Raw genomic sequence first — 144,179 nt, forward strand, 5'->3', positions numbered from 1 at the left:
GCCCTGTCCAGCCTACACAGACTGGAGCTTCTCCATCATGGAAACACATAGTGATTTTCCTGGGGAATGAAAGAAATGGAAGAAAGACTCCAGAAGAGAAAGGAATATGCATCACGTGCTTGGAAGTGAGGACAGCAGTGTCTGAAAGTCCTATTGCAGTGTTCCCTTGCATCCTGTAATGTTGTATTAATATTTACATTAGCTGGTCACAGCTGGAAGAATTAATTCTGTGTTACTGATGAGCAAATTAAGCTTGCAAAAAGCCCTGAAAACTAAAATGTTTCTTAAAATCTCTCTGCTGTCTAAATATTCTGTTGAGTAGTTAGCACCAAATTAGCTCTTTCAGTCTTAATCACAGAACCATTCTCTTACCACAGGCCAGTATGGTTGTGAGACAGTTTACATGTACATGGCTAAAGGCAAAACACATCACAAGGACCCTCCTGAGCTGCAGGTGTATTTTCTGAACAGGTTTCCTTCTTAGCACTGAAATGGGAGTGATCCATTTAGTGACCTCAATTACATTCTCAAGCACAAAACACACTTTGACACCTCAATTCATATATCATGAAAACACCACGTATGTCAAGAAGAAAAAAAAAAAAAGGAATGATAATCTTAGTTACAAGGAAATGCCATTAACCAACAGGCTGGGATTTCTGTCAGGCACAGTTCGTCCCATGAAAAATTAAAGGCAACATAGACCTCTAATGCATCATGTATCAGGAGAACCATTAAGTAATCAGTCAGCATCCAGTTTTATAGGGCATTTTGGGCATAATTCAATCTCCATTCATTTTAGATCATTTCCTTAATGAAGTAATGCACTGGACATAAATATTTCAATGCAACTCTCTAATGCCCTTTAAGTAGCAAGCAGCCTTCAGTAACACAGAAGCCAATTAAGCTGTAAAGGATAAATACCGCAAAAAAAGGAAGGACCAGATACAAGCATAGTGATGTGCTTAAGTCCATGGAATTCAGACAAACAGTTACAGCTGTGCTTCTGAAGCCAAAAAAAAAAAAAAAGATACAGGAACAGCAGAAAAAGCTAATATGAGTAAGATGCTATTCCTATAGCTAGACTGACTCTTCCTCACATGTGCATCTCAAGCAATTTGGGGAAATCTAATTCAGGTTTGTCCAGCACCTACATAGTGGGATGTGGGTAACTCCTGCAATGGAAGTTCCCAATATTCTGCACAACAGCAATGTTTTTTCTGCCTTCGTGCATAGCAAAAAGTGAAATGGTTCACCAGGAGGAAGGTTTCCTTAAGTGCTTTTTCTGCTCTTTCACAGCACTAAGTGGTAGTTTTGCTATAGAACATCTCTCTTCCACAGGTTATAGTGGCTCAATATGAGGTTTAAAATAGTTACTGGCAGTTTACAGCAGCTTGCTGCAGGGCACGGGGCAGTGCCCTGTACCAGCCCATACCACAGCCAGACCTTCCAGCACCGCAGAAGCCACTCACACCAGTTCCCTTTGGAGGGGAGGCTGCAAGGCCGAGTTTTCAGACAGGTTGCTTGACACATGTGTATCCAACAGAGCTTCCTAAAAGTGACAGCACTTTTAGGAAACTTTACTGGAAAAAGTCACTGCAAGCTTCTTTGCAAAGCAGCAGCCACAGGTTTCACCGAGATTGTGCTCACACCACGGTAAGAAGAGATTCTCCAAAACACACCAGAGCACTGCAAACCAGTGAAAATCATTTACTCCCTTTGAACCACAGGCTGAAGTACTTCACACCAATAGCTAAAACAAACATGGCGAGGGTAAACTAGGGAATTAATTTTAGCATGTAAGAGTCAACGTTTAATCCTCTAAGAAGAAAAAAGTAAACAAAAATACTTACAACAAAAGCAAAGTTTAAACCCATCTGAAGGATAGGAAAAAGCATCGTTCCAAGTGTGAAAGGACCTGTTCCCAGGAGAGTAAGCTGGGAAAAGCTGGCTTTTAAAAGAAGGACCCACTTGCTTCAGGGCATTAAAAGCTTATAAGTGAAGGTGGTGAAAACTCTGGCTCCTGGCTGGAGCTGTGGGTGGGTGGTTGGTTATGGGTTTTTTTTTCTCAGGAGGTAGAACTCCCTGCTCTTTGGGGAGATTTGACTTTATCTAATGCTTTAAAACTTGTTTTTTTTTTTTTTTTTTTTTTAAAAAACGTCCTCACAGCTGGTGTGTTGTTGTATTGCTAGTGAACAGCATTCCTGTGGCTGCTACCCAAAGTTTGAGGTGATGGCAGTGAGCAGCACTAGTCACAGTTCATCACCCAGTGAGCTTGCCCTGGGGCTGAGGTAAAAGTCCAGGGACAAATATGACCCTGATCTTATCTGGCTTACACTGTGTACTGGCAAAGAAGTTAAATTAATATTATCTCTACTATTTCAATTCTGCTATTTCCTAAATCTTTGAGCATTTGTCTTTGCCACGTAATTGATACTATTTAAATCCATGGTTTTGGCACACAACTTCTATAATGAAATTAATACAAGATGTGCAATACTGTCAATAAGAAAATTGCCCAAATATTACCCTGCAAGCGATCAATAGTTTAGGTGCTAATGGTTATTACCAGCCATGCTGCCAAATGATATTAAAAAAAAAAATAAATAGAGGCCTCCAACTACTGCTGGTCAGCCTAGAGGAGGAATCCTCTCTGCTATCAGTTCACAGCTGCAGTGTGCTGAAAGGAGCAGGGCAAGCTCTTAAACTGAGATCTGTCTGTAACCAGTATGATACAGCTCTATTGTGAGCAACTGAGCCCATCTAGTTGTGTAAAGTGATGGTCGATCCATCAGGTGTTTCGACTTCTGGAGGGCTTCAAATGGCTTCATCTAATACAGTCCACTTGCACTTTTTCACCCTGAGGGTTTTGCAGGACTGAAGCACCATTTGTCTCAGATTTGATTCATCCATTGGCACACCTCACAGGTAGGATTATAGACTGCATTTGCCTGTGGATCCTCCAGCCTGATCAGTCCATGCAGGAGCCACATCTGCGAGAGGGGGGCTACAGCTTCACCGCTGTCTGCTATGGGGTGCCAGCACCCCAAACCTCAGCTCCCTTGGTGCAGATACACATGTCTGTCTTGAGATGCAGCTGTAGCTTTGTCACTGAGCAGCTGTTCAGTCTTTTTCTTTTCTGTGGTCTGGCCACTAGAGAGAGCCATGGTATAAAATGTGCTGCTCTAGAGAGTCCTGGGCCCAGGACACAACACTCAAACTGTCACTGGGGCAAAAAAAAAAAATCACTTAAAAGGAAAACAAAGTATTTTTCCACCTTCATTGCTGTGGGTTTTTTTTTTTTTTTCCAAGATGATTAAAATTTATCTTTATTAATCCAAGTTTATGTTTAAATCTTTGTTTTTAATTTGCTCTTCATGTCTCAAGGGAGAGCTGGGTTGGAAAGAGAATGGGTAAGCAAATTGACAAGTATTTCTCACCAGATGGGACTGAATTGCATACCACGGCTGGCACCAAAACTGAGTTAAGCTCGCTCATGTAAGGAATGTGAAGAAAGTTGATAATATACCCAGTAAGCATCAGGCAAAGGTATCAAAACACTTCTATGGGAGTTGGGGGCCCTTTTTCATAGGGCAGAGGTATCCATGTTAGCTGCGATGAAGTTTTACCGGAATGAAAAAGCAGTTTAGCACAACACAATATTTGAACATATTTGCCTTGCTGACAGGCTGGGTTGCATTGCTCCAGCCCTGAGCTGTGTTCACGCAGCTGAACTGCTTTGAGGACTGGTTCAAAATCTGCACAGAGAAATGCTTTGAGCACATTTGGGTCACAAGATGAGCAGTGCTAACTTCAGTCTTTGTGCTGTGTGGTACCCAGAGAATAAGATTTAAGGAATAAGCCCCCTCTGATGCTCCCCTTCCCACCTGGGTTTGTACTGCTGTTGTGGTTTGAACTTGGCCAAAGCCAGGACAACTGCCTTTATAAATATCCCAGTAACCAACTAAAAAGGTGATTATTTGTATCTAAATTATTTGTTGTTTTATTTCTGCAAGAATTTCAACTCCTCTGATTTTTAGGTTTAGAAGCTCATTTTGAGTGTTTTCTGTTCAAGATTCAGGGAGGTTGAACTGGGTCACAGGGTGCCCAGATAGTGAAATCTTCCCTCATTCCTGGGGATTTTATCTCATTCTCTCCCGGGGAATACATGCTCTATTTGCACACCTGCAATTCAGCAAAGTGGAAGAATATTTAATGCAAACAAAAAGTTTTCAGATGAGCAGAAAGTGACTGGTCCTGGAGTCCTGTCAAGCAGCACATCCTGATTTCAAGCAGACGTCTTCCTAAGACCAGCTATCAGTGTGTCCCACAGAGAAGAAAAGCCATCCCTTCTTGACTTACCTGCTTCTGACGGGAGCCGTTGCTGTCAGCCAGGACCCACAAGGGCACTGGCCTCTTCCCAGCTAAAAGTGCAGGAGACCAAGAACAGCAGGGCTAAGAGGGATCAGCTTTAGTAAGCTGTTTCTGCATCCTTAGAGAGGAGGCAAGCTGGCATTAACTTGCACCTTTGCACAGCTGAATTAACTGCTGGCATCAGGACGCTGGCTTAGGCTTCCAGAGGAGCAAGCACCAGGAGGACCTGGTCTTCTTCTGCTACTGTTGGGACATTACAATTCTCCCTGGCAAACAGAGACCTGCCCATCCCAGTTGCCTGTGCTGTTCTTGATCACTTTTATCCCATGGGGATGTTAACAGGGCACAGCTGCTGTCAGTCTGCAGTCATGGCCATACTTGGAGCAGCTCTGGGTCCTCTTTGCCTCAGGTGCTGCAGCAATGCATCCCCTTCTCCTGTGAGATACTCTGCACCGACTCTCCCAGGGTCCCTGTGGCAAAAGGGGCAGTCCTGTCTGTGCACAGGACTTGTTTCCTACAGTTGAGGACTTTTCCAATAGGACGAGCTGGCTGGGTTTGCTAGCGGACTAGAAAGTTCACTGACAAACCCTTGTTCTTGATGCCTCCCTTTGCTTTTGGAGAGGAGACTGCAAGCAATCTCTTCTTCCAGACCTGCCTGCACACTTTATGGTAGGGATGCATGGACATGCACCCTCAAGCTGGCCTTCAGAGGTCCATCAGTTGTGAGTAATTAACAAGTAAATAAAAATACACAAGTGCTGAGGTGGGGTCTGTGTGTCCCTTGACAGGCTGAGCACAACTTCTCGGGACAGTGTAGTGGTGGGAATAAACCTTGTGTAGCTGGACACCTCATCCTCTCCCCAAACACCATCTTCCCCCGGGTAAACCTCCAACTGTTGCATCAGTAACTGTTAAAACTACAAATCAGCCTTTTTCCAGCCTCGCTGGGACAAAGTTCATGCTCCCCAAGTACCCTCTGCTGTCATGCACATGCATGGCCATGTCATCATCCTCCAGACACTGCCTGTACCTGGGGAGGATGAAGAGGGGAGGAAGGCAGCAGTGTGGAACACACTTTGGGTAAGTGCCTGTCCCAGCTCCATACTCGGCTCAGGGAAGGGGATGCTGGTGTGCTTCTGCACTGCTCACCCGGGCATAAACCCTATTAGTGAGACAAGTGTGCGTTCCTCTGGCTCGTAAATAGACGTTGAATATGTCAACCATGTTAATAAAAATTAGACACCAACCAAATCTAAAATAGCCAGGAAGAAAATTGTCCTGTGATGTGGCATTATGCTGCTTATACATAAATAGAAATCACGTGGTGGTCTGGGAGCCCCAGCACCAGCTAGGGGCTAGTTGTGTCTGTGTTTGAAACCTGGCCTCGAAAGGCCATGACATGAGTCCCCGAGGTGGAGTTAGCATGTCCGTCTGGGGGAAAAGGGCAGGAGAGGGGAGCTATTACTAAGGCAAAAGCAGTGCCAGGGGAAATGAGACTTTGTGAAAACTGAGGTGTCAGTGCTCAGAGCTACTGCTCACCATCAACAACATGAAACAGGAGCAGGTTTTGGCACAGCCACTTGGGTGCTTGTCTCGGGCTCTCTGGGGTCAAAGCAGCACAGACATTCAACAAATACCCAGCTGCCAGACTGATCCTAGGTCTCATTTACTAAATCTCTGTTTTGCCATTAACTGTCTCAGGAATTCTGGCCAGGGTGAAGCAGGATAAAACTGATAGACTCAGGGGGGTGTTCAAGGATCAGTCTCTGAAAGAACAAATCATGGTGATTGACCCATGTACCTCTGACCTGAGATAACTGATTGGTGGCAGGAGCTGTTGCTTGTTTGCTAGCAAGATGGTGTGAAGAACTGAGATGCAGGGCTGATTTTGCTCGGTATTGAGATTGAGGAGTAGTTTCAGGCATAAACCAGGGTTTCACACAGCAGAGGGGATGTTCTCTACCCTTCAGGCATGCTGTAACCCACCAGGTCTCTGGGAAACAAATTGGGAATGGTACGTACCTACCATGTGTACTCCACCGAGACATTTGTATCTCAGATATCCCAGCTTGTTTAGGCTTTGGGTTGCTCTTCAGCCATGGTTTTCCCCGTGAACAAGAGGAGCATCAGTCCCAGATAAGAGAATCATCCACCAGCATCTACTCCCAATGCAAAGTGTGAGCCAGCACACAACAGCTCAGTTTAGGCCTGGCTGTCCACCTGGACATGAAAAGCCATTTACCTGGTGTGTGAGCACCCCCGGCCCTGCAGTTCCTTCCCCAGGCAGCCTGTATGCAGGGCTCACCCCTCCAAAGCCATGAGCAGCCCATGTTGAAGCCTTTGTGGACAAGAGCCCCCAGTTACACAGTATGGGCCTGGGCGGAAGATGAGCATCTGGACATGTGCACAGGTGGGAGATGGCAGCTGCCACCTGCAGCTCCTACCTTGCAGTGCAGGATGGAGCAGCCAAGGGGGCAGTTACGCTGCTGGACACCCAGCGATGGTGACTTTTTGCAGTGTCTGCTGGCTTACCTTCTCTCACAGGTGGAAGATACCTGGGGAACCTCGATCCATCACCGATGGCACAATGGATCACCACCCCCATCCACACAGTTTGAGAGCTGCATGTGACTTGCAAACCCAGAGATCAGCAATTCCTCTGATACAGCAAAAAAAGACAGGAAGAAAAAAGTCCCTAGGGGCTCTTTAGTGTTCCTTTTGTGGTTCCCACATACAGTCCTCTGTGTGTACATCCCTGCAGCAGGTGAAAGATGCTACTCAGGGCTCCAGCTGGCCCCCCTCCCACCACAGCCTTGTGCTTCAACAAGTGCCAAGGCTGGCATGAAAGAAGCCTTTCAACGAAAACAGACCAACCCAGTCACTTCAGACAAGAGACTGCAATAAGTTGTAAGTTGGCACAGCTCTTGGCACTTCCTAGTGCCCTGTTTTTACAACCAGCCTCTCCCATGCTAGCCATGTCCTAGTATTTTTAATTTTTTATCTGTTTTGCTGGTCCCTACCTCCACTCATTGCTAATACCCAAGGGACTCTGAGATGGAGTTGGTAGGAGGTAAAGACAATGTAAAGGCATTTGAAAGCACTGGGGTAGTGCTGTGACCCAGCCCCTAATCAAGCCCAAAAGTGAACTCGGTTGGAGTCAGAGCATTCACTCCTGCACAGACCCAAGCCCCTGGGGAAGGAAAGCCCCTGGCCCGTGTAGGGACAGCCTGGTGCACCCTGCAGAGGGCTGTGACAGGGCTCTCTGCTCCCCTGTGCAATGGTTATATTTGGCAAGCAGAGGGAAATGAGTAAGTAAACATTTAAGAAAGGTTTAGAGTTTGGACTTAAGATCCAGTTTCTATTTAGTAACCTCCCCTTTATTTTAGCATGTTCAGTCACACACTGAATTCGTGACATGGAAAGGGCTTCGTGTCTGCTCGTGTTTGAGCTGCATCCTCAGCTGATGCCTTTGAAGACATCAGTCAGTCACAGGGCATTTGCCACGTTTCCTTCTTGCCTTCTATCCCACCGCTGTAGGTGTGAGTTGCTCTTGGGAAGCTTCAAGCAGGCTTTTTGCAAACTAAAAAGCTACATTAACAAAAAAGAAAAAAGTATTCTACCCTTGCAAACAATTACACTGCTTTATTTTTCAGTATCACAGTCTCAGGAAATGAAACAGTCCAGATCCTTTCCAAGATAGTACACAGCTTTTTTTCCATCTCTCTGGCCACAAAATAATCAAATTAAATATAAATTTGTTGTTTTGCTACATCGATTACATTGGAAGAACATAATTATTGGTAGAAGCAGCTGAGCTCCAGGAGCCAAGGGTGGAACGAAGCGTTGTTTTCTCCTGCTCTTGTGTAACCCACTTCAGTGTTTCCAGAAAAGCACACGGAGGGACAGAAGGATGTGGTGGATAACAAAATACAGCGGTTTATTGAACAAAATGGGGCAAGGCAATGTTCCCTTTACATTCAATGAGAATTCTGGAGTATGAAGCAAAACATGCTATACACACACATGGACATGATACTTTGGTTAAATGTCATTCAGAAGTTCTATGCGAAACCTTGTAAAATTAGAGAGTCAACAGTCAAAAATAAGAAAAAAAATAGGCTTGCATAGACAGATTATCGTCAGTGCGCAATTTATACTTAAGAATTAGCTGTTGCAATGCAGGGTACACATGCAGCTCTGAGGAATTTAAGCCTTCTGACTAGTCCATCTCATCGCATGGCTAATATTTAGATTCAACAGGCTGAAAAAGTTTACCCTGAAGAGCTAAATGAGACAACTGCAGTTATTTCTCCGAGGCAATTAACTATATTGCAGTGCACAGATGCAGCTGGAGACACACTGTGGAGTCTACTTAGAGTGAACACTGATACAGTGGAACTTGTTTATCGTGAAGTAGAAAATACTCATTTGTGTGCGCCACAGTCCTCTGTGGGACTCTCCTGGAAGAGCCCAAACTGCAGAGCTAAGCCTTGCCCTGTGCTACTCAGGGGGAGGAGGTGGCTGATGATATTTCCAGCACAGAAGCTGAGGGCAGTGCAGCTTCTCAACACAAAACCTATGTCCTGCAGCCTGTCCTGAGCGTAGCAGTCCAAGCAGCACTTGTGTGCAGCACAGCCAGAGCCTCCACAGCAGTGCTGCACAGCCAGAAATGTGCTATGGCACATGTTTTGCAGAGTACAGTAAACTGGGATTTCTGTAGGCTTATGCCTGCCTTCTGCAACAACAACAAAAAAAAAGACAAGCTGCCTGTGGTATACTTCATGTGAGGGACACCACTGTGCCTCAGAGCACTATATCCCACACCCACCTCCCAAAGCAACTGCAAAACTAAGCACTGAGCATCTTGAGAGAATGGGGCAAAACCAACTGCCCGTTGGCTGGGGATGGATACAGGGCAGAGTAAACCTCAAAGTCACCCCCAGATGGGAATTCCTGCTCCAGTCCCCACCCTGGCACCAGGGCCAGAAGCAGGACAGCAGAGAGCTCAGCCGCCCATCAGTTCATGCTATGAGTTGTGCTTCATTTCCTATTGCATCTAACATAGCCTTGCAGTGCCAGGGCTGCCGTGAGAAACAGCAAGAGCAATCTGCTCAGGGTGACAGACACCCAGGAGATCATTCTGTGTAAGAAGCCATAAGTTTCATGGACTGGCTGTGCTAGATTACAAGAGTGTAAACTAAGTAGGGGAATCCTCACACTGTCTCCAAGTGCTCCCCTTTATATATAAATTAGCAATCCACAGTTAGTTTGCATACAGGTTAATATGAATTAAAATAAAAACCTTGATAATAAAAATATATATAATATACACATTGATCAATAGCAATAAACTGAATGAACACACTAGAATGTAACAGTGGCTGTAATTTGGCACAAAATAAAAATGTACAAAGGTCTAGCACTGTAAAAATAAAAATCCTTCCCCACCCATCCCCCCCTCCCCCAAGTAAGAGAATGTTATCAATCCTGATTCAAATCCTGACAGGTGGGAATGCAGAGATATAAAAAATACTGTACATACAAGATCCCTTTTACAGAGTGAAGCAGACTGCAGCATTTGTAACTTCTGTGCTTCCTCCCCAAGAGGAGAAATTCAATGACGAGACTTCATCTATCTCCTAACAACTGGTATTTCCCTCCCCACTAATTTCAAAACCATGAAGTTCTCTAAAAAAGATGAGATTAACCTGTTGGATCTATCCATGTGATGACAACTGCTTCTCACTGCAGGAAGCTGTACAGTCCACATTAAGACACTGTTTCATAGCAAGGTGACTCAGATCAGCCTGCTGAAGACATCGAGTATCCCTGCATGTAAGGCACGATCACTCTGGTTCGCCTGACCTCTCTTTTGCAGACCATTGTGCTTCGGACGGAGGCGAGGAGGTGGCGAGAGCTCTTGCTGGTGAGATGTGCCTACTATGAAGATTAGGAAGTGCCAGGATTTTACGGTGAAGAATTGTCCACACAGTGCCTGTTGCCTTTTTAATGCACAGAGTCAGAAAGGGATGCAAGACCTGAATGACCTGGGCAGGGGTCCCAGCAAGGGCTCCAACATGGTATTAAATCCAGAACAAACCCATAGGCAAAGCTACTAAAACTTGGCAAGAGAAGACAAGGAAAAAATAGTTACTTAAATCTTTTTCTGTCACAGAAAGGAAATATTGCTGATTGATCTTTTTGAAAGAAACAATTTCATTGTGTCTCTTTCCAGGGACACACGTGCAATGTGCTGATTTTGCATCTCACCTAACACAAGCTGTGTCTTCTTGACTCTCAGCAGAACTGCAGCCGCTGAGCCCCAAGAGGAGTTGACTCCTTGTTCATCCATGACCTTAACTCATTGACCTCAATGGGACCATGGAATCTCCTTCTGGTGGTTACTAAACATGCAAGCCCTGTTGGAACTTTTGTCTCAGGAAGTCTCTGACCTACATGAGGCCCACAAGGTGTATCAGAAGAACAATTGCTCTGTTTATACCCCATTCAGTACATGCTTTCTTCAGCTACCATTCCTAGCATTTCTCTCTCTCTTGATAGGTGTCAGTCCCTTCTACCAAAACCTTAGGACCCCCTTTTCACAAGGGCTATGGAAAAATAAAACAGGAGAAACACAAGTGACAGCAAATGAACAAAGGTAGGAAGTGAGAATAAAAAGGTAAGGACTAACAGAGGCTATAGAGCAGAGCAGTCCATAAAGCATTCAGCACTCCCTGAAGGCATCCAAGGGAGCAGCAGGTGCTCCTGGGATCCCTCCCTTGGGCTCTCATCTCTTGCCATGGCTGGAGAGCTTGGCTGACCTGAGGAGGCCATTAAGGAGATCCTGCAGCTCCACAGAGCAAGCACTGAGGTGTTCTTCAGACTTTACCCAGCTTCCAAATAAAATCAACGGGAGTTTTCTCTCGTATTACTTCCACGCACTCCCACTGAAGTGAAGAACTTGGATACTCCCAAGCACCCCTCCTAAATTAATAGGTTTTCCAAATGTCACTGGGCTCAGGGCCTTCATGACTTTTCTATTAGGGTAAGAAAGAAGTTACATCAGCCAACTGCACTGCAAGAAAGCCTGTCACAGCCAGCTACAGAGGCCCAGGGAGGGCTGAATTCCTAGTTAGCGATTTCCCCTTGCCCTTTGCAGAGGGTCACTGTTTTCTCCCCACGCACAGCAAGTACAAAGCAAAACCACTTTCTGATTTGGCAGGACTTTTCCCCATCCAGTTTTCACAAGTGCACCAGATGATACAAGCAGCAGGGCCTGAACTGGGGTGTTTCTAGAAAGTATTAGTTCATAAAACCCCTCCAGGCATCCATTTCACAACAATAAATACTCTGATGGCAAGGGAGGGGAAAAACCCACAGAAAAAAAAATGGCATTTTCAGCAGCAGAAATTTTGACTGTTACATGAAATATAAAAATAATTTTTTAAAAAATAAAGTCTTTCCAGATGAGGTTGCCACATTGGCCCAAGTTATCAAATAAAAAATGAAAAAAAATAGGGTCTATGTTGTTCCTTTTCCAGATCCTTTAAAACAACATTAACACTTCTGAATGGTCAGAGGTGGAACGAGAAGAGGGGAAAAAGGCAAGGACAGTAAAATCTAGCTGCTGGCTGGGATATTTCCTGAGAAGAAGCAGCAAGCAAGCAAGACCTTGCAAGTCACTCAAGGGTTCATGCAGGTGAGCAAGCTCACAGTCTGGAAGCAAGGGTACGCAGCTAGCAGGATGCTGCTGATGCACAAAGTCCTATGTTACAAGATTTTTGGCTAGCAGAGGTCTATCACGGGTTATCTGGTTCTTCACAGATAGTGAATTGCTGCCAACAGGCCAGTGGGGGTAGGAGATGGAACTTTCTTGAGTTGTTGGTCAAGGCAAGGCATGGGCTTGTGCTATGGTATTAAACATGCCCTTGCAACTTAATGAAAAAGGAGTTGCCTTATCTTCCTAGTGATTTGCCTCAGCAACTATCCTGACCAAGGACAACAGCAAAGGTTAAAGCCTTACAGCTGCCTTGGCACTTGAACTGTGCATCAGTGAAAGAGCAGAGCGCCATGATCTCTTCCAATTTCTTATCGGTGTTCCACACCAGCACGTGCTCTCCACAAAGCTCTACAGAGCTGTCAAGGCTCCTTTCTGAGGCACACTGGTGGCAAGGGCAAGTACACTCACAGCTCTGCCTCCCCTCTTCAGCAAAACCAGCAGCAGAATTGCAGCTGCCAGCAGGAGACAAGAAGCGTGGTGGGACAGACTCCACTGGGCACAAGGGGCTGCAGTGGCAAGGCAGCCAGGCTTGCTGCCATGAACTGGACTGTAAATGAATAACTAGCTAACTGTACTGGCTGAACAGACTCCAAGCCAGATGCTCAGCTTTGTAGTTTAAAAACACACCTGAAAAAAATAGCAAAAAAAATTATTAAAAAGACAAAAGAATTTAAATGAGAGGAGGCCAAGGGAAAAGGCTACTTGTTTGTGCAAGAGAAGAATGATTTTCAAAGAGCGGAGGGAAAATAAGCCATTGAAAGGAAAAATAAAAAATAAATTAAAAACAACTGCATGGGCAAATCTATACAGACAACTTAAACCTGCAGACCCTGCTATGCCCTGGAGAGGAATAGTTTTATCCTAACTGGAGTCTGCCTGGGCTGCTGGATAAAGCAGTGTAGAGGGGAAGCAGTCTGCACAGACTGTGTGGACTGTTTGGCACTCTGTTTCTAGTTCAAAGTTGCCTGTAACTGTAGATTTTGGATTTGATGCTCAATGTCCATAAGGCCCTCCTTCAGACCCATGTTTCCAAGACATATGCAGGTTCAGACACAAGATACTGTACTCAAGTGCATCAGCAACTGAGCTAGGAGTTACAGTATTTCCTACTTCGCTTCAGTGAAATTCCTTGGCTTCTACCACACTGAAGCTCTAAGCAGGTGACCACAGAGGTCCCTTCAGGCATTTAAATCTGTTTGTATGATTCTTCCCAATCCACAACTCACAGTTTCATCAACTCCCTGGCATGTCTTAAAAGTCATGCACACAAGGTCTAATTTCCGTTGAAATTGTCTTTCCTTTTAACTGTTCTATTCTATACCCTGGAGCTAAATGCCTGGTTACACACTCTATCCAGATTGCTGGAAACCCTAGAAAGAAATACAGCAGTTAAGAAATTCTGTTCTACAGGCAATTTCTTCCTCACCACTCCCAGGTTCTGGCTTTTGCTGGTGTACTTTATGAAGATGCTCTCTCCCTTCCTGCAAGCTAGCACGACTGTCAGGTTGGCTCAGCTGTCTTACCCAGCACAGGAAGAAACATGTTTCCTCTTATAACTCTCTTTGCTAAGTCATCGTAATATGGAAAAGACTTGTATTTTGTCATTGCCTTAACCCAATTCATTTCTTGGATTTTCCTCCTTGTTGTACATGCATCTCTATTTGTCCTACTTGTCACAGCTCCAGCCAAAGCTTAAAAATAAAAATAAAAGGAAAGCCTCAAAAGAATGTAAGAGAGAGCTGTTAAGTCAGCTAGTTGATTCACACAGCTCAGTGGCAGCTAGATTATACTGCACTGCTTAAGTGATCACATATGAGTAAGAAATTAAAACGAACAATGCTCCTTATTAATATGATGACACTTAAAAAGAGGAGATCCTGGGAGTGGAGGGTGGACACCCCATTGGGTAAGGAATTGTGAAAGTTGCCTGGCAATTCCAGTAATGTTTGCTACAGAAGAGTCAGTACCAAAGCAAAGGCTAGCACAGTTTAGTGCTTTCGACGGGAACCTGGAAAGCCAAACAGAAAGAAAAAAAAAATCTGTAAGGATAGATCCTGGTGAATAGAATACTACCTGTAGTAATCTTTTACTTGTCCTGCCCTCTTGGATGTCTGTGTGACTTCCACAGTAGCGGTAAAGTCAAATGCCAAAATGGGAACCATATGTTACATTACTCAAGCAAAAGGAAGGATAGGTCTACTGGATAGGCAGCCATGCACATTTCTTCTAGGCTGTGAACAGCACTGCGTCCACGTTGTACAGTCTCACTAAAGAAAACTGAACTAACACTGGCCTTACAGACTCTGTAGAAGTGCCATCAACTTCCCAGCTTGTTTGATGAAGACAGAATGCAAGTTTCCCAAACTTTTAAGTTTTGGGAAGTAAACTGTCCACATTTAAGTCACAACAATGGAGCTGGAAGAAATCCGAGTGATTGAGTTGAAATCTGGCTTCCCCTTTCCTCCCCCAGAGACTCTACAGATAACTCAGACAATTGGCATCCAGATTTAAAAAATGGCAGGGGGCGCAGGAGCTGGCAGGACATGACCCTAACCACACTGCTCTTATGCCAAGTAATTTCAGGAAACAAGCCAACAAAGCAGTGCTGAGATGCTATAGGAACAAAACAAGCCTGTTCTCAGGACAAACTTCTGTCTGATCATCCCATCCACCCACCTGACAGGTGATACTGTGAGGATTTGTCTTGTATTGGATTGTTTGATACTAGTGAGTCACCTAAAATCCATCATGCCATTGTCTTCATGTTATTTCTCCTTCATTTGCTGCCTTGATTCACAGTCATTCATCATTAAGAGATCACAGAGGACATGGAGAGAACAGTTTGACAAACTCAAGGCAAACCGATTCAGTTTTTTAGTCTCCCAACCTGCAACATGCTCAGCATGTACAACTTGCACACTGACTGGCATCACCTGCCTGCTGGGCAATAATATCCATTCCTCCTCTCTATTAGCCTCTCGTTTGAACATCGTGTCCTGGAGGCTGCTTATTTGAGGAAAACAGCCCATAATAACCCAAGTGCTGGGGCAACCACAGGCTTGATCCTACCTTTAGGAGAGTGCTCATGTTTGGGGATCTGGCGCAAGGGGCTGGGCTGGCTTGTGTAATACCGAGCATCATCGAGGAGAGGCTGTGACCTGCCAAGCACAGTGAAAAAGAAGTGTTGGGGAAAAAAAACCCAAAGGCATAACAAAAAACCCAAGGCACGAAAGCATAGCAAAAGCACCTTCTCAGCTGCCTGGTCTGTCCCTGTCAGTTTGATGCAAACTGTGTCTGGCCCAGACCTTCCACCTGCAGACCAGCTCCTCTAAGCACAGACTGTTACTGTTTCTGCCATGAGAAATGCACAGTATTTACCACTTCTCATGATCCGCTTTCATTTAAATAATGGTTTCAACTTGTCAAAATGGAAATTCTTTGTTTCCTGACATTTGCTGCAAACCTCACTCAAAAGAACAACATTTTCAAGTGTTTAATGCTTGCCCAGTTTTAACCCCCAAGTATTTTAATAAGATCTGCACACCTCATTTGTTGTTTCTTTTGCAAATTCAACAAGAATTTCTAGGCTCATATCTCGACTGGTAACCAAAGCCACCAGGGTCACTTCTAGGGTTCAGTCCCTCATGAGGAGCATAAGGCCAGGATACCAAGTGATTCAGAAGCAGCCCTGGGCTACAGCATGTTCCTGTCAGCTCTGGGATGAGGTACCCCAAAGCACAATGTACTTGCTTGCAGGAGAGTGTCCACAGGCAGCAGCAGGAGCAGTGTACAGGGCTTAACTGGGAACAAGGACCCAATGGAGCAGCTGTGCAAATGCATCGTGATTACTCCTTCCTGCCCAGAGATGACATTTGGTTTCACAGCCCCAGAAGCTCTTTAAACCTCTCAATGTTTCTCTGCCATTTAACAAATGTCACTGCACAAGCTCATCAATCTCCGTCAGCGCCAGGCAGGAAGACAGATATGGACAAATGCCACGAGCACAGCGAGTGACGCATGTCACCGAACACCTCACGAGCTCTGTGCCCTCCATCTCTTTTCAGCGCTAAAACCTCTGCTCTCCACCAAGCCCGTTGTAGGTGGGTCAGGCTGGTTGCCCTACAACTCTTCCCTAGGACTCAGGTTCTGAGCAACTTCCCAACTGCATTTCCCCATTTTTGACCAGCCAGTTCAAGCTCACCTTGAAGACCTGTCACCTTTGTGTCGCTGAGTTTCAGGCCCTTCTTTTGACCTTGAGCGTGTGGACTCGCTTGCATCATGCTGATGGGAAGAAGAAGAGAAAGCAGCTCATCTGTGTGCCTTGAAAGACACCAGCCAGTGCACTGAGGCAGACACAGCTCCATGCAGTCCTTTCGTGCTCAGTTTATACACGCAGCTAACCACAGTCAGATACGTGCAAACAACAGTATCTAGGCTACTTTACAGTAAATAAAACTCAAGCCTTGCTAAGCCAAACTCAATTCTGTTTTAAATATGAGACAATGCTGGAGGGCCCGTCCCAAAGTTGGGGTCGAACACAGTCAGTGTGTAATGACTGTGCACATAGCTGGGCCGAGCACGAGGGACCAGTGGCATGCAGCTGTGCTCCTGCACTCAAACTCAGTAAGGAGGCTGAAAACATCAGAGCTACCTCCAACTGGCCCCAAGATTAACACCACATCCCCTTTAGCACCTTACCAGTGCAGACCATGAAATCTGTTTCCTATCACCTTCTACATTGGCTAGCCAAGCCTCTGTAGTAGTACTCATACAAAAACCTAGGTTTGATACACTCAAAATTGTCTCTATAATGAAAGCATTATTATGAAGCAGAGTGACAACTGGAGCAGCTGCATTGTGCTTATACCTGCAGTGCACAAACAGAACCAACTACTGCTTTTATTGCTACAGTCAGGATTTCAGCAGAGGGAAGGTTCTGGACCAGGAGGACTGACAGTGCTTAAGGGATGCCACAAGATGCTGTGACATCCAGTACCAACCTCTAAGCCCAGCGCCCAAGGCTTACCTTGCTTTGGCTGGAGCCAAAGAGCATCTAACCAAGGAAGTGGCTCCAAAAGGCTTAAGAAGCAGCTGAATAACAGGCAGCAAGACCCTTTGGATGCAAGGGTCTGCATCATTCCCTTTGCTCTCACCACACACCCTCACCTCCCTCTGGAAACGGAAATAACATTTTAGCACTTCATTTGTGGTGCCTCATGAGGCTTGACATACCTTCCAGTCTTGATCATGCCTTCTCTTTTCAAAGGAAGACTTTTCTCTCTCCCTCCCTTTCTTGAAAGCCTTTTTCTCCTCAGCCATCAAGAGTCGGGCAATTTCCTAGAAGGGAAAGTAGAGAAAGTGTGTCAGACGGTTTTACTGCTCCCATAGGTTTGAGTTATTTAAACCCTTTTCTGTGGACAGCCGCTGAACGGGAAGGGTGGAAAGCCAGGATCTCACCCATCTGGGATCAGAAATCAAGTGGCAGAGCAGAATTAAGACTGACTACATGCAGCATGCCCAGTGGATACCTGATTTGCCAGAACTGAGTTTGCAGAGCCTTTCTATCCTTTATCCCTTTTCCTTCAATGGGGGGCGTGTGTGTGTGTGTGTTCATCTCAGCATCTCTGATAGTCTCCCTTGGGGCTCAGTGACAAGAGATGCTCTTACACAACCATGAACTTCCTTCCTCTGCCATGGTTGCAACAGGCAGTGCAACACCCCGCTTGGCCAGCTTGAGCATATATACATGAAAACCAGCTAGGAGCAAACCCCACTGGAGCCCTGAGCTTTCCCTAGAAGGACGGAAACAAACAACTAGAGGGACAGAGGGGACAAGTGGGGTTTAGCAGTTTCCACAAGTCAAGGAATACCACAAACATTTGACTTCTTGCTCACCTCATCTTGGGCTACTTGAGCTGCCTTCTGATCTGCCTCATTAGCCTGAAGGGAAAAAAAAAAAAAAAAAAGGAAAGAAAAAATAAGAGACGAAAAAGTAACATCTCTGAATTACTCATACCCATTAACGTACTGGGTGGGGCAAGTAGGTGCCCATACAAATACATTACCATCCTCTCCAAGTGTACTTAGCTAGCTCAATACTTACCCCACAACTCAACACCAAACTCATTTCAGCTTTTCAGCTGAGCTTTGCCCTCGTCTATCTGCCAGGCCACACCACAATGCACTGCCCACCCCACTGACCTCTCTCAAAGATGGGCACTGGCCTGCCTCATTTCTGGGCTGACCACACTGACTACAGGCCATCTTTACTTGCCTGGAAATGTTCAGTTAATACCACTCTGCTTCCATCATTTTATTTTGGGGTGTTTATTTCAGAAAATAGGGCTCTACTGGCTGGATGCCAGCTGTCACTCCATATGTGTGTGTATGGGAGACAAAGGTAATTACCAGAATGCAGTAGCAAGACCTTAGGTCTTAAAAGTCACTATTGTATATAAAAAGTTTACAAATTAAAGTTGTCATCACTGGCTACCTTAATTCCTTGCAGTTGACTAATGCATCTTCTCCACTTACCAGGAGCTCTTCCTCCTGCAGCTTCCGAGCAATCTCTGCATCAGACAACTCCTGTTCCCTTCGGGGTGCTTCATACATGGCTTGCTTTGACCCCCTCAACTTAGTGCCTACAGAATCATGAGAGAAAGCAATCAACTCAACCATTTTCCAAATGCTTTGGTAAGCAAATCCCCACCATCTCCTCAGCTGTTTTCAAAAGCCCCACTCAGGGAACCAGAGACCACGACAGCATACCTGCCCGACAGCTGGTTTAAGAGTACCTCTAGCTGAGGTGCAGCACACACCTTAGGGAGGTTTCTCTATGCATACAGAAATATCTGATATGCCATGTCTTATATGAGAAATACAACTATATGGCAGAAGAGGCTATGTCCCTTGAAGCAGTCTTTGCTGACACAGAGATGCTACCAAAAGAATCGTAATATTTCACAGTCTGCATTGATACAGATACACTGGCAAAACTGTGCAGCAGAGAGCAGCCCAACCTCTGCCATGAGCACAGCAGAGTCTGAACACACCGCTGGAGCAGCAGAGGCTGCAAGAGTTGCCTGGAACAGGCTCACATGAGGTTTCAGACAATTTCTTCCTTGGGCTGACCCATGAGTTTTACAATTCACAGTGAGAAAACAACCAAGTAAACATATTTGAAGTTCATACAAGGTTCAGTTCTTGCTTTGAGTACAAAGTTTTATTTGTTTATTTTAAAGTTAAACCATCTCCAAGTGATTTAAAATGTTGCATTAAAAGTCTCTCTCTCTCCACAGTCTATTTGCACCAGGCCATCAAAGGAGTCTCACTGTATCCCTGTTATAAAATGCATGACTGCACTCACATACAATGAATGCCTTCTCCTCCATCTGCAGTCTGAACTGTATTGTTCAGACATCTCAGACATCTAAATGAGCTTTCTGCTTTATGTCTGAAGTATACTCCAGATGTCTGTCCCTCTTCCACCTCAAACCCAGACAGTTTCTCTCAAACTTCCATTACTCCAGCTACACCATTTACACAGTTATTATAAATACCTGTTACATCTTACTACGCCACCTATCAGTTTCCTTCCCATATCGTAAGACCAAGGGAAAAACATGAAGTAACCAACTGACCTCAAAAACCTTTCTGTGCATCTACCAATAAACTGCCCAAGTATCCCAAAGACTTCCAACTGCAGAGGGCCAGAGACCTCATGCATCAACCTGGAATAAAATCATGGAATAGGAAACCACCTCTTCTACAGGTATTAAAGGAGGCGTGTGGGGTTTTCTGGTTTTTGTTTTGTTTGAATCAACTGATCAATCTTAAGCAATTAACACCGCTCTTACAAACCATCTTATCATAAGAAGAAAACTTCAGCTCTGGCATGTTATGGTTAAGCTTATGACCTGGCCTTTCCCAGCACACTTTGATCAATCCAAGCTGTGAAGAGCAGGAGTCTCTGGCCAGCACAGAAACTGGCAAAAAGCACCAGCTTGGTCAGAGTTAAATTATTCAGAGTGCTTCCAAGGTCAAAGTAAACACAGTTTTACCATCTTGGAATGAACAACAGCATGGCTGACAGGCTCCTGTATAGCATTACCTCTATGAAGAATAGAAGTAAATTTCCAGGAATTGTTTGCTGGCCAGCTCGAGGCTGAGCTTTCCTCACACGCTGATCGGTGCCAGGCTTCATTTGCTCAGAAGACAACAATGAACATTACTTCCACATCACTTCTGCCCACACTCAGGGGAGCACGAAGCCCACCATGATCACAGCCCACAGGAAGAGGATGTGAGTGTCTGGCTATTTTGACTCAATGTGATGGGATACTGAGTCACTCAGACCCACATTGTATTGGGGCAAATCATGACTTACTGATTATAAAGACCTGATTAACACCTTCCACTTCCCCAAAGAAAACTTTTGCATGATAAAGACTAAGAATAATTCTCCCAGCATCTCCAGAGACAGACACGCATTATGATCCCCACCTTATCCATGGAAGACCAGTTAGATGGCTTAAAGCACAAGTTTCCCCACAGTGTGACAGACAGATCCAAGTCTCTAAACTCCTACTAAGAGACAGGTCACACCCACCCCCAGTGTGGTTTTTAAAAGCGGAAAGATGGATCTGGATCTTTCAGACCCACCAATCTCCAAGTATTACTGAACAACAACTATACAGGTACACATTTCCCAGAAAAATCCACTTGTACAAATTTGACAAGAACCCCGTCTTACAAACAGAGCCCAGCTGGACACCCAGTGCCACTACTGAACTTTCCTGAAGTGAACTGATCACACTGACGGCAGGGTTTTCAATAAGTGGATGGAAATCGCTGGCTTGTTAGTGCTTAAGCAAACTGTCCTCACTTACAGCCCTGCATCCCAAATCAACAAAATACAAGTGTAATCATAATATTTGGGGTTTTGTTAGGCTTTTTTTTCCTCCTATGTAAGGAGACCACAGCACAAAATATATCATGAAAGCAAAAGCTGGTTGTTGGTTGGTTTTTAGTGGTTTTTTTCCTTAAATGCAGGATAACAAGGGCACTATTTCCAACAATATCTTCTTACTCACCCTCTCTGATGTCATGGAACAGGTCAGTAAATAAACAGAGCAAGAACATTAATGGATAAGAAAAATCTCACCAAATAAGGGTGAAACCTGGCCAGGTTTCACCATGTACACATTGCACGTGGATATTGAGATAAGCATCTTCAAAGGAAACAGTACAGATTTCAGACACCAGGATAGGGCGTGCAAGGGTCCATCCCCACACGTACATAAACCTTCCCCATCACTTGGTTACCTGAGTCTCGCTGGCAGTCTCCAACCTTCCCCCGGGTCACAGCTTGTGGGGAGGGGGAACGTCTCCTGTGTCCTGCCCTTTTGCAGTCTCTCTCCTCACCCCTCCTATGAACATCTCTAGATTCAGCATCATGGAGCTTCTCATCATGCCCCACCCTCTGTGACGAGTGGCCCTGATGACGAGACTTGTGCTTTTCAGGGTGCGCCAGCTGGCTGCTGCCCCGATGCCAGGTCTCCTGCTCAGCCTCCAGTTCCATCTCAAGAAGACGAAGGTGCTTTTCTTTGTCTTGCCTTGTTGGCTTCCTGTTGTGCCGCGCCTGGTCTGCAAGTCTCTGCTCTGACTCCAGGTCAAGACTGAGAGGTCTCCAAGCCTTCTCCCTGCCAGCTGCTCTCCTCTCCCGCAGCTCCCAGCTATTGCTGTGGTCACAGGCGCCATGCTCAACCTCTCTTTCCAGGTCAAGGCTGGGATGTCTCCTGGACCTTCCCTGGCTGGCTGATTTCCACTCCTGCCAATGGCCACTGCTGGCCTCACTCATTTGAGGAGACCTTTGATGATCCCTTGAGGCAGAACGTCTGTGTTCGGAGGCACCGTCGGACAAAGGCGAGGGCGCTTCTCGGTGCTCTCTCTGCCGGTGTGTGTGCCTGTCACCACTGCGTGCCCTGCGAGACTCAGAAACCTGCTCTCTGGGGTCACCCCAGGGGTGCTCTGAGCAATGGGGGGACAAACAATGAGTGGGTTAGTGGTGCAGGGGTTAATGGTGGTTCAGTGAGGCCTGACTCACAGCACACAGATAAGGGAGCTTGACGCAAGGAGAAGCTGGAAATGCAGGCAAAGCATGATGGGATCAGAAAGAATAATAATGGGGATACAACGCTTGCAGGATATAACAGGGGACAGTGTGAAATGGCAGCCTGGCTAGCAGCAGGGCAGCACAGGAGGCAATGGAGTTAGAGCAGAAAGCACAGCTCCAGCCTGAAAGTGTGTCCAAGCACCTAAGAGAAGGACAAGCCAATATAAAGATGAAGGACTTTTAATGATGCCATCAGGGCTGAAAAAACGCCAGCAGAGCAGCTCATCTCCTGGTGACGCATCACTGCTGAAGGATACTGAAACCACCAGAGAAAGGCTTGCAAAAGAAGGCACAAGATGAAGGTAAGGCTGGGGGACAACAGGGAGGGGGTATAAGGCCAGGAGGGCCCAAGCAGAGGGTCAGACTAGATCCTGGTTTATGATCACTGGTGCCTCTGTCCTGGCTTCAGACACAAGGCTTTTCATCAGAAAAAACAGCCTCACCTAACAGGGGGAAGACTCACATAAAGCAGAAGAGAGAGACAAGTGTGATGGGATTTATTTTTTTTTTTTAAAAAAAAGCAAGAACAAGATGATGGATAGCTGCAGCATCCAAATATCTTCCACTGCAGACTGTTACATATCTCTTGCAGACCCAGGAGTTTCAGAGCCCACACTTAGTCACTGCCTAAATAAAAGTTTAGGCTCTAACTGCAGGGAGGGCTATGGAAATTTAAGGGCAGGATAAGACTTCACAAAACTCAGGCTCCTAACCTCAGCAATGTAGCTGGAAAAGCCACATATTCGGCAGTGTGGTGGGGTTCTTTCCTCCGTGCTTTCCAGAAATTCTTTGCTTTTAGTTTCAGTACGGGTATTTTCTTTGCTTTTAGTTTCAGTAATAAACCTGACACAGCTATGAGGATGCAGCCTGCCTGTATACAATCTGCTGATTGATTTATTTTCCAATGAATCTATTTGCTAAGAAAATTGCACTGAGCAAACTATTATCTCTCTATAGCAGCTTTTCAGAATAGAGGCATATTTCTGAAGAAAAAATTGCCTTGAAGCAGAGGCTGATTCGAAACAGAACTACAGAAAAAAAACAAAACCAAAAACCAGCAGCATAAGACTTTCCTTCCCCGCTGCTGAGAGGTTTTTAATAGTATCTAAAAATATTTAAAATAGATTTCACTGCACATGAACTGCATTCTGTTCTAATAAATAGCTCTGCCTTCCTTACAATTATCTAGATTTCAGGGGGCAAAAAAGAAAAAACTAAAAAACAAAACCACACACCAACACTGAAGGTTCCCTTCAAGTCATTCAAATCAGAAAAAGCTTTCTCAGGGCCAGTAATAATACAGCCTACACAAAATTCACCTTGAAAACAAATCTGTGTTACTTTTATCCAGAACAGGTATATTTTTTAAAATCCAAGAATTGTAACGGGAACTGCTGTGGTTACTCTTAACTGGTTGGTTTTTCTGTTCAGTTTTAGATCATTCACATGATTTACAGAAAACAAGTATCCAATAAAACAATTTAACTGACTTACTGAAGAACGGACACCAGAGCCTGAAAGCAAGAGTCATTTTTTGAACAACACTAACAAGAGTCTAAGAATTAATTCAATTTTGTCATTAACAAAAGCTCAATAAATACAGCAGCAGAGAGCAGGAGATCATGAGAGAGCAAAGCGTGGCTGCGCTGTGAAAGAACTGCTGCAGGTAACACAACCATGCCGGTCAGCCCGAATAGAAGATTTGCTTTTGGGGTATCTCAGGGTGATTAACTCCTCAGCATCAGTTCCTGTGGCACCTTCTGCAGGGGCCATGTAAACACTCTTTAGGTCCTGGCGTTACTCTCTCAAGCAGCAAGTGACTGAGCAAATACAGAAATGTTTTTCATGGCACAGACACTTCTAGGAGGAATGCTGCCTTTTTTCATGTTTATTTTTCCACTTTTTAAGAGCTCACATTGCTTTGGAGCAATAGCCCTAATCCACATTCCTCCTGGATGTGGATACACTTTTTTTTTTCAGTCTCAAGACCGACTAAAACCCAAACAAAGCAAAAGCTTTTTTTTTGTTTAAGTTCACAAGTAATGAGCATGACACAAACCAGGGATGCTAAAGACTAATCAAACAGTGCCCAAGTATTTAAGAGGTTCCAGATCAATGGACTTGAATCAGAGGATCCAGACAATGGTTCCAGATGCAGGCTCAGTCCTTTCTAGTTTTTAAGAAGTGTGGATCAAGAGCAGCACTACTACAAATGGTCAGGCAAAACACGTTCTACCTCACCTCCAAGAAGGCAGATTATTGCAGGAAGAAAAATCAGACCCACAAGATATCCTACTCTCCAAATCCACGCTAGTCTCAGTTCAGAGTGACAGGCTTTTGTCAGCTGATTTCTCTTATAAAAATCCATCCTGTCCTACCATCTCTGCACAGCAACTCTATATTACCTATGTTGTATTTTTTCCGGAATTTTTTTAATTTTTAATTCTGAAAAACTGGAAGTGTGGGTTGGCCACAAGACTCCAAGATCAAAGTCCCAGCTCTGTACATGTAGCAGGACTTGTGGTCATGAAGTTTTTACTTGGTTGCTGTTTTGCACTTTGTGCTTTATGTTTTCTTGGCCACCCTTGAACTTCTTTCCCAATTGAAAATAAATACTTTGTATAAGTTCAAATAAAAGGCATTTAAAATTGCCAATGGCATTGATGTTAAAATGAGAAATAAAAGGTTTGATCTTCATCTTCACAAACTGTTATATAAAAGCAGCCTGTCTCTTCCCCACCACACTTTTTTTGGAAAAAAGAACACAAGAACCACCACCAGTGCACAGCAAAGCCATCCCCAGATTGCTCCATAATTAAACACACACTGATTCTCTCCTCCCAATTTAAAGAAGGTCTGTATTCAATCATAAAAGCCGACCAAGACAAAGCAATACAGCGCTGTGGGTCATATCTTTTCCACAACGTACGATCCCAGATGATAATCACAGCAGAGACATTCTGTGGAAATGACCTTGTTATTCAGTAAGTCATTCAAAGCAGCTGTGCTAATTTTAATGCTTGGATACATACCTGCAAGGAGTTATTTTTGAAAGACTGTTCCATGAACCAGCATTTATTCCATTATGCATGTAGCCATGCCAGAATTGCAGATGAACACACGGAACTGTTTCTTGTTGAACACAAGCATGGAATTTCATCTGCATTTCTCCCCCGCACACTTGCGGTGTTACACAGAAGTAACTGTGGCTTATCAGTACCATTAGCTACTGTCTTTTTCCACAAGCCCTTTTAAAACATGCATGCATGGGTGTGCTTGCACATACACACACCACACACACTGTCCCTGTCCTCTGGGCCATCTTCTTTCAAAAATTATAAAATTGTCTTCTCCACTTTGTCTTTTTTTTAAAATACTTCCTGATTCTAGAATAAAGTCTGAGCCTGATCCCGGAAACTGATGCAGTGCTACAGTGTTGAATGCAGAGCTGTAGGATAAGGGAAATTGCCTAAACAGAGTTGCCAGATCACCAGGTTCACCTATACTGCTATGATCTTGATTCTTTACCTAGCAGAAACATACCTCCATTTTCTGCATAATAGCTATCTTCATAGACTGTGTGTCCCTGGGATTCTGGGTAGTGCTTCTTGCGTTTTTTTTCTTCCTGCAGTTCTTTCTGTTGTAGGAGACGGGCAATGTCCTGAAGAAATGGAAAAAAACAGACATTACCTTTCCCCTCTAAAAATTATCTCCAGATTCATTTATTCAAATTTTTTATTCAAGCATAAAAATCCTCATATTTTAATTTTTTAGACACAGCAATGACAGGCTTACTCTCAAATTCAACTCCTGGGCTGGACAGGGCTTCCAACCTTGTGGCTGACACAGGGGACCACCTCAGCAATCAGTACCCAACCTCACCCAGGCCCACCACTGAGCTTCCAACCCTGTAGCAGACTCACAGGTTCCTGTTCCACCTGTGCACAAGCCTGCAAAGGTCTAATGGCCAAAGCATGGCAGAAGGGACTGTGTGTGCAACCTCTGGCTTCCAGCAAGGATGTGAAAGTCACGCAAGTGCACATCTGCTCACACGAGTGGGCTGGACCCCTCCCCTGGACTCCACCAGGGAAAGAAACACAGAGGCAAAGACTGTCTCCAGTTGAAGGCACTTCTGACTGGAAGGAGTTCCCAGAGAAAGTGACGAACTCGCTTCAAACTAGCTGTAATTTACAGGGACTGCAGGATACCAGGCAGGGAAATGCATCAATGTGACAGACAGAGGCTCAAAGAAAAGAAAATCGAAAGGGACATTAGGAAGACAGGACTCAGCACAAGGCAGGAGCGCTGTGGAGACTGCAGCTGTTAATCTTCTGTCACCATTTTGGTAGATATGCCAGAGAGAACAGCACTCCATTTTCCTAATTGGTTTTCCTTCGAGATGACTAATGGACCAACAAGGCCTAGCAACAGCCAACAGCTCCCTGGGTCTCGCTCATTTGGGGTCCAGAAGCTTGCAAGTCAGTGGAGCTAGTCTGAAACTAGGAAGAGAAGCTGCAAGATACAAGCAGGACATACTAGCCCTTTGAAAGCTATTCATTTAAGCCTTCCTAATCCTCAGGACCTTTATAGAGCCACGCTGTAAAGTGTCACTGTAAAATGAAAGGCATCGCTGAAATGCAAGCTAAGAGCCAACACCCTCCAGACCAAAGCCAGCACTGGAGGACATTGGATGGGTGCTCAAGCACAAATTATTATTTCAGGATTCAGATCAAATCTGCTCAGCAACCAGCTTTGCGGAGGACCTTGGGATGCCATGGGCTCTTAACCAAAAAAAGAAAAAAACAACAAACCAAACAAAAAAACCAAACCACAAAACAAAACCATTCCTTTCCCTGACGAGGTTAACCTCTTCCAGCAAGTACAGTAAGTCTATAAATATATGGGCTTAAGCACATTATTTCCAGGACTGAGACAGCTCAGGACTTGCAAATCCACACGAACAGTTTCTTAGAAACTGGACTTGTAAGCAGGTAGGCTTAGCACTTCACTTGAAATCCCTGCACACTGGACTGGATCTGCCTCAAGCAGAGCACTGGCATAACACTGCTCAGCCTCTACTGACACCGGACAGCCATCACATATGCTGGGCAGCTACTACACCTTCAGGTGTGACAAATCCAAGACTAGCCCAGCATGTGGCCAGTACTGGTGTACTACAGAATGTCCTGCAGGGTACACGTATAGATGCTGTGCCGAGGGCTACGGAAGGGGCTCTGATGTTTGTTTGTCAGCTGTCAGAGTAACCTCTGGGGCACTGCAGAGCTTCACTCACATTGCTCAGGCTCTGCATCAGCACAGGAGCCCACCCAAAAGAAATAATACTGGGGGGGGGATGGGGGACCCTTGAATGAAAGCAGGATCAATTCAAGCTCTCCAGAAGTCCTGTTGCAAAGATAGGTGGTAGTGCCACACCCTGGTACCCAGCTGCAGCCTAACTCAGCCCACATTTACATTCTGGACAACTTGGGAACTTCCCATGTACCACCAGGAAAAGCAAGAATATTTATGACTTCCCCTCACTGCTTTGAGACACATTCATTTGAAGCTACTCCAGCACAAGATGGTCAGCATGCTGGTTTGACAGGTTGCAGGGACCTGTTGTCAGACTGCTGACAATCCAGCAGCTCTCTACAGAAAGCAGGAAGGAAAGGTGCAATTCCCACAGCCAACATGAGTAGTATTGCATCCCTTCACCTTCCCGATAAAAATGAGACAGACGGTCACATTTATAGCACAAATCCTTTAGCCAGAGTGTTCTTCCCACCCCTGCTGCCACAAGCTCCTCTTGGAAGCCCTTCCATGTCTGCCTGGGCAGCCCTTTCAGTACTTGCTTGGACTTAATGGTATAAGAAGAAAATGAGGTCTTTCAAAAGCAAACTGATGCATCTGTCAGGTAAGGACAGATTCTTATTTCAGGCTCTTCCAGGAACACAGCCTTGTGTTCAAGTTGTTCTACAGAAAAAATGCCACCAGGTACCTCTTGAGCATCTTAAGACTACTCCAACTTCTCAGGAAACTGTAGTTAGAAATGGGGCCACACTCCAGGGTCTCACACAGGTTCCTCCACTCTTGTGGCCTTCCTGAATAACCAATCTGACAGGCTGACACAATAAAGTGATCAACAAGTCAAATCCTTTTAATACCATAAACAAACTACACTGCCCACTCTCAAGCAACAGCAGCAGAGAAATATTCTGAAATCACAAAAGGAATCCACTAGCAAGAAACTGCAACAGTGTTCAGGCTGTGAAAGACTAAACTGAAGATAAGGAAGTAATGGAGAAGCCAGAGATGGGTGTGTGGGCTGAGGGTCCTGTTGAAGTCTTTGCACCATAGACCAAGAAATCATGACCCAGGATTCTCCCAAAAGTAGTACCTGTCTTCTTGCATTTGAGAAAGAAAGCAGATCTCAAACTGCATAAGCAATTACACCAGGGCAATGAACACCTCAACAAGACCCACTTGCCCTCTTCATTAGCAAGGCCGCTGGCATCAACAACCCTTGTGACCTTGAGCATGAGGACTATGACTGTATCTTATTCCTGTAACAGGACTCCCCAAAATCTCTGTGCATGCCGAGATCTGTGAGGACCAGGACTGACACCATGCAAGCCAACTCCTGTGGCTGATGACTGAGAAATGCCTGCACTGAAAGGGCTGCTACAAATAGCCCTGCCATCCCTGCAGCTTAAAAGGTTACCTCGTCTTTTTCCTCTTGCCTGCGGCGCTGCTCTGCTTCAAATACCAGCTTCACTTGGATTTCCTGAGCGATCTCGCAGTCCTGTCGTTCTCTAGAAGGCAAGGAGACAAGGATTATAGGTAGCTAAAGTCACAGGCATCAGTCAGCCTAGAGAAAGGGATAAAAGAGCTAAAGAACCCATCTGATTTACAGAGAAGTATTATTACTCAGTATTAGTGCAGAGCCCATGAATTCTCACCAGGGACCAGGACACCCTGTACTTACTGCTGGCCAAATTTAGACAACAGGTCCCAAAACACTCACAATCAGAGTATAAAGCAAGAGAAAACAGATTCATAGGTAGTTTGCTAAGAAAGGAGGTATGTATAGGATAGGGCAGGCCAAGGTAGGACATAGGATTCTCTGCAAACAGTCCAATTCTGCTGAGGAGCTCTTGTACAGGTGGTGCCAAAGGAGTGGTTTAGGGGTACAGATAATGTAGGCATTTCTGGGAAGTGGTTTTCACATGAAAGCCAAGAAGGAGAAAACACAGAAATGCTGATAGCAAAATGCGGTACGTAGGCCAAGGGGAGGCTGGAGGTGGCAGTTCTGTAATGAATGAGAAACGTCACTGAGGTGGGATGAGACACAAAAGTAGAACCAGTGCCAAGAGGCAAGAGAGTGATGTGTGTCTAAACAAGGGGTGAGGGAGCAATCATCCATTGTGGATGCAGGAGCAACACAACATTGCATTAACGGGGGACAGAAAAGGAGATACTGAAGTAACTGAGACATGAAATGAGAGTTTCGTCTGTGCGGATAGACTGAGCAGGCCATGTTTCAGGGATGTCATACAGAAAGCATGTGCAAGAATTGTGCCACACTCAGCCATGGGCTCTGATGCCCGGCAAGCAGGCTGGAATGATGGACAGAGCTTCCTTAAGGCAACCCAGAAAAGGGCTGGGGGATTTGAGAAGATAGATGAAGAGCTCCTTCTTTCAGTACTGTTGAAATTGAGCCAAAGACTAGCTCTAAACCGCTCAGAAAAATCAATCTAAGCTATCTCTGCAATTGAGGCTACTGAAAGGCAAGGCATAGAAGGTGATAAGACTGGGAACAGCAACAGGCACAGCTTGCTTTATTAGAATACAATCTTCTGAAGAATATGCTGGCAATGATCAGATAGGTGATGGGAGGACTACCAAGAGCGTATTATGGAAGTTGAGCAAATATTTCAAGAGAAGCAGGTTCAGCTATGTCAGAGTTGGGCTGTGTGGGCTGGATCAACTAGTTCTAGGCTTGAGCAAGGATCAGTGCATAAGTGACCTACCAAACTTGGGAGCCAAAGGACAGGAAGGGAGTCTAGGATGCGAGCAGAGGAAATTAAAATAAATAGTAAGTGTAGACAATCACTATTGGTAGCAAAACAGAGAGAAGTGGCTTGGCTGGTGCAGTCGGTGGCATCACAGAGTCTGCTTTTATAGAAAGTGAATAAGAATGAAAAAAGCAGAAAGAGTAGATATGTGGCTTAGGGTGAGGATGAAGGACACTGCAACAAGAGACTTTTAGAGGACAAATGCCACCAAGAAAAAACTAATCTGTCACAGGGAAGGAAAAGGAACATGCAGCAGGAGGGAAAAGAAGCTTCTTTATTTCTGGCAACTGCTCCTTGGAAGCAGACCGGCAATTGGGTACTGCATGTTATTTATATTCCCTTCCCCAAATACATATGAACCCCAAGTCAGTGTCACAACATGACATTTCCTTTCCTCTCCCAGGCCACCAGACTCACAAACACTTGTGCATATACATAACCTGACCCACATCTTGGAACACTCTTGAAGGCACTCTTGAATTTCAGCGTTTGTAGGGCTGGAGTTATCAACAGGTCAAACATCTTCAGACATCAGTTTCTTTTATGCAGGTAATAAAACCTGGCATTTTGTGTATGTGCCTGCATGTGTTTCACTTGACTCCAGGGAGAGACCTGTTCAAAAGCACATGAGCTCACAATGCAGCAAATCTAGTTCTTAAACCTGCCATGTAAAAAGAGACCTTGGCAAACCTGGCACCATCAGGAAACCACAGTCTCCAGCAAAACAATAGCTGAATATGCAAATCCTGGGGAGCAGGCCATCAGCGGGCCTAAGTTAGTGGGTCCCTTATGACCCCAAGTCTCAGAAGACATGAATCCAGGTAGAAAAAAGTTAGAAAGGTCAGACATATCAAGGCGCTGCATGTCTCCAGTTCCCCTGGCACCTGTGAATAGAGCTAAGGTGCCAAGTTCAGCACCAACTGACTTGTATTTCAAGCATTTAGCATCTTATTGCAGACAAACAGGAGACAGAAACAGCTAATCGTCTTTCAGAACCAAGGCAACAAGGTCATTGCCTCTCCATTCACAGCAAAGAACACTAAAAGTAATGCAGAAGGATTTTCTTGTTCCTGATGACACACATCTTGGAATACACCACATCAATTTCTAAGAATCACTAACAGCAAAAGAGGATTAGGTTTTGGGTTTTATTGCTGAGTTGTAATTAAATACTGAGACTTGATTAGTTAATCAACAAACTACTGTTTCAACTTGACTGAGCATAAGAAAATAGGTTAAAAAACTTTGACAGCTCTTCTTGTCCTTCAGTTTCTTTAACATGAATTCAAGTGACCATCAGTCCCCAGAAATCAGCCAGAGCAACATAAACGTCACCATCCCTGAACATCACACCTACATGTCCTTCATTTCTGGGCAGCCGGGAGTGTTAAGAGTGTCAAGGAAACTCTATATCAGTTTAGGAAAAAGAGAGAGGAAAAAGTCAGTGTGATTGGAAAGCTCCTATTCACATTGGCTGTAGCAACTAATTGTTGCCAGATGAGGAGAAAAAAAAAAATAAAAGGGTTTAAGGGAACTGTTCAAAGAAACTGTTCACATTAGTGTAACAGAACCATCACAGCACTGGGAGTAAAACGAGGAAAGAGCATATTTTCACGGTATTTCCAACAGTTATTTTAGCAACCTTGCTACTATGCTTGGCAGTGTGCAGGCTGCTCAGCGAGATGTGAGAGATGCTTTTAAAGAAGCATGAAAATAAGGTTTGATGCTTCCCTGAATTCTTAAAGAGAAGAAAAGTTATTTCTATTCTCTCATTTATCTTCACAGTCTTTCCAAGAGAATCGACAATTTGAAAGACAGAAGAAAGTCCATATATTTGAAGAGCTTTTCTAGGTTCCCTGTTTCTAAAGACCACGGAGTTCTGCCCCTTTACTCCTCCCATCACCTTGCAGTGTCGAACTGTCCTAGACTATAGAGAAAGCAACAACAGCAAGGATCATTCTGTTGCCAGAACATGCTGATCTTGCACAAGTAGACAGTGGGAACGTACAAAGAATTAAGAAAAAGATCCAATTACAAAAGGATGCTTCCAACTTTTTTTTTTTTTTTTTTTTTACTATTCTTGCAGAACAGCTCATTCTTTCAGGAGCAGGAACTGCTGCTGACACAACATTTTGCATCAGCAGTTCTGCCTGTAACTTGGCTCACAAAGTTCATAAATCCCATTTTACAGGGTGCTACAACAAGAAAATTGTTTGCAGTTCCCAGCAAGTAACAAAAAGGAATCATCTCTGCCATACAAAATTAATTTTTATGTTGTCATTTACATGCTCACATCTCTAATTGGTAATGAAGACAGAACTATTGAAAGAAAGCACAGATGTGAGATACACACATCTACCCAGTGCTGCATGAGTATGCTGAGAACATTGAAAACAGTGGCTGATTTGTCATGCCCCAGTTTCAAATCTTTTATGAGCAGCTCCTTTGAAGTCAGTCCTATATCTCACACATCTGCAATACAGAGCTCTTCTACTCCATTGCTGTCTCCTGCCAGATGAGCCACCCAGGGACTGTGATCCACCAACTGTACCTGGTGGGTGGCATCACAGAGCACTACACAAGCCGGAGGCAGCACAGCTGCTGGGAGATGCATTCTGCCTTGCAGACCTTGCATTTGCAGGGAGCCCCATCTTGCTGTCTCTCATCATAGCAATCTGACTGAGCCCTGTCACATAACCCATTTGTTACATCTCACACATTGCAAGACACTAAGTGGGGGGAAAACAGAAAAAAAAAAACACCACAAAACCAAAACCCCAAAAAAACCCACCACCAACCAAAAAAAAAAAACCCCAAAAAACCTCAACCAAAAAAGAAAAGCACCAATGTCAACTCTGGATTAGAAATTACAGTTTGTTTTTTCCTGCACTTTCATGTTTCATTTCTACACCAGTTCCACAGCCTAAAAGCCAAGGCAGACAGAAAGCCACATCACAGGCCAGAGGGTTAGATCTGCTGCATGGGGCCTGAGCAAACCTGCAGGGCAAACTTGATCACTCATTAAACACCCTCCCACAGGCGCTGCAGAAGTCAGTGACTGCAAGAGAAGGCCTGTCCCTCAACACCATCTCCACCCATTGACCCTGGGGCAGCAGCTCCTCTTCCCAGGTCACTTCACACTGCAGTATCTGCAAGAGCAAGCAGGGGCTTTCAGCTGTTCAGTGCAGCAGGACACCAAAAAGCATTGCGTCCAGCTCCTCAAAAGCACTCGGGCACAATGCAAACACTCCAGTACCTGCAATTTCCACAAGAGAGAATTCTCTTTAACACTGTATTTCTGTGGTGCAGTTTCTTCTTTCTCAAACTTTAGCCAGGGACGAGGCCAAGTTACCCCACTTTGCCAACAGGCAGCAGAACAGGAAGGCTCCTTCCCATGGTCAGGTGGCAGAATCTAAGCCAGGATGGGCCCCAGGACCACCTGCCCCAACCCTGTTCGCATCACTCTGCGCCAGAGCCTAGTATCAATACTTTTACAGCAACAGACAGCCGAAGGAAAAAAGGAAGCAAAAGCAAAAGGCTGATCAACCTGAACCCCACATACTATCAACTCAAACCAAAGCAGCTGATTTCAGTGCTCTGACCAAATGGGACCTGCATTTCAACAACTCCATCCCAAACTCACAAGTCTTTTCGGTGTTTTTGGATTTGAGCACGTGCTTTCAGATCCTCCTCTTCTTGCAGTTGCTTGGCCACCTGCAAGTCATGTTGCACCAGACGATTACGCTGAACGTTTGTTGCCAAGTGATGCTCAACTGGAAATAAACACAGACAAGAACCCCCAAATCAGCCTTCAAAACTTCACAGTATGAACAAGACAAAGCAAGTGGGAGGGAGATTCCAGGCCAGAAAGGAAGACAGTTCTTGGCAGGGAAACATCATGTAATATCTCCAAAGGTGGGGAAGTCCTGAACTGAAATTACGCTAGCAGATTGAGATTGCCTCACTTCAGCACCGAGGGGGCTGTATATCTGTGTCTGTTACCAAAACAAGATCTGCATATCTTAATTGCATCCAGGTTTATAGGGAATGCTTTTTAGGCTTTGAATTTCATTTTCTAGCCATGGAAAATTATCCTAGAGTAATAAAGTGGGTCTGGAAGGGACCACCAGAGGCTAGTGAGGATGAGCTGAACCTAAACCACTTCTGATGGATGCTTCCCTGATTTGTTCTCAAGAACCTCTAGAGGAGGAAACTCCTCTCTCTCCCAACATAATCGGTTCCAGAATCTCACTACCTTTATATTTAGCAACAGAGCAAGTGAGAAACTACAGCAAGTCCTTTACCATACATGGATACTGCCTGCAAGAAAGATGGTTATGTGAGCTGCAGCTGAGAGCCATCTTTAATTCAGTAGTCTCACATTCCAGCAGCAAGGGCACAACTTCAGCACAAGCTGCACACTTGGCAGAGTAGCTGGAATTGAATGGTATTAGCACTTAGTACTGGGAGATACCAATAGTCTTGGCACCCAGAAAAGCAGATTAGAGAGGCCACCACACCTGAAACTGCAATGCAAACATACCCAAAGTAACAGATAAGCATGTAAAAGAAAAGAAAAAGAAAAAAAAAAAATCACGAGTCACTTTGAAGTTCCTGGCTGTACATTTTTTCTCATTTTTAAACCCATGTAGTGTACAGCTGCCCTACCTCAAAATGTCTTAAAAGGAAGTCTCCTTTCAGAAGGCAGGCACTAGAGATTCTGAAATAAGTAAATAAACAGACCTCTTCTGGTTGCATCTCAGGTCAGCCTATAAAACTTGAAGCTTCCAAAATTGCTAGTCATTTCTAAAAACCTTGCACAGCAACAAAACCTCAAGTGCACTCCTACATGCAATTTTATCATAAACGGCATAAATAAACTCAGCTCTAAAGGAAAGCACAAAATTGAAACATGAAATGCAACTATCTCTAGGGTACAATGTGAGCTGGGGCAGAACGCAGAGTAGTGTTACAGGACAGTGAAGACCATAAAAATAATCTGTATTCCATTAAAAAGAATAAAAATTAAATAAATGTAGGGACGATTTTTCTTAGCAAAACCAAACAAAGACAGATATCTGTTGGGACAAATTTGCTTTAGTTTGTTCCAAAAATCATTGCTACTTACTCTCTTGCTCCTGTAAGTTATGGGCCAAGGTATGATCTTCCAGAACAGCGAAGTCTCGACACACTGAACAGGGAAACAATGCCAAGAGAATTAGCATCAGGAGGAAAAAAAAAAAAAAAAAAGCATCAAAAAGAGCTACAGGGGTCAGGGAAGCACACATACAGAGAGACTTCTGACATACTTTCTACCAGCCAAGGTCTGGACTTGTGCATCTTTCCCCCTCTTGCACTTGTGGCTATTTTTGCACACACTTACATCTTTGTCCCTGCTTGCATAAAAAGCCCTCTTCACTCTCCCCTCCACCTTCTTTAGTTTAAGACAAGAATTGCTCACACCACCCCTGGATCAGACCTTGCGTACAAAACCGTGTATTCCACCCAGATTTACACCAATGCCCACACTGACTCTGTTCAGCTAAAACCAAGCGCAAGCATTTGTGCTTACTACGACTTTCTTTGCCAGGTTAAAGAGTCTGAAAACAGTATTTTCTCTGCACAAAGGCACATGCACACTGACACCTCTCCAAAGCTGAGCAGACTGAGCTCCATGACTCTCGCTGCAACGCATTTCTACCAGCTCAGGCATCATTTTACAGTTGTCTCTTGTAAGCTTCCCTGACTTTTTCAAGTACAGATGCTAGATTTGTGCCTAGAACCCAGATATGGGATCAACCACAGTGTTAACGGCAGGGATAAGCACAGCTTCTTAAAAAGATGCTGAAAACGACCTGGAGACAAACTAAATGGGTAGGGGGCGAGCTCCCTTTGGCACCAGTCTGAAAGCAGCAGATTTTTGCCAATGCCTATCACTTTCGCACTTGAACTTTCAAAGGAACGCTCTGCCCACACTGTAGAAAAACACCAAGGTTTATTTTTAACTTGTTATGATAGGCAGCGGGGCAAAAAAACCACAAGTCGCATACATATTGGGACAGAGACACACACACAGCATCTGGTTCAGCCTTTTGGTGGTAGGTACACATCAGTTTCTTGATGAACTAAGGACAAACTGTGACCTGTGCCCCCAAACTGCAGGATGGAGCCCCACTCTGCACATCTGCCATACACTGGGTTCCCATCTGCTTCAAGGGGTGTTTAAGGCAGGGGTATTGAAAAATTTACACCGGAGAGGTCCATCACTTGTTTTTCCCTCAACATGACAAGCTAGGCAGCTTAACAGGACCCAAGAGGGGAGTATCTCCCATTTGAAATGTACAGCACAAAGCAGAGAACTACAAGTTGTTTCCGAAGCTGCAGAGGGAGGTACGAACCACTGCCACTACTCTCCACAAGCAAAACCTCTGGGGAAGACCAAGGTTTCTCTTTAGCAGAGCACAGCAACAGCCTAGACGTTAAAATAACCCCAAAACCCCCAGAACATACCAAAACTACAGGGGGAATTTATGAGGAACACATTTATGAAAGGGCTCAGAGAAGATAAAACATTTCCATCACTGCAGAGGGTGGAAAATACAAGGAAATGAGAAGGTAGCCGCATCTTCAGGCACCACAGTCCCACAAACCTTCCCTCTTCTCGAATTGATGCATGTGTTCCGCTAAAGAAGCATCAAGATGTTCCTCTGCGCCCAGGTATCTTCACTAAATATCTAGAAGAGTTTCTAGTTGTGTGTACTAAGAGGTCAGATAAACGTTTTCTCCTTTATCGTATTCAGCAGAATTGTTGCTTGAGTCTTTCTAGATTGGAGGGTGTTTTACAGATGACAAAAGCTCCTAAGCTAGAGCAGTGTTTCAGGGAAGGAGAGTGACAATCAGCAGGGTGGAGATGAGGACAAAGATTACGGTTATATGATCCCATAGTGACTCACTTTAAGCATGTACAATTCTGGATGGTGCAATTAAGGTTTTGTTGTTGCTTTTTTTAATAGCAGCTTCTTTTTTAAAAGGAAAGAGGATACAAAACACTAAATAGAACTGAAACACTTCCAGTGGGCATTTGCGTATATAAAGAAAGAACACTGCCTTCAGGCACAGACCTGGAAAAGCCACAGCTGAGTTGCAGGCAGTGGTGCTATTCACAGGTGACATACCCAGGGAGCTTGGTGGTCATGAACCCGTTTTTATGGGTTAGAGCAAAGGAATCTTACCCACTGAGACTTTATTTCTGTGGTCCCTAATACTACTTCAGCTTCATAGCACAATTGTGGAACAACCACCTTCTGCTTACAACGAGCATCATCTGGCCTGCTGGAAGGGCACATCCAACTCAGAGGTTGGAGTCCTACTATCAGTTCAGAGCTAAGACATCTCAATACAGAGCCACAAACAGTCTGCCCAAATCTAGGGTTGTGCTTTTACCATCACATATTCAAAGAAGCAGCACTTGCTCCTGACAGTTAGAAGAAAAAAAAAATAGGGGGGAAGGAAGTGTTATTTTTAACTGCAATAGGTCTCTGAGCAAGTCCACTGCACAGCTGCCTGAACAGCTGTACTAGCAAGACAAGGCGGGCAGCACAGGAGCAAGGATGAACATTTCAGAGCTGCATATTTTTTGCATAAAGATTGCTGCTGTAAGAAATGCTCATGAAACTGCATCCCAGTCTTCCCAAATCCTTTCTGCACAGGCTCACACACTGCTCTGATCCCCACAGTATTTGAGCTCTGCCTCGTCGGTCATGGTGCTGCTGGTCCCAGCAGACCTTTGCTCCATCCTCCCCAGAGAGGACACGTGCATAGGAGGACTTTAGGTTTTTTTACTCCATTCTACCCACACCCAGACACACTTCTCTATTTGTTTGGGAAGAAACGTGTTGACAGAAATATGCTTGCCGTACAGGCGAGAAAGTGGGAGGGCCGTGGTAGAACGCTGCTGCTCTTCTCTTGACAGTCTTGCACCAGACCCAAAAGAGCCTCATCTCCTTGAGTGAGCTTCATTCCTACAGTGTAGCAATGATTGTTTAACCCTTTTTGATTGATGGGCCACCAAAAACTTCCTAAAGCAAGTACATACTCCTTAAATAAAAAGGCCAAGTGCATATACTGTTGTGTTGTATAGGTGTGCCTGCTTCTTCCAGCTGCTCCTGCAAAGACCTACTGGAAGTAGCTTGTGGGTCTCTGAAGTTAAACAAACAGGGACAAAGCAAGTGGGGACAATGCCCTGGGATAAGCCACCAAGTTGCAGGGCCTAGATGTGAATACAAGGGCTGTGTCTTAAAACTGTGTTGATTACCCCATCAAGATCCAGTATAGAGAGAGGGAAACTGGATGGCTATTCATGATGTACACACTGAAAGCTCCCAAATGTCTGGGCTCCACGGTGCCCCCATCTCACAGAGGAGGCTGGCAGGGCAGCAGCAAGCCTTGGGTTTTCACAGTGTTTGGATTCATTCATGCACTGCTGAAGCCACCACTTGGCTGCGTATACACTCTTAAGCCACTCTTACAAACCCACGAACGGACAGCTCGAGCACACAGCCCTCGCTTTGTGCTGCTGAAGTTGCTGGCAGGGAAGACAGCACAAGACAACCTTTCGTCACTGTCAGAAACTTGGCTTCACTGGTTGGCTCTAACTCATCTGAGCACATTATTCCCAAGTCCCATCAGCCCAAGAACAATGTGCAAAGGAAGATGAGAACATCCCATTACAAACACAACAAAGTGCTGTCAGCCAGCCAGGTGGCAAGAGATAGGGACACCTGCAACTCCCTAGCAAGCCTGGGGTTGATGGCAAGTGCAGAGCATTCCCTCAAGACAAGACCCAGCACCCATGGCACTGAGTCAAGCATGACCACAGCTGCAAGTGAGGTCAAGGCAACCAACCCTCCATCCCTGAAGACATGCATCCAACAATGAGGCAAGTACAAAATAACTGTAGATGTGGACCAGCCAGGCATAGTTGCCTGAAATGAAGCTTCACTGGTGCTAGTCCTCATCCCCTGCACAGTCTCAGTGTGGCCCCAGCACGTTCATTACGAGGTATTATGCTCACTGGGTTTGTGCTGTGAAATAGGATGGCCCCAATTACAATGGAGAGACTCACAATTTCTCCTCTCCAAGAGGCCTCATATTTAAGGGGAAAGAAATCTATTTCCTTATTCCCTAACTGTATGCCTAAAAAAATGAAAGGTAAGATTAATGTTACATTCACTGCTGCGAATTAACTTGACTTCCCATCTCCAGGCCCTGGACGTGAGCCATCAGACAGTCAAACAAGCAGCAGGGGTGCAATCACAGCAGCTACAGTTGGCAAGTCCAGTGAAGCGTGAAACATTAACAACAGGTTTACCATAGCCTGATTAAGCCAATCTGCCTTGGCACAGCAGGGAGCAGGCCTGGGATATGTGCTTCTGGCACAGCTGTCAATAAAAGAAATGCCAGCCCAGGAATCCCAGGCACTGCCATAGCCAGGGAGGTGCCAGCAGGGGAGGACAAGGGCAGAAGCATGGTTGGAAGCATCATCCTCTGCAGCAGTGGTGGGTTGCAAAATCCATGCAGCAGCATGAAAGAAGGAGCTCACTTGCTTGAGGGATCCTGAAGAGCCTCTCTGCAAACTCCAAGCACAGGTCTTCTCTGCTAGTAGGAGTTCACCCCGAAAATAGGCCTTTCTAAGCATTGCTGAAGCAGTGCATCTGAGGCTTCTGCAGCACGGTTGCAAGCCTTGCCTTTATGGCAGAGATAAGAATGTCTCTAGGTATGACAACTTCGCAGAATTTCATGAAATAACCTTCTCCTTTTTATATTCTGCCACTTGCCTCAGTAGCTCTCTCCAACATTACCTCAGGTCCATAGTTCAGCACTTCTAACACCAAACTGCTTCAAAGAAAGTGGGGTAACCACAACAGAGGAGCAAAGGCAGCCTCAGACGTTGCTAGTGATACTTAGGTGTGTCACAAAGAGGTAGGTAACATCCAGGAATAGGCGGCGTGAACATGCACTGTCTCTACGAGAGGTCAAACCCCACTGGCTTCTCAAGCAAGGTTTAGAGCAAAACACCCCCCCGCACTTCTGCCAGAAGTCTTAGACTATGTTTTGATATCCGCTGAACGGCCCAAGGGCCCCCGTGGTTCACGTGGCCCATATGCTGTGCTCTGGGACATCGGCCAGTTCAATGACCCTGGGACCACACATGCATGCTCCAAGCATTTCCTTTTGGGTCTTAAAAACCAACTCTTGTTCCCCACCCCCTCCACTCCCAACATTTTCCTGTCAGCATCATGTGCTGGATAATTCACAAAATAAACTAGAAGGTGTGAGTCATGCTTAGTTTGGAGCATCTGCAGTTTTTGAATCCTGAACTAAAGGACAGGAGGGAGAGGAAAGACAAAAGTGACACAGGGAAAAACAGTTTCATCAGCTAAAAATCACTTTTTAGGGCCTAAAGAGCTGACAAGTTAAGTGGCAAGCAGCAAGTGCTGCCTGTTACAAGCCAGCAGTCTCAGGAAGATGCTGAGTTATGAAGATCCCCGCAGGTTAGAAAGCAAGCTGGGACCTCACAGAGGCTCTTACCAATAGGGACTGGCCAGGCCAGTCCAAACCAGGTAAGCCCTTCACAATCTGCTGATCGTTTCCTTGAAACAAAACCAGCATGACCAATCAGCCACCCAACTGGAGGTGAGAGGCCACCCAGAGGGCCGTTTCCAGGGGAAACATGCAACTGTGACATTTCCTTCTCGCCCCCAGCAAAGCTGCTCTGTGAGATACATGGCCTGACCTCAGCGTTTCTCATTTCCATCCTGCCTCTCCCATCGCACCTGGAGATTCCTGAGTTCCTGCTACCACATGCGGGTGCAGACAGAGGCTGGCCAGGACACGTCTCTGCTGCTGTAGCTGCAGTTACACAGACAGCATTCCTAGGACCTTGTTCACCAGGCACCGTCAGTGCCAAGGACATCAGAAAACTGGCGCAGGAAGAAGGTATCTGCCAGGCGGAGAGCAGTGCTAGGCAGCCTGGGCAAGGGAACGATTTCTGCTTGTCAGCCACAGTACCAGACCATCTCACATAGCCAGGAGCTACAACACAGCACAAGGAGACTGGGCAGCCCAGTGGGGAACCAAACTGAGGGGTCTCAGCCTAATTCTCAAAGGTGTAAATGTGCAAAGTAAAAAAATATTGCCACAGAACCATGGTTTTTTTATTGGCAGACTTGACTTGGAAGCTAAGAACAGCTTGGGATTTGGGAAGGAGGTTATCATCTCTGCTCTAAGCTCATGCCTTGAGGTCAAGGCCACGAGAGGTTTGTGCACTGTCTGCACCATTCTCCAACAATAAGCTCTCACCTGCCCAACAATACTTTTGAAAAGGAAGACTATATATATTTTGGAGCCAAAGCCTCAGAACATGAGTCTATTTTTTTAACCTGCCTTGAAACAGTAACCAGTAGCATTCACGAAATGCCTTCTCTGAAGCTACTAATTTGGCATTCTCACTTCTGTAGACCTGCCTGCAAACTGCATGGTAGAGCAGTCCTCAAGCTGAGAGAGCATCTGCTGAACACCCCAAAGCAGAAGGCGATGTGCTTGCACAGCATAAACAGGAAGATGGAGATACCCAAGATGGCAAAAAAATAGCGCCACAAGGGAGCTCAGAAGGTCATCCTAGAGCATGTCCCAGACACAAAATTTGATAAATTGTATCATTCTGCCTTTATTACAGAAGGCTGCTATCTTTTTCATCATTGGATAACTGCATTCTACATCGTTTCATCTGCAGTCTTTCCAAATAAGTGCTACTTTTCTTATCCCACAAGATTAAAACACAGCCCATAGGTCAAGAATGCTAAAGACCACGTCTTTGACTTCCAGAAGAACATGTCGAGCTGAAGCACTTCAAGCTTGGACATACAGATGTACTTAAAAATGGCGTTGAATCTTAAAGAATACTAGCAGCAGTGCTTTGAAAATGCAGCCTTTTCAGCCAGGTCTAGCTGGGTCCCCACATACGAAGTACTCCAAGTCACAAGAACCTTCCAAAAATCCCTCAGTCCTATAGCCAATATTGCTGCTACAGCTGCTGCCTCCTATTCCAGAAATGTCTGCACACTGAGGGGCTGAATACATACAGTATTTTGACACTTCAAAGCAGATAGCAGATATATAGGCCACACTATGTTAATGTCTGTGAGCTATTACCTGCCAGGCTATTATCTCTGTAGCTCTTTCCTGAGTGCCCCAGTGTCCATCAGCCTTTACAGGCCTGCCTAGATCCAAAAGGTCACCAGTGAGCTCGGCCATCGCACTGTGGACTCATCAGTAACATCCAGGTGGATGGGTGTAAAAGCCCCAAGATAGATATATTGGTCAGGGATGGCTTGGCTAGTCTGACACCACAGTCAAGTAGTAGAACCCAGGCAGCCAAACACACACTTCACTGACAGTATCTGAGGCATAACTGGGTCTGTGTGTGGAGGAAGTTAATCTTAATCATCAATGAGAATGAAAGTTGCTTCTGTAGTCATTCTCTCCAGCATTTGACACAGCTTCAGTTGACTCAGCTAACCACATGTGCAACATAAAGAATCAACAGTAAACACGGGGAGAAGTTTTCCTAGCAGTCAACTTTAACCACTGTCGCCCAACCATGGATCACAGCAGAACAAACAACACTGCCTCCAGCAGCTGTGTTTTACCCTCACTTTGGCCAAGGACAGACCACCACACAAGTCAGTGGAGAGCAGGGCAGGAGTTACCTTCGCCGGGAGAGGTCAAAAGCCCTGGCTCACATCGATGCCTCCATAAGCATTATTGTAGCTGTAAAACATGCCTTCAGCAATGTCCCACTGATCATACAACACTGTCCATTTCTGAAGGCTTTTTTGTATCTTGTGCAGGCAGGATGTCATGGCAGTTTTAGTTTTAAGCCCAACACCACTCATTTAAACTAGTGTTAAGGAGGGGGAAAAGAAAAACAGTCTCCTTTCATGCATAACTCAAAACAGCCACCCACTCAGAAAACTGCTCAGGCATGGAGCTTGCATCTCAAGAAATTTGTGCTATATATGCTCCCTTCCCCCAGACCCATCTCAATGGTGATCACCGTATTTTGATTTGATCTGTTTATTTTGGCTTTTATTTCAGCATCTTAGGCAATTTTGTACTACACAAAATTATTGGAAGGACATGCTGAATTTCCCAGATAGGCAAATATTCTGTTCTCTGCTAAATGCAAGCCTAAATGCCTTGCTCAGTTCAGTAGTTTCTCTGCAGAGAGCTGGCAGCTCCACTTTGTGGTTCAGGGTACCTTTCAGGAACCATAGCACCCCGGATCTGGAATGCTTCACTAGCATTTCTAAGCCCTCAGTTTCAGGCTGTGGTCAATAAGCTCACACAGCAGCTCCAGAGACGCAGGCAGGCAGCTTGGAGCAGAGATTATTCAAAGTGTCAGCTCTTCCAGGCTTCTCCTCCAGTTTAATCCTAAAAGATAACGTAGCAAAATACAAGGGACACAGGATTCAGAAAGGGAGTTCTCGGTGCCCCTCTGGTCCAAGTTCATGCACTGACTCAGTTTGGTGATTGTTTACACCAGGCTGACTTCTGAAAGCCTGACACCCACGCAGAAGGTGTCAAGTGCCAAAAAAAAAGGTCCTAGTTCCTCTCAAAACGCCAAAGTGTGGTTTTACCAACACAGGGACCAGCAGTTGTTTGGAAGAACAAGCATCTCTAGAGACACAAGCAGAAGAAAGGCTCCCTCAGAGATGCCACTTTCTTTCCAGACTTTGGGTGACTAGAGCCAAGCCTGAGACTGCTCCAAGGCTTGAAGCTAAAGCAGAGCTGCAGCTGGAAGGATGGACAGCAGCATCAGTGCACATGCGAACAAGCCAGGTTTTATTCAGCCAGATCAGATACCAAGAAGCAAAGGTGCACCAGGATGGGCCTCAGGGCAGGCTCCCAGGCTTGCTGGAAACCTGGCCAGTGCTGCATTTGAAGCTGGAGGTGTCTGAACTGATCCTGTGCAAGAATCAGAGCCGACTGTAGATTCCTATCAGCTTCCTTTTTCCTAGAAAGGCAGCTGCTAGGCTGCGAGGACTCCTGTCTGCCACCCGTTCAGCTGCTGCCAGCACTGCTAATCTGCTCCATGAGAACAACCTTCTTCTACCTAACCAACCGAGGATGCTCTGCTTCATTTCAGAACCCCTTTTCTTTGCTCTGCCAGCTCCTCACAGGTACTCTCTCCTCTTCCCCCTCACTTCCTGCGGTTAAGTTCTCCAGGTTTTAGTCAGCTCTGGAGAACACCAAGTACCAAAACTGGCCCCAGATCAGTCAAACCTTCACATCCATCTACAAAAGAGTCACAAATCAGTAAAGTTGCAGCACTAACAATACATGTCTCCTTTCCTGTCACAGCTTTGTGTTGGCACACTGCCCTTAGCAACTACAGATTTAAGACAGCGGCATAAGAGGGTAAGAATAAGTCTCTGGCCTCTGGGGCCAGATGGGCAGGGAGGCAGAGCTCCCAGCATCAACCTAGAGCAAACCACTTTGTGGCATCTGTGCCCACAGCTCACGTGCATTGCCCAGCACAAGGAAGAAAGAAGCAGGCTGGCAGCCTTTTAAATGCCTCTTCTCTGAGGACACAAAATGAGCTCCAAGTCAGTCAGAAGTAAAATTTTTGCTTTGGAAGCTATATCACCTTTAGGTGGTATACTCACAGCTTCTTAAAAAAAAGAAAAGACAATGAAAATCAGGACCTAACAAGTTCACCTGTTACGTGGCCAGAGCTGATGCTCTGCACAATGCCAACCACCTTGAAGTGCCAGGTAACTGAGCACTGTAATCAGAGCTGGAGGCAAACCTGCCTTTTCCGCCTTTTATCAGGGATATGAGGCATGCAGGCAGGGCTGTGCAGCCCGAGCCAAGCATCCAGTCCCTCCAGCGCTGCAAATAAGGTCAGGAGAGCCCAGCCACTTCCCAACACCAACTTCCTTCGGAAACCTGGCGCCGACCGAATCGCCTGCAGGAGAGCGCAGCCCTGTGAACAGCAGTGCTCTCTGCGTGCCACAAAAACAGCCAACACCCTGGCAGCTTGGAAAATTCCCAGGTCTTTCCCTGCTGTCCTCCACCGCTTCACCCCGGCCCCCAGCAGCACTCCTAAAGGCTCCAAGAGGCGTCGGTCAATTTAGGACATAAATCCTCCCCATCCCACCAGCCAGCATCCTAATAATAAAGCTACCTTCGAACAGAGGGAGAAAAAAATTCTTCCCACCAAGATCCCACAAGTAACATTTGCCATATCCGTAACAGACATACATGATAAAATCAGGTGCTTTTGCAGCGCAAAGCCATTCCGCCGTGCAGAGGAGGGGAGAAGATTTACATCCACACTCGGGAAGGCTGCCCTGAGCCAGGCCAGTGCTTCTCCAGCCCACGTGTCAGGTCAGTGGTGACAGTTCCTCTGCGAGGAACACTCCCTGCTGGGGCATGCTCCAGCCTCTTGTCCTATCTGGCTGTAAATGACCAAAACGGTCAGTGTTAGGTTAATGGTTGGATTAGATGATCTTCAAGGTCTTTTCCAACCTAGATGATTCTGTGATTGCTATATGCACCATGTGTTTTGGAGAGGTTTCTGCAGAAAGGAAAAAAAACACCTCTCACTGCCAGGAAATATTCCTGTTTGCATAAACTTCCTTCCCATTACTGCTCAGGTCAGCCCTGTCAGTGTCCTTATGGTATGCATGTCTCTCAGTGCCTTCGAATATTTGCTCATTTATGTCTTCTTCCCCTTTGTCATCACTTACTGAACACCACATACTAAGCCCACATAACATTTCCCCTTAAGCTGATTCCTCCAGCCACCGAGTCCTGGTTCAGCAGAAGGGCTGGGAAAAGAACGAACCATACCCATATGCACAGAGGCACTCAAAGTTTTACTGCACGCAGCTTTTTACACCTCTCTTGAAAAATAGAAATGAAGAAGAGTGACTCACTTGCAAACCCACTTCAACTTTCTGTCCTGAACAGCACTCACCACAGTCAGGGCTGTCAAGAGTGCACAGACCAAACCTCTACCAACCCAGGCCTGTGTCAAAAAGAGCTCACTATTTTTATTTGGCTGACAGAGCATCATGGCAGTGGCCATGGGTTGGCATGCAATTAAAATAATCATCAGTTGAGCTTCCGGAGCCTGACACAATATCCTTGGGCAGGGGCAGAATGGTTGTGCCAGGCTTCTGAGCAGACTTTCATCCACACCCTTCTCCCCAAGGAAAGTAACACTCATGGCAAGCTTAATTCACAAAGTGCCCAGGGTTACAGAGTAGATATTATGAGCACTCAGGCCTAACTGGTCTCTTTTGCTCAAGCAAGGTTCATGACAGTCCTGACTTGCATCTCTCTATACATATTGTGTGATGCTGCATTCTCCTGCTCTCCTCCCTGCCCTGCTAAAAGTTTCTCCCAGCTGCCATACAATGCCAAGGCCATACAGCACTCACTCAACAAGCTGTGTGGTATCTTTTCATGTACTGAGAAAGAAAACAGTGGGAAGGCTCCAATTTCTATTTTTAAAAAGGAAGCATAAACAAAGTTTCAAGGGACTTCCACAAGGTCCCATCACGTGTTCCGCGTGTCACTGTAAGGTGGACATGGAGCATCCCTGACACACAGCAGCCTCCAGGGAGATGGCAGCCCTGCTCAACCAGTAGAAATGCCCAACAAATGCCCTTAGCTCCCTGCAACACAAGTCACCAGCAGCAGAACAGTAAATATCTTTATCACCTTTTGGAGAAAGACAAAAGGACAAGCCAGAATAGAGTGCCACACCAGAAACTGGACCTAAACTTCTCGAATTTTAAGGCAGTTTTACCAACAGACCAGCCTCCTTCCTCAGTCCTTCAGCCTTCAAACCTACACTACACAGAGGAGAGGCAGCGAGCTAGTGGGAAGCCAGCCAGCTGGGGACACTCTGGGAAGGGGACGAGGAAGCAGGGAGGGAACATATCGCTTTGTCCTACAAGTCACCACATTCATATGAACTGGATGTCTCTGAGCAAGAAAAAGAAAGCTTATTCCAGCAAAACAGAGAAGTTCCACACAGCCCCAAGGCACATCCCATTGCTTCTCCAAGTGGGGTTGCCCAGAGAGAGCACAAGCGGCCTCTCCTGCTCCTTGCTTGCAGCAGCCATCTCCAACTCCCGCCTGGCATGCGTGCACCCTCTGACGTTGCTCATGGCCACAGGAAATTAAAGATTAAACAGAGGCCCGTGGTCACAGCAAACACAATGCCGTCTGCAACACACTGCTCAGCTGAGATCATTACTCAGAGAGCAGCAATGAGTGATGGCCAACGTTCTAGTATCACAAATGGGGGAAAGCCCCCTCCCCATCCCCAGGAATCAGGGCAAAAGAGACTGTGTCCCCTCTTATACCAGTCCAAAAACTTGTCAGTAACTAAGGAAACATCTCTGCAGAAGGCATCAACGTGAGTCTGGAAGCTCCTCTCTGCCAAAGACTGCTTCTGAGAGATCTTTTTGCCTCAGTACAACCTCCATGGCAGCTCGCAGAGGACAAGTGCTAAGGATTTAAGGGATGGAAGGAGGCAGACCTGCTTGCTCAGTTGCATTTTAGAGCCAAGAGCATGAAATATGCTAATCCTGCCCATCTCCTCTGCCAAGCTCTGCAGACCCAGAACAACTGAATGCATAATAAAACTTTCACCCAGCTTTAACTAGAAGTGAAATGAGTACCACAGCCTCAGCTACTGAATTCATGCATGCTGGAAAAACAGACCTCCCATTACTCAGAAGAGCTGGACATGAACCAGTGACCTAGAAAGAAAAGCCTGCATCTATGTCCCATCACCCTCCATCTCCTCGTTGCCCTCAAGCCATCCAGCTTGCCAGAATTTTTCAGAGCCCTTCTCCAAGGAAGTCACTAAGCAGAAAACCATGACACTGCACATCATGCTGCAAGGACAAATCTCAGCGGGAGCCAAAGGGCACGGGGCAGGTGGCTTCACCGTGACCTGGCTGACCCTCTGCTGCTCTCAAAATTATTGCCCTGATTATATTAATCCAGTTAAAGGCCAGCCCCTCCTTCACATGAGCACAGCTGACATCTCATCCCTCAACACCAGCCCCCTGAAAAATCCCACAGCAGAATCCCTCCTCACCAGACACCGTGCCAGCCATCAACACTTTCTGAACGCGTTTCCACCTTTGACAGACATCAAGTTTCTCTTGCGCACTATCGTGTTGCTGAGCACACAGTCACCAAAAGCCCCAGCACAAGCCAATAACATCAGTCTGTTCCACGGGAACCTGAGACACTGCACCTCAGGGCTGACCCCTTCCCCGTTCACTTGGAAAGTCAGCAGTCAGAAGGTTTTTATTGCAGGAGTCTCAGCAAAGGTCACATTAAGCTGCAGAGGTCAGAGGGAAGGTGCTATGGTTCGGAAGAAGAGGAAGACTGATGCTTACAGCAAACTTTTATTCAATTTACGTTAAGGCAAGAGAGCGCCAGCCAGGCTGCCTGCCCCAGAGAACGCTTTGCCAAGACGGAACATAAAGATTCAAGCCCTTCCTGTTTCCCAGAGGCCACAGTCAGAGGTGTATCCTTTACTACTATGTCCGGGCAACGGGCCTCTCTGGCAGCAGTCTACAATGAGCTGCATTTTAATGTACAGCTCAGGGGCTTCAGAAAGCCAAATCAGATGCTTAGTGAAGAGTAGAAACCATAGTGTGAGCATTATTGCCGTGTCTCTCCCAGCACAGGTGGCACAATCAGCCTTTCTCAAGGCTGGAGCTCAAGAGACAGCAGAGCGGCAGGGTTGGTTCTAATGACTGGCACAGATGTACAGCCCTTATACTTCTTTATAGTACTACTAAAAATAAAATTAAATAAAAACACTTAAGCCACTGCAATTTTCCACAATTCCAAAGAGCTGTACACTGCTGGTGCAGAGTTCAGGGTCCTTCTCTTCCCCCTCCCACCTCCTTTTTCTCTCCTCACAGAGGATTCAAACTGGCAGGAAGATCAGAACCCCCTGGCAAGGAAGTTTGTACCTGGGTTTTACCTGCTGCCACTAACAACTGATGGCTCTCTGAGACTGCACTGGACAAGGGGCTGAGCCTCAGCTTAGCAAACAGTCATCCCCTCTGCAACGCCGTTGACACAGAGCTCAGTCCTTCAGCAAAGGCAGCAACAGCAGACGGGACCACAGGTACACCCTCCAGAGAGGGGCAAGGTCTGCACAGCTCCAAAATACCTCCCCAGGAACATGTCCTAGGCAGCTCTGCCTGCCTGCATGCAGGCAGGGATGCCTCCCGGGTCCAAGAGGCAATCCACAGCGCTTTGAGATGGCATAAGGAGCTGCACCGAAGAGCTCATTTAAAACAGGCAGCCAAAGACAGGATGTAGCTCTTCCTAATTTTAGCTGCTAGTAATGCATCAGATTACAAGAGATGAGAAACAATTAGAGATCAAGCAGAGCCCAAGCCAGTTTCTGTTATTTGCTTTATTAGTAACTAATTAAAATAATATTTCCAGATGCTCTTCTCCCCAAGAGGCTCACAAATGAGACCCCTAGTAAAAAAGATCTATACACATAGAGCTGAGCAATCCCCTGGGGTGGGTCAAAAGAGCACACAGCAAAAGCTGCTTTGTGAAAAGAGAGAATGTCACAGACACTTGAGAAGCAAATAGAAATACAGGCAGAGAAACTCAGCCCACAGATTGCAACTAACACCAAAACCTTCAGCAAATAACTTACAAGAGCTTTACTGACCACAGTGGTCAGAACATCCACTTTACTGCCCATGGAAAAATGGCTCTGTAACACCAGACTGCAGCACTGAGGTCTAGTTTATACTAGCAAGAGAGCGTTTTGAGGGTGTATTTTACACCAGTAAACCCCTGCCCACAAACCAAACTGGACCGGCTGAAGTAGTTTTCACCAGTAAAATGCCACCTATATCAGGCCTTCAGCTAATATAAATGCTTTTAAAGATAAAAAAGAAAGTAAACACAAGAAGCAATGCTTCCTGCAGCACCTAGCTACAGTTATCAGATTTTCACTGCCATTGCACAGAAATGACCTCACTTGTAGAAGAGTTTGAGACCACACTGGGAGAGGAGGGTGATGCTGTGTCGCAGCAGTCCCAGCTACCTGCAGCCAGGGAGAACCTGGACGCCCCACCTCCCCTTCCGAAGGAGAGCTGGTGAAGAACAAAGTACTCAAACCAAAACAATGTTCTTCACTGTTAATGAACGACTAAGCTGACCTTTACCCGAAATGAAGAAAGGGAATGTTTTTCCAGAAGGACCAACAGTGATTTCTGTATCAGGAACAATAAATATTTCCCTAGGTATGGAAGGTGATGCATTTCTCTCCTTGGTTGGCACTAACACCAAGCACGAAAAGATCTAATCCAAAGCATAGCTTGGTTTCAACACTTTCTACAATAAAAACAAATTACGCCACTAAAGTAAAAGCGTGCAACATGCCTGAGGCTTTGCAGAACATGGCTGAGGCCTCGTCTGCTTTGCATGCTGGAGCTGCTCTGGGACGCTACTTTGCTATCAGGTAACAGCAGACTGTCATACCAGGACACTCTGGAAACTTAATCCATGCTAACCGTAAGTGCAAACTTACCAAGGACTGGTTGAGCTACAATGCAACCCCATAAACATACTTTCATTCAGCATGTAAGCAACTTTAACTCAATCCAGTTAGTCCACTCCAAAAATGAATCAAGCTAAATCAAATCCAAGGCTACTTAGGTTAATTGGATTAATTTTCTTGAGTAACCATGTGTGGACAGCCTCTAAGGATGAGATCTTGGCCACACTAAAATGACCAATAACAATTTCGCTAATGACTTAACAGGACCAACACTAACCCCTAAAACTTCAGCACATGGATATTACTTTTCTTCCAGGAGCAATAAATGAAGCATTAAAGGATGACAAGAGGTCAAAAGGAACCTCCAGCTCCCAGCACAGACATATGCCTTCTACTCCTGACTAGCTGAATCATCAAATTCACACTTGTTATTTTATAAGAATTGAAATTTAAAAAAAGAAAAAGAAACGGCCAGTGGCAAGGAAAACGAGTTTAAGGAATTTTGGTTGTATTTAGACAGGCACTCCATTACTATTGCGTAAATGTAAAATAACTTGACTTGACAGAGCTTCTATGGATTTATATTACTGTCAGGAAGAACAGACTCTACCTCGTACAGAGCTTTTTAAAGCCAAAGCAGCTCCAGGGCACCTTTAATGAACCTTAAAGGCACAGGCTAACAGGGAAGCTGGGGCCGATCTGGCCCCGCGGGAGGTGACTGCACCGAGCACAGGCCCGACACGCTGCAGCTGGACACCCGGGAAGCCAGCGGGGCCCTTCCAGCCCACCCGTCCCTCCACTCGTGGGGCACGCAAGGATTTTGCAGGGTGGAGGAGGCTGCTGCTTGGTCCTCCAAAGCTCAACGCAGGGCAAAGTCTTCACAAAACCCCCGCAGGCTCAAGTATTTTTTACCGGGACCTCAACATCCCCCGTCCCCCGCCAATCAGCAAATCTGTGGCTATTCCCAGTTCGGCTCCCATTTTTCAGTGCCCCCAGCTGAGCCTCCAAACCCAGCCGAGCCGTAACTGCGAGGAACGTATTTGCACGCCGCCACCCCGAAGGGTGTCCCGGCTATTCCACAGCAAACCTCCCCTCCCGTGGGAGCGCACCCCGCCGCGCCCGCAGCCCTGCCCCAGCCCCCGCCCCGCCGGCCGCCCGCGGCGGGGGGAGCCGAGCAGAAGCGCCGGCGGCGGCTCGGCCCCGGCGCAGACAAAGGGCTGCCCCCTCCCCCAGCGCCGCTCCTCGCCTTCTCCCGGGGAGCGGCGGCACTTCCCCGCCCGGCCCCCGCCGCACGCCCGGGGAAGGGCAGCCGTGAGCCGGGCGAGGACGGCGGCCGCGGCTGTCCGTCACGGTAACGCTGCTGCTTCTTCTGGCCCCGCCGGCCCTCCGCCGCCTCCCCTCCCCTCCCTCCCTCCCTCCCAACCGCACAACCGCCGAACACCACGCACGGGGAAGCGGGACGGTTCCCGCGAACCCCGAAGGGCCCCACGCAGCCCGCGCGGCCGGAGCACGGAGCCCCCGCCGCCCCCGCCCACCGCGCTGACCCGGCTCCACCGGGAGCGCCACGACCCGCCCCCCGCGGCCGGAAAATTTAAAATAACAATAATAATAATTTTTTAAAAATATTAGATAGTTTGTCCCCTTCCTTCTCCCAATTTCCCCCAAACCGCCCCGTCCCGTCCAGCCCCCCCCCGGGTGACCCCTACCTTCTTTGACTCCGGGCAGCTTGGAGTGGTCAATGCCGATCCCGGCCATGGCGGGGTGGGCTGACCGGCCGGCCCGGGGCCGGTGGGGTGGGGTGAGCCCTCGCCCCCCGGGTGAGGGCAGAGCCGCGGCGGCGCTGCCCGCGCCCCGCGCCCCAAAGTTGCCAGCGGATGGAGCCGGTGCGCCCGGCCGTACGGCGCGGGAGAGGGGACAGAAAGCGCCGGGGCGGGGCGGGGCCGCCGCTCACCGCCCCTCTGCCCCCCCGGGAGGTGGGCGGGGGGGGGCCCGGGGATTTTTGCCCCCTCCCCTTCTCCGGCGGGGCTGAAGCAGCAGCTCGGCAGGACGGGCGGCCTCCGAGCGCGTTTATTTATAGTTCATTTTACTTTTTTCTTTTTGGAGGCGGGGGGGCGGAGATCCCCTACTACTGCCGGAGCGGCTTTTCAAACCGCTCGGACGCCGGGGGGCCGCCGGCGCTTTCCCGTGCCGGATCCGGGTGCCTCTGCCCCTGCTCCACCCCCTACCCCCCCTTCCCGAGCCGGCCGACCCCAGTGCCTCCATGGGAAGCGAAAACGTGCCCAGGTCGAGCCTCAAACGAGTCAACTGCTCAGCGGCTGCCACCGCCGCGGCACAGTGCACCTTGTCCGTCAGGGAGGGGACGTAAGGGGGATGTGATGAGTTTGTCTGTTGGGACGGGCACTCTCCAGGAGGGCAGTGCAGATGAGAGATTTCTGGCCAAGGAGCACCTTGAGAGGCTTTTGAACCCCAGTAGCACTCCGCCACGTACGGGTTAGAGCCAGCCTTCAGCAGAGAGGGGGCTGCTGCCCACCTTTCTTTTCCAGCAGTAAAGAAACAGCATGAGATGATGTCCTCTGGGCAAAGTGGAGGAGATAAGAGGAAGAGGATTCAGGGTTTAGGGATGTCTGAGCTGTGCTCAGCACCACCAATCACTCATGTCAACTGTTTAGTGTCTTGGTCATAAATAAGAGTGTATCTCAGGAGTATGCAAGCAGCAGATGAAGTCAATAGTACCACATTTGAAATGGGTGGCCTCCAGCTTCTATTCTAATGTCCCATGGCCCCCACACCATTGGTGAGGGCAAGGATGCAGGGGTGAGAGGGGGCTGAGCCCATCTCCTGCTCCCCCTCTCCAGCAGGCTCCAGGGAGCTCTGTGCCCTGGGCAACTGGGACGGGAGCTGAGAGGGAAACATAGTGGGATGTCAGATCTCAGAAAAAAAGGCAAAGGGAATAATATCTCAATTTTATTAAAAAGTAAAAACATTAAAGAAACTGAATGCAACAAAAAGAATTGATTTCCAGAGGGTTAGCCTTGTGCTACTCCAGAATTTTCCAGTCCTGTTTTCTGAAACTCTGTCCTTAATTCTGTCCTTTTCAAATGATGCTTCATGATCCCCAAAGCAGGTGTGCATAGACTTTGTGTTTAATCTGACTGCCTTTACCTTTCCTTCAACCACTCAGCCTTCTCCACAGAAAAAGGTCACTGAATTGTCTATATTTATGCTCCCTTCTCACTTACACATACCTAGCACACCCCTCCTGTGTGCTGACAGATGCTGAGAGCTGATGAGCCTTCTGCCTAGAAGGCCATTGTACCCATTTACTGAGAGATGAGTGGTACACAGGATGACCCCTGCTACACAGGTACTCCATATGATCATACAGATGGGGATTAGTCACAGGGTCTTGTCTCTCCAAGGGGCAGTTCACACAGATTATCTCCTGTCACAGTCCCAGCTCCTCCCTCTAATCCCCCTGCCATTCACACAAGGGGTGAAGGATCTAAAAATCCGTTTCTAGTTTCTCTTAAATTTGAGTTTTTCTGAACTCAGTATGTTCCTCTGGACATCCTTCACCTTTTACTAATCAAGCTTTATGATCACTGAATAAGCATTTATTATTGGACAAAAGTGAGGACAAAAGAAGAGGCCAAGCGACCAGGAATATACAGGAGAAGTGGCACAAAACGTACTGATCTGACACAGGTCACAACCTTCCAAAACTGGCATATGGCTTTCTCCTGCCCTTCTCTCAGTATAAGGTATTCGATACAAACCAGCAGAAGCTGAAAGCCTGAAGCATTGACATTTACACAGCAGCTTTAATGCAACAGAGCCACCTTTATGACCCTACTTCTATGAACACAACTTTTAAGCTGTCCATCCCAGTGATCATGCATTTTATTCCAAGCACACAGCTCTTTGCTTTAGTCTTCAGTAATGAATTTGTATCATAGTGTCTGGCTAGAGCCAAAACCAGCAACATAAATTAGTCATAATCTGCATTGCACTCAAGAGATACCATGTTCGACTGATGTGACTTTGGCTACTGTTAAGAGAGAGCCGTGCTCCTGGCTATGTGTAGCTTCACTAAAGCAAGAGCTGGTATCTGATGCTCAGGGTCATGGCAGAATAGTTCCCAAGGTTCCTGAGTTCAGGTTTCTACTAGACAAATTATGTGGCTCCTCATGCCTTCCTGTGGCTCGCTTAATCATGCAAATATATTTGTTCTTGCAAGATCTGCTGAAGCTCAGTGATAGCAGTTGGATGGTGAGCTCAGCTAGGACCCAAAGAAACTACAGGGCGACAACATAAGTGATATTATTTTCTTGGTGCTGGAAATGAGGGGAACACCTCTGTCTGTCAGAGCACAGAAAGGCTGAACAGGCCTCTGGAAGGGGTAACACAAGCAAAACCAGTGAACAGCATTTGTCAACACTGTTCCCTAAGGCAGGCTCCTACACACCAAAGTATTTTCTTTGCGTTCTTGACATTGGACTTCGCTCTCATCGTAGCTTGATTTTTGAGAGATGTATTCAGATGAAATCTCTGAGATTGAAAGATGGCATGTATCACTTAAAGATTATAGAAGGTTTCAAAGACAGCTACAAAACCCAAAAATGACCACAGGGGAGCTGAGGATGAGCAGGAATTCAACAGGATCCAGGGAACAAGTTACTGATATAATGCTAGCACTGCAGCAGCATCACATCTTATGGTCCCAAAGGATTCCTCATTGTGGTGGATCTTGAATCACCTTCCCAAGTCTCACCTGTGTCTAAAAGCTGCTGCTTCTAGACAAAAATCATGGAAGGTGTTTGTTCTGCTAGACTGACATCAGCTTTTCCTGTGCAAATTGTACAGCATCTAGATTGACAAATGGTATATGTTGTGGTGAGCAGATGAATCCCAATAAAGCTGGGAAGACTAACCACTTTCTTTTATTTAAAATATTAAGACAATGACACTTCAATCTTTATAAGAGCAGGTACTTAATCTTCCTAGCTTCTGTTGGAAGACAAGCCCATCTCATTTCCCAGGACAAAAGCAACTGGGAAGCTGATGCAGAATTTGAGCTGAAGTGCATGGCACACATCTTTAACTCTTCTCTCACGGAGTAACTATACTCAGGAGGGAATTTCAGGGCTCTAGTCCAATCCCCTGCTCAAAGTAGGACTGGCTTCAAAATCTGATGAGATTGCTCAGTGCCTTGCCCAGGTAAGTTTGGAAAATCTCCAAGGTTAGAGATCACACCACCTCTCTGAGCTCCTGTTCCATTCTTTGCTCATTGTGATTTTTCTCCTTATATCCAGGTGGACTTCTTGCTGCAACCTGCAACTCTGGACCCTTGTCCTTGCACTGTGCACCTTCTCTGGCTCTGTGCTTTCCAGCAGCTACTCTCCATGGCAGACCCCATGTACCAGGCACACCATGATCAGTGAAGAGTTGTGCTTCAGCAGACAGCTGCGGGCAGGGGCTTAGAGATAACACTGCAGCTGAGACTGTGCCACCACACGGGTCTTAAATTCCAAGGAGACCCAGGACTGGGCCCTTTCCCTACCTGAACCCAGGCATCTGATCCTGCCCCCAAACATATCATTGCTAGAGTGTACCCAGATTGTCATGCTGGTGCTGATGCCTGCTTGTTGATGCCTGCAAGCAGGTGCTAATTGCTGTAAGGGGCCTCAGAAAAGAATGCACCTAAGGACATCATTTTTGCAACTGTGATGGGTACATCCCAGACAAGGCAGATAAACCATCAGACAACTGTGGAAGCCCCTCAGAGGCCCTTCCCCAAATTTTAGTACGCCTGCGCAATTTATTAACGTATGGATTAGATTCTCTGGAAATAGGTGTGTACTTCTCAGAAATTACATGAATATTCATTTATTTTATTGTATGTAGTAAGTATGCCCTTGTCTTTCAGGATGCGTCTTAGGTGGAATGATCCCCCGTGCATCCAATGCTGCAATAAAGAATGCCTGCCTTCTAAAACTTCAAACTAAGTCTTAGAGTGTTCTTTTGAGACCAAATTTACAGTAACAGTGCAGCACACAACACCTTCCCATTTCTCACAGCACTGAAAACACTCCAGAGGGGATGTGCAAAGCAGAGGTTGGAACTGTTAAAAACAGGTAAAAGCAACACTATCTGGACTGGCCCTCGGAAAAGCCACAGTGAGGTTTTAGGGGCAGGAGCTGCCAGGCAGAGCATTGGGACCAGGAGCTAGGAGTGCCTTATGCTGCTAAGCTCTTTCTGCAGACAGGGAGAGACTATTCTGTGCTTGCTTCTTAAATAAACTGGGCACCTCTCCAAGTGTCCTGCTGTCATTTTAGGTCAACAGAATAACAACTGTGAAATAAATTAGGCCTCGTCAAGATGTTCACTTTCAACAGAACAGTCTTTGTTAAAGTTTCCTTAATGATGGCAAGGCTAACTTCCAACTGATGTGGGGATAGACACAGAGGATAATGAGCCTACAGGCAGGAATGTGTGCCTCAGTTAATGGTCAATGCAAAGGGATGGAAAAAAATAGTTCTAGGTGTCTCATGATATATCAGGTGCTGCACAAACCCATGTCCAAAACCTGTGGGTCAATGGTGACTGATCTTCCTTCTCACCTGAGCTGGAGACACCCGCTTTTGTTTTTCTCCTCTTTGACCCAGTTCAGACATTAACCTCCTTGCATTTCTAAGCTAAGACACTTCAAGAGAGGTTTGAAGTCTTGTGCCAGAAGGGGCCAATGAGAGGAAGCAACCATTATAGCATTGGCAATGAGCACCAAGAAGCAAGTGTGCAATTTCCATAGGTAGCTGAACGGTGCCTGTGGGAATTCAGGCTCTCTGAAGAACAAGGATAGCAGGAGCCTGCAAGGATTAAGGTATTATAAAGCACACCAGGGGTAATGAATGGGGTGACTGCAAAGAATGAACAAAGAGGAAACTAAACTTGTGCTTACATGTAACATAATGAGGGGCACTAGGAAAATCATGAGCCAGGCATTTACAGAACAAGGGCTTTTGTTGACTTCTAAGTTGGAGAGAGAACCCCTGCAATCTGAAGACAGGTATGATGCTGCTCACAGCTTGGTTACATGCATCGATCAGATGTTTGTATAGGCTACCCTGAAAACTGCAAGGTGCAAATTAGCTCTGCATCTCTGCCCACAATTTTACATACATATTTGCAAGGCTTGTAATTTTGGTGATTTTTTTTCCCCAAGTGAAACAATATTAAGTTTCACATCAGCAAAAAAGACCAAATGCCTGAAGTGAGGTACCTTGACAAAATGGATGCAGGACAACTAAGAGGGATGCTGGACAGGCAGGATGATACAATAAAAGGATGAGTTACAGCAGGGTGGGCTCTTGAGATAAGGAAGGAGCTGCAACTACTGAATCCCAAGATAAAGAATGGGGACTCAACGAATGCGGAGTTGTCATGACTATGCAAATGCTGAAAAAGACCTAATTGGGTGAAAAGTCACGAGAGGAAGAGGAGGCATCTTCAATCTTCATCCTGAAGACCCCCGCCCAAGACCACCAGGAGCCACTGCGCAGGCGCAACGAGAGGGACTTGGGGTGGGATTTATGTTAATGATTTCTCAAAACTAATTGTAATATCTCTCCCTATTCTTGGAATTATAATGAATATGTAAACGCTTTACACTATAGAAAGGAGCTGCCTTTCGCTCCAAGGGGCACACGTTTGTGGTGGAGCGATCCCCCGTGCGCCTCAGTGCTGAATAAACATACCTACTTTACAACCTTATAGGTTGTGGAATCGTGTTTCCGCAAGTCATGCCTTCCAAAAAAATCTCCTTTACCAATGAAAGTGAGAGGTGATACTACAAGTGGTATATTTGCTACTTTCTTCTTCCCTCATCAGCTGTGAATCTTTCTTTAGTCTTGTAAGTCAGAAGACCAGAACCCACCAGAACAGTATGTTACTCACTTAGTGGTCTACAGGGATCTGCCTGAAAGCCCACAAAATGGAGGCAGAAGACGACTAAGAAATGTGGCAGGTAGTGGTGAAACACCTTGGATGGTTCTCAGCTATTCACAGTCACTACAGTGTGTTGAAGTTTCATCCAGGCAGATGTTGTTAGAGGGAGTTTGGTGGGGGCTGAAGTCAGAGCAGTTCTTACCTAAAAACAGGTTTACTATATTCCACTCTGAAAAATTTCTAGATCTACCTAAAAATCACCTCTTTTGTTTTCTACCTGCCCATCTTTTTCTGGGTAAAAAAATAATCCTGCGTTATCACTTCTGACAGTCTTGTTTCCCAATCTGCAGGGTGGCAAGCAGGCCAAAAGGTGAGGGATGGATGTGTGTTACAGTCTCAGTTGGATCCCTCATTTCAAGCTATGATTTTGTATATGCAAGTTTACATCCACAAAGCATTGGTGCTCACTCAGCAAAACACTATTTTGCATGTGCAGAAGCTACCACAGAGTCTCAGCAGCCCTGGGTGCAAAGTAAAAGCTAGGTTAAGAAGACAGGCTCTCCAAAATGCAAGGATTATGGTTGCCTGTGCAAGTTTTCTCAAAATAAACCAGATCTGTGTACCTTCTAAGCCTTCCCTTGGGTGACCTGTAGTTACCCAATTTTTTGAAAACTCTCACACCTCTCAATAAACCAAAAGGCCAGATGATAAGAACCGAGAGGAGGAAGAGTGAAAAAGGGGAACGACAGTGTGAAAGTTGGCACTGTTAGCAGACAGAGTTGACCTCCACAACCTTAAAAGTGCCCCAACCAGCATTTTTAGCAGGAAATCACTCAGCCTTGTCTATATGGGCATGTTACCCAAAGTAGTACATGTACAAGCTACATTCAATTTAGACTTACTGAGGGTGGCTGGCTGAAGTAGAAGGAAGTGTTCAAAATTCAGGGAAAACATTCAGAGATAGATGGATGCACACACTCATTCCCATACAATGGTTGCTTACCACACCAAAGGATCCTTGCAGAGGTCCTTGATGCAGGTAGCATTGAGCACCTTCAGTCCAACATCTGCAACAAGAAAAATCAAGAGGCAGCTCATTCCTGTGTGGTCACACTGGGAGCTGCCAAGTCCATGTCAGCCTGCACAGCAGCCAGTGAATTTTACCAGCTGGTGGATGCAGCGTGGTCTGGAGGACACAGAGCCTCACCGCCTTGAGCCTTGGAGCTGCTGAGGGACTAGGGCTTTCTGAATATATAACACCAGGCAGTCAGGCAGTGCCACGTGTGCTAGCCCTGCAGTTGCTATCCCAGAAAAAGCCTGGCTACCCTGGCAATTTCACCCAGAAGCCAGGCTAATTAGCCCATCCCAAGTGCTGTACTAATATGCACATATGGCTTTTTGGTGGCCAGGCTAGGGTCTCTACCTCACTGGGGAGATTCATCAACTCCCTGAGAACAAGCTCAGGCAGCCTAGCACAGCCTGCTGCTCCTCAGTAGAGACAACACATCTCATGCTTAGTTCCCCTTACTTTCCCCCTCCATCTAGATAGTGGCAAGCTCCATCAGAGGACACCATGCCAGACCACCACTCTGGGTCCTCCTGGTTTTGCATGCTCACAGGATAAATGATAATGACCACTGTTACCCATCTTCTAGAAAGAATAAATGAGCTGGTGTCTGCCACTATTGGCAGGGTGATGAGCTTGTAACTGCATTTGTGGAGGGCAAGTCCCAGCTTTAGAAATTACCTCTTGTTGGCCCTGTACTGCTCTGTTACCTCAATTGCCATTTCCACAAGTGGCTGTTCTCTTATGTCCTACAAATGATGGAGAGGGAAGAGGTTCTCCAGAAAACCAGGCAGGCTCCTGCTCCAAATCACTCTCAGCCTTCCTACTTCCACTGCCTTTACTGGGGGACTAGCTTCTGTAGGTGACACTACTCTTGCAAAGACACCTCACAGCATCACTTACTCACACTTGGTGTCCCCGCCAAGTTCAGGCACACTCATCATCCAGGATGGACTCAGGGCTTGCAGAAGGTGAGTCAGAACAGAGCGGGATCAAGTTCAGGATAAATCTGATGGTATAACCAGGTCATTCCAGATCACACCTCTTCAGGACACTGTCCTGGCACAGGGGTCAGATCAGTCCCTACACAGCCACACCAATATTTACCATTCAGGAGCATCAATGGAAATTACTTTGAGACCAGCAGGTCACAGCACATTTCAAAGCAGGAAAGGTTTCTATATTGCCTTCAAGTAACCCCAGTCAAAAGGGATGGAGACTGAGTCTGGAGGAGGTGCTCCAACTCAGGATTAAGAGGCAGAGGTGAGAATGGTACCACAACTGCCTCTGCTCCCTGCTTTCTCTCCATGGGCTGCCTCCTCCCACATCTAATGCTTTCACATTCCTGCATTACTCTTTCAGCCCCTCACTCCAGGAATCCTCCTTGGAGCTGACTTGTTCTCTGAGAAGTTGAATGGCTTCCTGACAGCCCCCAGAGTGGATGTGAAAGCCAGGCAGGCAGCCCAGATGCACTTCTTACCCTCTGCTGCCTTAACCACGAGGAACTGCTTCTCTCTAGTATGATGCCCATCTGGTGATGCTTCCCTCTGTGTGCTCCCTTCATTGCTTGCAGTGAGGTGGCAACTTGAGGTGCTTTACAGTCTGCCTTGGACCTTTCACTTTTCTTTCTCTAAGCAAGGATACAGTTAAACCATAGCATCTAATTTTATGGCAGTAACAGGCCAAGCAACAGCTGAGTCCCAAAGACAAGCACGTAGAAGGGGGAACAAATTGCATGAGTCAGACTAAAAGCTTCATAAATATTGACTGGTTTTAACAGTCCTCTAAGGAACAGAGAATCTCATTTTATAACTACATCTCCCTCCCCATTATACACTCCCTCCTCTCAGGAGCCGCAAGGGGGGTTGCTCTCCTGGCTTATGTGCACAATATTTTAATTCCTTTCTGCAGTCAAGCTGCTCTGTTGGGGACTTTGCACCACACATCAGCAGAGTATCTGAGCGCCTTCCAGTGGTGCTTTAAATAACATGACTGGAGTGGGTTTTGTTTTCTCAAGTTCGCCTCAGGGTAGAAATGATACAGACAGGAGAAATCAGATATTAAATGTGTGAGGTATGAAGGCTGAAGAGGACAGGGTGGTTTTCAGTACCTTCTACTCTGATTCCTACCAGGTGAAGCACAGTTGGAGACACAGAGGAACAGATAGATGCAATAGGAACACAGACAGAAGAGACAAATGGTGTCAGGTCTACAGTGGTGATATAGGCAAGAAATGCAGACAGTATGGAAGAGAGAAAAGTCTTGGCTACAGAAGATGGAAACAGTTTATTGGTCATGTGAATAGACAGAGGTGATAGAGGCACATGGTGGGGCAGGGGGTACACTGTAAGTCACTGCCCAGGATGGAGAGCAAGATGACTCCTGCCTTTCTGACATTGTATGAAGCTCACTTGAGGGCAGTTCCCCTTTCTTGCTTGCTAAAAGCTCACCAACTTCTCCCTGCTTTGTGGGGCTATCAAGCCCCAACCCCGACTTTCCTTCTACAAGGTGTGTCCCCTCTGCATTTCCAAATTTGTTTGTCATTCCCCACCCTCACCTTATTCTTAGAAACACTCTAGGCAAGAAAACAGTGATACATGAGTCTCCCCATATGTACCACATAGTATAAATCCTGTATCTATCAGCTGAGACTACCTGGTTGCAGTCAAGACCCATCCTTGATGCAGAGGTTGGGGGACAGTTCATATGCCCTTTCTCCCAACCTTAAGTAAAGGCTCTTCCCTGACAGGTCTTCTCACAGCAGATTGTTTACTTTGGGACCAAGCAAATTATGGTTAAGTGGAGACCATAAGACCACAGGAAAGCCTGTGGATGCTGTTGAGGTTCACCTGAAATACTTGATGTATGCAATGTTTTCATGTGTTCTCAGGAACCTCTGGAAACAAAAAGAATATCCTCTCTCTCCAAACCCCAAATGTATAGCATACAAAGTGGTCTGGAAACCTGCCACTCCAAGCTGGCTCTGGAAAGTAGTCCTTTCATGTTCTGCTTTCAGCACCTCAATACTGCCTCCTGCATCTTACAAGTCACTCAAACCCCACACTGGATTCCTCTTGTCTGAGGCTTACTCTGAAATAGGAAGGCTTACTGCTTTGGAATTAAACTCAGGTTAGGTTATTTGGGGACTGCATCTCTTCTAGAGGCAGTCCTAGCTTCATTAGAGCTAACAGCAAAGCCCAAAGTGACTTCAGAGAAACTGGAATTTTATATAACATACCTGAAAGCCTTCACTGCTTCACAATCTGCTAGTCTACCTAGCAGAGGAGTCTATGCACAGAAAGGCTGAACATTTCAAGGAAGGCAATGTCAAAGAGCAGCAAGGGCCAGCTGCTTCCTAGGGAAGAGGAAGCCAAGTACAGTGATGCTGCCAGCAGGACAGGGACCCATTCCAAGAGGTGTCAGAAGGGCAGGCCCAGAGACAGCAGCCAGATTCAGTCAAGACCCCCAAAGGTCAAGGAAGTCCATGATGATGAGGTAGATCCAGGCTCAAGCTAGAAGTCAATCCACTAGTCAGAATCAGGCCTGATGATAGCAACCAGAGTCAAACACAGCCCAGTGAACAGCAGACAGGTCCACACTGATGGAACATGTCTGAGGTCAAACAGGTAAGTCAACCTACAGGTCTGGGTCCAGCTCTTTAAGGGCCTTGGTGAAGCAAAGACATAGCTAAGCTGCAGACCAGCATCCCTCCACCATAACTCAGGCAAAAGGAGCTCAGGGCGGAGCTTAAATGGGGCTCCTCAGCCTATGGGTAGAGGGTAGTGGAGACCCCAGCTGAGGCTACTCAGGACTGTTAACACCCGCAGGGCCCTGACACACGTACTCATCTCTCTCACACTCGGAGCTGGTGCAGCTGAGTGTAGTGGCATCTTCTTGGTCAAGTCTTCTACATTCCTGCCCTCTGGACCGGTTGGCTTTGTCCATCCTTGTCAATTTTCCAGTTTGATTGTGTTTGATTACCTGAAGTCTGCATAGCTTTATGAAAATAGAAACTTCTACATGAAGGGGCTTAGGCAGACTAGGACCATGGGAGGTAGAGATGGAGCTCATATCTTCATGTTCTCACTATGTTTGAGCTCCAGACAGAAGTGCTCAGTGGATGATGTAGAAGACATTATCACTGAGTGAAGTAAAAGGGAGAATAAGCAGACTATGTCATTTTCCTATTGAGAATAAAATACATGAGAACACTAAAATGTAATAGTATTTCCAGCACCTGGACAAATGGGCTAAAAGCAAAGGAGTTTTCCAGGTGAGAGTCTTACTGAAGTCCAACACTGCAAATCAACCATCTCATAACTGCGACGAATGCAAAAAGTCCACTAGCATCTGGCAGCGGCTGTCAGGCATCTATCCACCCATCCACCCATGCACTCACCACCCACCTGCTGAGACCATCCACCACTCACAGCATCCAGTAATCTCCCCTAAATGTAGAATGGTAGTCCCTCACCTTCACCAGGGCTCTCACTTGAAAGGACTGTCACACTCTACACATGAATAGCTTTGGGAGCTCAACAGTTGCGTTGGCCCAGAACTGAAGATTCTCCACAGTGAAAGAGGAAATCCCAGGGAATAGCTCATCTTCCTGAAAGAGTCTGCCAATAGCCCATGATGCCTTATATATAGCCAAGGGTACGAGAACACTGTCAGAGATCTGTGGATTCTATATAGACTTAGATGAGATGGTGAAACCCATCTTCTATATGAAGGCAAATTGAATATCACAGCAGATCTCAAGACAGGTAGGGACCTGGAAAGCCATTTAATACCAAGTAAAAACAGACCTGACCTTCTCTTAAGAGTATAGTTTTGAGTCAAATCTACTATTGTCCACCCTGGACTCCTGTGCAAGGTGGTACCCATCAAGTTATAGTCTCTGATTCATGGGGGCTGCTCACCTCTGACCAGTTTGAAACAGGCAGCTTAGGGAGACAGAGGCAGCTGGAAAACTATTCCCAGTAGACCATAGGTGTCCTTCAGTCCAAACAGAACCTTGTGAAGAAGGGGAGTACTTCAGCTGGTTGATCACCGATTCACAAGACTGAGGGAAAAGACAAGTTTGATTTACTTGTACATATTATATCTGCAGGGAAAATTTTGGAATATTTCCTCAGTAGAGAAGTGTTCCCTAATGGAAGCATCACATTCATTTTCATAGGCACTTCTTGCAAAAAATCTGAGCCTCTCCCCCTCTATTTTTTAGTAAAAAATAAATATTAAAAGGGATATTAAAACGCTAGACAGTGTATAGCTATCCAAGGTCCACAGCAAGTTGTAGGGAGAGCTGGGGACCAGAAGACAAAAGCCCAAACATGGAAATGATGCTGTCTTTTAGTTAAGATGAAGTGCAGGTACCATCAGATGAAGCTATGCTGGGTAGTCTGGCATGATGTGGTGTCAAAAAAGCACATGAAGTGAGTCATTAGGAGTATACGTACATGTCAGAGCTTGGACAAAGTGTAGTACAGATGATTCAGTTCTGCACAAGAAGCAAAAGTGAAGAACAAAATTTAACCCTGTTACTATTACAACATTTTTCTTGGTAAGGTTGTAATAAAAAATTAGTAGCAGGTCCCTGATCAGTAGTGATGGACAGGCAACAAATAGAATCCAAACCAAGATGTAGTAATGACCTGAGAAGACATGGAATATGTACAATGTGCCTCAATACTTTTCTCTAAGCTAATAAAATACGTCTGTGCAGCCAGAACCAGCATCTGACCTTCCACTTCTTTTTTCCCCCAAGAAAAAACGGAAGACAGTTGCCCATCCTTGATGTATTCCATATCTGCTGCCAAATCTGCACTCCCCCACTCAGACATAATCCCAAAATAGGGTGTGATGCCTTTCCCGTTGACAAAGCCGTAAGTCACGGTGAGCCAGACACACTCAACATCCTCCAATCAGTTAAATGAAAAGAGCTCTCCCCCTCTGTTTCCCACCACTTCAGCACTCATTATATCTCACATTAATTAATATAGGCACTAGGAAGTAAGATGATAAATTACAAAAATCCATTAACCTGATTCTGTCCAAACTGGTGACGTACAGCAACTTGTACGTTAGACAAATCTTCTTTGCTAATGTGGGAGTCCTCATGTCTGAACTCCATTAAAGCAGCAGCCCCAAAAAAATATTTTTAATGTATGTACGTATGGAATGTATATCAAAGTGCGTAGACAGTGCATGCCTGTGGGAACATCAGAATTCATTAGATCAGTCTGATATGAGATATATTGAACAGGTTCCATCTGACATCTGTTACTGGGTTGTTCTGTCCACTCCCAAAGGAGTGAATCATATTGACAGGTTGAATTATATCTCAAGAGATATTTTTCTCCCCTCCTCCAAAGGCCATTTGCAATCACGGCACATCCACTGCCTCTTAAAAGTGAGCTCATCTGGCACTGGGTTGCATTGAAGTCCTCCACCGTGCCTGAAGGGAGAATGCTTTTGGGTGGTGGGAACGTGGAGAAGATGTGGTCTGTCCAGCTGTCCCTTGGAGTGCTAACCATCTTGACCATGACTCTGTACGTCCCATCTACACATGGAGAGCCTTTTTTACTACAAGGTAAGCTGGAATCCAGGCTAGATGACACAGGTAGGTGGTTATCTTTTTGCTTTGCTTTGCTGCTTGTCATGACCAATGCAACACTCGCTTATCTGTGAAAGAAAATAAAATGAACCTTGAGCTATACTAAACAATCAATTAACATGGGTGCTACCCAGTTCATATGAGCATGAGCTAAAGCTATCCTTCTGGTCTGCAGCTGGTCGCATGAGACATTCTACTAATCAGTAAAAATATCAGAACTGGTGAAATCTGGTAAGGGTATCTCTTTCTCTCCCAGAAGAAAATTTCCAAAGAAAAACATTAAAATATCAGAGAGTAGCAATTCCAGTATGTACCATATGAGATTTGACAGCTCATAAATGTCAGTAGTAGGGTGCTGCTGAACTTTTTTATTCACAAAACTTCTTTTTATATGTTCTTCTCCCATAATTTAAATTAATCTTAGCTTGAACTTACTCTGCAGGGAAATGTCAATCATTAATCTTCTTTCTCAAAGAGACTTGGCAGTGGAAAAAAAAAAAAGAGCAGCTAAATATAGGCTTGAAAATAACATTGCTTTTCGAATGATTTTTCCTCTTATATCACGTATTTATTTTTGTAATGATAACCAAAACATTCCTGAGGCCACTCTATCTAAATACTGCTTCTGTTTAGTTACTAGAGTGTTTATAGGTTTTTTTCCTGTAGCAAATCCCCAAAATTACTAAAAGTAGCTATTTTAAAATCATAACTGTCTTTCAGACTTAGGAACGAGGTTTATAGCATGCCACGCTAACTGCAAGTTTTACACAGCGTGTAGCTCTGCCTCCCTCAGGTTTATTTCTAGAGACCACAATCAGGACCAGCGGCTTCAGCCGCAGCGTGAGGCAAGGTTGAGTCTGGCCAAATACTTGGAGCATCACTTTGGCTAGGGCTTCTCTGCTTCTGCAGATTTATGTGACTTTAGCTAATGGAGCTGATTTCCACATACTCTTGAGCATCCTTAAGGCTCATCTGGTACAATGTTTTGTCTCATGTGTATCAAAAATAATTGCATTCATCCCATCACTGATATGTAGTGCTGACGGCTATACAAGACCATTTTCTCCTTTCTCACCTACTTGAAGGGAGTGAGCAGAAGTCCTAAAGATCCTGGAAGAAGAGAAAATAAGCCTTTCTGTATAATTTCTTAGTTTTTTCCATGGATTCTGTAGGTATCTTCTAGGGCTTTTTAGGTTGTGGGTGTGGGGCAGGGGTGTTCAGATCACAGATTTTGGGGAATGGCCATTCTCCCTGTAAAGTCTGGCTCCCATTCTGCCATTCTGAAAAATGAATGCAACATTCAAGTTCCAGATGATTCTGGAAATCTGTTCAGCAGAGCTGGGAGGGTCTCAGAGCCATCAGGATGCTGATTAGGCCCATTCCCTGTGTCCATTGGTTTCTGTTGAACCCTTGACCTTCACAACCATTCATTTGAGGGCATAGCCACAACCACGAAAGCAAAACCACTGAGAAAGCTCCCTAAAGGGGCTGCATAGAGAGGTCCAAATTGCTTTAGGACAGCAGCTGGGAGAGGTTTTTCTTGGAAAACAGAAAAATTCTGCATGGCCTATGGCTACTGTATGAGGCTTCCTTGGGGATAAAGACGCTCACTTTGAACTCCTTCACACTTTGGCTCTGTTCAGGAAGAATCCTTTAATACCACTGGCAACCAGATAGAGTAGCTTCAAGGTTGAGTGGGCACAAGAATAGACTATGGGGCTGCAAGGCTTTTCAGATGTGGTACCCACACTGTCAGCCCTCATGAGGAGCAAGTTCCCACCTCTATCAGCCCTGGGAAGGTGGATGGTGTGAGTGGGGGCAACACCTGCAGTTTTGAGAAGAGAGGACCTCATGGGTTGCTGTCTGCCTTTGCAGAGGCAACCGCTACATCTGCCTTGCAGAATAGGTTGGGACTGTCTGAATCAAGGTGATGTCTCCAGCTCTCTGCAGCCAGCCATGCTGATGAGGCTGCAGTGAGACTGGACAGCAGCCCCAAGCTGGCAGGCAGGGCTCCCGCATCCTGCACCATTTCACTGCACAGCCCTCACCACCTGGACATTTTATTCTGTGCTCACACATCTTCTTCTTCCCCTGAGCTCCTTCCACCCCAACAGAGTGCTGACAGGAGATGTTTTCCTTCCACTTCTTAGCCCTCTTAATTTTTGTTTTAATGTTGGGGGCTGGAGGGTCCATCCTTTTTGTCATTAGAAATTGAGAAATGTATGGTTTATGTGCTGCAGAGAACCGAGTGCTTCCAGAGAGAGAAGACACAAATCACGAGGACACACTGCTGACTCTGCTTCTTAACAAGAAACTTGCATGGCGGAGACCGGAAAATATTGGTAAGCGAAGGGGATGGGAAATCTCAGCTTCTTGAATCTGTGTTTGCATGAATACAAGGAACCTGCTCCTCAGGTTCCTCAAAGATACCAACTGCTCAGAAAGTGGAAGTACCCGGTATGGTGCCTACATGTGATTAATGTCAGATGTTCTCCATCATGGGGATCCTGGACCTGCTTTTGCAATGTGATGTAAAGCTGCCCAAAAACACACACCCTAGATCCTCGGACACTCAACACTGAGCTGGCAAGGGAGCATGTGTGTGTGTACATAAGAAACAGCAAGAAGAGATGCTGCTGAGTCCCTGTGCCCCTGCTATCTCTGAGAGGTTGTGTACTATGCCTGGGGCATGTGCCAGCCTTGGGAGTCACCTCTCCACCCACAGCCCATACAGCCCCGTGCGCTTTTGAAAGACAGCTCAGTGTCTTGCTGGCATGCTAAAACCAGCAGCATATTGTGAGTACATGGGGCAGTGGGACAGCATCAAGATTTTGCAGAGAGCATATGGCTGAGATCCCTTGGGGTCAGGTGAGGGCTGGGACAAAGGTAGTGGGAGCTCCTGTCTGAGCCTAAGCCCCCGCTACTGCTGAAAGAGGTTTAGACAATGGGCTTTTCCCACATAGCGAAGAGGCCAAAGACAGGCCACATGGAAGCTTTTCTTGTCTGTGCTCTGTGAACAGACACAGATTTAAAGCCACCCGCACGTGGCTAAACTCAGACCTGCTGAAGAGAAACTTGCGCTTTCCCTGACACTATGCACAGTGATCACAAGTGCCACATGGATTACAGGGGTCAGTTATTCCCATGGCCACCACGGCCAGGGGAGGGTTTGGGCTGTATGTGATGGTCTCAGAGCAGGAAGCTGCCCTTCCCTGTGAAAACAGCCAAGAATGGGGCCCAGCAAAAATTTTGTTATGAAAATCCATTTGTCAAAATCACTCAGTGTCCTTCCCCAGACCCGTGTTAATGCAGTGAGGCAATGGTTAAACAATCCTGGGACAAATAAATAAACACAAATAAATCAAGTCCTTATACTAACAAAGGCATTCTTCTTGCAAAGGGGATGCATTCAAGAAATAACATTTTTATGATTGGTTTATGGATTATTGCACTTATTACTCCTAGAGGAAAGGCTGCATTTTATGCCAGACAATTGAATATAATGAATCTCTGAGCAGAGCACAGACAGAGGATTTACAGCAGGCAGTTTCTCAAGGCTTCATCCATAAATTAACTTCCTTCCCCCTGCCTGAGATAATCTGTTCCAAATTTCAACCGCTGTTCATTTTCTATTCATAGCAGTCATTGGCCAAGCTTATGGTTTGTGGAAAGTTGAGCCAAAATAGGCACTTGAAACTCTGAAAGAAGTAAAAATGTGTATAATAATAATAATATCAATAATCATCATCATCATCAACATCATCGTCTCTTAAGTGGCACTTTTGACTTGTAGATACGCAGACCTGGCTGTCTCTACCTTATGGATATATAAAGACTTCTTAAGAGGAATCTGCCTAAGGTCACTGCTGGCAGTGCCAGGAACAGAGCCCTCACCTCCTGACTCCCAGCCCATCCCCAGCCCATCTCTCAAACATCTCTCTCCCTGATGTAATGGATTTGCTTAGGAACTGCTGCTTTTCCAGTTGGATGAATATCTGTCAGAAAATATTTAGGATTTTTCAGCTGAATTGTTTCCTTCTCAAAGCAGAAACCGAGAAGCCAGTCAGCTCGCTCTTGGAATTCTCCTGCTCAGTTTCGAACATTTAAAAAAAAAAGCCCAAGTCTGGTGATGTGTCTGTGTCTTATCTGAAATCAGGGGGAATTATGTCCTAAATCCCCCTGGAGATACAGACCAGTGCCTGCTGCCACATTAGGAGCAGACAAAGGAGGCAGCTCCAGGGCTGGTTGGAAACATTCTTTAGCTCGTTCTTGGGTTTTCTGCTTATTTTAGTGCATTTTTTCCCAAACTGGCATTTAAAACCAGCTGATCCCCTCCCAGGAGAACTGCTGTAGTCCAGCCACTCAGCTTTGACTGAGCTCATTTTGCCGTGGTTCTTTCCATTGTTTTGTCTATCATATTAAAAAAATTAACTGTTTTTGACATCAGTTTGAGTCTGGAATAAGGTACTCAGTCCTCAAGAACAGTGAAATTGAAATCCCCCATCACTTCCTGCAGATTTCCCTATTGCTAGTCCAGGCCCTTCCCACCTCAACTGGAGAATCTAGATCCTGTTCATAGGCACCTAACTCTCCCTTTGTCCTGGATGGGATATCTCAGGGCAGTTATTTCATCCATCTGCATATTTTTTTGACAGTCTAGTACAGTACTGCTCAGTCTTGAGATCTCTAAGTCTGATCTATGAAGGTCCCCAGATCCCTGTGTCCCCATAACATTTAGAAGTGTGGAATCTGTGCACTCTCTGCTATGTTACTTTTCCTGTTGCTCTACTCTGTCATCCATGATGTTTGCTGATTTATAAAGCAGTAAGTTATGCTAGACTAAATCTATGTCTCCTGACTTCTGCCTGCATGCGTGATGTGAGGATAAACAAGTCTTAAAGGAAGCAATGGGAGTTCATATGAAAGGCCAGTGACAGAAAAGCCAGCATTAGAGATTTGCTGTTATCAGGGTAAAAAAATAAAAAACAGCAAAGAGGTTCACCTGAGTTGGTATCACACAGCATGTGACCTTGTTGGGCCAATTCCCCTAGAGCCTGGTGAATGATAAAGAAGCCTCCCTCACAATGGAGAATTAGGGTAAAGTACCATAGAATTCTGCAGAGAAAGCCTGCTTTTCTGTCACTGTTTCTGTTACCATAGATTTGGATATCACTAACAGGAATTAAATGACAACCAGGCCTTTTCTTGTCAACCCTTGAAGAGGTTAAATGAAGAAACTGTTTTTGATTTGAGCTTTGAGAAGCAATGAAGATGATGCTGATGTTACTCTCTCACTTCTTGCAGACTGGGAGCTGGCAAAGAAATTTGAAGAGCTTGAACAGGTGAGAGGAGCAAATGCACAGACACATATATGCATACTGTTGCATGAATAGCTAAACAATTGTGCATACTGTCTTTGTGCCCTGTTCTTCTATCTTTGCATCCTGCTACTCTTCATTCTGCTGCTATAATGTAAGCATATATCACAGAAAGAGAAGAGCAGAACCTGGGCTAAATAGCTGCACAAACTGCAAAAGATAAAAAGAGAACAAGGCTATACTGGTGCAATAAAAGCTGAGGCAGCTCTTGCCTCTGCCACCAGTGAAAGGCCAGCGAAGGCCAAGCCAGGAAAAAAACAAACGTCAAAGGAAATCTCCGTGGAAGAAAAGGGAGGGAGAAGAGGAGGTCATGCTGCCTTCCTAGGCACCGTATCAGCCAGCTGCATTAGATAACGAGCTGAAGTTAGAGGGATAGCCACTGCACACCTAGTACAGAAAGATTTTTGTCTGAGCCCTTTACTAGTAAGGGAGGTACTACGCAGGGCCAGAGCCCTGCTGTGCTGAGCAGAGTGCACGCACACACACACACCACACACAGAGCAAGGGGAAGCCCCATCCTACACCCAGCACCCAGGAACAGGGAAAGGTATGCAGCAACCTTGACATGGCTCCCACTGTGCCCCAAACCCTGCAAGCAGTGGAAACCCTTTTTCCTCTTTCTCAAGCCAGGTCCAGCTGTGGATCCTGGAGGTCCTGCTGGATTCCATTTGGCACTTTTCACATCAGCCTGAAAAATCACAGTGCAGCATGCCAGAAGGGAGGCTGCCAGCTCCTACCCTAGCCCCTCGCTCCAGTGCTGAGGGACATTAAGCTCTGGCTTCCTGGGAGCAACACTGCCAGAGCAGAAGTCTAGATGATGGCCATAGATCTTCCCAGTCTACTAGAAAAGGGTAGCTACAGATGGAGAAGAAATACCGTGGACTTTCCACATCACAAACAAGGAAATTTAGCAAGGAGCAAGGTGAAAGGAGAGGAGGGACAACCCAGAGTAATGGAGAAGTGATGCTCTCTGCTGCAGTGGGTGGATGTCTGGAGACATCCTGCCCCAGCACTGACTTGACTCAGTGGTGCAATATCCTTCTACACAGCCTGGGGTAGGGAGGAACCACAGAGTGCCTACACTGCTGCCATCAAACAAGCAGCTTAATGAAGGGCGACGTGAGGAAGTGTGAGTGCTCTAAAGGCAGATCCTCCTGGAACAGTCCTGCTCCAGGGAAGACCCTGTCCTCCCCAGTCATGCTGTCAGCCAGGCTGCCTGTACCTCCTGCCTCTGAGCTGCCCTGCGCTTGCCAGCATGCTGTAGAACTCCTCATGATGGGGCATTTGTTTACTGCTGTGTTTGTTTTTAAACAGCTGGAGAAGTTGAAGGATCAGCTCTCAGCTGAGGAAGGGTCAGAGGTGGCCTATGCCTTGGAAAGTCTCTCAGCATCCCAGCCCAAAAAACGCGGTAAGTTTTGGGTTAGAGCCCTGCAGCCATTCTGTCCAGCTTTCATCTTCAGGGCTTCCTTTCTGCAACAAAGACAGTGACAGTAAACATGCCCCAGATATGCTGCAAAACAGGTTGGCAGCTCTTCTAGCAGTCCTGGCCCTCTCTTGTTAATGGATGGCTGGTTCAGCAGCTGGTGAGGACATTGTACCCAACCCTGTCTGCTGTTGTGGCAGGTACATGGGTCTGCACACCCAGGACCTCACTGGAGGCAGTGAATGTTGCATCCCTCTTTTCACAGAGGAACATGGGGTTATATGAGCAATGAGTGCCTGTCCTGGAGGGGGTGTATTCTGTATGAACATGTCCCCACAGTGCACCCGTCGCTTTGCTCTGGGCACAAAGCTAGTGCTGAAGGCATAATGAGGCATGTGGACTGCATGCATTCCCCTCTGCCAAGGTCACTGCCTCCCTACAGAGGAAAAAGGAGCACTTGTTTGTGCTGCTGAAAAGCAGCTAAATAGGATGTGGAAATCAACCAAGAATGCAGGGAACTAAGATCCAGTAGGTCCCCCAACTCATCTCCAAGCTTTGTCCAGTCTGTATCCAGTGACTCAGGAGCATATAGCAGCAGTGCTCCTGCAAGGCTGCCCCTGACAAGCACATGGACAATGCTGTTCACATTGGCTTTCAGTGGATTCCTCCACAAAGCAGTGGCAGCTGTAAAACAGAAGTCACTGATGACAGATCTGGCCTGAAAACAAAAAGAGCTAGTTCTGCCTTTATCCCACATGCTCTGTGCATGTGCAAGGTGACAACCTGCCAGACAGCCAAGAGAAAATCCCTTTGTGCAAGGCTTGCTTAGGTGATCCTTAGACAATCTGCAATTTATCAGCAATCCTGGAGGCTGTCATTAATTTGGCTAATCTAATTCATGCCCCCATCAGTCTGCAATGTTCAAATGTAGATAAAACTACTTCCCCCTGCCAGGTTTAAATCAGATTCTGCCAGAAATTAAAGCAGAGAATCTTTGCCTTCATCTAAAGTCCTTCCAGTCTGGGAGGAGCTCGTGTCTCAGCATGAGCATTGCTGATTCAGTAGAAGCTTTCTCCCAAGATCCTGCTTCCAAAAACCAGGTAGAAATCTCTTTTCATACTTGACAGTTGGAGACCCACACAGGATTCAAACAGGGCATGCTGGTGATACAGCTATTTTTTCTAACACCAAAATGTGCATCCTTCCCTAATCTAGTCTGCTTAGAAGACCCCACAGAGATCACCGTTGTTTGGAGGACAGTTAGCAGCAGAGTCACTAGGTTTTAAAAAAAAATTGTAAGGGCCAGATCTAGTCTCTCCAAGTCAGTATCCTGCTCTTTCACTCAGCCACAGGTGAAAAACCCTGCACACACCTCTCAGGCAGCAAAACTGTTAGCCAGCAGACAGGAAAGAATAATCTGATTCCTGATATTGCTGAAGTAGAGCAAATGGAAAAGCAAGCCCTTATAAATCAAGCAACAAGGAAACAACTTTTAGACCCCTTATTTACATTATAAGCAGCTAAAAGAAACACCTTCTAAAAGTGTTGTATGAAGTCAAAGCTGGTTATTGAGATGTCCCCAGAAACCACAACACTGGCTTCGCACGCCAACTCTCTCAAGACATGGGCTTTTGAAACATACTCCAGGGCTAGAGTAGGAAGCTGGAAAAAGTCCCTTGGATGCTAACATCCTTCTCTTGTATCCCTTCCTAGCCTGCTTTTGGAAATACTGCATCTGAAGGCTTGCCAATACTGGAGGATGAAGATGAGACCTTCCCCAAACTGCCTTGCTGGGTATTAATGTGTTAAGAGTTTGTTCTGTTCTCTCATCGTGCTGCTAACTTGGATGCCATCCTCATGACTGCATCACAGCCAAGTCTAACAGGGACTGTGACAGGAGTTGGTAGCCCACTACCACTCTCACTGTTCCTTCCTTCCAGGTTTAACCTACCATAATCTTCTACTTGGAAGCTGCTTCCCAACTTTCCTTGCTGTCCTGTGTGTGCCATTCAGTTTGCTGCCACTGTACACTCTTACCCTTCTCACCAGTTCCCCTGAGCTTGGGCCGTTGGTCACATCTGCAGATGTTGCTCACAGTGGTGTTTGGGTTTCCCATCACCTCCTACGAGAAGGTCTGTGATCACCTCACACCCTCTGTTGGGACAGGAAGGTGGACTGGGTGTAACGTGGAGGGCTCAGGGCTGCCTGCCTCGGCTTGCTGAGCCAGAGGTGTTCCTCGTCGTGTCCCGTCAGCGTACACAGTAAGTTTGGGGGAGGACAGGCACAGAAGTCTGGATCCTTTGGATATCATTCCAATAAAGATTCTCTGTTGCACAGAAGTACAGTGTTGTTTTCTTTCTTCCCCCTTGCAGAGGCCCAAGGGGCAGCACATTTCCCTTGATGTAGGCTCTTGTTACCTTAATGGTTCATGTGAAGTTTACAATGGAAAAAAGGCTTCCATTAAACACCTAGGTTTAGCAGCGCTAGCCTGTTTTAATGTGCCTGAGGAAAAGGCCCTTCCTTTTGACCCGCATTGGAAATGAGAGTTGAGTCTTCCTCATGGATATGTGTGGGCTGCTGTTCTCATGGGACTGGACCAGACCCATTGATTTCTACCTAGTCACCCCAAAGAGATGTTTTGAGCAGAGATATTTGGCTCATCTTGCTGGTCAGTGCAGATGCTACGTGGCTTTTTCTACTGCAGAATTATGTCTGCCCCTGTCTAAATGGAAGAGATCACAATCCATCAGTCATCCCTACATATATTCATCTTAAGGCACGTTATCCACGTTTATTTGCAAAAACAAAGGACCACACTCCCAAAAGTGTAAATTCAGAATAAATCCTGATGTTAACTTTGAGGTTTCAAACAGTGTAAACGAGAGCAGAATCTGGTAGCTACTGTGAATGTGTGGACTGATTTTGACTAGAATTGGACTGTCTCTCAGCCCTGACGAGCCATGTTATTTAACTATAGCTTGTATACTACATATTCTTCAAAACTTTACTCTCCCAAAGCTGTAATTACCATGTTACATTCATAGCCCTGGGCTCTGGCAGTACTACTTACCACAGCAGTACCTTGTATGTACTTCTTTAAGAGGAGATCTATTCATCGTATTACAGGCCAAAGCTGGCATCTATGGAATAAAGCCATCTTAATTATATCAGTGAGGTCTAATGACATGCAAAATACAGTTTGCTGTTAACATTAATTCTTTGTTATCTCCTTGGTAGCGATTCAGAACACATTTCCCATTTTCTGTTGCTTTTGTGCAAGTGAAAAGGTATGTGGGAGCATACTTTCACGTACCCTCACAACAGCACCAAATCCAGGAAAAAATTATAGCCTATTGTCAAGAGAAGAGTCTCTCTTTCTTTAAATAGTTTGGTGCTCCACCTGAAAGGGAGGTGTATTACAAGAGCTGCACTGAGTGCCCCAAGCTGTGTTCAGCTAAGATGCTTTCAGTTTGCAGGAAATCCCAGTGCAATGAAAGGCTGGAGCAGCAGGCTCCATCTGTTACCTGATAGCTGTAGCCATGCCTTCCCAACACAGTGTGACAACTCATCAGCAGGTTAGGAAAGGGAATACAGCGTCTGTGGCTATTTAACAGCTTGCTCTGATTCTAGACATAGGAATTCCCTGGAGTGCAATGCACCGTGCTGCTTAGCAGTGATTTTTAGCCCACATAGTGTGCTACATCCTATTGGCCCAGTTATTTAGGTGCTCATGGTACCCAGACTACCCCACTATTTCTTCACAAGCAGTATATGCTGCTGTGTTAGCTGCTTCTGCTGGAGTGATGAATAAGTGTTGAATGCAATTCATTTAGTAATTCAAAGCAAAGGCGGTGATGCTCTCCCTAGGCTCACCCTCAACATGTCACTGTGGGGGTCCTCTCCTTTCTCCTAAACATGCAGAACAGAAACTCAACTCTTCCTCAGGTGCCACATCCACATCGTGGTTGCTCACACCTTACCCGTGCTTGGGCAGCCACTCTTGTTAAAGTTAGTGACCCACAGGCAATAATTAAAGGGATTTCCCTTAGACATTCTAGTAGACCATGTTGATTTATTAGCAGAAAATCCTCACAGGCATCTGAATGGATTTGCAAACAGGCAGCACAGGGCAAATCTGGCGTGCAACGGATGCTGGAGTATATCCTTATTTCACATTTGTTGACCTCCATGCTATGCACAATGACTGAACGCTGTCCAATATTGTCTAGGAAAACAAATTGTGGTGTTCAGCCTTTCAGACATCATCATATTTTAAACAGCACCTGCCAATTTATGGATTTTAAAGAGTGCTTTTTGAGCCAGAGGAAGTCTCAGTGTGTTCTGTGGTGGATGAGGCAGAGGAACAGAAAGGCTGTTGCTTTCTCCCAAGTAATCCATACGTTGAGGTGGGAGCCAAGAGCAGGACTGAAGCTTCCAGCTCCCAGTTCCAAGCAACACCACCACAGACACCTCTGTCCTGCTTTGCTTTCCCATCACCCTTCAGATGGAGGGCATTTCTGCACACAACTGGCAGGCTTTAAAAACCCTTTTTATTTAGAAACCTCGGGCTAATACCTGACAACTGTTAAATACTTTTACAATCCAGCAGTCTCTTCGCAAAGCTGCTGTGTTAGCACTGGATTGCTCTGATCTGAGTCTCCCAAAACATGTCATACAATGACTCTGTCCAGGCTGCTTTTGACAGACAGCTGGATGAGTGGCCAGGTCATTACTTCCATAATCTGCCCATGCCCCATACATATGGCTACCTTGCAAGCAGATTATCTGCAGACTGTCTGGATGAGCTACGTGCAAGAAGATAACTGTTTACTAAACTGCAGAGTGGGCTCAACATAGGTGGTGGCAGTGCACTGCAGAGGATGGGGTCTGGGCTTGTCTGGGACTGCATTTGCAGTCTTGCTTCTAGCATGGACAGAAAATCTTTTCTCGAGTCAGCCAGTCTATATGCATCCACTCAATCCAGCTCCCGGAGCCTTCGCCTGCAAGCTCAAAGGCCATGGGACTAGGGGAAAAGCAGGGAGCAAAACCCTAAGATGACCACATATGGATTTAAAGCCCTTCTTTCTTTCCATGACTTTCAAGAGCTTGGTCTGGAAAGCATCTTCAGTGCTTCACAGGTACCGACAACTCACCCACCGAAGGAGGAATGATCACCTAACTCAGCTAGAGAGCGCTCTGCTTGATGGGAAAGATGGGGGCACCTCTTGATGTGATTCAATGGTTTATGCAGCTGCTATCAGCAGCATTAGCTTATACTGAAGATGTCAAGAAAAGCAAAGTTTCTTCCAAACATTCTGTGTCTGGGCCAATCCTGGTTTCAGGGCAGGACTGTAAGCAAGACGCTATGGCTGAGCACTGTCCCCTCTCAGACATGAATTGGATGCTACCTGCCCTTCTGAATGGGAGCCTCATCTCCCACAATTGCCCTGAAGTCCAAATCCTCACAACAGATATAATTTCAGAGACTCATTGTCTTCCGAACTCCTTTCCTGTAGCTGACTGAGAAGCTGACTGTATTTTTCCCCATTTTGCTAGCTGATGGTCAGGTGCTTTGTGCCTCATATAACATTAGGAAATTAACACTTAATTCCTATCTCCAGCCTTACTCCCTGCCTAACACAGAGTGTTTGGCAAGAATTACTTCTTTTCTTAGTCCTAGACTAGGACTTAGTCCACAGTCATAATCCCTTTCTCAATGGATCTTCTTTTGCAATGCTAAGGATGATTTACACCCAAGAATAAAATGCAAGGAATTTAGCTGACATGGACCAAAGCCCAAGAAGGAGCCCGTGAGGTTTAGAAAACATCAGCTAGGAATCTGAGCATTGGGATGTCAGCAAACAGCTCTTTTTAGCTAAATTTTATAATTTGGAAAGAAGTGAAAATCATGAAACAGGATTTAAGATAGCCTGTTTTACTTTGAAATGAAGTGGAGAGGACATGTTTACATTTTACCAGAGTGAGAAATACTTGAACTTTTAGAGCTGGATGTCTGGTCATGCCCCATGCACACATCAAGAGGCTAAAATAAGGCATATGATGCAGATAGCCTTGGAAGTAGATGACTTCATATTTGGATGCTATCCTATGTTACGCATAGGGAGGAGTGAAACGCATTCATCAGCTTAGAGGAGGAAACTAGAAGTCTCGCCACATTTCAGAATCTGCCATATGATGAAAACATGTCTAAATATGGTATAGAGATAAGAGAAAGACTATTAAAAACATCAGGATGAATACTAAGGTATTGTCACTGTTCTTATTCAGACTAACTCCTAGTGAAGTCAGTAGACATCTTCTCCTGAACAACAGTTCAAATAAATTCTAGGTTTGTCCCCTAACTGTTAAATCCTCCCTTCATCTACCAAACAAACACCCTCTTGAAAGAAACGTGCAAAGCAAACTGTCTGCTTTTCATGAACTGCTGTTGCCATCTCTGGAAGTTTTATTTTCAATCCAAAAAATCTAACAGTCCTTGCTAGGATAATGCAAGTTTAAGAAATAAATGCCATGCAATTAAACTATATACATATTTTCTGTTCCCTCCTATCAGTAACACCGTGCACAACTGTGAGAGCATTCTGACCTGATGAATTGAATTTGTTATTATTTGTAAATGCAACATTAGTAAAATGCAACGTGAAACAGATTTTGCAGGAGATCAATTCCTTGAGTGTTGTATCATTAGTCAATGACAAGACATGCTGTGATGCATCTTCTGTATTTCTGCAATGTTTCCAATACAGCATCAATCATTCAGAACAGAAGCACCTGTAGGCAGAGAAGCAGTAAACATTACATTTTCCCATGTCAGAAATGCAAGGCTTGGACAAACACACTGTAAGGTGGTCTGCAGGAGATGAAAATATTAGGAAAACTTGTTCTCTTGTAGGGGGGAACTAAGTTGTAATTTAGGGCATTCAAGCTAACTTGGCAGTCACAGTCCATGTTATAAGACATCATTCCCGAAGCCACTCTTTCCAAGTCTACTGGCATGACTTGAGTACCTCCATGTAACTGAGAACAGGTGGGGTTCTCCGAGCCACCCACACCCGGAGTACTTTGGCTTACTTGCAGGAACTGCTAACCCTTGGTGTTGCCAAGACGGCTCACTCCAATCCGGTCAAGAGGAACTCCAAATCGTCTCTTAGGCAGCTCAACCACTTTCCTGCATGGGGGAAAAAAAAAAATCAAAGAAGGAGGGAAAGAACTCAGGAAATACATCATAGGAATAATCAAAATGTTACTACATCTTTGATCCCTCCATTCATCCCACTAACAACTTATTGTTCAGACAGAACGGCTGTGCATGAGCAGCCAAAGATGTGTTTAAAAACAAGATGCTTCACTTGTCTTACCAAAGAATGGGCAGGAGTTGCACCTGTTTTACAGATTGGCTGATGCTGACCCACTATCTCTGTTCTTACTTGGCAGCAAACAAATGACTTCACAGGTTAACTGCTATTCATGACAGAAAAGAGATACACTGCGTGTATAAAGGGGAATTGTTCCACGCATAGTATCGTATCCTTCAGGTGACCCATTAGCCTGGATCTTTGAAATCTCCAGGGCCAACCGGGGCTAAGATAAGCAAGGAGGTAGAAAGTATTGCACAGTAACAGAGGGGACAAGTCAGAGGAGCCCTAGCAGGATTTTCCTACCTGCAATGCACTGTTCTCAAAATTGTATAGTAGCAACCCTTTGATGAGATTGAAAATGGGAGGGTTTGGGGTTTATTTTTTGCCTCCATATGGTATATTGCCTGGTGATTTCATGAATGAGGGCATGAGGAAAGTGTGAAAGAAGTTCCATGCAGAAATATTTTAATTTTTTTAATATAAAAATTAAGTTTTCCCATCTCAATTCAGCATTTTTTAGCATTTTTTCCACCAGCAGAAGTTTTATTTTTTTATTTTAATTGTGGAAATGGTGAGATTTTCTGCAGCTGAGAATAACCTCAACTTTTGCCCTTGGAAATACTTGCCAATGAAATGCAGGTCCAAAAGAAGGCCTGGAAGATGAACTCTTTTCTCTCTCTGCCCTTGTCAAGGAACATAAATAAAAATAAATTTTGTTCTTTAAGTCGGTAAATGCAAAGTAACTGGCAGAAGAGCATGCTATGGTGCACTCGAGTCTAACTCTATGGGGTAGCACTGCAATGCTCACTCAACCTATGGCTCTGGGGGCTCTGTACACCCTGTCCAGGACTATTTGTCTAGTCCATGGTCTCATCTGAGCAGTCTCCTTTCCTCACACCTCTTGAGTGTGGGCTGAAGCCCAGAGGCATCATTCCAGCATCAGCAGCCTATTTCACACTGCCTCTTTACTAGCTACTTTTCAGATGAGGTCAAGAAATGGGAATTGACAGCGTACCATGTACGTAGGGGGAGCATCACATGAGTCACACTGGAGAGGCTACAGAACATCACAAATAAAGGGGAGCCGTTTGTATAGCTCTCACTGTCCCTCCCTCAAACACCTACGTATCCGGTGTTGTTGCACTAAGCCATAGAGAAAGCAAAGGGAAAGCAAGCCAAGGGCTGATCCTCAGTCTGTTGTCTCGAGGGCAGCACTCTTCCCCCTTAGGCGTAGGCACAAGCTGGTGGGGGTCAGGTGGGAGACTTGGGCTGCTGCAGTCATACCCAGCCTGACTTGATAAAAAGGGGAATTAATTTCTCAGATTAGACTGGAGGGAGGGCAGTGGTGTTTCTCATCATCAGTTGTAACACGGTCATGCACTGTAGTTAAACAGAGAAGGAAATTGTAAGGTCATGCCCACGGGAAAGGCTGGGCAGGCAGGCAGACAGTGCAGGCAGCGCAGGCAGTGCAGGCAGTGCAGGCAGGCAGGCAGTGCAGGCAGTGCAGGCAGGCAGTGCAGAGAGGCAGGCTGTGCAGGCAGTGCAGGCAGACAGGCAGTGCAGGCAGTGCAGGCAGGCAGTGCAGAGAGGCAGGCTGTGCAGGCAGGCCGTGCAGGCAGGCAGGCAGGGCAGCTTCCCCTCTTGTGGCCATCCCGAGCCACAGCAGGACAGGCACCGCTCCCTCCCCAGCCTCCGTGCCGTTTCCATCTTCCAAACCAGACTGTGCCTATTTCAGCACTTACAGAGACAAAGTGATGTTTTCTATTTAAATCAGCCTTTTCTAAGATTCCCGGAGTCTCTTTCTCTCCGTCTGTCTATGGATCTTTCTCTTCTCTGAAGACTCGCGTTTTCTTTCTTGCTTTTCCCATGCTTTCAAAGCTTTATAAATTGATGTTGATGAGCAAGTTTAGGATCTGGGCTCTCCTGTAGCTAGTGGGTGCCACAACAACCTGTTAAGTGGACTTACATTTGATCTGCTCTTTTCCAAAAGTTTCTGTTGTGTTGCCAGACACCACACACACTGTATTAGTTCAGGGGGCTGAATCTATTTAACAGCTTTCACACTTCAAAAGTCATTATCTGGTCTCTAAAGGTAACTACTTCAGCTGGTACAGAAATGAGCTGTTATCTACTGTGTGCACGACAGTGAGGGGGTGGTCAGTCCTCTTACTCCTCCAAGTGCAGCAGCCTCTGCCTGTTTCCACCTAGAAGTACAGCCTTACTACTGGTTCATAGCACTCATCTGAGCTGTGGTCTGTGCTGATGGTAGTATCTGACTACCAATGCTCAAGGCAGATGGTTCTAATAAATGAGTCAATCCCAAATTTAAAAGCTAATCAGCTCCCCCAAAGTGATAATCTCAATGCAAAACTGCAAACTGTGCTGATAATGCTGGGAAAGGAGAAATTTTGTGCAGTTTGTCACTCATTTGCATGAGCTCATTATTCAAAGACAAGCTGTTAGAAAACTTGGACAATTTTCACCACAATTTCCCTTTTTTGTGTGTTTTTTTTTTTTTTTTCCTTGTACTGCGCATAGAATGAAACAAGATTTCTACCAAAAAGTGTAAGACAGATTGGAAATACCATGTACTTTTGCAAAAAAGGCACTGCATCTTCAAAATGACCTTGAATTTCTTCCCCTGGAAAGGGGAAACATGCTAAAAAGCAAACAAAGAATGAGCTGATTTTGATCTCTTGAAGAGATACACAGAACAGAATAGTTCTACTCAAGGTTTTAAGAATTATGTATTTTATCACTTTTGGCTGCAGTCAAAAAGTCCTACTAGCAGACTGGGTGGATAAATGGAAAAACAACAAGAAAATATTGCAAAACTCTGTTTGAAAAAAATACTTGTAATGTTGACTGGCTCTTGTGAATATTTTCCACTTCCAGATTAAGCTTTAAGCATGTTACTAAATACTTTGTGGCACTGGGAATTCCATCCAAAAGAAGACAGTTACCAGAAGAAGAGAGCAGGACTGTTAATCTCTTTCAGATATAGCCAACAGCCCCTTGAGTTTTGCCCCAAACTCACTGGTTCTCCTCAGCCATATCAAGCATCATTGCATAGCCCTGCTATAAACATGCTGATCTCCAAAGTGTACTGTGAAGGTATTGCTTTACTGCTGTACTGATTAAACCCTGGGTTATCATAAATTGATAGAGGTCTTCAAGTTCGTTCTACTGTCTGTCCATTTTCATGAGATGTGTTCCTCATCATTCAAGACATGCATACCACCATACCTTCTTTTCACCCCAGTCTCAGGAACACCTAGCCTGCCCCTCTGCTTTTGAACCTCCGGCATATTTTTGCTTTAAATAATCTCATGATGAAAAAGGCAGTTTTAAACTGAATGTTAGTTCACATCAGTGGAAAGAAGTGCACTGAAAAAATGAATGTGTTTGGATGTTCTTTGTTAGCTGTATGGCATTATAGGGATAAATGAACTAGTGCATGTATTATTCATCACAGCTGAAGGATGACACACCATGCAACCATGATGGTTTCTGAAGGGATTCTGGTACCCTGATCAGAGGCACCTCACAACTGACTGGTAAACCTGATGTTGACTAAAGCTAGCCCATCTGTATCCAGAACACCTACCAACAGCCTTCTTTCAACTTTATCACCGGTAGGAGCATCTAAGAATTTACCTCTGCTTGCCTCTACCATCCACAGAAGTTGAAGAAATTCTGTCGATCGGGGAACCAAATCCTGGGAAACTTCTTTTCTTCTTGGTCTCGGTCACCTCATTCTCCAGAGACACCAGCTCATCAAGAAGGAACAGTTTGGCTGCCAGGTTGGTGGCTGACTTCTCTTCACTGGCAATGGGATGTGCTCCCATGTCCAGAGCAGCGGAAGGCTCCAAAGGCTGTAAAAGAAAGCACGGATGTTTGCTTGCTGCTCAAGTTCCAGAAAAACTATTTCAACCAGTGTCACAGCGGCAGTCCTATAAATATATAATCACTAGGATACTGAACATGGGACAATGTTTTAAAACAAAGTTCCTTCTGTGAATTATGGCCATTTTCCACCCACAGGAGTTTGCCATAAAAGGTTTGGCTTTTTTTTTTTTTTTTTGATAAAATTGAACTCGCCTTCATTATTATTGCAAGAATTGTCAAAATTTATTACTTCACAAAGCTTGTTTTTGTAGGCCAGCCCACTATCCCTATCTCAGCAGTGTAATTAGTATCACTTATAGCATGAGGTGAGTAATTTAATACTTTTCAAAAATGCAGTCACCATTATGAGACTCCAATATCCATCCTGATATTTTTCAGGAAACTGATTTTCATTTTTTAAATGAATGCTAATAAACAGTAATGAAAACTTATATAGCATTTTCCATGCGAAGCTGAGAAATTAATGAATTGTTATGCAAAAAATATACCAAGATAAACTTGCTCAGTACTGACATTCAAAGAATTCATGCAGTAACACCATGTGGGGAGGAGGAAAGGAAAGAACCGTATGTCGACTTGACACAGCATTTTGAACCTTAGTTATGACATTAGGCTTAACACCTTTTCAAAACCAAACTCTACTTTGCTACCCAGAATAGCTGAGAATATTGGGGTCTATCAAAAGAGAAGTGAAATAAATCAAAGTGAAATAGTTTCTTTGCAAATAACAGAAAAATATAGGGCAGCAGCTAGTCTACGAAAGCAGGTGTTAAGCTCAAATCATTCTCTCTTCAGATGAAATGTTTGCCTTCTTGTTCCACTCAATCTTCACAGATTTAGACAAAAATTTTTAACCAAAACTTGTATTATATGCCTTGAAGCAGGTTTTCCTCTATCTTTAAATGCACACCACTATCTTTCTCATACATACACAGCAGGTTTAGTAAAAATGTAAAGGAAGCCATCACATAGATGATGTAGTATGCTTGTCCCTACACACCATATTTGTGGTGGTGACATTTCCCACTACTGATGGGTGGCATAACCAGTGTTAGTGTGTATAAAACTGTGATCTTTATAAGGAGGAACACACAACCACAATGATCACACAAATGATGTAGCACTGTTAATACTTTTGTAAAGCATCTCATACTGTCCTCTGACTACTTTTTATGAGCCTCAAGTTCACTGAGCAATCCCTTCTGTTCCCTTTCAGGGTTATAAAACTTTCATAGAAGTTTGCAACAAAATTATGTCTTTAAAAAAGACTGAACTCTTCCCTTTAGTTAGTGGGGATAAATATCTACAATAACACTTGAAACTAGAAGGTCAAAAATGGCCTCTGCTCTTGAGTAATTTGTGTAGTCCCACTTACTTTGTCTTAAAAAAGGATATAATAGAATTGTAAGAAGAGACAGCTAAAATGATCATCAGAAGTAGACAACAGTTTTCCTATGGTGAACCACTGAACGAAGTACAACTTCACAGATAAGCAGAGATAAGTGTGGGGTATAGTGGAAGGTTTATAAACTTGTGAACAGCAAAGAGCAGAATAAAGGCTCGTAATTTTTTCCTCAAGAAAAAGAGCTCCTCATTCCACCCAGTGAAATCACCAGATGGTGGATTTAAAATAAATATAAGGAGCTATGTTTTAAACACAGCACACAGATGAAGTAGAATGCATTGCCAAAGGACATCACAGATACCAAGATTTTGAACTGTTTCAAAGACAAATTCAGGCCCATCAGCAGCTAAAACATGCCCTGGTCCAGTGCAAGTCTCTGGATCAGAAAGTCTCTGAAGATGTTCTGTTTATAAGATTTTTTCACAAAAATCTATCATTGGTAGAGACACGATATCAGGTCTCTGTGGCATCAGAACAACAGCTGCTGCAGCGCTGATGTGAGGAGTTGTTCTCCCAAGCCCTATTTTCTATAATAAGTATCATTTGGTATAATCAGGGCATGCTCATTTAAAGACAGAGAGAACGGTAGAAGGCTCCATCAGTACTCTTTAGTATGCATCTAACTTCTAAGGTGATCTTAAAATCTATGTAGAGACCCTACAGCCAAACAGTGCTACTTTGATTAAACTTTTAGATCCTTGGGGTTTTTATGGCATGAAACCGTTACATAAATACCTTTCCTGCCAAACCTGTTTTATGTCAAGATGACATAGAAAAAAGAGAATGCAGTAGAAGTATATTCAGGTGCAACCCCTGCATACTGTCCTGGATGAAACATGAGACAATTCTCCCACTTCATCCACTGCTTTCCTATGGAAGCTTAGGCAAGTTACTTTGCTCCTTCTCTGTCCTGGTCTATTCTGTCTCCTTTAATCTGTAACTTTTGTGCAAGTGGTCTTCTCTCAGTGATCTCCTTATGGCTTCTGAAAGCTTCAGACTTCTCATATTATTTGTCTTTAAAAAGAAGAATGAAACCTTCCCTTCAGTGTTAGAGGAGTTTGCTTTCCCCCGCGTCACCACCTCCTTCCCCTCTGCAGGCAGTTCTCTATCCAGAGTCATAGCCCAATGTTTTGACACACAGAAAATCCCATGGTGTTTCAGGAGAGGCTGCATGAATCTGGGTGAGACTTCATTCTGTCTGTCGTCCCAGAGCCATGCAATTTGCATCACTTTTCACTAGGCTCCTCCTTTGCCCTTGCAGAGTCAGTACTGATCGTTCACCTTCCAACACTATTTGGATACTATGGTGTCTTCCACACTCTGTGGCCAAGAACAACCTGAGGAAGAGCAAAGTTATGTGACAACCACCAGAAACATTCACCTACCTTCAGAGCTGCCTCCACAAGGAGCACTGAGCTAGAGTGCCACTGCAGCAGGGTAATCACAAGGGCCAAGTGCACCACAACAAGCTGGAACTGCAGCATCTGCAAGGGAGAACAATCTGTTAATAACTTCACAGCTACTTTCCCAGGGGAACTTTTCTCCAAAGGTCTAAAAGTGAAAACAAAGGGAGATTCTGTTCCCGTGGCTGTTAATATATTTTATCTTACAGAGTCACTGCATAAAACCTAGCAACCAAGTAGTGCCAGCTGAATGCTCATCACCTTTGGGTGCAGAATCAACTCCTTCCTCTTTCCTCCTTTACAGCCCTGCAAATCTTTTAATTCCTTACTACACAATGGCCCAGCCCTTGAAGTCGCAGCAGTAATGAATGCAAACTTGTGTTAAAAACAGATGAACTAGACAGTCACTTGTAAGCAGGGAGACTTTGGCTCATAGCCACCCAGGCTGACCCTGACCTCCTCACATGCTAGGTAGATGCTTAAAGCTGTTATGGAAATCACATAACTCTCCAGCAACATTTTGAAAGCAAAGCTGCATTTCACCAGTCCTCAACATGAGTTAATGGTAGCCACAACTTCCAGGATCTTCTTGGGATCCTGGAATAAAGTTATCCAGCTCCCACACCTGGGAAAAGTTTACATGGGAATACATTGCTCAGACTAGTGGTGTTCTGACCACGTGCCATGAAACCGCAGATGCCTACAGAGCCTTTAAATAATGCAGGGAGACTCAACTTTTGGGAGGCTCAGGATCAAGAAGCTGCTTGCTGCAGGGGTTATCTTTGGCCATGGGTTTAGGCTACATTGTTTAAACCCTTGTTTGAATCTAGATCTTAAAACCTGATGTACCTCCAACTCACCCAGGTGGGAATATTTCATCTGACTTTAATAAGAACAAGGCTGGGGCCTGTAATGCCAAAGGTATCTGCTAATTTGCTAATTACTCTGTCTCCAGGTCCTGCCCTGGAGTATAATTCAAATCTGATTCTGCCAAAAGACCTTGGACTGGATGATCTTCAAGGTCTTTTCCAACCTAGACAATTCTGTGATTCTTTGCTGACTCTCTGCTTAGCAAAAGCAGAAATAGAAAGGATGTACAAATATATTTCTATGATACACAATAGTTATTTCATCCTCTGCGTAGAAAATCTCCCATTAGATCAGGCAGAAAACACATGGTAAAAAACATTTGGCTTTCTACTTTTTCCCCATGCCACAAAGGAGAAAAGCCACAAGTGCTTGGAGTCCAATATTAAAAAGTAAAGATATAACATTTGTAGTGTTGTTTCTTGAAACTGTTTCTTGAAACTGTTTCTTGCTTGGCTTTTTCCATACATGTTACATGTAATTTTATTATTTGGTTACCCCATTTTATTTTATTGGTTTTTATATTGCCCATGAGGGATCAGGCATGAGGAAGGAAGCTGCTCATTATTCTGTAGGGGTGCAGCAGACTTAGTTCACTGGAATCAAAGGACAAAGTCAAAGCAGTAAGCCAGGTGGTACCACTATCTCTCAATCTGATGGCAACAGCCATTAAAGTCAGACAAGGGGCTGTCTGGGTGTTTTTAAAGCTGTAACTCTCTACAATGTATATTTTTGTGTGTGGGTGTGCATTGAAATTTGAAGTAGTAGTCTACTACCTTCACAGGTAACCACATCCTGATTATTTGGATACAGAGACATAAAAATAAATGGCAAGGTTAAAAACACATGTTTATTATGGTTTAAGGTCTGTGCTGGTATTCATTCAACCCAAAGACCAAAGAGCTAAAAATAGCAACTGGTACACTACTCAAAATAAACATTAAGGCACCTGCAACACAAAAGACATTTGATTAACTGGTCAGAACTTGACGCCAGTGAAATTTGAAGCGAAGGAAATTGCAAGGACTTAAAGCTTGGCTCTAGTTCCCATGGAAATGAGTAGCTAAGAAGCAATGTCACTGGTTCAAAAGGGAGCAAAACTTAAGTCCAGGAAGGTCCTGTTGTGCTGATTTTCATGCGGTGATGGGACCAAGGTGGGAGAAAGAAGCAGGGTTGTTCTAGTGGAGCAGTTTAGCTCTAGAAAAGCATTTGCAAAACTAAGGGTGCAGTGAGGAGTATGTAAACATAATTAAAATCACACTGTCTTCTGCCAGTCTGGGATTTAGCTTTCCACCTTCAGCCATGTCATAGGATCTTAGTTGTTAAAAACTGTTGTTGCTTTTTCTTCTTGAGCTCATCTGTTGCAACTGGATAAGCAGAGCCCTCCTGCCAAAAGGGGCATTTCCCAGCCATGCACTGGTTATTGCTTCACCCCATCCACATTTTACCTTGACCCACTCCAAAAGAGACCCTAAAGTGAGGCTTGACAGTATTTGTTACTGAAGACAATAAGCAAAGCTCTGACAACCACATGGGCCTTTGCAAGACACACCCTTACCACTTGTATTGAATTTCCATCCTTCTTCTGGAAAACTCTTCACCACCAATTTCACAGAGATAGGTCAAGGGATAGGGGTATAATTCCATGCCTTTAGTATCTCAGGGTCTGGTCTGGTGCTAGCTGACATAAAATATGCTTTACCCTTCACTAAATGTAATTGCAAGTCTGAAATTCAGACATATTTATGTGTTTTAGTGATATCTTAGCTTGAAATGCGTCAAAACTAAAATTCCTCATATAATCAGGTATCTTTGTTGCAGGTCCAATTAAAATAAAATTAAAGATAAAAGGAGGAACATTATTCTACCTTATCAAAGCAGGATAAACATTCAAAACTTTTTCTTAGGAATCTGCGCAGAGCCATTTTCCAAGAAAAAATCACAAGAAAGCAAAACTCTTTACCAAACAGAAACTGTTAAGTCTCCAACATCAAACCAAAGGACTTAAAAGATGTTTTTCTTTTAAAGAAAAAAACAAAAAACAAAATGACATCCTGAAGATAAGTGGGCTGAAGAAACCCCAGACAGCATGCAATTCATCACTAAGCTCCAAACCCATTCCTTGTCAAAAATGGTAACAGCTGTCATTGTTCTTACCCATTTGAACTATCATATTTCACATTACTGTGGAGATTACTCCACAAGTATAAATCACAAGAGCTTTATTTTTCTTTCTGGCCTGTTAGCAAGAGAACCGAGGCAAGACATCATGCCTTGCACTGTAATCTTTCACTGTGGCTGCCACTATATATTGATGACTATGCTCTGCTTGTTGCAACACCAACAAGGGACATGCCCAAGCTCACCTGCAAATGAGAACCTTGCTCTTGCAATGAGCACGTTGTGCCTCAGCCCAGAAGTCCTTGAGGTTTTGTGCTGTATGCTTCCAAGCTGACCTGATGTAGAGCCAAGACATGACTGTCCCATAGGCACTAGAAAGCTTCTGGGAGTGCCCTTTAGGACTCCAGTCCTTCTGCTATATGAGCACTGGGATGGTACTGGTGAGCCTCTCCATCACCTGTTAGCCATGAGGCTCTCTCATAGCATGCAGATTCTACCCAGCTCAGGGAAATCACAAATGTGCCTGCAATCCAGTTACTGAGGTATTTTGTCGCTGCTCCAGTGTCACAAAATAGAATATTAAGTGCTGCCACCTATCTTAATCAAATGTACTATTGAGTCCTAACATTGGCCTCACTAGCCTTGGATTGTACACCTGATGGGAATCTATCTTGGCCAAAAAAAATGATGATGGATGAGTATCTTACCAAAAGAACAACTTATAAATGGTTTGAGTGAATCTCTGAGAATAAGTCTGCTCCTGCTGAAACAAATTTGCCTTAAAAGCTGTAGGATGGATCCTCTGAGCATATTCATTACCACAAAGCCAAAAATATGCCCATAGCAGCAGTCCCAGTGATTTCAGAAACTCCTAAGAGACCATGTATATCTCAAGTGTAATTTTCTAGTCATGTAAATATCAAAGAAAAGAGAGAAAAATAAAATTAAATCCTACCCTCAGAAAAAAAAAAAAAAAAAAGCAGAGTCCAAAACCAGGTTAGAGTAGTTCTTTTGTTCTCATCCCACAGATGAGATATAGAGCACTTCTTACATACTGCTTTCTAAAAAGATGAAAGCAAGACATTGAAGCATGGGACTTTGTGGCAAAATGAAATGGAAGCAGTCAGTGTTGGGCATTTTATGTTACTAGAAATGTGTTTCCTGGAGTAAGTGGAGATTTTTAAACAATACCATGTATTTTATCAGATACATGGTACAGACACTGTCAACTTCTACAATGTAAATTTCCCTCTATTTTCAGTTTCCCAACTATGTAGATAAACAGATGCAGGTAGGTTTCATCTGATGTAATCAGAGAGAACTTAAAATTCATGAACTTATGCAAGAGGTGTATGACTAGTGATTTTGAGATAATGACTAGGTATTTCTGCATCCCAAATGAAACATTTTGTCAGAGAGTATTTCAAGGCCAAGGATGTTCCACTTTCTGCAAATGAAGTTCCTTAAAGGTTTCTCAAGAAGACGTTTCAAATAGTCATTGCTGTCCTGGTTTCAGCTAGGATAGTGCTAAATATTTCTTCTTAGTAGCTAGAATAGTGTTGTGTTTTGGATTCAGAATGGGATTTGGTCTGAGAAGAATGTTGATAATATACTGATGTTTTTAGCTGTTGCTAAGAAATCAAGGACTTTTCAACTTCTCATGTCCTGCCCATCCACAAGAAGCTGAAAGGGAGCACAGCCAGAGAAATAGACCCAAACTGGCCAATGGAATATTCCATATCATATAATGTCATGCTCAGTATATGGATGAGGGTTGGTGGGGAAGCTAGATCCCCTGGGCTTGTGGTTTTGGGATTCTCTCTCCTCCAGGATCACTAGCCAGGAATGGCCTGGGTGTTGGTTAGCAGGTGGTGCAATTACATTGTATATCACTCATTTGTATAGTCTATTATTATCATCATCATTATAATAATTATTTTAATTTTACTTTATTTCAGCTATTAAATTGGTTTTATCTTAAACTATGAGTCTCCTTACCTTTACACCTCCAATTCTCCCCCTGGGGCAGGGGGAGGGTGAGTTAGTGGCTGTGTGGTGTTTGGTTGCTGGCCAGGTTTAAACCTGGCTTTTCAACATCTTCATTTCAATAATTGCATTCACTGTAACAATATGATTTCCAGTGTTTGGTCTTGATGTGTTTGCATGTCACCATGAAAGTCATTTTTGCCTGTATTTTACTAAAGTACCTATTGTAAAAGCTGAATCAACTATTGATAGCTGTGCTTTTAGTAGACACAGATGTGGTTAGAGGAAGCTCAAGTATACAACTGTTCCTACCACCTGTACTCAGATAAAACAGATTCAGCGATGGCTTAGTCCCTGCAGGGCTTGACTAGACTCTGCATGGACCCTGCCCACGGAAGACACAACGTTTGTGGGAGCAGCATGTGAATTGCATGGCTTGTATGGCAAAAGGCTGAAAACATGGCCCTCTAGTTCCCATGTGGAATTTGGAAAGCGTACAAATGAGCACAGCCTTGCTGGGGTACATTTGCTTAACAGACACGAGCAGGATTCAGGAAACAAATAATTGTGGAAGACCAGTCAGCCATGGTCCTCATCTCTTCATTTGAATAAAGAGCATGAAACCAAATGGCCATGCAGAAGAAATAAGGACACTTTTCCTTAGAATGGGCAGGAAGGAGACAAGGTGTACATTTTGCAAAACTGACTACACTGTGTAATCAATTTTTAGCAACAGATTTTAGAAATTAAAACCCCCAAATTCACATCAATACCATAAAAGTAGGAGACTATGAAGCAGGAGATGCAAACAGAAGTGATAAAACCCATCTAGAAGCCTAGGGACTATTAAGTAAGAGGGTGCTATGAAGTATAAGAAAATACCTCTTAATGGGAAGAACCTATTTCCACCTTTCCTAAGTAAGATAACTGAGCAAGCAGCAGTATTCCTGGTATGCACAATGGAAAAAAACCCACCATTATTAGTCTTCATTGCCGACAAACTCTTAACTCTACACTGTTTATGTATGTATTGACTGACCATGTCAACTTTTCTTAATGTTTCTAACAACTTTACATTTAGCTTTCTTCCTTCATCTTTACCATAACTAAAAACTATTCATTGTTAGAGTGCCATCTTCAGCATTTGAAATAAAAATAAGAAATCCTTCTATCAATAAAATCAAGAAATATATTGTGGTTTGCTGTATTAGAAAAATCATGTCCTTTCCTAAACAGCACTGGAATGATAAGTGGAAGATCTTCATACCTGGTATGAAGAATGTATTAGCAGAATATGATATCAATATGAAAATATAGACCATTTAAAGTCTAGTAAAAATATCCTTCAAGATAAGCTCTTAAGAGATAAGAATGGCATTGGAATTTCTTAGCAGGACTCAAACACTGATGCTGATTTACCACACAAACACTTAAATGCCCTGATCAAGGATATTACTTGAAGAATAAAAGTCTCGGTGAAGATGGATTGCAAATGGAAATTAGAGAGTAATCTGTTTCTCTGGGTTGACTGAGAAGAAAAGGAAAGCTGCAGTCACTTGCAATCTTTGTCAGGGTCAATCAAGAGAGCTCTTACAACTGTTGTATGGTCCAAATTTTTTGATTTGCTGTTTAAGAAGCCCAGAGAGGTACACTTGTCTTTCATTCAGAGAGTGAAAACAAAAGCCTGATCTGCTGAAATCAGTGTAGCAGGTATTTATAAATACTGAAGAACACCTGGTCCAGCCAGATACAATTTTCAGTTTTCCCATCATTTACGCCATGGATTTGCTTGGTTTGGTTTTGTTGGGGTTTTTTTGCCTGTTATTCCTCATGATATTCTAAGTATTTTACAAGAAAAGTAGGCTGAGCTGCATTTTGAATACAGGTAAGCAGAGACAGATAAATGTAATAATTTGCCCCAGGCTTCCTGAGTGAATCAGTGGGCAGGGGCACAAAACGTCCAGGCAGCTCCTCAGCTTTCAGCTCTGCACTCCCCATGAGAGGACAGGGTGAAAAGCCAAGTACGGAAAGCTAAAGGCACCGTGTGCTTGCACTTTCAAAATTAGTAGATTCTGAACTTTACTGTAGCCTCTGGACATCTAAACTGAAGGTTATTCACATGTATTTACTTGTACAACTCCAGTCTGGGAGGCAAAAAGAAACAGTGAAATAGTTTTGAACTCAGAATGGAGAAATTACAGTGACTATCACTGAATCAGTCTGGCTTTGTTTACAGTGGTACAAAGCTGAAGTATTCAGATCACTGGATAATGATAATTACTCTGTTAATATAGGAATGTTTTTGCAGGGTTATCCTGTTATTGCAGGAATGTGGCAGAATCTAGACCAACATTTATCTTATATGGGATATAATAAAACCCCTTTGCAGATCCATAAATTAAAGATTTTCCCTAACTCATTTATCTTATATGCAGCAAACTTGTCTACCACATATGGTATTTAGTAATGCAAAGAAACAATTCTGTCATAGCTCTTCAGCTTATTTTAAAAAGTAATAAGCATTTCACAATAACATATACAGAGGAAAATCCATAACAATATAAACAGGACAGCAGTTTACTGCAAAGCACTGCAAAAGCATGAAAGCAACTAGTCACTGTTGTAGAATGCACTGACACATCTTGTTTGAATATTGGCTGATTAACTGAAGGAAATAAGTTTCCACTGATTATTATTAGTTCAGTTTTAGTACCAAAAATACTAAGTGATAGGCATTTTATTATCTTAATCCCAAACTGGAAAAAGAAGCTGTGCTTTTCCCATCAGACATGGGCATGTGTATACCTTGTGCATGCCTGTTAATACAAAAAACTTGAAAAAATTAAAAGGAAGAAAGCACAGAAAGGAAGAAAGCTTTTGTAAACAGAGCAGAAAACATAAAACATCCCCAACCCATCTGTGTCCTCACTCCTCTTACCTTGCATTGGATACAAGCAATTCCAACCTTAATGGTCCTGCTATGATCTTCCCCCTAACTTATCCCTAATGTTCAGCTTTCTTTCAGAGTTTTTATAGTCTCTGCTGTAGGCTACAAACTCCAATCCCTGCCTTTGCTTTCTCTTACATCATTTCTAAAGATTTTCCACTGATCCTTGCCCTAAACCTTTCTCTGTCCTGCACTCTCACACACATTCTTGCCTCATATTTGTTATATTTATTGCTCTGATCAAGATGATTAGGTTATAATTAAAGGTCTAGGGTTTTGTTGGGTTTTTGTTCTTTTTTTCTTTCAAGATTCAGACAGCCATGGGAGTGGAAAGATTTTCAGCAGCATCACCATTCCTCTAACCTCTCACTTTTGCAAACTACAGTACAGAAATCTGATGTCCTGAATTATTTTTTTTTAAACTTTATTTCTCAGGGACAACAGGAATAACTTTAGGACTGCATTAACTTCAGGAATAAATTAATTATTGCATTTTTAGTAGACCAACACTATTGTAAGATAAGTATCAGAAAGGAGTGTGTTTTGTAAAGCAAGTCACAAGAACTTAAGTCTTTCAGACACTTCATTTCAGTTATTGAAATGATTGTAAAGTGTGAGCTATGAAGTTGCCTATCTTCCCCAGGCAGTACCAGAGGACCTATTTTTTTCCCTGTTTGTCTCACTAGAATAAGTATATTTTCTCTTTTGCCCTTTTTTTTTTTTTTAAAAAAAATTCAGTTTTTAATTGATTCACATAGCAGTTGTACACCCAGTTTTGGGTCTAAAATTCTAACCTGTGCAGACTGCTTAACAGTTCATAGTGACTTTATTCTCTAAATGGGTAGGCACAGTATTTCAAAATAGTTTTTACTCTGACTTGCCAAAAGCTCTTCCTACAAGCAATGGACAGTAAAAGGAAATTTCAAATGCAGCTTTGTAATAGGTGGGAAAAATTTGCCAGCCAGGGAGCAAAATATTTGATTTTATCATTTGTCTTGATCAGAGTGATTAGAAAAAGACAAGAGTTTAATTGTATTGTAATACAGCTCAGTTCCCAGATGAAGATGGCTGCAGAATTTTGCAGAGCTGACATAAAGTGCTAAATCAGGACAGTTCACTATAAAACATGTTTTTGCCACACTCTGTGACTGAGGTATCAGGGGGAAAAAAAGGTCAGCGGAGAACGAGAGGCTGGTTTTGATGATGAACAAGGAGAGACGAAACACATATTTCTGTTGCATCTCTCAGTACAGGCAGATATGGAATCATGGCCTAGTGTAGTGCTGCAGAAATACACATTAGCCACAAAGAGCACCCACACTGATGTCAGGCCAGAGCAGGCAGGTTGGGACTGTTTTCCACTGCAGGGCATAACAGAGCAGTGATGGCAGCTGCAGAGGTTCAAATGGGATCCATGGATACTAGAGCTGCAGCAGAATCAAGCCAGCAGAGCCAAACAATGCCAGACTGCTGAAACACAGCTAAAAACACTGCCACTGGAAGAGAACTGGACTATGCTCTGTTTTACAGTGCTACCTGCATTTAGATGGTGGCTTGTTGCTGGAAGTCCAAGGACACAGTGGTACTTGACTGATGTGTATAAAACGTGAGCAGGATGTCGGGAAAAAAGATAACCATGATCTAACTACAAGATATTATTGGTTTTATGGGGTACCTTTACTGCATATGACCATGAGGTGTTGCTGACCAGCTACTGTAGTTCTAAACACTCAGTTTCTTTCTCTTTTTTCTGTTGGAAAGACGCAAGGTGGCACTTACAGGCATTTACTCCTCTCAGTTTTTACAGGTCTTATCTCAAGCTCTTTAAGCAGGATCTCTGTAGGGCTCCATTCTGTCAGAGATTGGTGTTGATGAGGCTGGTAAGAGTCAGCGGCTGTGTTGCTGCAAGTAAGCTGACAGCAGACAACTGAATGTTGGTAACATAGGCATTTCAGTATTTCACAACACAGGGTGAAGCCCGGAGGATGGCTGAGACTCAGCTGGCTGAAGCTTAGCACTTCACAAGAGTGAGTGGGACAGTGGGCAGCAGAAAAAGCAGGAGGAGAAATGCAGCCATATTGTCATCTCCTTTGACTCCAAGAAGATGTCTAAGACCTGGTATTAAGATTTGCTTTTAGGCTCTCCACTGATTGGTGATCCTATAACAAAGCTCCAGACACTTTGGTACCATTTGAAGCTACTGTAAGGTTGTGGCTCTTCTTTTTAGATAATACATACTTTTTCTATTTCAAAATAAATTTATCGCTGTGCTCTTCCTACAAAAGCATATAATCTAAAAGATTTCAGAAATGGATGCTGATACACACAACTATCATCATCTCTGACTGGGAGGTGTGAAAGACGCAGATCTGAGTAATTAGCCATCTTCATGGGCTGCTACTGACCTTAGAATGGGACATATGTTACCAGCACACTGCTTTTTTTTTTTTTGAGGAAAAAAACCAAAACAAACAAACAAAACAACAAAAGAAGAAAAAAAGAATAGCGTTAGAATGTTAACATTTAATTTCCTGCTCTAAATTGACTTAGATTTAGCAACAACTTACAGATACCTTTTTGACACCTTCTGGAGAAAGCTGATAAGGAAGCTTCCCAGATAATGAAAAAGGCATATGGTGGTTACTTAGCTGGCAGAGTGCCCAAGGAACAGACATCCTCAACACTACTGTAGTTTAATTATACTTACAGTATAATTAAGTTAGGGCAACCAAGAGTTTTATTGTCTTAACCATATATGAATAAACAAACATAACGTGATTTTTCTCAACTATGAAGAAAAAAAAAAAAAAGAAATTGGAGGAGATAAAGACACAAGACATGAAGCTCTTTTTGGTATCATCCAAGAGAAAGACAAACTTGCCTCCCTGCTGCCCTCGTGCTCTTGCAAGCAATTTCTGTAATTCTTTCAACACTAGTTTGCAAATCAATTGAGCTGGCTCAATGTTTTCCTTAATTCCTTTAGTAGACAAGTTCTTATTCAGAGAGCAGGAGTTAGCAAGGGTTCACTTGTCTAAGTGTTGAGCAATCTCATTCTTCATGAGTCTTCCCTGTGGAAACTATATTGGGTTTCTCAGACCTTGTCTTTAAAATCTCAGGAATGACACGTCAGTACACATGCTTGCTAGTTTTGCTTTATCGTACTTCTACTCCTTCTCTTCTTCCACTAAAACATGTAGCAGTACTGTTACATCACTCTGGTCTGAGTCACAGAAATCTCCCGCTTCTGTCATTAAGCTGTCCCGCAGGAACTTGACCTACCAGGCTCTTCAAATTATGTCACCCTTTCCATTGACCCCTGATTCCTCACACAAGGTCACACATTTGTCACTTACAAACCAACATGAATAGTGCGGGGTCCAGAAGGTGTTACGGCCAAAGCAGTAGACCTATCCTCAGGAATTTTTGATTGAGCTGGCACGGAGTAAAGGCATGTTATTTGATACATTCTGATTGCTAGGATTAGTCACAGTTTCACTAAACAGTGAGTGTGTCATTAGAAATAGTCTAGTTCTGGGTTTAGTATGGGAAATAAAGACAATATTGAAGTTCAAAAAAGAGGAAATTTTTTTCCAGTTTTGAAGGGTTTGCCCCAAAATTCTAAGAAATAATCCAATAACTTTTTTCTTTTCAAATTAAAACTATATTTTTTTTTATAAAAAGCTGATCTCCACAAGTAAGGTGCTCAGCTGATACTGATTCATATGGCTGTGAGATAAACAGCTGAGATATTCCAACTGATGGTGCCTTCAATCTATTTTTATTTCTTGAGACAATAAACTCTTCTGATAAAATTGGCACAATTCTGACACCAGTCTGAAAGTGGATTTAACATTCCACCAGATCAAGCAACGCCCAGCATTTTATAGCTACATGACTGGTTCAGGGAGAACATCCAACACTACTTTTGTTGCACTTATGTTCATATCTTGTCTAGGGAAGTGAAACATTTTAAAATAACCACCACAGATTTTCAGTCAATATATGAGGGAATTTCAGAAACGAAGCTGATTCCCACCTATTTTCATGTAGATATAGACAGCAGATGACTCACTGTTAAGGCAGCACTATGGAAAAGAGACCCTGCATTAACAATATGCATGCATGTTTTCCAATTAAAGGTACATTCTACCTTGGAAGGAAGAACTATGTTAAGACAGCAATTTTTAAATCTGCAAGCTATCAAAGTAGCTTTTACTGTGTCACTTCCATTTAAGATGACTCCTTGCAGCTAGATAGATTTTGAGAAGCAAAACCCACAAAGTGAAGGTAGCATATAAAACTGAAGACAGTAACATTCTTCAGGAATGTTAGGCTTTCTACTAGCAGTTTCTATATATGTACTTTTTACAAGTCTTTTGGGCTAGAATTAAGTGCTTGTGATAGGTGCTGGGTCATGACATTTAAGAATCCATAAAAAGGACTTGCGAAACAAAGCGAAAATCCCAAACAAGGACAGTTTATTGAAATGCAAGCTTTTTCTGTTAACAGTCATGCTATGATGCAGAAGGATGTGTTTGGAAATAAAAAAGACAGTTTATCTTTTGTGTCTATGCCATTGGCTCCCAGCCCAAGATGGCCGTGAGAAGCGAAGATGGCCAAGAAGAGTGACAGGGCCTTTTGTGCTATGGATACAGTGGTCCACAAGCTAATGGATGAGAGGCAACAAAACCATACAAAGATGTCTCAAAGTACTAAGCAAATAGTAATAATTCTGGGCCAGTATCAGCCTGGTCCTGATTCAATCTGGCAACACAGAAATGAAAATGAGTAGATTGTGTTTCCATCCTCTCTAGCTATGCTACTTGGAGTCAATGCTAAATATAAAGATAACAAACTGAGCACTAGCCCCATTTTTCTGTGCTAAGAGGGAAGAGAGGGAGCGGTGCTGATGTTTTCACACTGCCTCCCTTGTCAAAGACGTGTGTTGATGTCACCTGTCACTGAAATAAACTTTTTGACCCATGAACCTTGTGGCATGTCAAAGCACAGATCAGCAAAATGTGCATCTTGGCTGCACAGCGCATATTTCAGCTCCAGAGCTAATCACAAATGTGGCAACGTAGCACGGCACTGAATGCATAGCAGCAGCTTAAATTCAAAGACGTGCTCACAAGAAGAAAAGATGTGTCTGTCCTGAAACTCTGTCTTGACCTCACACTTTTTTTTTTTACACAACTAATCACCATTTTCTGTGCAGAGTTGAGAAGTAAAGTGGAGTTTGGTTCATTGGCAGCAGGAGAAAGGATACAGAAGAATTAAAGACAGCAGCTAAGCAGCAAAATGATGACAGCCTGGAAGAAAAGGGAAAGGTGAGTAATATTCGTCAGACAGAAGCCAGGGATATGGGAGCTGAGCAGGGCTACACGTGGTCCACTCACAACATCATAGGATGCTGCAGGACACATCGCCACTAGTTTCTTACCTGACATGCAGGTAGAGGAAGATGAAGTCATGTGAAATGTGGGGCTGGGCAGCTGTTTCTCCCTAGAAGCAATTCCTGCACCAAATGATGCTAATAAGGAAGGTATTCTCACCCTGTTCCTGATAAGTCCATCTCTGAGATGGTGGCTTTCACAGTGGGACCATTCCATGCTGTAAACCAATCAGAGCAAGATGTTATTGTAAACCTGGGAGTTTAGAGCAATTGGTACTGACTGTTTTGATTTGCCTTCCCTGTTTTGCTCTGGTTTAAATGTACTATGGATTGGTTCCTGAAAGGGATGGCACAAACAAATGCTGTTCTAGAAATGAAGGTCTCTGGTATTTCTAAGAATTAAAGATCTCAAGACAGTTTGTAAATTCATCCTAATGCTTGGGCCAAATTCTGCTACATTACTTGGCCACGTTTCCTCTATCACTTCAACTGGACAGAGCGCATTCCTTGTCAGACTGCACCCTTCTGCAATGAAGCTGTAATTTGCTAAACAGCTGCAGCATCGCAACTGGATTAATCCAGGATAATCCAGTAATCATCTTCAATTACAGCACAAACATTAATCAGTCAATCACCGCCCTCTAGAGGTGACCACACTGCGGGTAGAGCCGTTTTGGTTTGCTGCAAATGATTATCTGACAGACCGAGCACTTCTGTATGCAGCAGGAGGACCGTATTTGCTGAGTAGAGTAGATCCATGCACCCTTACAGGAACAAATTACTGAGTACTGATTGTCATCTCCTTGATTATTCCTTCTCTCTCTTGCCTGGGAGGTCAACCAACTTACAGCATTTTGCATTCATGCATTTCGCAGTCACAGTACTGCAGAGGAGTGAAACACTTAGATAAGGAGATATCAATATGACACAGTTATAATAAAAAGAGCAAAAATAACCCCCAGACTAAACTCTCTTTTGTTACAGCTTATTTTTCTCAACCAATGTGCGTAAACTAAACCAGTGGCACAACTGCACGAATTGATTTTGTGCCCAACCTGGATGTATTGGTGTGACAAAAGCAGCAAGCCTTTATATATAAACACAACCACGCACTCTCATTTCTTTTCCTTGACTGGAATAGCCAAGAAGTTTTAAAGGGAAGAATATGAAGAGTGATGAATAGCAAGTAACCCACCATAAAATCAAGTGATGAATATACTGTTTCTGGTGTGCAAATACCTTGTTTGAATAGGTGAGTATTTATTTAAGGAGAAACTGTTCTGTGCAGAGACTTAACACAAGATCGTAGAGGCAGGAATAGCTCATGGCCAGGTTTCCCCAGACACATCCTCTTTTTTCCAGCTGGAAATTCTGTCTAGGTGGAATTCAGCAATTTTTCACATTTTCTTCTGGCAGGCTGGCCGGATGTGCTGGCTTGCCTGCATGTGGAGGGATTCTCCAGGTATCCACACATATGCACAGACCATCTGCGCATCTGCAGCCCCATACCTGAACATAGATATCTGTTGGCAACATTTAATCAAAAAAGAGCAGATGTCCAGGATCCCAGTAACATTTAATTACAAACATTACCCTGGGATTCAGGAGAGCTGTGTTCTGTTACAGAATCATAGCATTGTGGAGGTTGGAAGGGACCTCTACAGATTGCCTAGTTCAACACCCATGCTCAAAGCAGGGTCAACTAAAGCAACTTGGTCAGCACTGTGTACAGCTGAGTTTTGAATACCTCCAAGGATGGAGGCTCCACAACCTCTGGGCAACCTGATCATTTTTCAGCCATTGCCACAGTAAAAAAGAGAAATTTCTAATGTTTCCTATATTTCCTATATTTCCTATATTCAGTTTGTGTCTACTGCCTCTTGTACTTTTACCGGGCACCACTGAAAAGAGTCTGGCTATGTCTTCTTTACTCCCCCATCAGGTATTTATATGCATTGATAAGATGACCCCTGCTATATAATGCAAGCTCTCTCACTCTCTGCTCATATATGTCAGATGCTCCAAGATATGGATGTTCCGGTATGTCCACACCTCTCTCGTACTGGGAGGCCCCCACTCCAGGTGTGTGCGCACACTAACACAGTGTGGGGTGCCATTGGCCTTCTTTGCTGCAAGGGCACTACTGGCTCATGGTCAACTCATCCACCAGGACCCTCAGGTCTTTACTAAAAGATGCTTTCCAGATGTTCAGCCCTCAGCCTGTGTAGGCACGTGGGGTTAGTCTCAGCTTCCCTTCTGCCTTGACGAGATGACCTTGGATGTAGTTCTCTGGGTCTTACTGTCCACAGTGTTGATGCTACTGGCCTCCTTTGTAAAGACTTTTCAAACTTTTTGTCTGAGGTAGGTGTCATTTTCATTTGTCCTTCATAGGTAACTATCTTATTATCCTCTGCCAATGTGTGGCTGCTCATATCAACGACAATATTCACTTCCATGTGGGATTTTATAGCAGTGACTTGTCTAGTCACTGCTGCCCAGGTGCTTCAGACTTTATTTAATTCACCTTCTCCACTGCAGTGTCATTTCTCTAGGAGCTTACACACACATATGCACACATTATTCTACTATACTACAGGTCTAGAAACTGAGACAGAATACTGAGCACTGTATAGTATCCTATGATCAGGGGCTATAAAGTTCCGTTCAGAAAATTATGACATGGAAAATGCCCTTTCATCTTTGAAAAGATGATTTGAAAAATCATCTTTTTTACCTCTGTGGCTGCTGTATCCTATCTTAGCCAAGAAGCCAGGGAGAACCCCTAATTTTGTTCCCATAGGGAGTGCAGGGCAGTGAACATTATCCAGTCCTTTCTACATGGAACTGAACAATTTGTTCTTGATTAAAGCTGAGAGACTGCCAACGTCTGAAAATTCAAGGTCCCAACATTGCCTGCTTATTCTTACTGTGTGTTTCCTTGTCCTTCTCTGCATCACGCCAGCCACATGGCCAGATCCTTCTCCTCTGCAAGCCAAGATTTGTCTTTCACAAGGATCTCTGCTCTGAAGCAAACTGGATTATTTCGTGGGTTTTTGTATCCCATTTGAAGTTATAGTGTCCAAGCACTTTGGAAATAAACAATGATTCATATATTTTCACAACACCTTTAGGGGCAAAGAAGTATAATTATCCCCTGCCAAATTTCAAAGCCTAGCTCTAAAAGTGCAGGTTTGTCACAGCTTTGCAACATAACTCTTTCCCTAGTCGTATGCAGCAGAAAGCAGGCTTGAACCATGTGCAGCATTAAGTCACTATAACTATAGGCATTGCTGCTGGCATACTAATGAATCTGTATAAATCATTATTGATTCATGTGAGCAATGTAATCCTCTGGGCTTCAGTTACTCACACCAAGCTGGGCTATGTCCAAAATCCACACACTGCCCTCCCTGAGCCATGGCTGCTCTACGGAGCCTATTCAGTGTCTCTCCCTACCTGTCCCCTTCTCCTCACCTCTGAAGAGGGCCTCTACATCTACAGAAGGACCTTAGAAGAAAGGGCAAAACCACCTTCCTTCCTCTTGGCTGGCCCATTTATCCCAGGTGCAAATCAACTGGATCACATGTGGGAGGAGGTTGGCCCTTTACCTCCGTAAGGGCAGACATACTGGATTTATGCTTACTTTACAATTAGACTTGGAACCCAGGAGCAAGAACATAATATAGTTTCTTATGTAACCATATATTTATTTTGGTTACGTGCGGCTTCAAGACAAATCTAAAATGGTGCTGGACCGTGCTGCTGCCCTCAAAAGAAGTTTGTCAGCAGAGTAACAATAATGTTCTGCTTCTGAAAATGATGTGCTGGGCTTTATGGTCAGCTTTTAGGTTTGAATGCTTTTTTTCCACTTTGATATTTGAGCCCTCCCCTCAAAGCAAATCCTTCGAGTGTGTACATGGCTCTCCAAGCAATGGTCACGGGAGGACATAGACAAGCGCAAAAAAAAAGATGCTGACGGCATCTGAAAATGATTTGCAATCTCTTAGCCGCATGAGCTCAGTCGCATTAACATAGTGATTTAAATACCGTGGATGGCTTTTCTGATGTTCTTTTAGAAATTTCTTATTGGAATTATTAGGCATCCAAAATATATTTAAAACCAACCAACCAGTGGAATGAAACAGAGCAGATAATACTGACTAAGCAGTCCAAGCCCTATCTTGCAGTCCCAAATCAAGCACATTGCCACCAAGAACACAACTCTAGTGATCAGAAGGGAGAGGATCTGGAATTGGGCTACTGAAATGTATCGTGTCAAAGTTGGCACATCACATCACAAGAGGATCCTTCATGGGTCTGAAGCATCTACACTCCCCACAGCCCAGCCTTGCCATAGCAAAGCCTTGTTGTCGTTTGGGAAAAAATGTCACTGTGAGGTTTTCGGTGCCTTGCAGATCAGATGTGCTTAAGCTAAACATGGCAGGAGTGACTTTTTTTTTTGTAAATACAGTAATAAAATTACAAATAATAATAGTACGTGACAAATAAGGAGCACTTTGAACACAAAAAAAAAGAGGTGGACTACTAAGGCTGCTACTAGAAAAGGAACAGACCCTGCACACTTCCATGGATACTTTGTCTGTGCTGACCCAGTGGGGCAGAAACCCTGCCCTCAGTGGTGCCATGCCATGGCTCCGTAGGGCTGGGGGATGCCAGGCTGCTGAGAAGAACGGGACTGGTTGCACACAGACATTACTGGGCACATAGTGATGCCACTGGTGTAAGTCCTGCTCCTACAAAATGCTCAGAGACCTCCAATGCTGTCAGGAGAAGGGAGTGCACATTGGGAGATTAATTTGGTTCGCACTAGACCAAATAGAGACACAACAACTGGAAAACACAGATGCCTTCCCATCCCGGACACAGGATTGGCTTCTATTCAGCCAGGTGGAATAACTGCTCTCAATTCAATAGCCCTGATAGCAGAGAGTGCTGTCGTTGTACTGAAGTCAGTGGAGCTATCTGTGATTTACACCAGTCCAAACAAAACCAAAGCCTGGCTGCATAGACTGAATGGAGAGAAAAATCAGACTCTTCTTCAAGACATTTATTACACACTACCACTGCCTGAAGCACCTCAATCCTGACCTTCTTCCATCCCTTTTTTCCACCTGGTCCTGTAAGTTCCTCAGTCCAAAGGCTGTCTATTATTCAGTGATTATTTTCTCCCCTCCTCTCCATCTGAAGCAGGCCCCTTGCTCTGCTGCCACACAAATAACTCAATGTGCACAGCATAGCCCTCAGGGAGCAGCATCTGACACTGAATTGAAAACCTCTCCCTTTGCCTGTTATCTGCACAGGCTCTTGAGGTTTCAGGCAGCTGGGCACACCAATCAGAGACTCTCCAGGTTGTTTTCTGGGGGCTATGGGAAATACTCAGTGTCAGAAAAAGGAGTTTAAACTAAGCGTACAGCCACATGGTTAGAAAGCAGAGACCTCAGCCCGGAGCTGACAGTGACTGATGACTGTAGGTGCTGCGAGTACTCACTGCTCCTCCTCATGTTACCCAAATGTCAGGGTTTTAAAGTGATGTTATTAAAGCACCACAGGAGTGCAAAGATCTGTGTAAACTGAGAGGATAATCACCATGCAAGTGGAGCACAAGCTGTTTGACTGTGTTGAAATTATGTTATTTGGTATCCCTCTAATTTGTCACATGACTTGATACACTAAAAAACCCCCATATCATGTTTTTATGCTCTGGGTCCATGACAATTGTTTTTCCTGCAGCAGACAATGATTTGTAAAGTGACTTTTCTTATTCCCAAACCACCCAAAACTTAGCAAATTGGTTTCCAAGAATTAGAGGTGGTTTAGAAATAACCTTGGCTCGGGGACTGGCTCTGTTATGGGGCTTTTGCTGCCATGACAGCTAGCTAGGGAAGCTAGTTATTTCTAAATTACTCTATTTTTACATTAATATTTCTTTTAGAGCAAAACAGCAGTAGAAGCAGTATTATTTCTGTTGCTTGCCCTGAAACAGGAATGGTGCCTAGGAACCACAACTTTATATCATCCAATCGTAGGCATCCCTAGTCATTTGTTGTGGTTTAAACCAGGACACCAAGTGATATCCAAAACCAGGACATCATTTCATATGGAAGTATATCCACTGCTTCCCCAATTCCAAGCCCTGGTCTCACTGTGGGGGTGCAAACAGCAACCCCTTTTCTCCTCTGTGCTAGGAACTGACAGCAGAAATATATCACACTTTACAACAGACAGCCTTGCATGGCCAACACCCTACAGTTCAATATCATAGAATCGTAGGATGGTTTGGGTTGGAAGGGACCTTAAAGATCATCTAGTTCCAACCCCTCTGCCATGGGCAGAGGAAAGGGGAGAACCTGTCTCTGGGTGGGCTCAAACCACCAACCTTTACAGTTAAGAGCCAAAGGTGATAACAGATTGTGTCACAGAGATACCCTAGTTATAAATATCTTAGTAATAAAAATAATTTTTCTTCCTAAAATAAAATTACTTTCCTAAAAGGATTGTTTCCAAGTAGCAGAGATATCACATCGTCCAAGGTGGCCTTTTTCACATTAACAATGGTTCAAAAAGATAGGGCTAGGAGTTCTCATTTCCCAGGAACCCATCATCTGGCTATGAAATGGTGATCCCTGCTGCTCACCATAGCTTGGAGCTAGATTTGTATCCACGATGCAGAATTTCAAATTGCAGTACTTGACTCACATATCTAAACTGGGAGCACTGATACTCAAAACCACAGGTGTTCAAGCTCAGAGGGGTTGAAGAGCATCTTTGTGTGAAGCTCTACAATACACATCGATCCAGACCTGTCCTGTCCCTGTCCAGTTCTGTTTTGAAGGGTACAGAAACCCTGACCAAAACCAACTGAAGTAAGGTCCTCTCAGCCACTATCATGGTCCCTTTGCTCCTCTTTTTACCTTTTGGCTGCTCATTGCCTCCTACAATCAGGGCTTGATTTTGAAGCACACTAGAGATGGCAGCAACTGAGAAAGCAGGGAGATGCTACCTGTCCTATACTAATACAGGGCGTGACATTGCACTACACATTAAACACTTCCTCGTCTGCAAACAGACCAGTTTAGACTGACAGCTGTGACACCTCTGGATTAAGGATTAGACCCGACATTATCAAAGCTCTTGTTCCAGTAGCAAGGATGCAAATTTGGTGTCTTCTGAGTGCTGAAGACCCAAGCACTAATGTGTCTTGGCCCTTTCACTGGGCTCTTCACAATGTGCAATGGTAAGGTTTTCAGAGAAATTGCATGGCTTACTTAAAAATTTTAAAATATTTATCATAAAAAGAGGAATCCAACAGTTTACTGGGGGGGAGCAGGAAGAGGGGAAGGGAAAAAGGTAAACAAGTCAGGAGAGGCACAAGACCAAACTGTATTCCAAGCACACACAGTGGAAAAAGAAAGCCAGTGCCAGCAGCCTGATAATGCAAATTCTCTTCCTATGCACCGACCTCTTCTGAGAAAAGGAAAGAATTTAAAGGAGCATAAATGATAACTGTACACATGCTGGAAGGAAACCTAAAAGTGCTGCCAGGAAAAATCACCCTTCTCGTCACAGAGCCATTAACACATTCCCTTCCCCTTTGCCTGGGCAGCAGAGCTCACACCTACAGAGGGAGGGGGAGAGAGGGAACGCTTCTTGCCTGCAATGCACAGTCAGTCCTCAGCACAGCAGAAAGATGGATGTTAAATCTGAGCGGCAAACATGGATTACAGGACTGGCAGGATGGATGCACATACTGGAAAAAGCCACTGTAACACACTGAACATTGGCACCCAGGCAGGCACAGTGGCTTTCTGGAGAGTGTGTGAACAGAGCATTGCATCTGCAGGAGTTCCCAGCATACAAGGTGCAGGCCACTTGCTCCTTCCACTCCCACAATGAACAACAAGCACTGCTTTAGGTACTGCCCTCCTAAAGGCTGGGAACTAAGGAAATTGTCCTAAATGCTTTCTCAAAAATCACAAACTTCACCCCTTTTGCATGCTCCAGATGGCTGTAGTAGCAACAACAAATTCACCAAAATACTGGCAGCTAGATCCATAGATAACGTAAAACCCTGCACAGATTATTTTCCCTTGTTCTTCATACAGCTATGTCTCCACACACATACTCTGCATTATACTTCTTTCATGCTGTTCAATATCTGCCCTTAGCCCCCATGAAATGGAAGTCATGTTCATTTTGCAAACCCACTTTATACCAGTTTTGTTTAGACACTTTTTCTGGTCAGTTTACACACTGATTAGGTCTGATTTGCACAGATAAACAAGATTGCAAAATCCGTCCCCAAAATTTCCAGTGGAGGATATTCTTGCCTACCCCAACTTTGTATTTGGCCCATTTGCCATAGTCGTTGTAGGGTTGAGTTAGTGTCAGTATTATGAGCAATGAACTAAACGTTCTTTAGTGCTGATGAAAATCCCAAGAAATTCACTAAAATCAATGGAGATATTCCAGATGAGGGAGGTGTATGGCTCAACAAAAATAATGGAACAAAAAACACCTACAGATGCAGGAGATGTTGTCCAGATGGTTGAGCTAGCCTGGTGTCTGTCATGAACACATCCCGTAACACCCATGCAAAAACCTTTTGCACAGCGGCTTTACCCCATGACACTTATCTCCCTGTCACTGGCCCAAAACTGCTGACTTTGTTGGCTCATGTTGACTTTCACTGGATGAAAGCTTAACCACTGATATTACCTAGAAAACCTCTCTGGGGGGATGTTGAGCAGGGGTACCCTGAGTACCATGGCTAGTGACCTCTGGAGCAAACCCCACCAGCAGGGTCAGAGGGCCGACTGCAGAGGGGAGGCTCTGGGCAGGAAAACTGGGGCTGATCCCGCTGCACTGGGACAGGGTGAATGACACACAAGCACACATAAGTACAGGGTGAAGGATGAACTAGCAAAATAAGTAAAAGGTTTCTTTTATCTCACAGTATTCTTTTGGTGTTACAGCTTCTCTGTCCTCAGTAGTGTTTACTTTGGCGTAACTGAAATGAAGATGTGGTCCAGGAGAATTAGAGGATTCTGAGACCAGCTGAAATCAGAGGAAACACCGCTTTGCTCCACCAGCTTAAGCAAGTTTCCAGTGGGGCAAGTAAGCACAAATACCCTGAAAGCAGAAAAAAAATCACTGTACAGAGCTGCATAGATTTTTCACAATGACTTTAAATCAACTAAACTTTCCAGCAGCTGAGAATTTGGCCAATAACCTTGGCTGGAGCTGAGTTGCTCTATGTCAGGCTGGGATCCTGCCTTACAAATCCTCCACAAGTCCTGAACAGAGTGCTGGGCCTACCTGCGCTGAGTGTGACAGGTAAGCTGCTGATGGGATGGAGTCTGAAGTCAAGCCAATAGCTCCAAACAGAAAACTGGCTGCAGCTGCAGAAGAAAGTTTACACAGAACTGAGCATTTAACCACCAGCCCTCCTTGGACAAGTGCACCTGGACTAGAGAGGTTAGCTGGTGGGCTCTCACATTTCCTCAGGGAACAAACATCCACATTTAATGTGCACACTTTGCTCAGATTTGTCTATCAGAACATTAATCCAACACAACAGAAAAATGAAAAGCCCAAGTCACCAGCCGTGGGGCTGCTGAAACCAGGCCCTTTAGCTACTTCAGGGAGTTTACTAGGTGTGTATAAATAAACATAGAAGACTCCAATACTGCAGCACTTTAACAAAGTGCTAGAATCCCTTATGAAATGTTTATGAGGTGAAAATAAGTAAGCAACCTCTGCAAAACCAACTGACATTTTTCAATTTATGAGGCTTCCCATCTCGCAACGTCTATTATTTTACATGAAGATTTTAATTTAAAAACTGCCTTTCTGAGCTGTGCTGAGATGGGAAGACTGCTGGGATTCTGGGCTGACATCCCAGGAACCGCAGTAGATTGCCTGGTATTCACAGTCGAGTTTTCTAATAAGGCGGTGCACATTTCCAAAATGTCACTGCACAAGTGGCCATTGGTGAAGTTATTTTAAGGCAGTGGTTCAGGAAGGCACTTAGACTTGTTGTGCCTGTTTCTGAATTGACAGACATGCATTCCTTGAACTTTCTTAAGACCCTGCTGTGAAGAGAGACTTTAATAGCAAAGACAGCTCCAGGATCGCTTACTGGAAGAGATTTTTATCACTTGATTTTCTCCTCTTTGTACTGGTGTCAATTAAAAAAAAAAAAAAATTATTGAAATTCAAGGAGTTAGTCCTGGATAAGAGCAAACTGAAGCCTGAATTAAGTCATATAAAGCAGGATCTGCCTTACAGCAGTGGTATTTTCCACTGATAATCTGCACTAGTATAAAAGGGAAACTAGAGGGCAACAACCAGGTGTACCACGCCTATCTGTGAAAGCTCCTTCATCTCCCTTTCAAACATCACATACTCAGGGACAGCTTTGAGGTAGATTATTACAAGTGCAGCCAGCCAGGCTGGTAGGTGTCATGTTTATACTGTTAGGCAGTGATCTGAAAGGCATTTCTGAATAATCTCTTCTGATCCTTCCTCTTCCTCTTACTTCCAGGCTCTGAAAGGCATATACTTTCATTCCACCATCCCTCAGCTTCTCTCTCTGGGAATCTGACTCATTTCCTTGGTTTTTGTATTCATTTCTCTTCCCTGAGCACTTTTAAAGTCAGAATTAATGCTCCTGGAAGCTGCTACTGTGGAGGATTGCTTTCTTTTTCCCTACAAGAGCTGTGCAAGATCCTTCACACACTGCTGCTAAATCTTTGACAAAAACGCTCATGAAGGTTAAAATGTTTCTGTTCCTCATGCGTGAGGTAGAAAATCTGAAGAAACTCCTTTTATCCCCACATCTCTGGCTAAATAGTCAGTCACACTGCTGCTGTCTGCACTTCTTTATGCCCAAATGGATAGCAATGCTGAGCAACCCAGAGCAGAAATGAGAATGATATGTTCTTGGTCACACATAGCTTTGTGATTCTGGAGGGCAGCTAAAGCCCCAGGTGTAAGGAAAGCATCACCCAGGTCCTGAAGTTTGCAGGCAGAAGTCACAAGCATTGGGGCATGGAAGAAAGCAAAATATCCTAATAGTCATAACCAAGGGATGTTCAGAGTGTATTGCAGTGCAAAGACAAAAAACAACCAACAAAAAATGTTTCTCAAGGGAACACGTCCACAGCCTTCCCTGGCAGAAGGTTAATTCACTTTGGACAGTTATGTAAGCATGCTCTGAACCTGGGCTGGTGGTGTTTCAAATGAGACTGCTGCCTCTCCTGAACCTCCACCTGAGTGTCAGCAGTGACACCCCACCTCCTACACACGGGTGGTTGTGCAAGGAACATGCATGGTGCCAGGGTGGACCTGGCTGTCAGCAACATTATAGTCCCTGCAAAAAAGTTTTCTTGGGCTTCAGAGGGCTCTACAAAGAAAGACTAATCTGAGACTCATATTACTAAGCAACTTAAGAGAACAGAGCTTAGAACATTGCCCAGCAAAGATCCTGTGCGTGTTGGTATGTCACGAGTAACTACCGAGACAAGGCTGAGGAATTTCTTTCTCACAACTAAATCTTCTCCAGTTATTTCTACTGGCTATTTTGTGCATTACTACAGTATTTCAGAACCTTGTCATTGAATTGATACCCCACTAAGTTGGACCCCTCGGAAATTAGTCACAGTTTTCCCCATCCTGAATGAGATACAGTTAAATCTGCAAAACTCCGCAAGTCTCCTATTTGTCCAACCTTCCTATAACTTAATATGTTAAATTTTAATACTGAACCTTGAGTTATCTGCTGTTGTCCCTTAAGATATATTGAAAATATTTTTTTTGTCCATTACTCAGTATTTTATCATTCCTTCCTAACTACTCAACTTCTGTAAGAACATTTTGTGACTGACTTTGTCATAGGACTAAGGGTGCTGTAAACAAATCAGATCAGCTAAGCCTCCCTTAATTATTGTTTTCTGGCAATTCCCTGTAATTTATGGAAGAAAGTTCTATAAAATTTGCTCTGGTGCCTTTCTCATCTGTGTAAGTGTAAACCTCGACTGTCCTCTGCTATGGAAAACAAAAAGTCAGAAACAGTGAAATTGTAGCTTGTTACATGTTCTTCATTCTTGTGGAAATGAGTACAGGACACATGTACTTTGGAGAATGAAGACCTATGTCCCACCTACACTCAAATACTACGTGTGCACAGTTGCAATTGGTATTGAAAGGACGCAGCAGCAGCAGAGGAGCAGAATTCCTTCAGGATGTCCCTCACACCCCCTGCTGTGCCTTGCCACCATACACATTTATTCTTGGGTAATTTATACTCTACTTTTTTTATCCCATGTAAAATGAGCTTCCTGTCCTCCCTTATCCCCATTTCTACTGCATGTTAGTGAAATTTGCTTTTTTTCTAGTCTCCCAAGAAATTTAACAGAAAGAGACCAGAAAATGGACAGCAAAATTAACACACTGAAAGGCAAAACAATAGCTGCAGGAACTGTGTAAAGGGAGATATTAGTAGAAAAAGAACAAAAATAGTCCTAACTGAAATCTCCTACTTCTGTTATTATTCTTTTTCTTTTATGTTGGAGAAAAATTATCATCTGAAGGAACAATGCCTCCTGGCACACTTCAAAATTCCCTCTTACTGGCAGGCTAGGATTGAAATGTCCCAGTGAAAGCTGTTAAGAGGTGACAGCTGCCTCTTAGGAACTTCTGAGAATCACATCTCTAACAAAGATATCCACTACCTTTACAGATGGAAAGGTTACACTGACTCAGCAAAGGAGCTATTATCCTGGAACAGATTTAACAAAGGATTGGAGAAAAGGTGGCTCGGGAGCCCCCAGTTCCCATTGCTGGGGCAGAAGGTGCTTTACCTCGTGGCAAGATGGTGGATGTGCTGTCATACAGTCCCTTCTCCTCCATCCAGGTGTTGCTACATCTGCCTGACAATCCTACACAGGCAAGCCAAGTGCCACAGAAGCCACTGGGACCCTTTCATGAAGAACTATCTTGAAAAAGGAATTTCTGATCTGTGAGAAATTCCAACATTTTGAAAGTTGTTTTTCTTTCAAATATAAATGAGAAGCCAAAATTCCACGGGCTGTGTGGAACAGATCTCCTGGAGAGGAACAGGGGAAAGGAATGGAGAAGATTAAGAAACTTTATTTTGAAATAAAAAAATAAAAAAGATCCTACTAATACTTTTTTGATTAACTTTGCCACTTATTAACTTTAGTGGGGACCAAATCAGACCCCAGAGAAGACCTACAAAGTTGGCAGCTCACTGGGAATCTGGAAGGGATATATGAAAAAGAAGGAAAAAATTAATGATCAGTCAAGCTTGATAGTCAGAAGCACACTGATAAACAGGTTATTTTCAAACTGGTCATACACTTCAAACAATTAATGCATATTCAATATTTACAGACAGCTATACAACTCCTCAAGAGGTCCAGTGAAGCATTTAAGTATGGTTTTCAATTTCAGAACATGTATCCCCACTGAAAATATTTACTCAAGCATGTACAGTTAGACATTCATTTAATTTCTTTCCTGGACTAGTTCTGATTCATTCTTAACCCAGGAACATTATTTTTACATCTGATACAACACCCTACTGATTTCTAAAAAAGTCTCACTTTCAATTCAGTCAGCATTAGGTCTGCTATTTAATTCTTTAGCCAAAATCTGTTGATCCTTGGTATCTGAAGTCAGCCCTTTAAAGTTACATAAGTGAAAGGTACTTATCTCTCAGTGAAACAGAACATCTCCAGTTTCCTTAATCATTGCTGTTGAGCATCTGCTGCATTTCCTTTTACATGACCCATGAAATTTTGGAATGCTCATGGGCATAGCAATATACATGTTCCTGACAATACTGACTCCCACTTCCTCTTTTCTATCATATGAAGTGGCTAGAGCTGCTCAAAGAAAACTGTTAACATTTTTAACTTGAGAAAAATAAGCTTTATGCAATGATCTAGAAAAGACAGTCAATAGTTAGAAGACAGTTTGCTACCAATAATCAGGTATTCAAGGTATTAAGGAATGATTATGGAAAATTTCGGATGATGGTGACAAGGTGGAGTGTCTGGCCAGAAAAAGGGCAGATAACATTGAGTGTCAATAAGTTTGAAGTGATACACACAGGAGGAAACAATCTTAAATACTTCTAACTTTACCTACATAGCAAAGGGCTCTGAGCTGACTCTTTCTATTCCAAAATGAGAACCAAGACAGGGTTTGGCAGAGGCTGACCTTCAGAATGATTGCTTCCAATATAATAGCTTGGGATCTTCAATTGAAAATGACAGGAAATAGGCTCAAAAACCAGAAAGGACCTCTTTTCAACCAGTATGTATTTAAACAGTGGAACTCCTCACCAAATTATATTCTAGATGTCAAAAGCTTACACAGATTCAAAGACAAAGTCACCAAAGGAAAATCCCTCAAGGACTATTAAGTACAAAATATTGTGTCTGGTTCTAAAATCCCTCAGCCACAAATTGTTGGAGGCTGGGAGAATATTTGAAAGAAGTGTCAAATATGTTTTGAGTACTGGCCACTGTCAGAGTGAGTATCCTGAGCTAGACAGACGGCTGGTCTGACCTGGTATGACTGTTCTTGCACTTTTATATCACATTTTCCTGTTTCCTTGTTCTCAGAAAAGCCTAAAAAAATTCACATAAATGATCATAACATTTACATACAGATACCATATTGTGTCCGACAGACAGAGTTGGCATAGCAAATTTCAACCCGAAGACTTTAAGCTTAGTAAATTTATAAGCAACCAAAGATAGGTAAATGCTAAATGTTTACAACTTTAATAAAAGACAGAGCTATCACCCCTACCTTTAATTCAAATATATAGCACATATCAGCAATTTAGGGTAATATACAATAAAGTGATTATATAACTATCCCTGAAGTGAGCTTTGTATGCTCAAGAAGTTCAGAGCTGATCTTAAAGTTCAAAGAAACCCAAATATGCTGAGATACTAAAACACATACATATTATGCATCCAGACATAGTGTGGTAACATTTGCAATGTTTCCCACAGTCTAAAAGACTCTAGTGGTTTTAGAGATATTCTTTACAGTTAAAATACAGAATCCTAGTAAACCTGATAATATTCATCAGTTTGGTTAGAATTTCTCGTGTACACACATACATATCTTTGAGAGGTCGGTACTGATTAAATTTAACTTCTTCCCCTATGGACTTAAATCAATGCTGGATACTAAACTAATATATTACTATATATAGTCTGTTTATAAGTCATTCTTGTTTAACAGTTGCACCTTTTCCATGTAGTTTAGAATAGAAGCTGCCCTTGTTCTCTAGCACAAGCTCTACCATGAAAGCATCAGAAGAAAGTAATTACATTTAACAGGCGCCACCCTTCTTTAATGGTGTATAAATATCCTGGTGCCAGTCCTATGCTTGGCATACAAGGAAAGGTTAAATAGATTAAACATCCGCACCTCAATTAAACACTGGTGAAATGCTAGAGGGGATATAACCATACACAAGTACAGAAGAAATAGAAACACTAATGATGGAAAAGCATTGTTTAGGATAATATCTAGTCATAGAACGATGCTTTAAAAGTAAGCACAGGGAAAATTATGTTGGAAACATTTCCTAACGGGGAGACCTAATAGGCTGTGGAATAATCACCCAAGGGAGATGAAGGAAGTCCTTTTCACTGAGTCATTTCTTTCTGGACAGGGCAAAGTGTTAAGCACACTACAGGGAAAAAATGTACTGGCAGATGGAAAGACTACCAGGTCTACTGCTCAGAAGCCCAAGATTTCTCAACAGTAGCAGTTTTGTTCGAAACAAAACCAAATTCATCAAAAACCTTTTTAATTGTGTGTGAAGAGATGAGTGACTTCCGTAGTGTCTCCCATCTCTTTCTTAAATTTAATATATTTACATGAATTTATGACTCCTCCTTAAACTGCATTTCCAGAACAGTTTTCCCCTTGCGTGTTCCCAGATCTGCAGTCACGTATTGCCTTTGTCCATCTGATGCTGTGTGGCATGAACAGATGCAGCTTTATCAGAAACTTGTCCTGATCAGGCTCTTGCCAAGCGTGACTAGTTTAACGTGACAGATTATAAAATGAAAGGAGAGTGAAAAGGGAAGAATAACAAGTGCCAAGGAAAGATTAGATTCTCCACACATTGCTGCATTTATTGACCTTTTCTTCTTCGATATACCATTAGTTACTCAGATTTACAGCTTGAGATGGCAGGCAAGCTGTCAGGTGCACTGTTTAGGTCATTGATGATGTTATGAACTCTACTGGAAACTGATTTCATTAAATGAAGTTATGTGACAACATTTGATATAGCAAATATCTAACTGACATTTTAATTGCTCCTTGTACAATTCCTTTGTAATTATTGAGATCTTTTTAATAACTTCTTAGGGACTTAAAAATTAAAACACTTCTGAGAAAATTGCATATGTGGTACCCACAGTCAGTATATAGCATCCATGCTGAAAAGTCATTATATGAGAGTGCAGTTTGGCATCAGTGTACATAAATCTATAGATCAATCTGCAGAGAAGCAATGTTTTATCCTGAAGTTTCTTGAAGGCTCACTTAGATGGTTTTCTTTCACCAACATCTACATGAAGCTTTCAGTCATAAATTGGACTTAAGTTGCAATTTATTCATGAATAAAATACCACCTCTTGGACTTGGTCCAGAGAGAAAGTAAAGAACCTAACTGCTGCTGACCAGCAAAAACAGTTCAACATGCAGGACACTACTCTGAGCAAGGCTCTGCTTTGGGTTCTGATCAGTTCATAAACAGTATGAACTGATGCAATTGTCTACAATAGTGCAAGCAAGATTTGATAACCTTCAGACCTATGTTTCTGAAGGCAAGAGCCATACTATACGTAAAATAATGGAGCAATGGAGGTCTGTATCTTTACTCTAAGGTCCAAACTCAGGCTCTCACTGTGCATTCACTTCACTCATGACACTAGTTGAAGCAATGTAATTCCAATGATAGACAACATCCCCACCATTGGAACTATGGTAGGAGTTTGATCATAGTCCAGCTGTAGCATGTAGGAGCCATCAAAACATTTATCTTGTTAAAACACTTTCAGGCTACAGCAGCAGTCTCCTAAGAAACTCCTCTTGCCACCTGGTAATGCTTTACAAACACAAGCACTTGGAGAAAAATAATTATCATGCCCATTCATGACATAAATCCAGCATGCAGTGTCCTGACCTCAGTGCAAACAGGGAATAACATCATGAGAATCAATACAGCAAGTTTGACTGAGACAAAGCCTGATCTGAATGAGATCAGCCTGGCCTGGTTTATCTCCCTTCTGTCAGCTAGACACAAAGATTTTGGTCGGCATAAAATCCAGCCTGGTCCCTGATTCCACAGGAACAGGAACTCATCCCGAGAGAAAGTGGCTTATGGAAGGCTGCCCCTCTTTGCACTGAGTTAGCAGCCCAGTGCAGCTACAGCTGTAGAAGAATATCATCAGTCAGGGCTGCAGAAGGGATCCTCTGCACCAGCCACACCTGCCCCTGGAAGGCATGCCTTGTTGGTGCCTTCTAGACTCTAGCAAGAAGGCTGCGAGAGTCATTTATGATCTTCAAAGAGTTAAATGCAACTACCAGCCACTAGCTCTGCACTCAAGTCTGTTGAACTTTAATCTCTGCGGCTCTGTAATGTGGCCTGTCATCTGTTTTAGTGCAGCAAGAAGAGCTGAATCTAAACTCTAGGACTCTTGTTGCTGATGACAGTTCCATGCAGCTCTTGTTTTCCTCACACTGCAAGACCTGGCTGGCTTTGGCACATCCTGCCTAAATGCTGCTGAGTGATGAGGAAATATTTGCCTTGAGCCGGAGCACTAAACACCTCCTCTGTGGTTAGGAGAGATGTAGCTTTCTCCACGGTGGGGTGGTGATTAGATTGAACCGTTACCTTCATTTTCCACCTTTGCTGCAGTAATTGCTTTCCCTTGTGCCCCTCACTGGACAAACGAGCTAAGGAAATATTTTGGGAACAGCGAGGACTTTTGAACACCGCGTAACGTGAGCACGCTGGCTTTTGGAAAACCGGTTGGCTCTGCATATGTATGAGTGCAGGAAGTCTGCTATTCCACCCTGAGGCAAGAAATTAATTGCTATGACTATGCCCCCTCTTTGCCATGTATTCAGCTGGCAAGCCCTAGCCCATTGCCACCATGTGAGGTCAGCATCTGATTCTGGGCCTGTTTATGCCCTTTAATTCACACTAATGCTCCTGTATTTCATAGGAATATTACTTGGAGGGCAGAATAAGTCCCTCTGCATCCACTAAAGGACAAGGGCTTTAATGGGCAGCATAGATTTTACTTCTCTGTGCAGAAAGCTGAAGGTGACAAGCCAATCTTGCTTGCATGACAGATGCAGAAGAGCAAGGTGCTTCATTAGAAGCTAAGCTCTGTGCCACCCCCATGGCAGGGCAATGATGGTTTGTTGCACCTGTTTGTTGGTCTCTATCCATGGCCGTGTGCACCTTGAGAAAACCTTAATATCTGAAGTGATGTACCAGCAAGGTAGGAAGCCCTGTGTAATCAGACTTGCAGGCACTCATGAAATCCAAGAAAGCTGGACCATGAGATATTTTATTATCTCTAGATTTTGAACCTCAGAGAACTACTGCACCTGAGCTGAGACAGGCTGCAGTTTTAAGCAAAGCACAGGATTAGATTATCATTTACTGGGGTCCCAAACAGAGGTCACAGCCCAGCCGTGACAGAAGCTGTATAAACACAACAGAAAGACACTCTTCTGTCCCACACAATTTGGGCATAGTCAAGTTAACCTAACTGTACATTAAGCTGACTATGGTATTTCTTCTTTGTGCACTGTTTACAACAGGATAACCTGATTCAGTTTAACCTTCCTCCAACGCAGACTAAACAGCCGTGTTAACATCTCCACAGCCCCAGGCTTGGAGTGCACTGGGCAGACAGCATGTAGGAACATCCTAAGCTCTGGAAGGCAAATGCACGTCTGGGTACCTACGCGTACAGACAGACAATAACACATACAGGATGTTAGTGTTATATTAGAGACATCGCCCATGTGGCAGAAAGCAAGCAGAAAGCCAGGGAAGTGTCTGAAACTGGCACGCTGGCTGGCACCTCATTCAGGAGCAGTGAAGGCATGACTTATGCTTCCTGGTTTACCAGAGCCTGAGCCTCACCTGTTCCAGGACTGGTTCCAGGCTGAAAAGCTGATGTGGTGACTTGCCTTTTCTGCCTGGCAAAGGGAGAGTATTTCCTTGCTGACGATGAAGGAGACAAGGCCCCTGAAGAAAGGAAGGAAATGTTGCATTCCCTTTCTTCAGGGACAGAAGCAGCCAGTCTGCATGACTCATCTGGATCCAGAAGACATAGCATTGCATTCGAGTTAGGAGTTCTGCTAACTACAGCACCTGCAAGACAGAGGAACTGATCTGCTCTCTTTTTACAATACCGCATGTGCCTTCCCATGGATAACGCTCTTGCCATACCCACATGTTACAGATGGAAAAGACCTCTGATTTAAGGTTTCTTCTCCAACTCTGAATGCCACACGACACTGAATTTGCTCAGATCTTCAGCCAATGTGAATCAGCACAGGCCTACTGAAGCCTGACTCATCAACACTGGGTCTGTTACCTTCACAGAAGAAAGCTGATACTTAGTCCAGAGTGAGGACAGTGGCAGAAAAAGACACTTTTTAATGTTTTGAACAAAGTTAAATAAATTATTTTAATTACTGCATATACTAGTTGGCACAAATCCTTCAAGTATGGCACTCCCCCAGTGATGCACTCCAAAGTGTTTAACTGAAGTGATGTTATACAAAGAAATGCTGCAATCTTGGGATAAACTGGGGTTGATATAAAAGTAAAGTCTGAGAGAATGAGTCCAAGAATGAAGGAATGCTTAAAGCAACTAAAGGGAAAAAGTAAATTGGAAGTTAAAGTTGGAATCTGCTGTGGCATGCAAATATCCCTATCATTGAAGAGGCTCACAGGATTTTTAGTAGCCTCATAATTTTGATAACTTCCTCAAAATTGATTATTTTTGATGGAACAGAAACACAAGTTCCAAATTTTGGAAATAGTGCAAAGTTTTCTACAATGATTTAAAATACTCTTTCCCTTCCTCTGTGAAAACAAACTTGTTTATTTTCACATTAATGAGCTTTAAGATTTGAAAAATTTAACCCAGCTCTTACTGTATTTAATTTTCATACACCACCCAAAGAAAGAACCAAACTAAACCCAACAGGTTGTCTATGGAAGCCTCACAACGGCATCTGCTTGGATGTCAATAAGAATCTACTTGTACATTACTTAAGGTGGAAAGAAACTTCTGAAGACTTAATAGACTCCTAAAGCTAGGAGATCCCAAGTTGATCTCCACAGATAATTTTTACATTTTGCTAAGTCAGCATCTGTTAACTTGTGTTAGGCTAAAGCAGAAGCATCCATTTTGAATATGTAAACATAAATAGAGAGAACCCAGCACTTCTCTTGCTAGGAATCCAAGGAAACTATAAGGAACTACCTTGTGCAGCTGCAATATCAATATCATATAGGAGTCAATTATTCTGTGATTTACATGACTTGCACATTTGCCATTTTATAACCAGATGGCAAGAAAGAGCTCATTTTCCAGCAACCTGCAGCAGAGACAGAAGTTTTAGTTTCTGGTTTTCAGTGTTCCTTCCTTGCCTATGAGGAGTCTGATCCAAGGACCTAACCAAGAGAGGATTTGTACTGGACTCTCCGTGATTTCAGGTGGTCCGTGGATGGAAAAACCTTCATCTCAATTAACATTAGCTCTCTAGTCTAAGCTTGTCCATGTTCTGAGGTCAGCTCACTCCAGGTGGACATTGGAGTGCATATTGCTCATCACTGATGACAAGCAACATTTTCAGGGTGAGGGGGGAATAAGAGAGGCAGGCAACAAATCCACACTGCAGAGAATTCTTACCCTTTTTTGAAGCAGATGGGGAAAAGAGAGCAGGAGACAGCATGTAACATTTAGAGAGGGAGTTAGTATAGTCAAGAAGGGGTGTAAACTGCCTTAGATTTGACCAACAACATCAGACAGCTGCCTGCTTATTTGGAGAAAAAGAGCTGCTGCCAGCTGAGAGAGAAGAAGGTGTAGATGGCAGAAACTGCAGAAATAATAGGAAGCAGAGAAAGAGCAGACTTTTGAGTCTCAAGGCTGGGCAGAGGCAGCGGTTAATAGCCATGGTGCCACACTCCATAATTTTGTTAGCTTCTATCACCACATTCAGTATTTCTTTCCTAGGCTGAAGAGTCCCAGTCTGTCCCATCAGCCCTTATAAAGGAACCATTCTGGTCATCTTTAGTACTCTTCTCCAAAGCTTATGGTAGCTGTGAGCAGGGCCCATACACATCGGACTCTAGAATCACAGGGGTGCCTGCAGCAGGCCACTGAAGAGCGACACAACTGTTTTACTGCTTCAGTGTTGCTGTCAGGCACAGGGGAAGGGTCTGTGGGAGAGGTGGTATCCACAAGTATGCACTATGAATGCCATGGAGGCATCACCAAAATTGGGACTAAACCTCTTAGCTACATTTACTCCTAATAGTAATGCTTGTCTTGTCTGGGACCCCCTTACAACAGAGGCACCATGAAGACTTCCAGCACAGAGATGGATGGAGCGCGCTACCCCACATGGTAGCTGAGCTATGCATACAGTGCCTTGAGTGCCTTTGGAGATCTCCAGAGTAGCAGTAGCTCCTTCCTAAAATGGCCACAGCATGCTTCTTAAATGGAGATGGAGGAGAGGAATGTAACACCTTCTGTCACACACACACAAACACAAAACCCATTCAATCATCAAAACATTGTTAGAATTAGAGGTAGGAAACTCCAAACATCAGTAACACCAAGATTCCTTTCTAGGCAGACTTCAGGTTTGCTTAAGATTTTTTGTTGTCTGGACATCACTGAACTTTCAAGAAATCTGCCAGAGCTGTAAAGGGAAAATATAAATTACAGTACCAGAGGAGTATCATTCTCTGTGTTGTCTTCCAGAAGCTGAAGGGCTGTGATTTTATTAGAACACTGCTGTTGCAAGACCACAGAGTAATATGCTGACATTTTGAGCTACATTTAAACCCACTATGTATTTTTAAAACTACATTTATGTTCCATCATAAACCGACACTGGACAGAACAAGTCACTATTGCCATCGTGACTGCATTTAAACTTAAAATGGAAAAGGCTCTCCTATACGGAGCATTGCAAAAAGCCCTTTTTCTATGTCAGGGTCTATCTAGGGTTTGACAATAATGCCAGTCTCTCTAGTTTTTGACCACCTCCTCCTTAATTAGACTACACCAGTAGGGCTTCTGGAAGCTTCAGCTTCTTTCCTTTCTCAAATTAGAGGGACTAGTGAATTCTCTAGTTACAGAGAGAGGACGTATGACATTAAGGACTGTGGTGTAGGGAGAAACGCGGCCCTTGTTCAGATGCCTTGTCAAAAAAGGAAGCTCCTGCTGCTTTCATAAGGATGGTCAGACTCGCTGTTGGCCTTGTATAGCAGTTCTCCTGCTCTGCTGGTCTTTGCTCTGTCTCATCTGCCCCATCTACAGCTGCCAGGGCAGTCTGTGGTGTGGTATCCACTGGGAGTTTACATGGTTAGAATAGGAAGAAAGAACAGGAAAAAAAAAGTTTGTTAGAAATGAGATTGTACAGAACTGAGAAGACTGTTTCTGGTACTAAAAAGCCACAGAGAGACATCTTTTTTCATTGCTGCATATTTCAGGGGTGCCCTCTACATGCTTCCTCACATGTGGATTTCAAGGTGCATATTCTTGGAGATATTAATGCAGGATAAATAAGTAAAAGCATGAGAACTAAGCCAGGAATCACACTCACTCTCCTAAGTTCTCTACAGATACATACCAAAAAAATTGGTTGATTCCTAAAGCAGCCTGCATTGTTGCATACACTCACTTTGGGGAACTACACAGTTCAGGCTGGTATCCCTTTGTATAGACTCAAGCAGGTACATGATCACCTGGATCAGAAACTGTCTTCTGGTTGTGCAACTATACAATGAGATCTCGACTGATAAGTAGGGTGCTAGGACAATACAGCAATTTAAGTACAACAATAAATATACACTAGACGCTCAGGCCACTGTAACAATTATGTATGCAATTAAAAAAATAGCTAATCATCTTGTAAGGTTTCCTATGACTTATTGCTTAGTCATTCATCCTGAAATGATAAAGTAGATGTTCCTGAGACATAAAAGTAATATAAAATGCAGTATCATGTCCACTTTCATCATATGCAGGAAGAAACAAAAATACAGACTCAGAAGAGAGCTGAAAATCAGACCCAAATATATTTCTAAAGAAATCTGAGATGTTCTCAGGATTGCTGTCATTTCTATTAATATTTTCTGACATTCATATTTCAGTACTCCCAACACTCAGCTAGGGAACAGGGTTGCACTGAACAATGTGTACACACACCTATCAAAGCAAGATAGTCCTTGAACATCAATCTTATCCTTTTGACAGAGTATTTATTGCTGTTAATTGCTTCCTCACTTTACCTGCCAGATGAGGCAAATAATCATACGATCCATCACAAAGACAAAAAAAATTATGAGAAAAATGTTCTTAAAAAAAAAAAAATCTTATAGCATAAGCCTGGAAAAGAAAGAAACTTCACAAAGGACAAAAGAACCACACAGCAGATACATGACCTAACAGAAGAACAGATTTGTCACATGAATAAATGTGGTGTGTTCCAAAAAAACCCCAATCTAATACTTCAGAAAAGAGCAATATCCTCTTCATGGCTCACTGGTACTCCCTGAGGAATTTTGGAAAACATTCTAGTAAGACATGCCTTGGCTGATATCATCAGTTTGCTGGGATTTGATTTGATGTTTTCATTCTTTTTTCTTTTTGGTTTCTTGTTGTTTTGATTTGTGAGAATGAACACTTGTCTCAAAAACAGGATCTTGGTTACTGAGGAATCTGTTTATTTCAGGTCCTTTTTCCTAACTTGGTATCAGTTGGAACCACTCACTGCTCTTGGTATTTTAGGGGCCTAATTTTAGGCCCTGGTTTTTCAGATGTTGGCCAGAGGCCCCACTCAGTGTCTCTACATAGAAAAAGTGCATTGGAAGATTTGCTTTTATCCCTGGTGAGGATCCAAAATTTATGAAGACATATGGATTTTTTTCCATTGAATTTAATAGCTCTAGGTCTGGCCTCCTGCTTGTGACACCAGTTAGTCTGAGCATCCGTGAAGGACATGAGATGGACATTTGATCCTGGAGTCACTTCACTCCACTTGGGGCACTTGTTAAGTGAAGAGCTGCCTCTGGTTAGCTGCAACAAATCTAACGTCCATGGCTGCACAAGCTGAGACAAGGCAATTCATTGCTATCAGGACCCAGCATCCCAGCACTCACACAATGCAAAGAAGAGCCAACACAACACAAGGAAAAGATGAGAGACTTAACCCAATCCTCTCCTGACAGACTTGGCGTGAAGTCCATGTGAGTTCTGTGCATCCTGATTTATCTCCATACCACCACTGGTACAAGTGTAGCAAGAAACTTCCTAGGGATTAGTTTTGCATAAAAGGGTCTGCTTTTGACAAGAAGAAAACTTTCCCAGAATAAGCAGATGTCATCTTAGATATCAGTAGCAAGACATCTTACTCTCAGGAAAAAGACATCACGGCTGGCTTGTCATCCAAGAGCCAGATCTTTAACCAACCATATCTCCCCAAGGCACTGATATTCTGTTGGGAATTCTCTAGTGCTCCATCCTCTACATTGTTTCTCAAGCTACACTGCAGCACGGGTCAGCCCCCTCAGGACATGGCTATGCTTTCTCTCTCACCAGAACAAACCAACATGTCACAGGATTGAAGATCTCAGGGGACAAGTCATGAGTCTCTCAGGGCTTTCCCCATGCACTAGCAGCAGTCGCTGGGGAGGGCTGGGCTTGGTTTGTGTTTGCCACACAAAAGCTGAGAGCTGTTGACAAGCATAATAGCCTACTCACTCAGGGGCATGCATATGCTACATACCGGATTACACTAAGGCAGGAAGAAAAGACACTGTTTGGAGTGCAACTGTGTTTTAACTAATTTACTTGCTGCTATTTTCCTTTGTTATTGCAACCATCATGTCTCTGAGACATCCTCTGTCAGGTTGCTTATATGCCGCAGATACATTTCTCCACCGCAAACAAGATGCATATGGACCACTGATAACTAACAAGTGCTAGGAAGCAAAACGCTGAAGGCCCCTCTTATAACCAGAGGAAAAGGGGTGGTAGAGAGGATTATTTGCACAGAATTCAGCTTGGGTTTTCAAACCAGTATTTATAGGTTTGGAAAGAGCCAAGAACAAAAATTTTAAAATAGTTATTAGGGGTTTTATGGAAACTGGATGAATGGATGGTTTCAATGGGAAGCCAAATAAATATAAAAAAGATAATTTAAGCTTGGCAGGAGACCTTAAGATCTTGAAATAATAAAGCTAAAAAAAAAAAAGATAAAATAAAGCTTTTGAAAAGTGACACAAAGCCTCTGGAGTCCAGAACAAACCTTTCTACCTTAACAGTAGAGATGCTATGCTTGAATCAAGGGACAATTGCTACAGTCCTGCCCTCTTATTAATTATTATTATTAACATAAACTATGCTGTCCTATGCACTGCACTCTAACCACAGCATTACAGTCAGATAAACCATCCACTAAGCACAAAGATGGCGTTTGAGAAAGAAGCTGAAACCATCCAAAAATAACACCAAGTTATATCCACCAAGTGGCTTCTCCCACTTCGCTTTATCTAGTGAGCCACGTATGTGCATTTAAAGCCTTAGATGGTCAAAACGGTGCCTGTACTAACCACAGTAATATCCCTGCAGTGGTGATCTCGTCTTATTTGGAGCTGTGTCTGCAGAGCTTCTGTAGCTGGACACCTCTCAAAACCAACCTACAATCTATGGGGGAAATGGAAAGCTCCTTGCTCTCATCCCTTTTCTAGAAAATCAGACTTATTCAAAGTAGTGGCTTCTTTGTACCTGAACAGCTACAGTATAAATGATGCCATGGTCTTTTTGTAGACACAACTATCAGGAATGAGCAGAGAGCGTCAGACTCACAGACAGAACTGATAATCCTTATGATACAAGCAGGTTTTATGCCAGCAAAAGTGCACCTCTAGTGGAGTTTCAAAAGCTTCTTACAAAAGCAGTAGTAGATGTAAGATGAGTTTTATTAATTTAACTTAATAATTCAGTGAGACATCCTCAGTCTACTATGCACTGATAAATAGGGGAAACTGAGGCAGAGAGCAGTGAAGAAATCAGTCAAACAGTGGGAACAGCAGGAACCAACTCAGAACTTCTGACTCATGTGCTTGTGCTCATTTGGCTAACGCTCCTTTCACATAAGCCAAATCCTGGTTCCGGTCTCATTGAAGCCAAGGGTAAAACCTCCATATATGTGAATAGAGCAAAGATTTGAGACTTCAGTCTGTCATCTGCACTTTATAGGTTTTTGCCTTTATAGATGGGGCAGATATTTCATTCTGCTCTGTGGTTCAGCCAGCTGGACAGTGCTATGTGTATTTAGGGCACAATGAGAAAAATAAATAGCAATTAAAAACAAAAAAAACCCCTTTCTTCCATATGGAAGATTTTAGTATTTTTAATAGTAAAATTACTCTTCTTCATTTATGGCACTTTCACAGAGAGATCAGTTGCTTGTAACTGTTAGCAGCAGCAAAGGCTGAATTCGTTCTCCCAGAGGTCTGCTATGGCCCCCATGGCCATGGGAGACAATGGCTCCTGCCTGTGTACCACCCATGAGAGATGCTACTGTACTCAGTTATCTCTTCTGTCATCTTCCGGCTGACAGACGTGCTGCTCGATCCTGTCAGCTCTCAGCAGCTAAACAGGGTTTAGGTCAGGAGGCAGAGTGAGTTTTTCAGCAGTAAGATGGCTGCCACAGGAGGCAGATTAAGGACCTGGTCACCTTGCCCTCCTGTGATACTGAAGTGAGCATCACAAGGTAAATACTCTCTGCAAGACAGAAAACTCTAATTCTGACCATTTGGTAGGACGGTAACTGACTTCCAGTCTGCACACCAGGGTTCCCAGTGTGCATCCTTGCTGCCTGTTCCATAACCTGCTCTGAGCTTGATCCAGACGTTACATAGCACCGGCACGTGACATGTAAGGCAATGGTTCATGAGCTGTACCTCACTGGAGCAGGGAGCACAGCCTCTCTGCAGAAAGGGCTACAGCTACTCACTCTTTTCCCTGTCCTTTGACATCTGACGATTGCTCTTAGAGAAGGAGACTACAGCTTTGGCCATGTCCCCCTTTGGGCAGGGCACTCAGGCTGTATTCCCTGAGACCTAGCCTTACTTAGGCTTTTGTCAGCAATTACATGCTGTAAGGCTTTTATAAACTATCAGCAGGTGACTACCACTGCTATTATGCTTGAAAAGAAAGCAGCAAGAAAGTTTTACAGCTCATACAAGCAAAAGATGAAAGAATTGGAGATCTAGTCCCATCTATACTTTGCCTGCTATAGAGGAAAGAAAGAGGAACCACGTTCATAAAACTTGCCTCTTCTCCAGTCCCCTCCCTCTGTCAGTGCAGAAACACTGATGGTTCAAGTCAGGGGTTAACAGCAAAATGTTCTACCTTCCCAATGAATGCTCAACTACTTTATTCCACCATATACATCAGTGAACGCCACTGCCACTTGGCCATAGAACATGGAGAATAAAGAGTTTATTGTGAGCAAACCCTGATAAGAGCAAAAAGCAGTGTCTATTGTAATAATCCTGCTTTGTGCTGCTCATTTCTGAAACTTTCATTTTTAGGGTGGAAATTTTCTATACCTTGTCCCTCTTCAAAGACTGTTTCTGTCTCCTTTCTTTTGAAAAGACTCCTTTGAAAATTCTCCTTAGTCAGTTTTAGGAGGATGAGCAAGGCATGAGGCTTCATCCAGTGATAAGAAAGCAATTGTTACAAAATTGGGAGAAAACTATCATAAGTTATACATTTTAAGAAAACTGAATTGTCTTAGCTGATATGTCTTAATTAGCTAGTTATAAGCTGTCAGATACACTGAATCCACATCATTTAGCATCTACATCAGTTGAATTAGTGCAAAAGAATTAGTTCAAAAGAATTAGCTGTATCTGCTCTGCTCTCAAGTACCTTACCAAAGAAGCCAAGAGATAACTGCTGAAGTCTTCCTGAATAAGGTATGCAGAGGAGGGCTCGCAGGCTGCTCAGGTTTTGAATACTTTGTCTAAAATCAACATTACAGAAGTCTGTAACCACACAAAAGAGAGGAATTATCTCCCTGACAATGGGAGGGAGGAAAAGTATGTTTTTGTCCTGTATCATCATTTCAATTTCTGCATACTTAACTTGCACCATCCTAAACTCTAATCAGCTACAGTTATAATGAGCAGCCTTCAACTCAACCACTTTGGAGTCAACCCTTCTTGGAATAAATACAGTTACAACAGCACACAGGGCCAAAAGCCATTTACTGTGTTGGGCAGTCCTGCAGCTTGCAGACAAAGAGAAGGGATGCATCTGCTACTTGCTTGGCAGTCCATTCTAGGCACCTTCTGGATACCCAAAAGTGAGGGCAAATCCAGTGTAAATCACTTGCCCTAACTAATCTGAAAAGAAAAAGGTGTTAGAGGCAAGACTGCTTTGTCTGTAATGGATGCCAATAGAACTGAGAGGGAACGGATCGCTACTGTCACCAACAGATCAGATGAATGATCCTGTTGAATGTGCTCTCTCCTGTTTTCACAGGTGAAGCTTCAGTAAGCATACTGCCTGGGTTTGGTCCAAAAATTAAGATACATACAAACACAACTCTCCCCATTACTTCTCTGCTCCTATATACAGAACTTTTGAGGCAACCACAAGCAACTTCACTTGGGTCAAACTGACTGTCACCACATGAAGCTGAATATACTACGTTTTATTTACCCCTTCAAAGGAAGTGCAACCCTGCAGGTCGGCAGGGTGGAGCTGGCACAAAGCAAGGGGAGGGACTTGCCAGCTTAAAGGCAAAAAGCACCATTTCATCCCACCAATTTCCAGATTCTCAGAGTGAGCAGCTGTAGGTGGGAATACCCTTCCTCTGCCCCAGGGTAGATGGTTTCAGTCATTGAACAGTTCAGACTTCAACAAAACAGGGTGCATATGTGCAAACACGCTCACACAACACTAACTTCCAAATACTCCCAAACCCAAATGACATCAAGATTTTCTTTAATTATTGTATTTTTAAACCCTTGATTTTCTTGTGGTGGGGGCCTCAGAACCATTGGAGACCTTGGGGGGTGGAGGGGTGCCAAAGACAATTGTGGCCTGGAAATATTTGCCAGCTGGACTATGAGATTTATTTTTGGTTCTCAATTCTTTTTTTTCCTGTTCTCCTTGCAGATCCTGCTTTCTGGCTCACTGGGATCAGCAAATGCCCAGCCTTGTGAACTGCAAACCCAGACTGTGCTGGTGTGTCAGTCCCTGAAACTGAGAGGGCTAATGCAACAGTGAGTAGCAATTTGATATTTCGGGAGGCCTGCCTTTTCACAAACTGTGCTCACTAGCCACAATTCCTACTGAAGGCCCAGTTTTGCTCCTGTTTACACCGATTCAACTTTAACAGCTACTGCTGATTTATATGAGGAATATGGTTTGGAATCTGGGATTCATTTCCTATTCTAAGGAAAGAAAAAAAAGAAAACCACACTTTGAATCCAGATATCTTGCAGGCTGGAATTCTGTTCTGCATTTTTTCCTTTCAATGCCACAGCCTCCTCTGCTTTTTCTGCCTACTTCCAATTTTCAGATGAACTGTTGAGATGCCGATATTCAAAGTACATGAACATACGTCACATTAAACAATCACAAAGACTGTGTTGGTTCAGTATCTTCCTACTTACCCTTCCTACATCAAAGCAAAATCCTCTAGTTGCCTGACACAGCAAAGACTATCTTGCAAGTACAACTGGAATTCTGCCCAGAAGTGGGTAAGTACTCCAGAATCTGGTCCTCAAGGCTGCTGCTCACCATGAAGATGTGTGAGAGTGACTTGAACTCAATCCCCAGCTAACATGCCAGCACAAAGCACCAAGAACCATCCTTTGAAAACAGCTGAGAATACACGGTGTGATGTGAAAGACGTTGATCTGCTCCAGCTGGCAAAGAGGCAGCACTATCTACCAGGTGCATACAAAAAGGGGAGCTGGGAGAGCATTTTGGATCACACAGGTTTCCACCATGGAGAAGGGTAGAGAACAAAGCCCTTTTGTGTAATAACCATGAGGCACTATCAGCACAGAGGTCTGAGAGGAACGGCTAAAGCAGGAGGACAACAGTACAGCTGCTGATAGCTAGTAATCACACAAAGGTTTGGGAGAGACTATGGCTGAAGGAGACGAGCTCCTACATGGAATCTCATTAACATGGCCTACCTCACAAGGGACTGAAAGGAAGGATGCAGCCCTCATGCTCTCAGAACAAGACGTGAGATATCATAGGTGGACAGTCTGAAAATTCCCATATCCTGAAACTCTTGCAAAAGACTCTCTGTGGCCATTATGTAATCAGTTACCTGCCCTGTCCTTTCTTAACTCTTTCATCTTTTCCTCATGAGTCAGCTCCTGCAGTACCAGGAGCAAAATAGATCCACCATTGAGATAAGACAAATCTTGTCCTATACACTGGTTTTATCTTTAGTAACCAGAGCCAGAAAGATAGCTAAAAACCAGATGGTTTTTCACAATCCTGTTAGAGAGCAGGAAGGCAAAGACTTACTGGAAAGTAAAACCTAGATGAGCATTGCGTAGCACAGTATGCACATCCTTCTCCCACCCTGCAATGTCCCCAATGACTTTTCAAGGCTTGATCTATTAACAGGACAGAGTATGCCAAACACTTGGAACCCGTGGTCTTCTTTGGAGACTTTGGCTTATTTTTTTGTCCAAATTGATATGTTCTTCTGTAAACCTTACTGACAGTGCCTCAGTTTCACAACGTTTCACTCACTCCTTTCGGAAAGAAGGAAAATTCTCTATCATCTGGATATGCCACAAATGTCAAACGAGGAACAGCTTGCACGAACAAAAGCATGAGCACGCTACATATGTGCTTGTCCAAATTATTTGGCAAACAACAAGTATACTAGGAAAAAACAGACAGATGAGGAAAAAATAGAGAAGTTATTTCCTCACACATTATTCTTAATAAATAACTTGACTCACTTTGCTAAGAATAATTTGACTGGAACACAGGACTTAAACAGTTTAAAACTTTTATTTTTGAGTCGCTCTTCATGCACAGCTTCTGTCAGAATTGAATTTGTTTTACTGGATTGGGGGAGCCAGAATTACACCCTAGCATTGCACTATTAAGCAACAAACTTCCCATTTGGTCCCTGTTCCTCTTGTGTGCTTCCTCTTTGCTTTAGACTTCTTCACTGGTATGTAATGTATTTCTGTCCACACTGAAATCCTGAAATGCAACTCTAGGGTAAGATACAAAATGCCCTACATGGGGATAATCATGATATAAACAACCGTAAGCAGAAATTGCTTGCTAACCTCCTACCACTCAACATGAGAACTAAGTTCAAAAGAAGGCACTTCCTTCCCTGCCTCCCATCCCCTCATTTTTCCTTTTCCTCCACTCTATACAGCTTCAATGTATGCAGTTTGATTCACAGAAGCTTTTAGCTCATCCATCTGGGTCACGTATGTGTGGATGATACCAGCACAGGATTAAATACCCTATCAAGAACCAGAGGGCTTGCACCACATGCCTCTTCAGAGCCTAGGCTTACCAAGGCTTAAGCATGTGAGCAGGATTTGGGCACGCAGGCTCCACCAGCAGCCAGTACACCCTGTATACTGCCACTGCTTCGAAAGCAGATTTACCTACCATCTTCTGGGTCTTTTTCTTTTCCTACCCCAAGATCTGTTGTCAGATGAAGGGAGTTCAGAGCTTCTTTCTCTCTACCAGTGGGTTGGTTTCACTGTCACATTAATGGGAATTGCAGGTGCACTTCAGCCCAAATGTTAATTTCTTCAAACAGCAGAGAAAAGGCTACTTGCACTTGGGGAGGAAGAATATACATCCGTTTGTGCAATCTTAGCTTTCAAGGGAAAATGTGCAGTGGAAAGAGAAGGAATGATAGGGGAAATTAAATTAAAATGCAGGAAAAAGAATATTAGTAACAGAAGGGAGCTTTTACCTGTGGTGCTGGCCAAAATGCTTTCAGGATGCTCAGTGAGAATACACGGGTGTACAGGAAGACCAGCAGACAATCCAAACACAATGCTGAGTTGGAGGGTTTTCTGGGAAAACGGTCCTATTTCTGCAGTCTAAGAGAACTTAGCAGCTCAGTCCAGCTCTGATTTCAGTGGCTCCCCTGTCCCTTGTTTCTCTGTGTTGGCAGGAGCTCATCACAGAGTCTGGCGGGACAGCCTTTCAGGCATTCCTGCAGTATCTCTTGGCTCTCCTACCAAATGGTCTGGGGCATGTTCAAATGCACCGCGAGTGACGAGTGGAAGCAGGGCAGCACTCTGAACAACATGGCATGAGTGTGTTCTGGTAAGGTACTGTGTGACAAAGAACATAGGACCTTGTTTCCACTTGCAGTCCAAGCCATTTGCTCAGACCTACAAAACTGACCTCCTCAAGCCCAAACAGATATCCACCAGCCTCACAGACAGCAGTCACCCTAGACAGGCTGTCGTCTCTAAGCAGGCTGTCTGAGAACTGCACATCTCCTATTTTTGTTCTCATCTTCTCATGCTTCTTGCCCCATCCAGGCTGACTTCCCACTTAGGTCAAGGCAATGGTATTTATCATAGCACCACAGAGAACACAGGATGGAGAGACCCAACCTGGCAAATGCCTTTTGGCACTAACAGAGTTATTAACCATCAAAGATTTACACAGGGATCTCAAACATGCTTCCACTCCTCCTGACCCTGCAATCATGCTTTTCTATGCCCTCTCAGAACCTTACCTTTACCTTGGCTCTGTCCTAATCCCTGTTCCTCAAGCTTTTAAGCACAGGGTCAGTCTTCTCACCCAGCCTGCTCTGCCCTGCTCTCCACTCTGCCTAGTCAGTCTCTCAAGAAGATTGGTTAGATCACATGGAAGGAGCTAATCACTGTTGTCCCAACCCGCTCTTCACCCCAGTGTACCTGGCCAGCATCAGTTGTTGCTCTGCCCCAGGCTCACTCTGAGACCTGTCTTCCTTCATTATCCTTTCCTGTCCCACTGATTCTCCATCCCAAACACTGCCAAGCCTGCACTCAATTTCCAGAGTCTTTCTACCATGCACTGCAGCTCCATTTCCAGATATCTTGCCAGTACCTTGCACAGGGGCATTAGAACATTGTTATCTCCACAAGTCACCCGCCTAATACACCTGGATTGTACTTACATTGGCAGAGTACAGCCACCCTATAACCACCAGTGTTTGAACATCCAAGGCTGCCCCACTGATGTTTCAGTTCATTTAAAAAATGAGAATTTGCTAAAAACCCAACCACATATAAATGATTGCATAAAGATTCTTTTCCTACTCCTTTTTCACTCCTTCCCATAAGTTCACCACGGTGGCAAGGTTTCTGATATGGACACCAGCCCTTTGAATAAAACTTGGCACCACTCATTTCTCTTAGGCCAGCACAGTACTGCATGACATTAACAGCTTCCAGCCATACCACTGACAAGAGGAAAATAATTCCTTCTGTTAGCAATGACCTTCCAAGGTAGTGTGCTTACAAAGCATACTAAGTGCTAACAGCCTTTCTTTACTTCATTGATTTTTCCCAAATCATTGTCAGAATTTCTCGTAATAGGTTCATTAGTCTCACAACAAAGAAATGATGAACATATCCACTAAAAAGTAACCACGAGGAACTGCAAAGAACTCACAGGACCTGAGAACAGTGTGATGTAAATGATAGATCAGCTTGGGGCACAGGTGGTGCTGCACAGCGTTGCTCTCCCCTCTGTGCTGTTATAAATTGGGATGCAGTCAGGCTCACTCTGATCTGACATAACTGCCTAGACCCCAGTTTGATCATGGACACTGTCCATTTCTGGGCTCTGTGCACAGAATGTGTTCTTGAAGATCTCACGGTTTTATCACTTATCTCTACATAGGTCAGCTTACCGCATGCTGTTGACTTTCACCCAAGCAAGCTCAGTTACTTTTATTGTCCACACTCATCTCTACTGATCAGTACTATCTTTACCACAACTCATTCATACCAAAGAGAAAAATGCTCTAGCACGTCCTTGTGGGGCTAACAGAGCTGCACAGTAGATGCCTCTGAATGTGGAATAACACATCAGGGCTCTATTTCACTTGGGCAAATTAGTACTTCTGAAAGATATGGAGAAGCAGCCCACTGCAGGGCCAGGCTAACGTAGAAGAGCGATAGGCTCCATGTGACACTGTGCCATGTGATACAGGTGTAATAGCTCGTTCAGAACTAGCTCGGGTCTAACTTGGCACTACTCCACATGGTACACACTAGCCCATCCAAGAGCTTGGTAGTATCGTCCAGTACTAGGGGTGTTATGGGAATTTTGTCCCAAATTCCCTCTGTGGCTAAGTTCTCTCTCTCTTTTTCTTTCTCTTTCTGGGTAATCACCAGGAAATGGACATAAAGGCAACTGAAAACTTGCCAGCCTTTGCATTATCTGAAGTCAATATTTTACCATTTTTGTCAACTCCATGTCATTCCCCCCCATCCTTAAGTGGCTGTACTAGGAGAGGAGAACTGTCTCTTATCAAGATACTTGCTTATAATGTAAAACAGTAAAAGCACACGTTCATAGAAATTATGTCTTACATTCTCAAGAGAGGAAAATTTGACTACAGTTTACTGTCAACAAAAAAGACAATAAAAATGGTACCGTAATAACAATTGCCCATACCATTATAATATAATCTCTTTAAGACCTAGATTGCCTAATACCTGGAATTTGTATGGTACCAACCTCATCTAACCATGCTTTAATTCTTGCATATTTCTTGTTTCACTCCCCTGTATTTACATCTCACTGGACTGTGAAGTTTCAAAAGTGTTATTTTTCAATTTCTCTTACAGAATTGTAGAAAACATGAATTATGACAAACTCCACTATCTCAAAACCCAGAAGAGACAGGAGTGCATCTAGAGTAAGAGGGCCCAGGTTCAGGGGGTTCAGCAGTAGCTAGACCATCTGTGCTACTCTCTTCTCATGTTTAATGCTTTTTTGAAACTACACCTACATATCAAACTGGACAAATTCATATCCTCATGACCGGAGAGAAGCACAGTTTTAACACTCTCGTGCAATCTTCTCTGGCTTGCTTTTGCTATTTGTAGCATCACTAAGGAAACCAAATGTGAGACTGGTGATCTTTATTCAACATGTGCCTTCCCCAGACGTGATCTCAGCTAACTTATGTATCACTTAACTCCAGCCCATTCTTTCCTATACAAATACTCATGAAATCAGGTTGAACTGGAAGGTAAGCGATGATAACTGTGACCGAGCAGATTTTTGTGTCCAGTACATGAAGAGCTACAGTGACCTCTAATGGCAAGCTGCCAAGCCTTTAGAACTACAGTACCTGTGATGCTGAGCAGAGCACGTTGTATATTTGCTATAAAGATAACGAATCACACCTAGCACTCACTGGAAGGTCTCACAGCACTTTACAACAGTGGAATGTAATCACCTACTGGACATGGAGGCAGAGGGATACTATGTGACTCACCTAAGATCATGCACCTGCCCTAGAACAGCCACTAAGGATACACTTCAGGGCTTCTGTATCCCAATCCAATGCTTCTTCCCAGTGAACCTGACAGTAAAACATACTGGACTAGATACAAATACAGCTAATTCTGTCTCAAATCAGGTTCTGCTCTACCCTTCTATGGCAGCTGGCATTCCCTTTTCAAAGCATTCACTTTCATTTCTGAATAAAATGATCACTGTGTGCTGGTGCTTGGGGTTGGTTAGTATCTGTGGAAAGGTAGAGTTTTAGTTATGGAAAAATCAGGGGGAAAAAAATCAAAACTCTTTACTTTTGATCCAAATTACTCCAGGAGTGACCCTGGTCTGCTCCTTAGCATACAAGCCAACATGGGTATGGGATGAATTTTTCATGACAATATCAACAGGGTATGATTAGCAATTCTCTGATCTTGATTTTTTATGCACTTATTTATCCTCACAACTCAGCTGTTTTCTGGGGATATGTGACCTTCCTCAATTTAGAGGTGGAAAACTGAGGCAAGGATTCACACTCAAAGCCAAGCTCCATGATCAGCCACACAGCTACAACTCACGCTGGATGCAGTTGGAAGTTCAGCCGATTCACACAGGCAGAGAAATACAAGGCTCACAGGGGAAAACCTTGGTTAATATTCAGGCTGGCCCTCCACTGCATCTAGCTCCAGCCATATGGAGTAGCAAATGCAAACTTACGTTCAAAGTACACTTCACACAAAGAGAACAGAGGCATCAGTAAGCTACCATGCACCACCTGATTTGAGTGAGCCACCTCTGTGAAGGCTCTCACCTCTCATCAAATGCTAAGTAGCAAGATTTAGCTTAGCATACAATAAAGGAAGTTTCACTAGGGCAGCATGACCTTATGTGAAGAGAGCTGAGCACCTGCATCGAGACAATGACCATGACTCAGATGACATGCAGTAATTTGTTGAGCCACAGACAATGTGAGCATTTATTCAAATTCAAGCAATTTTCCCATAGTCACAAAAGAAGCACAAAGCACAACAGAATCCAGAATTTAATAGTTTCCCAGAACCTCAAATACTAAGCCCATGTTCCCCTCTCTCACTTGATAATGAAAAATAACATTCAGGTGTATCCTTTTATCAGAAAGCCAGTATTTCTCTAATTGCTCCAACATGAGAGGTTTTAAAGTATCATTCATTTAAACAGCTCCTGAAAGCATCGAATCTGTGCTAATGCAAATTAATAGAAAATTTGCAATAACAAAGCTTGGAAAGAATACTTTTAGAAAATAACATTTTAACAAAAATTAGTTTTCAGCTATGCATAGCTAATTCCACGACTGTTCACTGCAGGGTTTCTTGGACTTCAGAAGTAAACATATTGCAGGCCACAGTGTACAGGACTAGACAGGACCTCAGTCTGGCAATTCCTACGCAAGGCAAAACTTCCCTGTCATAGGATTTTCTGTTGTATCAAAGTACTTGTTCAATGTCTTGAAAGGGAAATATAGAATAGCTTCACACAACTGAGAATCATTATTCAACATTGCAGCATAAAGCTGTTCTGCACAGGTAAGTAATCAATGGGAAGAAATCAAGCCTGAGATTTCTGGTGACATTTGGGTTCATAATGCTCATTCCATAACATAGGTACATCAAAGCAGGAGATTGTCAGTCTGAGCTCTATGTCAAGCACTAAGAGAGCTGTGATTTATATCAGTCAGAAGTCAGATGCTTTCATCACAACACAAAATTATGTGAGGCCATGGATTGTCTGGTGCTGTGAATTGTCTGGTGCCAGTATTTAGAGCATACTCTAAATGGTATGCTACACCTCGTTATTTACATACGCTCTTTAGTGTTTGCAGGAATTTAGCACTTAAGGGCTCCCAGTGAAATTCAGCCGTACTGCAGAGTGTGTCTGCCCTTCCTATGAGTCAATTCCCTGGTCAAAGGCAAATATTAGACAATGTTTTCTCAACTAAAATATACCCATCACTGTTGAATCTTCCAGAAATCTGAACCTGCAAGTTTCCACAGATCTTGCAGAAAGTAAAAAGAGTGATGGTAGCAATCCCAGCAGTTGCCAGTTCCAGCATCCATCCATACTGCTTTCCAGTTTGCTCTAGGCCAGCAAATGCATGTACAGTGCAGTCTGGTTCGAGTCAGCCCTCAGCCTTTGCTAGAAATGGGCTGCAATACTGACAAAATATCATTCTGCAGGCAACATCAGAGCATACTTTAGTTAAAGGCTCAATCTTACTTTGCCTATATGCAAAGCTGGTGGGTCTTGTAGCAAACTGTTACCCTGAGCAGTAGGTAGTGAGTGGCTGGCAGAACAGAGTGGAATTAGTGTAAGTTTCTATAAAATGTGTTTCTGTCAATATAGTTTTCTGTGTGCCTAGATATGTCATAAATTAATCCCCAGGAAGCTCTGCCTCAGTTTCAGGTAGTAAATCCTACACAGCTGAGAAAGGACCTGTGACAGTGAAAGCACAGGACCGTTAGCTTTACAGAAAGGGGATAAGCAACTTCAGTTCAACAGCAATACAAGGGAACAGGGTGACTTGGACCAGAAAGTACCTATTCCACTTTACACTGCACACCCAGAGCAGCTACTGCATGTGATCATGCAGCCACATAGTGAAAGACAATACTCAGAGAAGCCTACCTCTGGGTTTCAAGCGTGCTCTAACTACAGAGATCCTACACAAAGCAACACCTGCCCAGTTAACACTTACCCTTTCAGGTATACTGCCCAAGAAATCCAGGTACAAATTATGAGACACAGCCTGAAAAAACAAATAACGTCTGGATATTAAAGGTGGAAGCTGATTTCTCTCCATTTCTCTTGCTACAGAGGACAACTCCACCTAATTTCTCCCACATCTTGTTCTTGGTCTGGCTGACACTTGCATCACTTGGCAAGTACCCACAGCTGAAGAGGTGCATCAGATTCCATGGCTATCAATAGGCATACAATCGTTTTCACAACAGTGAGGCTGACTAAATGCCCTTAATAACTTCTGGTTTACATGTGCATTGATGGCACTTTGACACTTTTAGGCGGTATTAAATATCTCATAGAATTGGGCCAATAGCCAGGGCACAGATCTGGCACATGGAAAATAATAAATGGAACATCTCCTTGTTACCACAGCAACTTGAGAAACACTGTGAAAACAATGCCTATCCCTGCAGAATTACTGAGGATAAACAGACATACGTTTTTGAAATATTGAAACAAATATTATGATGCTCCAGAATAGAAGAATAAATCCTACTTCATGCAGATGTGAATGTCAGAAAGCCAGATGTTGTCTACTGATACTGAAACTTCCTATAATCCCCTAAAATGGAACTGATTGTGTCAAAGCTTAAAAGAACAGCGCTGAGAGTTACACAACTAAACATGGGGAAATACTGACTGTATTTTGCATCTTATTCTTAACCGAGCTTTTGTACTTTTTTTTATTAGGTATATTTATTTACTTCTGTGGATTGTGTGGTAGAGACCTCATCCTACCATCTTAGCAGGTTTGATTCAAAGGTCATTAAAGCCAAAAGAACAAACTCCATTAACTTTGGTGAGCTTTGGCTCTAGGCTTCAGGTAAGATCACAGATGAGCCAAGGGAGTCAACGAATCACTTCTATCTGAAGTCAAAGAAGGATCAAAGACAGTAGTTTGACAACCTCTTCACGGTCCAGACTTAAGGGACAGTACTCTTTGTGGAAGACCAGAGTCTTGCAGCTTCTGCATTCATGAAAGATATTACACAAACTTGCATAGGATCTAGTGGGTTTTCTGATGTTGATATCTGCCTTCTCTTTTACTATAAAATATTCCAGCGGTAATTTGTTTATCTATAAAATGATCTTTCCCCCAAATAAAAATACTTTTTATGCCTATTGAAACTTTATGATAAAACTGGCTAGTATTGTAGACCTCCCTCTGATACCTACCACAGGAGACCAAGGTTTCAGACTCTTAGTTAAGAACGCTTTTTTTTTTTTCCCCCCTTTGGTCTTGGAGTACCAGCCCTATTCTCTGGAATTTAGCAACAATCAGAAAAGGCTATTTAACAAGAAATCACATTACTCAGTTTAAAAATAAAATAAGGCTAATTACTTATAGAGAAAAGCTCTTAAAATTAGATATGCATTTCATTAATATTGACACAGTATCAGATTAGATTTTCCTGCATTACAGAGGTAGTACAAGAAAATATCTGAAGACTATAAACAAGAACAGGCTATGTTCACACAGCTCCACATTACTATGTATGAAACAAAAAGCTCCTAATTTCTTGGTGCAAAGATGTTATTATCCACTCTCTAAACATGCTATCCATCCTTATTCATATTACTAGAGCTTACATCAAGATAGACATGGCTTTGTAAGGTAATACCAAGAGAGAGAGGTAGTTGAGTGTCTTGAGATAGAAGCTCTGATGCAGAAAATCTGAAATTAATATGCACTCCAAGTTCATCATAATGACTGCAAAGCAGAAACTATAAACTAAACTCCTGGAGGTAAAAAAAATATGATCGTAGTAAAAAATACAGTAAGAACAAGAGTGTCTATGGTCAGAACCAAAGTGATGATGTATAGTGCAAGACTCTTCTTGCCTGAGTTACAGCCTTCTCATGTTGTCTCCACCCAGTGATGAGGCCAACTTCATTTTCTGGATCAATAGATACTGCAGCAATAACAAATTCAGTCTACCAAAAATTCTCCACTGAGATTATCTGACTTTTATGTCACAATCAGGGTGGGGGCACATTCAATTAGAGGACAGAGCTGAATCGCTACCCAAAACTTGAAACAAAGCTTTGGGAGTTCATGGACTGTCCATTAATATTTTCTTACCCAATAGCTAAAATTGCTGTTTGCATTTCACTGACTTCAGGTATTGTTGTTATTAAAGGTACATATTACCCAGAATCCAGGATATGAATAATATCAAGCTATGAAGAAGTCTGTGGCCATACAGAGTTCTTAAATCTGTGGCTATCTCCAGTGATTGAAAGGAGTCTCAAATAAGCATGAAAAACTAATGATGGTAAGTAACCTGTGACAGGTTCAGTTTACAAGAAGAAAACCCAATACTTCAAGGCAATCCATCTAGGAACTGTTTCATGGTAATGGTAAGAGAACCTGAGGGCATAGCATCATTGTGCTTATCACTATTTGTCTTGATTTCACAGAATCCAAAATTAAACAAGGGCCAGGAAGAATCCTAGGAGGTCAACCCCATCCAGACAAACACCTCCAGTGCTGCAGATCCCAGATCAGTCTTGGTTAATCCATACCTGGGCTTTGCTGCCTTTCTGTAAGAAATCTTTGCTGGGAATTGTAGTTAGGTGCAGGACAGCTGTTTCCAGGTACTCTTTGCTGTTTCACACTGGTGAATCCACTCCAACCTCCCCAGGTGCTTCCCAGAGGCTAACAAAAGAGGACGGAGATCACTGCGATATGGGAAGTGGGCCACTGAGAGATCAAGTGAGATGCCCAAAAGCAAACACAGTCTGCAGCAGAGCCAGAAAAAGAGTCATTGAAACTAAGCATTGTCAGGTGCATATTGAAAAACTGCAGCTGTGTTTCCCACTGGAGAGCTTCTGATCATAAACCAGTGATCTAAGAGGAACATAAATGCCACGCGCTGTTAACAAGGTCTCTTGCCATCATAAACATACATTTATCTAATCACCCTCGCTCTCAGACCTGGATTTTTTCACTGTAAGTCACTAACATGTCACAACAATTACCTGAATTGATGCCAAAGAAAGTGTTGCTTGTGATTGCTTTGAATAGCTCAAAGCTCTGCCTTGCTTTTTTCCCTTTTTTTTTGTTGTTGTTTTTTAAAAATAGGCTTTACCTGGTAGCTTTTGCCTTAGACTTAGCAGTTCACTAAGAAAGTACACTCAAAAGAGTTTATTCTAAGATATGAAAGTCCTTTTTAATTTAAATATAGTGATTATTTAAGCAAAATAGCAGAGAAGAAAAAAAAGTATTTGTTTTTGTCATAGATGAAAACTGTGGTGACAGTCACACACCTCAGGGGAGTAACTCTGAGACATGTCTTGGTTTCTGCAGAAATGCGTGTGCTGGGAATGGGGAGTGCCTGGTACACAACATTCTTTCTCTGCCTCCATGGAAAGAAAGCCAGGACAAGGTTTCACTCTAGACTTCCAACAAGACTCCACTTCTTCTCATTGGTGTTGGAGAAAGTTCTGGGCCTCCAAGACACTGACCCTCCTGCATTCAAGGATCTTGGGAGCACAGCATCACCCTCACCTCAGATCATCAGAGCTTCCTCATCAGCAGGGATCTGTCAGTAGAGCTCACTGTCATGAGTTAACCTGAGAGCATAACAGCACGGGAAATGCTCAACACATCAGAGGTTTTTTTAAAGCAAAAGAAAATAAAGCAGATGGCGAACAAGGAGGGGTTACTGTGACCAATAGAAAGAGTTCAGGTTGGCACAATAGGCACAAGGAGCAGCTTCATGCAATGGAGAATAACAAAGTTTTTCCCAAACCGGTACTAAGTGAGCAGCCCAGACCTAGTCAAGCCAGAGTCTCAAAGTGAAGTCCCTGAACCTCTCGCTCTGAAAGAGGATGTCTAGCTTTGGGCTGCACATCACAGAGAATAGACCAGGTAACTGGTCATGGACCAGCTCAAGCCAGCATCAACTGCAGCTCCTGAGCTCCACCATACAGCGCAGAAACATGCAAACTGAAGAAAGGGATTTAGTGAACACAGTAAAAAGGAATCAGAGCCATGAACTGAATCCCACAAAGCTGTAGCCAAATGGAGTCAGAGGAAATTGTACAGCATCTTACATCCGTGGATCTCGCAATGTTTTGCAAACGTTCATTAACCCTCCATGCTGCTGAGCTATTCACTTTCAGGTACTCATTCCCCATGAAATTCAGGGGTAAGTAGCGTGCTGTGGGTGGTGCAGAACGAATCACTGGCAAAGTCCAAGAGACAAAACAGCAGCTCAGCTCTGTGCTGACCAGACACATTGACACGTTTTAGCTTTCATCGTAATATCATGAGGTAGAACGCAGCTTACTGTCAGCCTGGAAAAGAAGCAAGAAAAGTTTCCAGTGCCTCTGCTGTCTCGAGACAAGCAAACGCAAAGGGCTGGTAGAGGCAACCTGCATCAGGCAGCAGGCAGGTGTAGTTACTAGCAAAAAAACATCCCTCCATATGGAGACAGGCCTGAGCGTGCTCCTTCCTGAGAAAAGGCCAACAACTGCCTTCAAACATTTCAGCAACAGTTAACAGACTTCCTGTTTCCATTTGCTTATTTTTAATTTTTTTCTGGCTTATGTTATTTTAGACTGTAAACTTGTAAGGCAAGAATCAAATTTAAAGTCCATCTGAGGAACTCAATTT

At 43.9% G+C, this 144,179-nt stretch overlaps 3 protein-coding genes across 4 annotated transcripts; 1 reads left to right on the top strand and 2 right to left on the bottom strand.

Annotated features, from left to right (window-relative positions):
- Positions 1-7,996: 7,996 nt before the first annotated feature.
- On the bottom strand, positions 7,997-52,946 carry CCDC50 (coiled-coil domain containing 50). 2 transcript variants are annotated; one of them, XM_074833960.1, is made up of 12 exons: positions 52,748-52,946; positions 35,532-35,594; positions 34,047-34,176; positions 29,050-29,140; positions 25,872-25,989; positions 21,479-22,183; positions 18,689-18,795; positions 18,050-18,094; positions 17,387-17,491; positions 16,356-16,435; positions 15,224-15,312; positions 7,997-14,162 (listed from the first exon to the last, which is right to left on the bottom strand). In XM_074833960.1, the coding sequence occupies exons 1-12, from the start codon at positions 52,794-52,796 to the stop codon at positions 14,143-14,145; spliced, it is 1,602 nt and encodes a 533-aa protein (XP_074690061.1). In that variant the 5' UTR covers positions 52,797-52,946; the 3' UTR covers positions 7,997-14,142. The 2 variants fall into 2 exon arrangements, with proteins under 2 accessions (XP_074690061.1, XP_074690060.1); XM_074833959.1 differs by lacking the exon at positions 21,479-22,183.
- A 9,407-nt stretch (positions 52,947-62,353) lies between these two features.
- On the top strand, positions 62,354-75,491 carry UTS2B (urotensin 2B). Its single transcript, XM_074833961.1, has 6 exons — positions 62,354-66,676; positions 68,911-69,012; positions 71,975-72,012; positions 73,363-73,456; positions 75,185-75,265; positions 75,412-75,491. Exons 1-5 carry the CDS (start codon positions 66,523-66,525, stop codon positions 75,208-75,210), a joined length of 414 nt encoding a protein of 137 aa, XP_074690062.1. The 5' UTR covers positions 62,354-66,522; the 3' UTR covers positions 75,211-75,265; positions 75,412-75,491.
- A 4,409-nt stretch (positions 75,492-79,900) lies between these two features.
- Positions 79,901-95,527, bottom strand: OSTN (osteocrin). Its single transcript, XM_074833962.1, has 5 exons — positions 95,480-95,527; positions 87,550-87,648; positions 84,508-84,725; positions 80,581-80,660; positions 79,901-80,263 (listed from the first exon to the last, which is right to left on the bottom strand). The coding sequence occupies exons 2-5, from the start codon at positions 87,646-87,648 to the stop codon at positions 80,241-80,243; spliced, it is 420 nt and encodes a 139-aa protein (XP_074690063.1). The 5' UTR covers positions 95,480-95,527; the 3' UTR covers positions 79,901-80,240.
- Between the last annotated feature and the right edge of the window lie 48,652 nt (positions 95,528-144,179).

This window comes from Strix aluco, chromosome 9, assembly GCF_031877795.1.
Source record: "Strix aluco isolate bStrAlu1 chromosome 9, bStrAlu1.hap1, whole genome shotgun sequence".
Lineage (NCBI taxonomy): Eukaryota > Metazoa > Chordata > Aves > Strigiformes > Strigidae > Strix > Strix aluco.

Bases quoted from the DNA above. Each gene is read 5' to 3' on its own strand.
- CCDC50 (XM_074833960.1), bottom strand. From the start codon at position 52,796: ATGGCCGGGATCGGCATTGACCACTCCAAGCTGCCCGGAGTCAAAGAA. The intron at 29,141-34,046 runs GTGAGTTTGGGA...CTTGCCTTCTAG, and splicing joins CAAAAACACCGAAAAGACTT to AGAACGACAGGACTGCGAGA. The intron at 14,163-15,223 runs GTAGGATCAAGC...TTGGCTTTCCAG, and splicing joins ACATGAGCACTCTCCTAAAG to GTTCCCGTCGAAAGCACTAA.
- UTS2B (XM_074833961.1), top strand. From the start codon at position 66,523: ATGCTTTTGGGTGGTGGGAACGTGGAGAAGATGTGGTCTGTCCAGCTG. The intron at 66,677-68,910 runs GTAGGTGGTTAT...TATGTGCTGCAG, and splicing joins ATCCAGGCTAGATGACACAG to AGAACCGAGTGCTTCCAGAG. The intron at 73,457-75,184 runs GTAAGTTTTGGG...ATCCCTTCCTAG, and splicing joins ATCCCAGCCCAAAAAACGCG to CCTGCTTTTGGAAATACTGC.
- OSTN (XM_074833962.1), bottom strand. From the start codon at position 87,648: ATGCTGCAGTTCCAGCTTGTTGTGGTGCACTTGGCCCTTGTGATTACC. The intron at 84,726-87,549 runs GTAGGTGAATGT...TTTCTTTTACAG, and splicing joins TTGTGGAGGCAGCTCTGAAG to CCTTTGGAGCCTTCCGCTGC. The intron at 80,264-80,580 runs GTTAGCAGTTCC...CTCTGCCTACAG, and splicing joins CCGTCTTGGCAACACCAAGG to GTGCTTCTGTTCTGAATGAT.